At 43.8% G+C, this 143,698-nt stretch overlaps 8 protein-coding genes across 11 annotated transcripts; 6 read left to right on the top strand and 2 right to left on the bottom strand.

Annotated features, from left to right (window-relative positions):
• Positions 1 to 29,341: 29,341 nt before the first annotated feature.
• LOC128298301 (alpha-tocopherol transfer protein-like) lies at positions 29,342 to 30,682 on the top strand. Its single transcript, XM_053034045.1, has 7 exons — positions 29,342 to 29,432; positions 29,506 to 29,665; positions 29,755 to 29,836; positions 29,907 to 30,086; positions 30,175 to 30,285; positions 30,377 to 30,510; positions 30,583 to 30,682. The coding sequence occupies exons 1-7, from the start codon at positions 29,342 to 29,344 to the stop codon at positions 30,680 to 30,682; spliced, it is 858 nt and encodes a 285-aa protein (XP_052890005.1).
• Positions 30,683 to 31,778: 1,096 nt separating this feature from the next.
• LOC128303745 (endoribonuclease Dcr-1) lies at positions 31,779 to 39,651 on the top strand. The gene is made up of 9 exons (XM_053040806.1): positions 31,779 to 32,661; positions 32,729 to 34,217; positions 34,278 to 34,586; positions 34,657 to 34,896; positions 34,965 to 36,372; positions 36,535 to 37,910; positions 37,973 to 39,133; positions 39,214 to 39,320; positions 39,378 to 39,651. Exons 1-9 carry the CDS (start codon positions 31,985 to 31,987, stop codon positions 39,550 to 39,552), a joined length of 6,942 nt encoding a protein of 2,313 aa, XP_052896766.1. The 5' UTR covers positions 31,779 to 31,984; the 3' UTR covers positions 39,553 to 39,651.
• Positions 39,652 to 40,782: 1,131 nt separating this feature from the next.
• LOC128303833 (leucine-rich melanocyte differentiation-associated protein-like) lies at positions 40,783 to 44,095 on the top strand. Its single transcript, XM_053040913.1, has 4 exons — positions 40,783 to 42,152; positions 42,245 to 42,475; positions 42,797 to 42,936; positions 43,006 to 44,095. The coding sequence occupies exons 1-4, from the start codon at positions 42,015 to 42,017 to the stop codon at positions 43,370 to 43,372; spliced, it is 876 nt and encodes a 291-aa protein (XP_052896873.1). The 5' UTR covers positions 40,783 to 42,014; the 3' UTR covers positions 43,373 to 44,095.
• On the bottom strand, positions 43,136 to 45,680 carry LOC128303816 (replication protein A 70 kDa DNA-binding subunit). Its single transcript, XM_053040890.1, has 3 exons — positions 45,460 to 45,680; positions 43,892 to 45,397; positions 43,136 to 43,817 (listed from the first exon to the last, which is right to left on the bottom strand). The coding sequence occupies exons 1-3, from the start codon at positions 45,493 to 45,495 to the stop codon at positions 43,509 to 43,511; spliced, it is 1,851 nt and encodes a 616-aa protein (XP_052896850.1). The 5' UTR covers positions 45,496 to 45,680; the 3' UTR covers positions 43,136 to 43,508.
• A 362-nt stretch (positions 45,681 to 46,042) lies between these two features.
• Positions 46,043 to 47,303, top strand: LOC128303844 (phosphoglycerate mutase 2-like). The gene is made up of 2 exons (XM_053040924.1): positions 46,043 to 46,268; positions 46,340 to 47,303. The coding sequence occupies exons 1-2, from the start codon at positions 46,166 to 46,168 to the stop codon at positions 47,002 to 47,004; spliced, it is 768 nt and encodes a 255-aa protein (XP_052896884.1). The 5' UTR covers positions 46,043 to 46,165; the 3' UTR covers positions 47,005 to 47,303.
• A 9,290-nt stretch (positions 47,304 to 56,593) lies between these two features.
• On the bottom strand, positions 56,594 to 101,133 carry LOC128303789 (heterogeneous nuclear ribonucleoprotein R). 4 transcript variants are annotated; one of them, XM_053040870.1, is made up of 13 exons: positions 100,979 to 101,133; positions 81,509 to 81,630; positions 81,242 to 81,435; positions 81,042 to 81,169; positions 80,701 to 80,942; positions 76,540 to 76,675; positions 70,115 to 70,248; positions 69,916 to 70,044; positions 69,691 to 69,831; positions 69,475 to 69,581; positions 69,225 to 69,367; positions 62,677 to 62,878; positions 57,829 to 57,971 (listed from the first exon to the last, which is right to left on the bottom strand). In XM_053040870.1, exons 2-13 carry the CDS (start codon positions 81,626 to 81,628, stop codon positions 57,962 to 57,964), a joined length of 1,686 nt encoding a protein of 561 aa, XP_052896830.1. In that variant the 5' UTR covers positions 81,629 to 81,630; positions 100,979 to 101,133; the 3' UTR covers positions 57,829 to 57,961. The 4 variants fall into 4 exon arrangements, with proteins under 4 accessions (XP_052896840.1, XP_052896830.1, XP_052896821.1 ...); XM_053040880.1 differs by lacking the exon at positions 62,677 to 62,878 and having other exon boundaries at positions 56,594 to 57,971; XM_053040861.1 differs by lacking the exons at positions 76,540 to 76,675; positions 100,979 to 101,133 and adding an exon at positions 74,068 to 74,203.
• A 24,885-nt stretch (positions 101,134 to 126,018) lies between these two features.
• On the top strand, positions 126,019 to 130,111 carry LOC128303778 (uncharacterized). The gene is made up of 5 exons (XM_053040843.1): positions 126,019 to 127,024; positions 127,103 to 127,398; positions 127,470 to 128,298; positions 128,498 to 128,615; positions 129,271 to 130,111. The coding sequence occupies exons 1-5, from the start codon at positions 126,120 to 126,122 to the stop codon at positions 129,538 to 129,540; spliced, it is 2,418 nt and encodes an 805-aa protein (XP_052896803.1). The 5' UTR covers positions 126,019 to 126,119; the 3' UTR covers positions 129,541 to 130,111.
• A 3,938-nt stretch (positions 130,112 to 134,049) lies between these two features.
• Positions 134,050 to 135,957, top strand: LOC128303866 (mitochondrial pyruvate carrier 1). The gene is made up of 3 exons (XM_053040947.1): positions 134,050 to 134,257; positions 134,398 to 134,605; positions 134,680 to 135,957. Exons 2-3 carry the CDS (start codon positions 134,437 to 134,439, stop codon positions 134,865 to 134,867), a joined length of 357 nt encoding a protein of 118 aa, XP_052896907.1. The 5' UTR covers positions 134,050 to 134,257; positions 134,398 to 134,436; the 3' UTR covers positions 134,868 to 135,957.
• Positions 135,958 to 143,698: the final 7,741 nt, after the last annotated feature.

The raw sequence follows: 143,698 nt of genomic DNA, 5'->3' as shown, positions 1-143,698 counted from the left end.
TTTAATGTTGAGAAATAAAATAAATTGTCCTTCAAACAATTCCAATCTATTTGTTGTCGAAAGATATTTTCTTTTTCTTTTAAAATCTACTGATGATTTTGCATCCAGTATACGAAATATACCAAAACTATAGTAGCGGCTATAACAAAATGGTCGGCATATTCTAAATGTGTTCTTAAGATACTTCTTAATCCTGAAATGGTCGGTTTATACATCTACATTCTCAGACAACAACAAAATCTACTAATGAAGCTGTATTAAACGACTTATTCAGCTATACTTTAGGGACCTCAATTAACAGCTAGACTTAGGAATTACCGACTTACTCGTTACTTAACTTCCTATTATACAAATATCACATAAAATATTGGCATTAATTACAAGCGAAAACAAAGGCTAGCTGACTCGCAACACAGCACGAAAGGAAATAATCACGTGCTATTTTTAGTGCATCGATTTTCATTAATACACCTTACATCACCCATCCCATTAAGCTCCACACAAACCATGATCATCTAATTAAGTGCCCTCTGTGAACAATAATGCACCGGTTTGCAATGGTAGTTTAGTAGTAGCGCCCCACGCCGTTAGGACGAGGTGGATGAACCATTTTATCGATTTAATACCCTTTAACACTGGTCAAATCCTTCACGATTTCAATGCTACATCATTATAAGGACGGAAAGAGAGCGAAAGCAGCGAGCTAGAGCAGTATGTGACGGATAGATAGCCTAGAATTCTCAGGGGAAAATATTGTTTTACAACGTTGCATGGCGCCCAAGCGGATAATCCCTCGAAAAGCAAGTCAACTCCCCTGGTTCTCGTTTGCAACACATTATACACTATCGTTTTAATTGTGTCGTGCTGTGAGAGTAATCAACGTTTATCGGTGCGATGTGGGTGTTTAATTGGTATTGGAAAAGAAATGCGTTATAAAGAGGCGCACCGACCATTTTTTGTTGTATGCTTACCCTCCGCACAAGGCAACGCATGATAATGAACTGAATTAACAGAGCGAGCAGTTACACTCTTAACATGGACCTGTTAGTTTTTTGTTGGTCTCGTGTGATAAAAAATATTTCCACTCCATGGCATCACATTAAAACTTTCAATGGTTCATAAGATTAACTTCAAATCCGCTAGAGTAAACAATTGCCTGCGCGAATGCCACCCATGCGCTAGATTTAATTTACACACACACACAAATACACAATGCCCATCTATTTGAAACCTAATATAACAAAAACCAACAACTTGTTGCCTACCCTTCGCTGGCAGAACAAAGCACTCTCAAACGCTTGTGGGCTTGTTTGTCCGCACAGGGTAGCTACATATTCCATCATAGATAAAACTACCGCAGCATTCGGTCAGCTCTGCAGCAATAACCTGGGTTAGGGGTTCGCAGATACCATCTCTCGATCAATACGGCATTTGTTTGCTCAGCGGGGAGCACATTAAATTATTGCAAATGAATAAAGGAGACCGCTTTCTGCATTTATCTAATTTATCGATCGACCGGGCAACCGGAACGTAACAACGGACCGACCGACCCGTTTACCGTGGCAACGCGAGAAGCGCTCACTGGATCAGGAAGGAACGCTCGGACATTTGCCTCCGAAACAGTCAATCTATTTTACCCCGAAATCAAATTGTACCGCTGCGATAGATGAATCTAGCGCTTTGTGAAATGCTCTAAACCGACGGACCACCGTGTACGCCGTACACTGCCACCCGATGGGTAGGGTTACGAGCGCCGTACGGGTACAATCAATGCAAATGATGTCCATCAATCTCGCTTCGGAAGCGGATTCTTCGGATTCGATATTTGAACCGAGCTGCCAAGTTCAAACCCCAGATTCTTCCGATTTGCTTTCGGGTCCCGGATTGAGACAATAAATTCAACTGACACGGGCGATATATAATGCCGCTTCCGCGCATTAGACTACAATGCCTAACCGGAACCGGGCAGGGTTTTTTTTACAACAACATCAGCAACAAAGAACCTGGCAAATACTCTCCCAAACGAGAGCTAATCTCGCCAATGCGAACAAATTATATGGAAAAAGGAAGGAAAAGGTAATGAGAAGGATTGGAGAAAAATAACAGTCACCGTATGCAACCCGTTATCCGGGATGGTCGGTGTAGGAGATCCTGACTGCTGGAAACTGGACAGCAATGATAGTAATCTAGCAGGATTATGCCTGTTGGGCTAGATGCAAATTGACTTACTGGTGAAGAGGCGAGCTTTTACACATTTTTCCCGATTTCATTTCTTTCTTCAGTAAACGTGGAGGTAAAATAAAGTACAATCTAATTGTATTATTATGATTTGTTTTCGTCGAACAGCCCATCATCCGAACGATCAGCCTTTACGAAATTAGGTGTTTGTTCCTTTTCTGACGTTTGCATCCTTTTTTTGATCAGCTTGTTATTTCAAATTAGATTCACGCACGATAAAAACAGTTAAACCTTAGCTTCTTATCTGCCAAAAACGCTTTATTGCATGCTTCAAGGATTATTTCTTGTGAGTAACAGGTTTAATGCAAGATTAATTGTTTTGTCGTTTAAATTCATTATTTGAACGTAACAAAAATCAATAGTCGTGTGTGATGGATTTATTGACAATGCGCAGTGCGTAAACAGTAACCAAGAATTCGCATTAATTTCTAAATAATGCGTGACCGTATGTTGAAGACTGTCTGCTATTATTATTAATGATAATGGTGATGAGCCCAACATATTACCCCGACAAAATGCTCGTGAGATGTTTGAAACACTTAAATGTGTTATTAGAAAATTAAAATGGTTTAGCATTTCGAAACCAACACCATAAAAGAGCTAAGCAACAACATAGTTGTCCTCTTTAGGTTGCTTTTGGCCATAAAAACTGCTACACTTGTCGAGTTTCATAATGTTCTGATATTTTGCAAGCGTATCTCAAAGCTCTGTTAACTCATTTTTCTTATTTATTTTTTAGTTTAACTTTTATAAAAAAAGAAGATGAAATATTGTGAAAATGGTTGATAAACCATCCGTGAGCTAATACAGATATGAAGCTCCATACGCAAGGCTCCAGACATTAGAAAACAACTGTAAACAATAGAATAAAAATACAAATAAAAGCAAATAGGTCGTCATATTAACCCTGAAACAATTATTTTCATTCTATTCCTCCAATTCCAAATGATTCTAATGTTAAAATTTATTAACAAGTTCCACGCCGTGGCATCCAAAATGGCAACACCCAAATTTCGGTGAAGCAGCGATGAACATGTTAACGAACAAAAACACTTTCGTAGGTACAGCAACTTGTGATGCCTTTTAAATCACAACTTTCTCTATGGGCACTGTGTTCCGTGATTAGAACAACTGAATAGACAATGTCATACCGATTTCACACCCATCCGGGTGTAATCCTCACGACAAGTCGGTCGTAAAAGGATTGCCAACGATAACGTACGCACAAATTGTTACCGAACAAAGAGCAGTGCAATGAACATGCTCTCTTTATGCTATCCAGTACATTAGTTTAGTTTTCTTTCCACGTCAAATGATCTCGGCCCTTAGCATGTGGATTGCCAGTGGTAGAGAATAGTCTCGGGCCATAAACATCGAGCTTACATGAGAGCTTTCTAATTGGATTAGTATGAGGAAGTTAGCCCCGGGTGATTCGTACACACTTCGACATAAGTTAAATGAGCTTTTAACATACGATTCCACCAAACGGGCGGCTGATTGTATTGCAAATTGACCTTCACCTATGTCATATCGTACCGTGCGTCGTTTCTTGATAAAGAACTCCCCTGGTGCATGTTAATGATGACTCCACTGCCTTCGGTTCTCCGATAACCAAAATGATTTTCATTTGATCTTATTGCCGATAGTTGTCTTCATCATCGTCGTCTGTTTGTGTGTTCTGGACAGAAAAGAATAGAAGCTAGTTCAAATAGAGTCACATACACACACACACACGCAGAGTAGAGTGCGCCAATTAACAAGGCAATTTTCAGTACGAAGGACATCTTTTCACCTGTCCGAGATTAATCACCCGATTATCGGATATGGCTGCGGGCACTGGCTTACTACAGGTGGGCACCAGTTTGCATGGCTGCTTGCTGCCCATCAATTACCAACACGGTACCCACACCCGACCGCATTGAACCATCGCACCCCCAACGCACTCACTTGGATCCCTGCCAATCACGAAATGTATTCCACCCTACTGCCATCAACAACACAACGCCACCCGTTCCTGGCCTCCTTGCCTACGGCCCCATTAGGAAAGCGAGAGACGTTCAAATAAATCCTGTGTGCATCGGCAAAGATTCATACCATACCATCGCAGCAATCCGGTGAACCGGGGCCAACCGAAGCATCCGTCTTCCGGTAACGAACGTGGGCTATCGGGTCAGCCGCATGCAGCTTGTTGAATATTTAATCAAACAGATCATTTTTCTCTGTCTCGATATGCCGGGCTCTAAGGGGGCCAAACGTATCCAAAGCATATGCGAGGATATACGGGACAGGGTGTGGGCTAAACCATTCTCGGTCGGGTGATGCGCCGCTGAGAGTAATTGTAATTCAACATGCTGATGGAAAGTGGAAAGCACTTTGTGAGATATTTCCCCGACAGACAAAAGCTTCCTGTCTTACTAACATCGAGACCCAGGATTTACGGAAATGGATAAGGGTGGTATAGCTCTGGCAGATGCTTGCTGTCACAGTCATGTATATTGATGTAAATTATTATTGCGTTATTTCACTTACACGGAAAAGGCAACACCTTCCTAATGAGTGAAACGAGGGTCCCCACAGGCAAAAGAAATGGACTGGGCATTACCCAATGAGAAGTATCGACCGTGTTTCCAAAAGGGGAGTTTAAAGAGAAAGTCAACAACGCAGTGCTGTTTTGCGAAACAAACTTTTTCCCTGGCTTTTGTTTTCCAATTTCCAAACATATGAACTCAACAATCGTACGGTTGAGTTCTAATTGAAAATTTGTTTTTCAACCCGAAAGCCATACCGCCCATTGGGAATACCCTTTGGCTACGGCCCAAATAAAAGGCAGCAAAACAGTCGGGGGTGGGTTGGAGTGAAGAAAAAATCATGTTTTCGGCTTATTACAACCTGCACGTGTGGTGTCTCTGCTGGGGCAGATAGAACTTTCGTAGGTTGGAACGAGAATTCTGTTAATTAATTTGCGGATTTTCATTTGCTCCTGCAGTCCCCGGGGGGATGATCGGCAGCAAGCCCCGGTTTGCATCCACTGCCAATACAGAACACACCATGATACCACGAATTGACCGGTTAGGAGCCGGTGTGCCGCTACCAAAACACTTTACCATGATCGGCCGATAAAAAAAGTTATGCGCAATGATCGTAACCATAAACCAAGCGATATAATATTGACCGCCAACTTTGCCTTCCATCCTCTCCAAAAAACCGGGGACGTGGGTGCGTGCAATACATTTTTACGGTGTTGTTTATTAATTACTGCCCAGCAGGCGAGCTGATTGATACTGGTCGATTTATGTGTGATTTATGTACGCAGTTTCACAACCAATTTCATCAGGCATTGTTTTTTCGAGCAGTTGAACGATGAGCGCGCGAATCTTCTCTCGCTCACGTACTCACGCGTTTTTGTCTCGTGCTCACGTCTATTTTTGCAGCTCTCACGGTGATACTCTCGACGCGGGCTAGAAATTTCACCAAACTCTCTGTTTTCTTTTGTTCAGCACACTCCTTCGCACCACCAAGCACCAGAACTGGAGGACTTTAGCACAACAAATGGCTGGTTGGATGAGACACCATGCGCCCCCATTCAGCCGACCGTGCTGCCTGGTGAAGTTGTGGTGTTTTGCAGCGAAAAGGCTTTCGCGCTTTGTTTTTCTTGAGCATTCGAGCATCGGGCGATTGTTATGTTAGGCGAACAGCGCGCTTCCTTTCCAGTGCAAGCCTTCCGAGGAAGGATCGCTCATTGGACGATAGTTTGGAGGGTGAAGAAGCGTTTTTTTTTTGCTCTATCTTTATATGTCTAATCGATTGTCGAGAGGGAAATGAGCAGCAATTGTTTTCTATGTAAATATGTGCTATAGTTATGTAAAAGTGCGAGCACAAGCACAAACACAAATTTGCTGTAGTATGCAATAAATTAGTAGGGAATTGTAATTAAAAAAAAAACATTTAATTCATTACAGAAATAAAAGTTATTTTTCAGTGATGTTAACATTCACACGTTAATTTTTTGACGAATGTTCTCTTGTCAGTAAGAAAGTTATTCCTTATCATGAAGACACAACTTAACAAATACTAAAATTATCAATTTTTGTCTAAATTACAATTTATCCATTATTGAACTAATGTATTAACTAGTAATGTATTTTAATAATGTCATGTCATAGGTAGAAATAAAGTCATTCAATTATTAAGAATGTATAAAAACAATTTTAAATGTACAGTTAAAACTAAAGTCGTGAAGAGGCATCATTATACTAGACATAAAACTTGTATAATGTTATTTCACATTGAAATTGATCAAAATAATTGATATCCTTTGCTTAGTTCGGATACAGTAGCTACATATCGAAGAGACTAGCATTTATATTCCAGAGTATCAATTCATCAATCAATATGCTTTGGTTGAATCGCGCCGCTTGATAGTGAATTCTATGTATATACAAGTGTATTTTGAAACTTTCAGTGATATCGTCAGTAAAAGAAACGTATTGTACGTAATTTAAATCCATTTACCGCACGTTTTCAAAAATAGAATTTAGAATCGAATAGAAGTATGCATTACATAGAAGCACCAGAAGTGCTATAAAATGAAGGGGTATTCACAAACCTGTACGAACTGTAACTGAAGACACGTCAAATTGTTGTGCCACAACCCATTTATCAATCTGCAACAGGTAAGATTCGCCATCCATCAATTGAGTTAGACAAATTCTATCCCTACAGTATTCAGGCAGCTGGGTATGGATTTTCCACGGACTGGAACAAACAGGGTGTCTATTACAAACATTAGTGCTGCAAACTTCAAACTAATGTGTATTTTACGATACATTTTAAAATGCAGTTCAGTTCGTTGCTTAAGCTGGTGTAAAAGAACCTCATTTTGGTACCAAACTATTGAGGTACCAGCTATCAAGAAACCCAGCTAAAATAACCACAACCAGTGAAAGATGTATCTTACATATTCAGTGCAATATGCAACACACTGATTGATGACGCTGCGTTACTGACAAGCAACGAGACATGAGACCTTTTGGATTGTCAGAGGAGAGAATTGGAAGTGGGCATAGCAGTGTCACGCAGGACATCAACATTACGCAATAACAGGTCGGCGATAAACTATGAATACCTTAAAGTCATGATTACATCGATTATTCGTATTTTCGATAGCGCTTCACGTTCAACCTTAGTCGTGTTTCATTTACATTTATTATATCTTAATAACACTATGTACTTTGAATTTCTTTGTTTTACTCGCTCGGATTGAAAATTTTGGTCATTTTTTTCTGTTGAGATCGTTTAAATTATGTATATGCATGAAGATTATTTATCAGCATGTCGACGATTGCACTGCGTTAGAGATGGTCTGATGAATTCCTCGAAACGCATGAATGAATTCTTGCAAATGTAAATGGTCGCCTATTTGCAAAACAACAGTCACCATACTAATGCCACGCAATTTCCACGAATAATGCTTTGTTCAAATAACTCTTTCCCAGAACACTACGGCACGGCACGTATGCATCAATTGGATTATATTAACTATTAACGATTATCTACTAACTCCCACGAACAATGTACTGATTTTGAGGAGCATTTATAAGCCTCTTTTTGAAAAGCCTAAATAGAGATATTATCTAAGCTCGATGTCAATTTAATTTCTCCCTATTGCTCGTCCTCGTACACCGATCACTCGGTAGCAATTATCTTTACGGTTCGGAAAATTACCGCTAATGCGAACCGATAGGAGATTGTATCGTTGCAATTACATCGTTATGATAAATACTGGCGATAGTACAACGGTGGCCTTGTACGGTCTCGCCATAGCTTCGGTGGTTCCATTTAAAAAAGCTCCTACCATCCGACGGTGTGGGCGCTTGTCTTGGACTTAATTGGAAAAGCCAGCACCCATCGCTTAAAGATGCTTTAAGTAGCCCACTTTGAAAGACTGCCGAACATTAAACATAATGGCACGGGGAAAAAAAAACACTGTTCTTGTAGTCGTGTAGCGTGCCGGGTGGCGGTCTGCGATGGCGTTAATCCTGCCAATTGTGGTGCCGTAATCTTTTCATCCCGCAGCCAGCGGACGCTGTACATTTGAAAAGATCAATAAACATTAAAAAAAACACACACACACTGGAGCTCAGCGACTCAAAGCTCCTTCCGGTGTCAAGGCAAGGTCGGGTCGGATCCCTTACACCACCATCAACACGAAAACGGTCAGTTCGCACGTGGTTGGCTTACCTGTTCACAAATGCATGATGAGGTCCTATATTGCTGTGCGCAACTTTCATGCCGGTGCATGGTGAGTTTTTTGAAAAGTTTTAAAACACTTTAGCACCATCCATCTTTCATGACGCTTCTTATGCTCGGTGCCTGCCCGCCAGCGATGCAGTTCTAATTTCAGCTCGCTCGCTGCTCGCCCCCTGTAGCAGCACCCGCGTGCGTTTTGCCAGGCCAGTATGGCGGCCACGTGCCAGACGAACCGTATAAGCGAAAATAAATCCAATAAAATATTCAAAATTGTTCGCCATGATGAAGCTCGGGCTTTGGTTTCCGACTCGGTTTTTGGGTTTTTCACCGAAAGCCCGGCCTAGCCACACCGCAGTGATCCTTCCCCATGGTACCTTGGCATAAATTTACCGTCCGGTATAACTAACACAAAGAGAAAAAAAAGCGAGAAGAAGAGAGAGAGTACCGAACGAAAGAAAAAAAAAACGCAAATAAAACAACCAAAACTGTAACAAACACTCACACAACGGCAATGCAACAGTGCGCACGGTGGCTTTGTTTGGTGCACAGAGTGGTAGGTTCTGTGTTTTTTTTTTGTTCGCTGTTGCCATATCCGTTGCGTTTCGTGGGGAATTCGTGTGTTTATTTGCAAATGCATTTCCCATGGGGTGGTCGAGCGTGGCGGTGACGGTGGTTTCAGTTTTTCCGACTCCCGTTCCAGCCCCGGTTGCATTCCTCGCATCCGGGATCCATACCCATACTTTATCTCATTTTCACGCTCCGGCTGCTCGCTTTAGGTGACATTTTACTTTTATTTGTTTTTGATATTCCCCCCCCCCCACCTTTGGTCGTGTGTTCTTCATTTGCCAGCTGGTCGGTGCCGGTCCGTCTGTACCGCTCCATCACCGCCACCGGTTTCGCACACCCTACCCTGGATCTGGGCCCATCCCAGTGACAGCCGACCGGTGTTTGACCGAAAGGCCAAATATTGTTTTCAAATGGAAGTAACATTCAATGCACCGTGTTTGTTTTTTTTTATATTTCTTGTTGTTGTTTTTTCATTTAAATTCTTTTGTGCCACCTTTTGTCATCAGATGTTGCGTCCCCGGGAGGTTGGGGTGATGCGTTATGTTTAATCATATTCATAACACACTGCACCGGCCAACATTCCAATGCGCAACCTGAAGGAAAGGGCAAAGAGAGAGGGAAAGAGAGAAAGAGAATGGATGACGTGGGGACAAAATAGAGCCGTAAAACAAAGGAAGGTAAACAGAAAATAAAATAGTAAAAACAAATATCTATTTCCACCGAGGGTATGATTGTGCAAGGTTAGCTGCAAAACTCGCGGACAGAGTGAGTGAGTTTGTTGCAGCAAAAATGTCAACACAAAAAAGCACACATACACTCAAAAGCATTCCATTACCACCACCACCAACGGATATTTGCATGGCCAAGTTTTTGCGCGCTGCCCTACGTTCGATTGTTTCGGTGCAGATGGATCGTTCATTAAAATGGGGCCGAATGGAGCTCTAAATGTGTGCACACACGCCTATCACTGCCACCGGATCGATCGAGTGTGATTGAAGATACGGATCGTAATTGAATCGCAGTGAATCAATCTTGATTGCAGCACCATATTGCTTTGTTTCATTCGTGAATCTTTTATCACATGGTGGGGTTTTTTTTTTTGCTTTTCTGTTAAATTATTATCTTCCGAATCGGTTGACCTTCCAGCATTGCAGTATTAAGACCCGATGAGTAGTGTGACAATGTTTGAGTCAAGGTTACAAGTTGAAAATAATATTTCCATTCCGATAAAACATGTTTGGCTTTTATCTGAGGTTTTATGATGTCCCTATTACCTTTTGATTTGATTGACGGTTGTATTCTTTTAATTGCTAATAAAACAATAATGCAACTCGGTCAATACTCAGCTCACAGACTGGTTGCATGGCAATAAAAAATAAAAACTGGATGAACTAACTGTATGCTATTTACTCATTGAAGCATTCTAAAATACTTACAATTGATCCATATCAGATATGCTTATCTTTCAATTTAAATTGGGTTTACAATCGATATTACGCAAAAGCTTTGAAAGATATTCACCCCGAACGCAATAAAGTCCTTGGAATACTACTGAGATGTATTGGCAGAGGCACCGGTCATCACCAGTAATGGCAGACTTAGACCTCTTAAGGTTTTTCTGCCTATAAAGAATAAGATACTTCTGAGATTATCTTCTCGTTATCTTTAAAATGTTTTAACGATGGTTATTAATGTTGTAAAATTTGATCAGCATTACCAAAAGTCCCAATAAAACCAATTTAATTTGGAACATCCAAGTAAACAAGTCTGCACACTCTGGTGGTTGCTTATCGATTAAAGTTTTATTATAAATGACACGCACCCTATACCTAACGAGAACTAATACATAGATAAAATACTTAATACTAACATAATACTATACGATCGTATGCGTTGCGGTAACTTCCATAAGGGAGAACATAAAAATGTTTGTATCATTAAAACGTATGGAAAATATTTCTTGGATCAGACCGTAGAAAGCATCATACGAGTTGAAAGGCAACCACAAAATTGCATCGAAACATATCGCATACAAATCACTGCATCAAGATGCAATAAACCAACCGCATTTTCCTCCAGCGCAGAATTTCATTATTTGAAATAATACCTTACGAGCACATATCACAAAGCAGACTGTTGTTTAACTCATTTTCTAATTGAAGCGAAAGGAAGCGCTGAAGTTCAGCTGAAATGTTCGGTTACATAACAATTTGTTCGGAAATCAAAATTTGCCAAACCATACAGGGTTGCCTGCAGCATGAACGCTTCCCAAATGTGCCGCTAGCTTCGGAATCAAGCCTTAGCTGGGGCTAGATGATAGTGCCGGCCCAAAGTAGATCCGGAATGGAGATATATAAGTTTCCGTACCTTCCGTACCGCAAAAACCCCCGTTGCGGCACCGGGCGTCTCCACCGTGCGTCTGGGGATCATCGCTTCGTGTCGATTCTTATGGAAGCTTTCGATTTTCTCACTCCAATAATTTCAAACACTTCTCAAACATCTCCCTTTTGTGCCGAGTGCTCATTTTGCACCCATAGCCCATTTTGCACACACATACACGCGCACGTAACATTTGAATTCGAATCCGGAGCGAAGCAGTTCAAATGGAAAACGTAAAATGGCAAATGAATTTGTTGAATTTCCATGCATTAATTCATATTTATGGCGAAAAGTTTAATAGGATTTCCTTGCGCCTATATCTTGCTGTACGCGCGCACCGTTGCCCTTCGCCCGGGCACTATCGCAACCGAACCTAAGGCGGTGAGAATGAATTATGGACTGTTTTGCTCAAGTGCACGACAGCCTCGGCACAATGCACCAGGGCACGCACCAGTGCTTCTCTGCATTTGGGCTGTGGTGTCAAAAAGTGGTTGCAGCACACGGTACGACGTGTGGTCTAGTGGCGTGGTCTAGTGGAAAAGTGTTTTCCAACTGTGCTGCACTTATTAACAGCGGTTTAATGCAAGCGTGATGAAAGGGAGTAAACAATAAAATTCATCCAATAATCTACTTTCAAATGTAACTTTGATCCGTTAGGTTAAATGTTTCGCGCACTACAAGTAGGTTTGCTTTCATCCCTTTTTTTCCTCTGCTACCACTTTTGAAACGCACCCCTCTCGACGTAAATTGGCTCTCGAGCGGGAGTCGGAATAAAATCACACTAAAAAGAGGACAACGAATAACGAAACCAAAAAAAAAACCTACCCAATGTTCCAGTAGTGGATGCACTTTTCACACTGAGAGTGGATTTGGTAAAATCTGTTGGGAATTACTCGTTTTTTTTGCTTGCGTGCAGCTGCTACTTGCTTTGCGTAATAAAGCGATTATTAACAACCATCAACAGTCCCAGCAGTAGCCGACAACAACCGTAAATTACAGCGAGCTTTTGCCGTCCACCATTTCCACTAATTGAATCGATTCGTGATGGTGTCTGACTGTTGCTGGTGCACCTTTGCGAGTTGCCTGCTTGATGTTAGTGTGTATTTCACGGTGCGTGTTGCTGTTCGCGCTCCTGATTTTCCCTGCGGTGTAGTGAGCAGTGAAAATTTAATGTAATTAAATGAACGATCATTTTACTGAATTATGTAAAAAGCGCTCGTGATGAACTATTCAGTGGGGTTTGGCGTTTCATTGATTTTTCCCACCGGTGTCGGGGATAAACGATGGATGCGCAGAGATATGGCGGTGTTAACTGATAAGTTAAAAGACCTTTTCGTACAAGATGACATTAACTGTTTTGATTGGAAACTTGACGGAAGCAAACATATGATATGAAAAAAAAATCAACAGGAGGAATATGCTTCAGTGTTTCATTATTATATCTTTCGTTAAGTTATGAGCAATGACTTCAATCTAGCTTTAGTTGTGTACAACTAAATACACATAATTTTCCATTACTTCTAACACAAATCTAACTCCATCTAACATAAATAGGTGCTTTTCTGATCAGTATGATATGCTTAGGCTGGTGATATCTCCTTGACGACCTCTTCGTGGATCTCCACTACTCAATGGAATGTGTAAAGAATCATTTCTATTGAAGATAATATCGAACGTCGAGATACTCCAGCTTCTCAGAATGGTATGTTGCATCGATTTATTCATCAGTTTAACGGTACAAACACAAACGGAGACTCGTATATTCTGTCAAACTATTTTCCGTCAGCTAATCCAATCAAAGTGTACATATTCTACTTTAGAACGATTCTTTACTATATAATAAAGAGTTTTTGTATTAACCTACAACATGCTAGATGTGCTACAACAAATACCGTAATTTTCACTTTATCGTTAGTCTTGTACACTGGCTCAGATTTATACAGTTGTATTAGGCATTATCAATAGCACTAGAGTGAAAAATTGTTTGCACTAAAAATGAGAACTATTTACAAATGCCTCCTTATTTATAATATCGTTTATAATTAGTATTCAGAGATCGATTTTTAACGTTGCGAAGCACATTCATAATTGAATATTTGTATGTTTATTTTGATATTTAGAGTATAAATATTTATGTTTATAACCTTAGGAAATAACATTTTTTTGGGAAAATTAAAAAAAAAACATTCAATTCCACATACATAATTACAAAAAATGTTAAATTTTGAAGTTCAACTTTTAAATGACTGTATTTAATTATTGAAATACATAGCATTGCACTTTTAGAACTGATGGAAAAATCTTTTGGCACAATAAGATGTTTATTAGAATATCATAGTACAAAATAAAGTACACACAACACCATTATCATTATCACCTCCACTACGGAGTACTACAGATATCTCCAATCATCAAATTTGTTAACCAGTAGTACAATTCCAGTGTAAACTAAATAAAACTATGATTTGTAGGGTTGAATTTTTTATTTGATTTGATAAACTGTTGAAGGGAATTTATATAGACGACAAATAGAAGATACAGTGCTACCAGCTCCGCTATACTATTGTTAAGAATTTATTAACCGTTTAAAGATATTGAAAAATGTCAAAAGGCACTAAAAATGACTATTAAAAGTGAAATTAAATTTCGATCGACGTTTCCTAAACTTCCCAGAAATAATTAAAATAAATTCTCGAAATTTTTACACGCCCCATTTTGCGGAAGAAAAATTCTCGCTAAACCCAGCTACCTGTCCGTGTTGGAGAGCAAAGTAAACGAAAAATTTAAACTACCTTTTTAATCCTTCCATCCACTTAACCCATAGGCCACGCCGAAAATGAAACCGTTTCACCTTGCTCGATCGGGAAAGGATTTGTAAGATAAACAATAAAATTCGCCCCACCCCCATTCACCGGAGTCACCGGAGAGCACTCAAACGGGGCCGTTCCAGGGGAAACAGAACGCCCCAAGTATGTCCAGGACCGGCGGCTAAGGATACAAATGTAAATAAAAACGTAATCTTCTATTCCGCTATACTTTTCGACCGGTGCGGCACTTGAAGCCCTTGAAGCTACGAAGCACCGATAGCCTTCTCTCCTGCCTAGAAGACCGACGGTCAATGGCATTCCAACACTGAGCGATGAAGGCCGCGAAAGCTACTACTCCTCACGTGAAATCCTACATCCTCACCCTACTTTCCCGTAAAACTGCCGTTTGATTATTTGCATTTCTCGAAAAAGAAAGTTCCCGTAAAGCGCACCGTGCCAGAGGGATAAGAAATATCGGTGACCCTTTTCATTCCACTTCGAGCGAAATCAATATTCTGATTCTGAGGCGGTTGAGGAGAACAAAACAAAAGAAGAAGGAAAAAACTTTCCCAACAAACGGTTCAGAACCGTTTAACCCCGCACAAGTTTCGTTTGCCTGCTTCGCCTGTTCTCAAGGATTCCCAACGAACTAACTTATGCAGCAGCAGATTTGCTTCGAATGGACCGCTTTTATCGATGCTAATTATTGACTAATGACTTTTCCCATGTTGACCAAGGTGGTGTGAGAAGGGAGCAATATCGATATCGCTCTCCCCGCCTAGCACAATCTGCTTAGTGCTCGCGATTTTGCTATGAATAATGAATTTGGACGCGATGCCCCTTTTTCAACACCATGAGTGAATTCTAATTCGGTCAAATTGCCTAGATGCCTCTATCCTACGATCGACAGTATACTTGCAGAGCGACGGAGAGAGAAACAGAGAAAAAGGGCAATGCAAAGTGTGCTGTTCATTGAACTTTGCTCCGGTAAAGCCTTTCGGGAAGTTTGAGAAGAGTGAAGCCGGTTTGATCTTTCCCCATCCCACCGCTTGTTTGATCATCTGGCAAATAATGTTTAGCCTTCAGGAGGCACAGAACGCTTTCCTACGCTAATGCGTGTTGATGGAAAGGTTCTTGGTGGTTTTTCGAGAGCTAGCACCCTAGTTAAGCTTGATCCTGCTGGAGTGCGCTTTCGGGTTATAAACTAAAGTTTATTGGCAATTGGTTTTTGGTATAGTAATAAATCCCTTGGTGGACACTACGTTTGGGTGTAGATTTAGTATTATTTCTTAAGAAATATTTATAGTTTCCAGTTAGCTTACCCTTTTATGCTTGGATTATTTATATGGTACAGTTTATTTACAACAAAATCAACAGGCAGGCGGAAAATTCACTTTTTCCGTCTCGAGAAAAAGGATCACTATTTCGTCGCTATTCAATTGAATTAGGCTTAAACGATACCATATTGACGGGCAGAGATAGTATTTCAAATGAACAATGTTATGCAGTGTTTTAAATAGTACCTATAATTTTAAAGAATATAAGCATATTTTTCCCATGCCGCAGTATATGGTGGAGCATTTTTATGCAGTATAATAGCTTTACCGTGCCCCGCGCGTTCGACGGCCCGGAACATTTGGTAAATACGACTCAAAAATTTGATTTTTATTCTACTATTTGTCATTTCAATAGACCTAGCAGACACGTCCTGCGATTGGTTTGATCCTACTTTTTTTCTGCTGCTGGTCTGTTGTTTTCTTCTTCTGCCCTATCTGACAGGTTGTTAGGAACCATTAATTCAAATGTTGTAGGGTTCCCAACAATAAAGCTGACCCGTCCTTGAAATTACCGAAAAACGCCTAATGAAATCACTTTCTAAATAACTGAACCAGTGAAACTATGCGCTGAATGCCACAAACTTAGCCGAAGTGCTAATATATTTCATCATTAACTAAAGTACATGCTTGCTCGGAATATGCAAAGTTGTATTAATTGTACACCAACGAACGGGAATAAAGTCATTGGCTAATTACTGTTTGTGCGAGTGAGAAATTAGCTAGGAGCTATCCTTGAAATGAAACACTGCTAAGAGAATGGTCTCTGCTAGCGTAAGTCACACCAACAAGGCTCAGCCCAAAACACTCACATACACACACGCATAGAAACGATCGGGCGACTTTCGGACCGATGTTAATCCGATCGATGGCGATCTCATCAAATGCTCATTATTGGCACTATCGACCGCAAGCGTTTAATTGCCTATTCTTACCCATTACTGTCCTGACAGATAATTACTATTGCCATAAATTAGCTTACCGTTTCGACCGGGACCGACCGGACGCGTAAGCTCTTCGAAACGCAACGCCCCCATACCCAGGCCACATTCGAGCACGCATCGGGAAGGCCGAATGCTTTAATCCCGTACGTTTCGTCCTCGATGGTGAACCTGTGAACTACATATCGCACCATACTCCGGAAAAGCGAATCACAACACACGAGACAGGGACACGAACAGTCTTGCGGTGTGCAAATTAGCAGTGTCTAATACACCTATACGGGACCGTTTCGAATCCAACGCCGGAGGTCAATGCCGGCGGTGTTCACCCACTTCATCTCCGCCCCATTATTCTCCCTCCAGGGAAAGTCGTTAATTGAAACAGTTAATTTACAAAACAGACAGTCAGACTCCACTGCATTCCAGGCTTTTGGGTTTTCCGGTGTTTGTTAGGCCACACGGACCAGACACCTGTCAGACACGGTCTCCAATAGCAGATAAAAAAAACGAAACAAGGACGAAAAAAATGCCGCCAAACTTTGCACCCCCGTTGCAATGCGTTCGTTTGTTTATTTTTGTGTTGCTGTTTCGGTGTGCTCAGCAGACAGATAGAAACGGGCAGTGTGGTCAGCCCGGAAGACAGAGTGAGGGAGAGATTGCGTTTTTACGACTTTAACCATTGCGAAATACGCCAAATCACAGATGCTAAATAATGTTGCCGAGCGGGCGCACGAAGGTGAAACATATAAATTACTCTAGCGTAATCTGTATCACTGCGCCATCGCATTTGCCGTGTGCTGGCGGTTTCGACTTCTTTTCACACTCCTGTCTCAGATCCGTTCGCTTTTGCTGTGTTTTAAGAAATGTTTTACATTTCCTTTTTTTATGCTTTGGTTCTCTTATACCGGACACTCACCGGAGCAGGAGTTTCGGGTCGGTTAAGTGTGGTCCGCCGTGGTCGAAACCGAACGGAACCGGGCTGGAGTGGTAGCATAATTTATGGTTTCTTCCCATCGTTGGCATGGACGTGTGCGCTGCACACAGGACACTAGGTTGGGCATTGTGTTTTGCCTCCCGGTGGACTGGCAGAGACTGGCAGCGTGCAAGGGAGAAGACACCCGAGAAGTTCGCGATGTACGCGTTGCAGGTGTGGGAAAAGTTTTTTTGTTTTGTTTTATAGCACAAAATATCACCGTGCTTTTGTGTAGGGCACAGCACTGCACTCGGAAACTGGCACCGAAGAATGCCGGTAAGTAGGGGTTTCCGGGATGAGATTTTTTTTCTTGTTTCCTCTGTCGCGCCAATTGTGCATTACCTTTTGATGGAAATTTATTCCGTTTGTTTTACATTTCCACGCACATCACACTATAGGATCGGAAGAAGTCAAAAGTAGAAAAAAAATCAACTATATTTGTATGTTAAGAGTAATAGTTACATTCAATGTACGTGTTATTGAAACAAAAATTCCACAACTTTAAACAATTCTCCGTTTCAAACAGCAAGCTTTTGTCGAATTGAAAGCTCTCACGCCCTTCAATCAAGTAGAATGAAAAATGTCAAACAAATTAGCCTTTGTCATACGTTGAAGTTATGTAATTCCTAATGTCATCTGGAGGCGCCCAGTACTTGATGAAATTGCGTACCAACTCTTTAAGACTCAATTTCACAAATAGAAATATGAATATAGAAACAAATAGATTATATTAATTTTGCGACACCAGAAAAAAGTGTTTGTAACTCAAATTTCCGCGTAAGTCGAATCCTGGTGCAATTTCGTTTATACTTCAAAGTACACTTCCTTCTCTGGACTTAATTTTTTCACCGAATCAGGCAATTTTAAGAAAGAATACATTAAAATAAGTTAGAAAGAAATGTTTTATGTGACCAAAAAAGGTATTTTCGACCAATTTTCATCTTTTTGCTTACATTTTGTGCTATAAACTAGCTCATCTGTCAAATTTCCAATAACCGCGTATCTCCGAATCCGCGTATCTCGAGGACTGCTTGTATTTACTGTAGGGAAAATACTGCGAAACCTCAGAACTCCAGATGATGAACGAAGCTGGGATTATTGAACTTGCATAGCACCAGTACTCACATACGCCTCTCAGACATGGACCTTGTCCAAAATGCACGAAAGAGGAAGATGATCAGAAGAAACAGGAGATAATGGAGAAGCCGCTACATCGTGAGCTCTACGACCTATAATCACCAGGTACTCGCACCAGTACTCACCGGTGGATAGATCACGTCATGCGAATAGCACCGGAAGATTCGGGCCCGTAAAGTTCTTCAAGGTCATCCACATGGACAGAGATGTAGTGATGGTGTTGATGCGTCCGTCACAAAGGTTAGGATAGTTGATTGGATAACGACGGAGCTCGATCTTGAGTGATTCAGATGCTAAATAGCAGTTGTATCACCTGATAAGTAATAAGTAAACTGTTGCGAAATTTATATTCTGAACGTTGGTGAGACGATTATACCATAGATAACAAAAAAGTCACCTCATGCTCGTTATCAGAACGAATAAGCATTAAATTCATAGAAGGAGATTTAAGTGAAAGTACAACTACATCGTGAAAGTCGTGTTTATAGCTTGGTAGAATACAAATAATAAGACAAATGTCAAATGGTAATCAAAACATAAACCAACCCCAAAAAATATATATTTTGACCAAAGTTAGTTCCTTCTCGCCCTGTGGTGCATCAAACGTATTGTGTTTTGTGATTTTCTGTTTGTTTTGTTCTCTTTATCAGGATGAAAAAGTTTTTTTGTCCTTTCAACACATTCTGTAGCATTGTGATGAAGTTCATAGGTTCGAAAGTAAATGTTATCAGCTCTACTGCTTCTAATAGTTAACAGAAAATCCATTTTAAATTAAAGATGAAAATGTTATCGCAAACACTATACTTTACAATAAACTTTTGTTGAAATACAGATTATCTACACTCAGAAAATAATTTGATATATTCTAAAATAATTCATACGGTATAATCCCTATTAATAACAACGTTGCAAAAAACCAACTGTGGGCAAAGAAACCTCTCAATGCAACAGTAAAATCGCCCTTTCGTTTGGAGAGCAAGAACGATGAACGGTGTGGCCCTTTTGAATCACTCACCAACGACGAAGAAATCGGCTCCGTTGGATACTCTATGCAGTGCTCGGTGCCAAATGGAAGAGCATAAAATGGAATAAACTACTGACCACCGACCACCAACAGATGTGTTCTACTTCATTTGCAGACTGCCTCGTTTCAGTTCGAACAAATCCAGCTGTTCCCAGCGCTGCTTTGTTCGTTGCTGCAACACTTGATGCTGTGCGCTTTCAGCTTAGGAGTTTAGCACCAAACAAATTTCGCTATTACCGGAGAACTAGAAATACGCTTCCGTACGGATACGGCGATGGCAAAATGTGCTCGAAAGTAAACTTCATCTAGTGGAGCGCTTTTGAACGATGCAATTTTCTTCCGCAGCGGCACTATCCCACTGTGGTGCGTTTGGGTGAAACCAACTTAACGATCTAGTTTGTTTGTTTTTATTGCATATCGTACGTTATTTGTGTGTCAATCCTAGCTGCCCCGTAACTTATCCTTACTGCGTAAATGTTTCCACTTCAACAGCCATATAATTCATGGATGTCTATTATCGACTATGTACATTAAATTAGTATTCGACGGTGGGCAACATTTTGTCAACCCTTTAAAGGCACCAACGACGTTTCGAACAAACCGAACGAGCGCCCGAACCTCTAATACCACCACCGATGGGATCACCGATAGCATAACGATTGTTTCGTTGCTCGAGGTCTCGTCAGCAGCTTCGCCTCCAACTGTCCTAATTAAGTTTATCATGCATAACCGAATAAATGTGCATAATCAATGGTTCGGCATTGTGGTTTGATTACGGTGCTTTGACTCATTTCGATCGATATCGCTTTCGCACGGTACCGAAGCAATGCTCACACCGTTTGTTCCGACCTACACTGCGCCTTCCCCTAACGCAGACGCAACTTAAAGATCTCAAACTATTAAAAGTTTGACCTGATTTCGATATAAAACCACAAAATTTACGGACTTTTTGGCAAGTATTTAGGGTCAAAATTTTTACAACAATGCTATTTTCTTTAAACGCCTGTAACTTCTTTAGTTTGCGTCCTAGTTCGATTGGTTACCAACAGTAGTACACGGCGGTGCAATAAATTGTGCGATTGTGGAGAAATTTAGAGCAATCGATAAACTCCATCAATCATGGTTAGGTAAATGGTTTCGGTTTGGTATGGGCAAACACGATGTGGATTGCTTTGTTCCATCGACAAATATGAATTCTGCGGCGTTTCCGGTATTTGCACGGTGGTTTTAGCGGATCTAGCCGGGCCGAATCATCTTGAGATAATCGGGCCGCTTACCTTCCGAGCGTGTAACGCTATCGTCGGTAGCTTTGCTCTTTACAGCCGGTGCATTCGAGCAACATCAATCATTTGCGCTCGGTGTGGCCGATAAGCATCGCGGGATACAATTATTCCGAGCCGATAAAGCACAGGAATGTACGGGAATAACTATTGCTAGGCGTCTCACCAAGAATGTTGTACGTTGTTGAGAATCGATGGTGATCGATAGACTGACACTCTAAAGTCAGGTACAATGCGTGTACTCAGCTCAATCTTATATTTAACGCTTAATTTAAAAAAAATCACCAACAAAAATATCATCGTTTTAAAATATCCAAAACATTAATTATCATTATTTCCATTAAATTATATAAAATTAAATAGCCTAACCCATTTAATTTTACTTTCAAAATGTTAAATCATAAATCTTGGTTGGTTGTAGCAATGAGGTTATTAAAAAAGAATAAATAAATCTGTTCAAATTTACTACTGAGTGAGTTAATTTCATTCTCCACATCTCAACAATGTTCTGACAGGTTTGTGATTTATTTTTTTAATGTTATAACTATTTGCATCCCCTATTTGCGAGCAGCGAGTTAGGTTTATATGTACGATGGCACGAAATGTTTTCAAGTGCATAAAATTGATATACACGTTTCTTAAAGTTTCGTTTTATCAATTCAATTATTTGCAATTGCAGAAAAAGTTGTTTTTAACTAAACGTTGTTTCTAAAACATGTAAATTACAGGCAGTCCCCGATATACGCTAAAGCTGACCTCTATAACCCAAGAAAAATCCGCGTAAGTCGAATTCGGGAGTAAAATCGTTTATACTTATACCACGTTTATAAGTTACACAGTTGACTTACGTCTTTGTACTCGAATTATTCACAAAATCAGACAACTTTTTGAAAGAATACACCCAAATAAAAGTGAAACAACTGTTTAGTATGAGGTAATATCGACCAATTGTTCATCATTTTGCTTGGATTTTGTGCTATAAGCTAACTAAGCGGTCAAATTTGTATCGCTCTCTTCGCGTATAAGTTGAACTGCGTATTTCTCGCTATAGACCCATAGGTTATACGATAGACTTTAAGTTTACATTTTATATTCATGCAGTAGAAATTTCTACGCGGTCAGGTGGTGTCGTCTTCACACGGCGGGGCCAAGGTAAAATCCCATCCGAATCGTTCCTTCGTGGCTAAATATGACCTAAATATTTATACATTCTACACTGTGTGCTATCCTGCTAGTGATCGTTGAGCATACCACTGTGACATGCTACTGCGCACAGTGGCGCAGTTGACCATGAGCTGGACATATGATTTTTAAAATGTACAATTCAATTTCCATCAACAGTGAACATGTTAAATTGCAAGAAAATTTTATTAATTGTTTCTTACTTTCATTTTCTTTATATTTATTGCGTCCAAATATTTATTATTGCAAGAAATTGTTAGCAACTAAATTAATTAAATCTGTATGTTCGCTAACAGATTTTGCGATAGAAATACGACAAAAAGGCAACAGAAATAATAATTTTACCATGTAAGATAAAAGTTAGTAAATAATTCATTTTGTTAAAGCATATTTTACGAACCAAAATTAAACAACGAATTGTAAAATTGATCAAAATATGCAATTTGTGCGAAATTATTTCCCACACTGTACTGATTATGTACAATTTATAATCTTGAGAAATTTTCGATGTAATATTTAAATATTTCGATTAAATGTTTGCCAATTAACTTTTATTAAAATTGTACCATATCATCATGTTATATCAACTCTATGAATTTTTGCAGATACTTAATTTTTTGATTTTATTTTACTAAATAGATCCTGCGAAAAATATAACCAATTTAACACACATCATTTATTAAATGCTGTTGTTCTTTGAATGTCAGTGCATATACTGCAAGATGATGAGCTACGATGACACAAACGCTACGCAATGCACGTGTTGTCGATAAAATGCGCTTCCTTCACCTTGGCATACGTGAAATGGCCCGCAAAGGGCACCCGGGTGTCTCTGCTTATTCCTCACATGCAAGAGCAAGCATGGAAAGGAAGCTTACTCAATTGTTTTGCCAGGTCGATCATTCCAACCGCCTGCCGATCGGCATTTGCTAGCTGTTGCAGTTACAGGATGCAGTTACGAGTTCGTGTCGGTATCGAAAGCCATAAGATATTGTGTCGCCGCCAGAGATACTCACACTGCTGGCGGTGTTTTACTAGCCGTGCAAAGTTTGGAACCAAAGTCTGAAAGAAAAAGTATGGTAAAGAAATGTAGGTCAAACTTTCCGAATAACACAACCGATCGATATCGATGGCGAATAAATAATTTACAATGACGGGAAAGTGATTTGATCTACGGTTGATTTAAATCTTCCTTCATGTATGACGCAATCCATTTTAGGCCAAACAAAGAAACAAAGCTTTTGCTAGTAACAAGTAAGTAAATTTATTTACTGCAGAAAAGCCTGCAAAATAAAGAATGAGCAAAATGCTCGTTACAGTAAATAAATTATTCGCAGTTTAGTGTAAATAAAACAATCTTAAAACTTTGGTTTACTATTCTGGTATTGGTTTTTAATCACGTTAAATTGGATTTAAAAAATGATATGTTTAATTCTTATTTTAATTCAATAATAAAACTACAAATGAACCAACCAAACAAAGTCTTCCAAACTGATGTATGATCTTGTTAAACAAGCATGACAAATAAAAATCGAAATGAGCCGGAAACGACGATCATGCTTATTCAAATGATCTATTTCTGCTCGATTCGACCATGCTCGGAAACACTGCCATATACCGGTTTGTCTTATGAGATGGAATTAGTTGACTGCTAATTGAATTCAAATTCACTACAGTGTGGTGAGGCATTAAATGAATCACTGCTTCTGATTGCCGGTATATTTGCTGCTAATAGATACGTGCACACACTGTGCCGTCCTACCTCACTGTTCAAGTTCACTGGCAACGTACAATGACACGGCCAAAAGGTGAACGTGCCGGGGATTTTTGTTGAACAGAGCCGTTAGAATCGATTCAAACTTCAAGCACGGTTAGCCATTTCTCACGTGTTTCAGAGTGTTTTCAACTCGCTTGTCTGTATAAAATGCATCCAGAGGTGTTGTACGTTGTCCACCCTTGTCCTCCCTTTATAATGCTTGTAAAGATCATGGCTAACAAATCAATTAAAACCCCTCGTAAACGATCATCCCGGGAACATCGAGCACCCTTGATTGTCGCTACCCAAGGACAGGGCCTTTGGTACGGAAAGCTTCTGAAGAAAGCACAACACTTGCGGTGAAGTACAACCACTCCAACCAATCCAACAATGCAATGCCACTGGAGCCGCCGCCGCCGCAAAGTGTCGCTTTGAGTAAGTTCTTGTGCGTGGCAGGTGCTGTTCAGCATTCAACGCAAATCAGTCGCACACCAGCGAGCTTGAAGGTCACGTTTCGGCTGCTCGTTGTGCGACTTTCGAATAATGTTTATCTTTTTACCACTAAACATCAGCTAGTTGCATAACAGAAATACATCAAAAGCGGCTCAGACGACATGTTTATCCAACACCAGGCCAGCCCAAACCCCAACATTACGCCCCCAAGCAGCAGTGTTTGTGTGTTCACACCCTTTAACCTCGCTGACCTTCCGTCGCTAAGGCAACCAATCGCAGCAACTGCTTGGCCATGAGCTCCAGCTCGTTAATGCATTTTTTATGCAATCTCTGTGGTAAAAGCTTTACTCTTATCACAGCGACCTAGCATGCGAGGCAGAAGCATAAACGAGAGAGATATGAGAGAAAGATGAAGTGTGATATGGAGAGCAAAAGTTGTAACGCTTAGCGGTAGCGCGAAAAGCTCCCAACCGAAACGGACGATCGGTGATCTCGTTGGCATCAAGCGAGAAACCTGTGCTGCCGGAATTCTGGTGTCTCACAACCCGTTCAGACGCGATCGGGCTCGGACACGTTTTTACCGGAGTGTTTCGTTCGCGTTTTCGCGTGTTTGTTTTCGCTCGTTCGCTGTGTGTTTGTACTAAATTAAACTGAGTTTTTGGTTCGTTACCTTTGTTGTGGCTTATATATCTATAGAAGTGCAGTGTAAGTAAAGTATTATAACATTTAGATAGATATATAGAAAAAAAACAGTGCACTGATACACAAAAAAACGATTGAACAGAGTTGAACCTTTCCCACGAATTATGCGTAAATTGTCCGTCATCAAGTGGGTGGCATAATCTCACTGCGGTCAACCGGAAGTGCATATTTAATTGTAGCAAGTGTTACCGCTCGATTAATGACCTCGAACGCTGCCGAAGTGCCTGCATCTACACCTCTAGTCGTTCTTCGAGATTAAGGTGCATAAGGAAACGGAGATCCAGAGACCCTTGCGAGTTGTTTTGATATTGAACGACGTAAGGCAAAAGCCGGAAGTGACCAAGCGCTGCATATAACCAGTTTTCTTTATCGCTACCCTTCGGTACGAAACATGTTATGCGCTTTGGCGTCCATATTTTTTCCCTTTCGCCGGACACGCTGCTTCCAGGGGAGGGGAGAATTGCAAGATCGTTGCATCCACCGCATCCCGAGCTGCATCTAGCGCATGAGCGAATGGAACTATTTTGCTTTTCTGATTTCCAACACACTGCACACAACCCGGTGGCGGCGACTATGACTTCCCATTTTACAGACAATGGAAGTTTGTTCGGCCACAAAGCACGGGGGCATACTTAGGGGCTGAAATGAAACAAAACAGGCTAAAAAACAAAACCCTAGCTTAAAACAAGCGGGTTTTTGGATAGATTTCTCTTAAGCCGACCGGGTTTACCACTCTCACTAAGGGGAGTGAAGCTGACCGAACGACTCGGTGCAAACATTCATAAGCGACGAACCCTTTTCCCGACCGTTACCCGGTGCCGTGCACCCCGGTGGTTGGAGGTTTTTAATGCCTTTGACTAGTCGCTACCACCGAAGAGAGGTACGTTTGTGTGTGTGTGTATGTGTATATTATAACACTGCAAATATGTGGGAAAATAGAGGAAAAAATGGAAACAAACGTGGCGGTAACTTGGTATGCCTCGTGGAAAGGAAAGAAAGTGTGCGACGAACCCCAACTTGATTACACCGCGGTTGGCCGCGTTTTAGCAACACTCTTTCAGCAGTAAATGTTTGGACCATGGTTTTGTATTATTTTTTTATATACAAAACGAGAGCGACGTGTGAAATAGCACGAAATCAGAGCAGGTGATAATGAGACGGTTCTACAAATGATTTCGGAGCGCGCTGTAGTTTCATTTCGTACACTGCTGCACTGCACAACCGTGGCACAAAGGTTGTATAAAAGCAGAAGACACCTTGCCGTCCAATGAAGACATATTTCACGAAATCGTTCAAGAAGAGACATTTTATCGTCCAATAAAGATATATTTCAACTTGGGCGAGTTTAGCTTTTAAGCTTCATAACCGCACCGTTGCATCGCCCGGATGCATTACCTAATCGTGTCATATATCCACCAAGCCGTGCATGGTTGTAGGTGTCGAAAGGGAAAACACACCCCCTAAAGGCAGATAAAATTCCGCGATGCTTACTAAAAACTTTATACAATTTCTTAGCGCGGAACCGTTAATGATGGCCGGTGACTGCAAGAAAACCCTCCCCGTCGGCCCGTTGCGAACGATCGTTTCATTAGCTGCACGATGCTAAAAACGTCGTTATGTCGTGTTAGCAGTCATTTTCGACCCGGCCCGACATTAAAACATAAGCCCATTAACTATGCATCTCCATCAGCAACACGTTCGCTTTTTCTGTTCCCCTTGTTATTTTTAATTGCTAAACGAGGCGCACGGAGCGATGGGTGAGATGTGTTGCGAAAGCATCAGGTACCTTTAGGGAAATTATAATTTCTAGGAATTTATTTTATGTTTATTTTTTGGCGAGAAAACAAATTCACTCAGCACCGTGTGCATTAATGAGGGGTGTCAAATCGTGATGGATTTGACTGGTAAACAGCCAACCTCTTTCTGGCGATCGTCAATCAAATCAAGCCCGTCCAGTGGCAACTGATCCGAAGGCTACGGCTAAGTTGCTGTGATTAAATTTTCCAAACACCATACCCCGTCCGATTGACCTCCAAGGTCGAGGTGATACTAAAGTTCGCCGCTCGTTAGTTTCACAGCACAACGCTGTGCAGCGCTTTGGGCGTAACAACCACGCACTCCGACTAAACCTTTCCCATCTCGACGACGAAGCGTGTCGTAATACAGACGAACGTCAATCGCGCGCCGATCGAACAGATCGGTTCGATTAGCCTACTCGACCGAAATATTGTGCCATCGAACTATTTTCGAGTTTACTATATTTTTTGGCATTCTTTTTCTTGCTTCTTCCTTCGCCTACTTCGAACGTTCGATAACGAACGATCGAACCGTGACGTTCGAAATGGTGCAATGCCGTTTACACAATTTATCATTTTCTTGGTTCCGATTAGTGCTTTTTTTATGTGCAGGGGTGTATGTGTGTGTGTTTCGATGTTGTGTGCCGCGATTTAGATTGGATTTTGGATGGTTTTCTTTTTTCTATCAATAAAACTACAAACCACACACATGGGACTAGGGGAACACATTACGCCGCTCCAAGCAAAATCGCATGGCGTGGGTGATGTGATAGTCGTTTTGGGCTATATTATGGCGAGGGTTGACATGGAATGCTGGATAAATAAGCGTGTAAAACAAACCCCCATCTCAGTCCCAGGCCCGACCGACCGGCGGCTCTTAAGCCAATAGACGCAATCAGTTTGCACCCGAAAATGACTATTTAAACGATTCTGCTGCTTCACCAGGTCACCGTCATCACGATCATCACGTCATGTCAACATACCGTGCCGAATGCTCTGCTGAAGAATGCTGCAAGCATCTTCTGTGTGTGTGTGTTTTTTTTTTCCTTTCATTTCGCTTCCCTTGCCTACCACAAAACCCCATTTTGTCACCGTGGCCAACTCGGCAAAATGATTGACAATGGGCTGGTATCGGATACGTACACAGCAAGAAAAAAGGCCACCAAGTTACTAAACAGTGCTGAAGGTTAAAGATGATATTAATTTTGTCTAACCCCTTGTCATTTTGGCGCTTGGGAAGATTACGTTACGCTGCTTCCACACGGGGTCTTGCTGAGGTTACGTTGGCTGATTCCCATCCGTACCAAGTAATGCAAAAGATCGTTTAAATGTTATGCCCCCGCAATTGGAAGGTGCAAGATCAGAATATTGCGAACATGCCCGTTGAGTAAGCTATATTTAGAGGCAAAATTATATCATCCCGCTGGTTGGTGGTGTGCGCATTCAAAAGCAGCAAAAGAATGAGATCGCTTCAACGCAAATATTATCATGTTAATGTTTACCAAACACTAATAATTTTTCCTCGTTTAGATCTTTTGCGTTCACCGTCATCCTGTCCATACCTCTTTGGCAGGGCAAGTGAACACGGTAAAGAAACCGGCCGGAAGAAACCCCGACGCTGGTTTGCTGTTGTTTGCAAACGCTTTGGGACAAATTTTCAAACTCGATAAGCAAAGTTCGTGATTATGCAGAGTCGCATTCGTGCGCTGGACACTCCTAGAACCTCACTGTGCGTAGCGGTCAAATGGAACGACACCACAACACGGTGGGAAGTGGAGACACGATATCCACAAAACCAAACCGGTACGAATTCGTATCCGATCGAACGCATGCAAAACAACTCCACCGGGGATCGTTAACCTTGGCCGCGCGGAGTGATTTATCTGACAGTGAGAAGCGCCGATTTCGCTGGCACGAAGCGAATGGTAGCGAAACGTGTGGTTTTGTTTTGTTTTTTTTTTCTCTTCTCAAGCTCATTTTCAAGCTTATTTTATTGTCTTGATAATGCCCAAAATTGTGGTTTGTTGTGGCTCTCATAGCCATAGCAGGGAAGGGTTTTGTAGCCTTGAGTAAAATGCTTTTGGCTTGTTTAAAAAGGTTTATTTTGGTCTACATTACTTGAACTTCTGAGTGTACAAGTCTAATCACTTGTAGATAATTGTATCTTAGTCTTATTTTATCCTTCCTAAATTATACCGGGACGGCCCGGTGGTGTATTGGTAGCGGCGCCGATCTTCACAGAACAGGACTGGAATCCGGACCAAATCCCCCCGTAGCAAGGACTGACTACTACTAGGCATAACAGAGTTAGAGGTCGTTATGCCAAGAAGAATTATATCTTAATACCTTTTAATACGATCTGATATAGTGAGAAAGAAAAATGACATGAAAAACACATCATTCTACTCACTCTCCTCTCTCAATGCTACGACTGCATTGCAATTGTTACATCTTCTCCAACATGCAAACCTTTTTAACTAATCAAACTTATCATCACCAATTCTAGCAAGCCCAAATTGAAGAATGGGCATCGAACAGCAGTTTAACCTAGAAGAGGGAGCAGAGCGGTTGAAGGACTGGATTGCCACTCAACCTCATCTGCCACAGAATATACGTAAGTTAGGATCGCAGCGACTACTTGAACAAGTTGCTTATCAGTCCTTTTTTTCGCACCAAACATCTTCAAGATCCAACACTGCTGCAAAGATACATTCACTCGACCCGTGGTGATCTGGAGTATGCGAAGAAAATATTCGTTCTCGGTTACACGATCCGGCAGAACAATCCGGCCATTTTCGATAACCGTGATCCACTGAGCAGCAATGTGATGAACATTTTACGTTCCATGTACGGTATTTGCGGTCCCTCAAATGATGTCTTAATAGCGATGAAATACTGGATGGCTATGACTTCTAAATATTGATATTCCTTTGCAGCGATATGGTACCCTTGCCGTCGGTGGAAGGATGTGAAGACAAGTTTATTTATTATCGCTTGGTAGATTGTGATCCCGATAAGGTACACTAGCACTGACACCGACAAAAAAAAAACGATCTCATTTTGCTAACCCTTCGCACTGCCGTTTTAGTTTGATTTCAACGATGTCATTAAGACGTTTTTCATCATTGCCGATCTTCGTATGATCCAACCGGACGTCCCAATGAACGATGGTGGGGACGTGCCTATTTTTGACATGAACGGATTCACGCTTCGCCACATGACCAAGGTCGTACTGTCGACATTGCGCGTCTATATGCGCTACACTCAGGTAACTATCAGTGCTGAAATGCACCAATTTGGACAGAAATCGTATGAGCTCTTTTTTGATTTTTGTTTTCAAAACCTCTCTAACGCAGGAAGCACACCCTGTGCGTCTGAAGGCCATTCATGTCATCAACTGTACTCCCTTTCTGGATCGGGTCATGTGTTTGGTGAAACCGTTCATGAAGAAGCGTGTGGCCGATATGGTAGGATGAAGAAGAGCTCCTCTTTGAACAGCATTCTTTTGCTTATCTGTATCGCAGTTTTATTCATTTATTGTTTTCTATTCCCTTTCAGCTACACTTCCATCTGCCCAACTCTGAAACAATCTATGCTCATCTTCCAAAAGCTGCCCTGCCGGACGAGTACGGTGGCCAACAGTCGATCATTAAGCACAAGGAAGACTGGTTCAACAGGATTAAACTACAGCGGTAGGAGGCGCGCCGGAAAGGCTTTTGTTAGAAGATTTTTTCAAATGTATTTTTGCTTCTTCTGCTCCCTAGTGATTACATTACCGACGGCAGCCGGTGGAAGATTGACGAATCTCGGCGAAATAATGGCAACGATCTCTGCGGCACGCTGCGAAAGTTGGAAATTGATTAGCCGTGCGTTGGCAAATGTCGCACACAGCGACTGAGAAATGTGTTAACATGTGTACATTATTGTATTGTTATTGTACCTCATATGAAAATAGGGGTTGTACTATCAAGGGGGAATTGTAAGGGGCCGCTACGAAATAAACTGTAGATTGTTTGTATAATTTTTGTCCTTAAATCAAGGTTTGTGGTTGGGAATTTTAAAATAAATTATTCCCTTAGGTCACAGGTAAGCAATGAAAGTTGTTTTCAAAAGTTCGACACTTTGTGGTTTACACATTGCATCATACTATCCGTTTGTACAAGATTATCAAGAAATGTGTTAGATGCTGGACAACGAGTGCTGAAAATATATCTTGGCATCTGAGGGCTTTTGTTAAAATACTGAAATCAACATATTTCGATTTTGGCATTAAATTGACACGTTTGTTGTTCTTTTAATTTGGTTATCTGAGGAAAAATTATTCGTATTGAACACGAAAGACGAACCAGATGTTGGAGACACCAAATGGAAAGGACAAAACACCTTACCTGAAAATTGTAAACTTTTACATATTTAATGATAATTTTTAAAAGCCTATTTTATTTCCCGATCTTCGCATTTCACCATTAAGGAAGTCAATTAAGAGTGAGTCGCCGATGTGGCTACCACGCTTCACTCCAACACATGGGCGGAAAGCTTCACTGCCGGCAGGCTTCAGCAAAGTTTCACGAGGACCTTGTGAAGACTCCGTGAAACGTTCTTAATCAAGAATTTGCCCGCGGGGCTAACAAGCCACCAGAGAAGGCTGGTCCTGTCAAAACATTTTCTACAAACATACATGGATATTTCACGAGATCGGCGTCGCGGAATGCGCCGAACTTTGGCAAAGTTTTCGCACTAGACAAAACCATGCTTGACGAACGAAAAATTATGGATGGCATTTGTGGAAACAGCCCACGTGTGTTGGAAGTGGGTGAGATGCAAAGAAACTCATGAAAGCCTGCCTGCGGGGTATCTACAAGCTGTCAACCCACATGACCTATCGACATCCCATGGTGCCCGGCATATAGCATCAAATCACAACAAAACGGCAGCAAGAAAAAAGACGCTGCCTGCCTGCATGTTCCATTGCAGGTGTCGTGGATTTCGAAAATGTTTACTTTTGCAAGTGTGCCGAATATTTGCATCATTCGGCTTCAAGACGCACATTATGCGCGAGTGTAACAGAACGCAGGAACACCATTAACATTCCCTCGAAACACAAAACAGTTCAATAAGTGTAGTATCATTCAATTCCCGGGTTTTGTCCTCACAAACAACATCGCGATGTCCTTGTTTCACTGGACGGATGGTAACATCCACACAACGGCCCTTACGCCCCGTGATTATCAAACCGAGCTGCTGGCTATGGCTCGGGAGGAAAATCTGATCGTTTGTTTGGCTCACAATACTGCCAAAGAGTTTCTTTCGGTGAAGCTTATCCAATCGATGCGCTCCGAATGGTGGGACCAACCGGGAGCGGCACGGAAAGCTGTTTACCTGACACCACGAGTTGATCGCTCGTTGCTATCGTCGATGGTATCGAATCTAACCGACCTGAAAGTGGCCAATATAGGCACGGAGGAATTTGGTGACGATTCGCACGAGTTCGACTCGATGGGACAATCGGCAGTATCGACAGCAGATCTAGCATTGGCAGATGTGCTGTTCTTTGGCAGCGATTCTACGCTGCTGGAGTACCTCGATCAGGGAACGGTTCGGATTGAAGACATAAGTTTACTGATTGTGGAAGAATGCCATAAAAGTTATGGCCATAAGGAGCTGTGGGAGATCTGTTCCCGGCTCGGCTGCCGAACAAGTCAAAAGACAAGAATTCTGGGCCTTGCCGGTCCTTTACACGGCGCAGGTTGTACGCCGGAACGATTGTGTTGGGAACTGCATTCGCTCGAGCGGTGCCTCCGAGCACGTATCGAAACGGCAAGCGACATTACAAGCGTTCTTCGGTGAGGACTTGTGAGTTGACCGGTTGTTACTTATGCGTCTAATAATTTGTTCAATACATTCTTCCAGATTCAGCACAAAGCCCACGGAACTTATTCTGGAATGTGTTCCGGCACAGCCGTCAACACTTAGTGATAATCTTCGGAAATTAATACAAGGCCACATCATGTTCCTGCAGGACCATCGGTACGATCCATTAGCACTGTACGATCTGGACAGTACTGAAAGCGCTAGCGATAAGGCGGGAGCTGATGGAAAATTAGATTGTGACGAGGAGGAAGACGAACTGCGTCGTGAGCTGCGTTCCATTCCCGATCCAACGGTACAGCCCATAAGCTACCTCAACCAATATCTCGATCTGTTGCGCGAATTTGGACCCTGGGGCGCAGATCGCGGTGCGCTAGAACTGTTAACGACGATCGAGAAGGAAAAGATTCGAACACCTTACGAGCGGCACTTTCTACTGCTCCAAGAGGTATCGACCGCGCTGGTAATGACACGGGCCATTGTTGCACACGTGTTTGCTCGTTACGCGACAGAGCTTGAGCGCATTAAGCGTTTCTCAACACCCAAAGTTTGCCGTTTGCTCGAGGTACTGGCATGGTTCGGGGAGCAACGAAACCGGCCCAAGGAGCGTTGCCAGCAGGGCACACTTCACCACCACCAGCATCAGTCAAAAATTCTGTACTGCTTCTGCCGTAACGTCGAGTGTAACAATTTGGAAAAGCGTTACCACTCGTTCGAAGCACAAATAGCGCACGTAGACGAGCGCATCAAGCGGCTGGAAAATTTGCTCGGTGCCACACGCAAGCAAGCGGAACGGTTGTGTCAGAAGCACAAAGGCACCGAAATGTTCTCCACCGACGGTATCCAATCGCCACGCCACGGAAACGACGGACGGGTGAACAATTTTCGTAGAAAACGTTTCCCCGGTGGTGGAATTGGAGGTGGTCATTCACATCATAAATCGAACGATGCGACGGATGCGCTGTGTGGTTTGATTTTTTGCAATAACCGTTCCATGGCACGCATACTCTATGTGCTGCTGTACGAAATATCTCGTTCGCAGCGGGAATTTGACTTCATTAGCCCACAGTACACGGTCGATAAGGTGGCCAATCCGCAAACGGATGCTCAGCAGGCCGCGTTGGAGCATCGCAAGCAGGAGGAAGTGTTGAAACGCTTTCGAATGCACGAGTGCAATCTGTTGATAGGGACGTCCGTGCTAGAGGAAGGCATTGAACTGCCAAAGTGCAATCTGGTCATACGATGGAACAGCCCCTCGAACTATCGATCGTACGCTCAGTGTAAGGGCCGAGCGAAAGCACCGGGCGCTTACCACATTTTGTTCGTCACGCCGGAACAATCGGTCGGTTCGGATGCGCCAAAGGAAGAAACGCAACCGAGTGAGGAAGAGTCACTGGATGGAGTGTTTATGGTTCACGATTCACCCACGGACGAATGTACGGCACAGAGGGATGAACCGGATCAAGAGCTCATCAAACAATCTACCGATGCGATGATTGAACGGGTTGCAATTTATCGAGAAGTTGAAAAGGTTTGTCAAATAAAAGATGCCTCATCAACGGTATAATCCACTGTCGTCTCTACTTCACAGCTGCTGCTTGCCAAATGTCGCAACGGTGAACCCGTCGAATGGGAACTGAAACATGCCGAGTGTTTTAATCACTGTCTCGAAGTTTATCGTCCAGGTAGCGTTAGTCCATCGAATGTTGGACCGATCGCTTCGCTGTGGTTAGGCAATGCAGTCCAAACACTGAATAAATACTGTGCCAAGCTGCCAAGCGATACGTTCACCAAGCTCACACCGATCTGGCGCTGTGCTACAACGGTGCGAAAAGGACGAACGCTGTACCAGTACACTATCCGTTTGCCAATAAACTCGCCATGGAAGGAAGACATATTGGTAAGAAGCGTGTCAGCAACAATTTCGGTATAGTTTAGGAAATCTAACATTCTACCATTTCACACGCAAGGGTTTACCGATGCCCACGGAAACGTTAGCACGCCGATTGGCTGCGTATACGACCTGCCGGATGCTGCACGCCGCCGGAGAGCTTGATCATTCGTTTCAACCGTACGGTAAGGAGGCGTTCCGTGCATTCGAATCCGATTGGGAAAACTTTGAGCTCGAGGAATCGGACGCAAAGATACTGTCGGAAAATAGTGATCCACGACCGGGGACAACGAAACGACGGCAATACTACTACAAAAGGGTATTTTATTCCGGAGCTCATACACTCCCAAGAAGAGTAATAATGGTTTATAACACTTTGTTTTACAGATCGCATCAGTATTTAACGACTGTCGACCGGACGTTGATACGGTGGCCTATCTCTACCACATACGCATGGAGCTGATCTGTCCGATACCGGAGGAGCAAAATACGCGGGGCCGTAAGATATATGCACCGGAAGAATCACCGCAAGGGTTCGGCATTTTAACAACGAAACTAATACCAAAGATAAGTTCCTTTCCCATATTTACCCGCTCCGGTGAGGTGAAAGTATCGCTCGATCTCTGCCCGCAGCGTGTCCGACTCACCGCGCAACAGCTGGAAATGGTAAACTGTTTCGTAAAGTACACCTTCACCAAGGTCTTACGCTTGCAGAAAAGTCTCATGCTGTACGATTCCAATGCGGTGGAGAATTGTTTCTTCATCGTGCCGACCATAAAGCGACTGGCTGTGTCAAACGGTACCAGTCCATCCGACCAACCGGACGATGTAACGGTGGATTGGGAATTTGTGGAAAAGATTGCAACGAACATTCATCGGAGTGGACCAACGTTCATACCGGACGAAGCGCGCCAAGGATACGTATTCGATGTGGGTAAATTTCGGGACGCAGTTGTAATGCCCTGGTACCGCAACCGGGACCAACCGCAGTATTTTTATGTGGCGGAAATCTGTAACCATCTGTCGCCGAAAAGCGCCTTCCCCGGATCAAACTATGCCACGTTCGAGGAATACTACCACCGCAAGTACAGTATTCACATACAAAATCTACGCCAACCATTGCTGGACGTTGATCATACGAGTGCCAGACTCAACTTCCTGACACCGCGGTACGTGAACCGTAAAGGTGTGGCGCTTCCGACCAGCTCGGAAGAAACGAAGCGAGCCAAGCGTGAAAACTTGGAGCAGAAACAAATTCTTGTTCCCGAGCTGTGTACGATACATCCGTTTCCTGCTTCACTGTGGCGAGCGGCCGTCTGTCTACCGTGCGTACTCTATCGCATCAATGCGCTGCTGCTGGCCGATGAGATACGGCGTCAAGTTGCGCGAGATCTGCGCTTGGGATGGGAAAATGTCGATGAGTTACGGGAGGGTCACTTTCAGTGGCCAATGCTAAGCTTTGGCTGGAATCTGGCGGATGTGTTGCGCAAAACAAAGGAACAGAAAATATCTCAGATCACAGAAAACGATCCACTAGAAGGTTGTCCTATCATTGATCAAAAGAAGGTGGGAAATGAAGAAGATGCGCTGGTAGAGGTCGATGAGGAAGATGGTTTGAAAAAGGAAAAAGGTGCGATTGGTGATGATGGTGATGATGCTGATATCAGTGCCGATAAGGACAAGGCCGAACAGAAGACTGATGCTGATGGATCGCTGCTTGAAATTGGGACATGGTCCAATGAAATGGCGGCCGGTGTAGCGACCGGTGATGACAACGATGATATGGAAAATGGAGGTAAATGTTTCTCATTTATTTATATAACTGTCACGACTTCCTCAAGAGGTCTAGGAATGCCATTTCTGGCTTTCTTTGACTTTATTTACTCGAAGCCGGATCCTGTGTATGAACGGCGAACATTTATTTCTTATTAATGTTTTTTTTTCTAATTTTTGGCAGCCAGAAGAGGCCCTTCGTCACCATCATTCCTTCGGTACGATTCTGATTGCAGCAGCAACAGCAGTGCGAATTACTACTCCTCCGACGACTATTACGAAGAAGAAGATCACTACCTGTTCGACGTCCTGGACAGACCGGTGAATGCTTTACCAGCCATCGAAGGTCCCGAAGGGGCCACAAACACGACAAACGACTCAAACGGCAGGGCGTGTAAGAAGCTCGCCACAAATCAGCAGGACACAACGATGAATCTGGATGGACGGTTAAAGATTGAGTTCAAGACTGAAAACGATGCCGAAGCGATCGATTCCGAGTGCGATCTGCAGCGGCGACGCACACAGCAAAGCATCATCCAACGGTTGCGCCAAAATGATATGCTGTACCAGAGCTCAAAGAATGCGGTGGATGGATTCTGTTACTCGCCGAACGATCAGCTGTGTGCCGAGGAACGCCAATCAGCGGAACAAAGCTTTGAGCAGCAGAAAAACCACACGAAGGATAACATCCGACAGCAGGGGACGCTTGTGCGCTGGAACGAGCGGCTGTCCGTACAGCACTGGCGTTCGAAGCTGGAGGATGAAGAATTGGCAACACTTAGCGCACTGATGAACGATATGGGTGGGTTACCGTTCCAGGAGTTCGTACCGTACGTCGAGGCGGAACAACTGTTTGAGCTGTTGGTACGAAACGGCAGCAATGGAGAACGATGGCTCAGGTTGGACGATCTGTACGGTTTGAATGAACCGTTCTTTCCCGAGCGTTACACGGTGCTTCGTGGTGGCTCGCAGTTTGATAACTTTCTGGACGAAAACGACGATCACTCGGCTCCGTCACAAGCGAAAGTGATCGAACTTACCATTAGCAATCCTTTTCCGGCTATTGCTGCTGGACAGACGGCGTGCAACTACAAACCGAAACATTCCATGCGCAGACGGGGAGAGACGCAACGTAATGGAACAGAGCGCAGTTCCTCTCTTAGTCCGGCCTGGATGGATAAGGATGGCGAAAGCTTCAGTTTCGACTATCAGCCCGACTTGAATCAACATCCCGGACCAAGCCCGGCCATCATTTTGCAAGCACTAACCATGTCGAACGCCAACGATGGTATCAATCTGGAACGGTTGGAGACGATAGGCGATTCCTTTCTAAAGTATGCTATAACGACCTATCTCTACTGCCGATATGACAATGTGCACGAGGGCAAGCTGAGCCATCTGCGATCGAAACAGGTGTCGAATCTGAACCTTTACCGATTGGGGCGAAGGAAACGTTTAGGCGATTGTATGATCGCGGCTAAATTTGAACCCCACGACAACTGGTTACCTCCGTGCTACTACGTGCCGAAAAATCTCGAACAAAAGCTGATGGATGCTAAGGTAAGTTGCACGTACAAGTGGCCACCGACAGCATAACGCAAAATTGGTTTTATCCTTTGTAGATTCCTGCCTGCCATTGGAATTTGGCCGATCTGCCCGATATCAAGCGCCTGTCGTGTGACGAAATATGTGACATAATCCAGGAACGATCGCGTGCGAAACGAAAGAAAGAACTCAACGGCGATAGGGACAGTGATGAAGAAGACGACGAAGACGATACAACCAACGGAGAAGACAAAGACGATGAGATGGATTACAACGCCTGCTTCATTCCGTACAATCTGGTAACGCAGCACAGCATACCGGACAAATCGGTGGCGGACTGTGTCGAGGCACTGATCGGTGCGTACTTGATCGAGTGCGGCCCCCGGGGAGCTTTACTATTTATGGCATGGCTCGGTATACGGGTGCTTCCGATCCGGGAACCACCGGAGAAGATGCGCGATCTATCAAACGCACCGTCGGTAGTTTCCCGGTACGGGGAAATCGAACGGGATGCGCTACAATCAACTGGCACTGTCACGATTGCGGAGTACGGGCACTGGGTCGCGCCACCTTCACCCATGGTGCGGGCCAACATAACGTTCGGTGGCATCGATGCTGGGGCCGTTGCGACGGCTCGCGAGCTGGCAAGACTGTTGCAAGGGTTCGACGTGTTCGAGGATGTACTCGGCTATCGGTTCCAGGACCGATCCTACCTGCTGCAAGCCATGACGCATGCATCCTACAGCCCAAACCGTCTGACGGACTGTTACCAACGGTTAGAATTTCTGGGCGATGCCATCTTAGACTACCTCATCACGCGCCATCTGTACGAGGATCGAAGGCAGCACTCACCGGGAGCCCTTACCGATCTACGGTCGGCGCTCGTGAACAATACGATATTTGCGTCGCTTGCCGTACGCCACGGGTTTCACAAGTACTTCCTGCATCTGTCACCCGGTTTGCAGGAGGTAATCGATCGTTTTGTGCGCATCCAGCAAGAGAATGGTCACCGTATTACGGAGGAGGAATACTATCTGCAGGACGACGACGAGGAACTGGGAGAGTTCGGTATGGCAGTGCAGATTGGCGGTGTGGAAGGGAGCGGTGGTATTGCCGATGGCAGAGGCATCGGAGAGGCGGAAGACGTGGAGGTTCCAAAAGCGTTGGGCGATGTGTTCGAATCGATTGCCGGTGCCATATTCTTAGATTCCGATATGTCGCTCGATACCGTGTGGAAGGTATGGACCGCTGGAAGGCGCATCGATACTGGACGGACTGGAGTAAAAGTAAAATCAAATTTCTCTCCTATTCCAACCAGGTTTACCGCAAAATGATGGGCCCGGAAATAGAGAAATTTAGCAGTTCGGTACCGAAATCACCAATACGGGAGCTGCTGGAAATGGAACCGGAAACGGCCAAATTTGGGTATGAAGCTTTGCCGTTCGTTGTTTGTCTGGTCTATAACTTGGTTTTACTTTTCAGCAAACCGGAGAAACTGGCCGATGGTCGACGCGTCCGTGTAACGGTTGAAGTGTTCGGGAAAGGTAAATTCCGCGGTATCGGAAGAAACTATCGTATCGCCAAATGTACTGCAGCGAAGTGTGCCCTACGACAGTTGAAAAAGCTCAGCAATGCCAACCATCACAAACGACGCTAGAGAGGCGGGGTAGAACAATTGATTAGTACATTTTCCGTTGTGCAATTTTACGATTCGGATATGTAGAAATATAATAAATGTGCCGGTGTGTAAAAATGTATCTTATCCGTAAATTGTAAGGAGCCAAGTTTTAATAAGAAAGTGCGGACCAACACCATCGTCTTCGATAGACATTGGAGGTATCGAAAAAACACAGTTATTTGACGACTTTGATGGATTCGAAGCGAAACCCTGATGTACTGCCTATTTACGGATTACTTCCAACCACAGATGCTGGACCGCATGCATTTCATAAACAGCGCGGAATCCATTATCTAAAAGACACAACTACGTTACAACCTGGTCCACTCTAAAGGTATCCGGAGGAGCACCGAAATTGCTCGGAACCACTAGAGCGGCGCTCATTTTCAACATCGTCAACCCAAACAATTCGTCTCAAATGTGAGAATTACCCGATTCGAATGGCATCTCCCCCATGGAAGTAATTGAGTTGAGTTCATCACTCTTACATCAGGCCAGTTTCCGCAAAACATGAAAACAAACCAGATAAGCTCCAGGGACAACCGATCAGCTGAAGGCAAATATGGTCGCGGAGCGAGAAGAGTGCACAGCTGGGAGATTCGAGAAGCGTGATCACCAAGAAAAGCAGATCAGTACTGCACGGTGCTTGACGTGAGAACCCCCGCCATGATAAGTTCTGAACATGAATTGCACATGGTCACTAAACTTCAAGGACTACTAGCGTGTATCATATAGATTGACGCAGTGTAAATGCCCTTCTCTCACACGCATGCATATCGAATGATGATCCCGTAAGTTTTCATTTTCTTGCAAGGATGCCATGGATTTTTCTTCGATGATTTTGTCTCCTTGTAACAAAAAGAAAATGTGAACACTCCAAGAATCCTGGCCCATCAGTTGATAGCAGGAGCCGGCAAATTTTTTAAACTAAATTTAAAATAATTTACTTGGTAGGTAACCTTCATGAAGCTGTTCATTTCCTAATGCTTTGAGCGTGTCTATTTACGAAGAAAAGTATTAAAGCTTTATTGCTGATTGGATTGGAACTATCTATAAAATGGTCCTAAACTTTGTCAGTACAGCTTGAAACTTCGCCGACCACTGGTGTAAAATAACGGTGCCAGGAACCAGCAGTCATTCGTGAACCGGTCATTCTAAACCGAGGGAAGGAGCACAAAAACTCACCTCCATGTATATGCCGAGAATCACTACAAGTGACGAATGAAGCGAAACGCACGCCGTGGTTCGAACGTTCCAGGGGTTTCCTGTCGGGTGTAATATGATGCATTCGTTCACCAAGCGCTTGTCGGCACACGATTAACAAGGCCCAGTACAAGGCCCATTCGCTACATACATTGGGCTGCTGCTCGTAGTAGTACGGAGAAGATCAAGCCTGCGCTGCAAACAAATTATTTAAAACAATAAAAACACGCATCCCCGGCAACTGATAAGCCACCGGCGAGGTACGGTTTGCCGGTACTATTATCGTACCAACACTGCACAAGAACAAAGTGACAACATCGAGCCGAAATTACCGTTCGCTTGATTATGATGCTGAACAGTGCTGGATGAATAATCAACGTGTAGCAGTGTGCACAGCATCCGAGCCTTCCCAACAATGTCGCTAGGGATTTAAACCAGCGTGTCCGAACGTGTGCAGGTGAAGAGGAAGTATGTGCGTGTGTGTGTTGGTGTTGGGCCCTTTCGCCTTTTACAAAACACGAGCAAGTTCAACCGAGCGAAGAAATCTCAAGAAGCGACCACGATAGAGAACGTATAGCGCTGGGCCACCGTATTACTGATAAGAGGCCATCGTCGGCGGTGGTCATAATCGTGCATTAAGCGTGTGGGCAAATATGTGCTTGGCCATCAGCGCGAAGAAACACCGCTAGTGATCGTGTGCGTACAACCGGGTGATGAATAGACGGTGTAATCGACCGCGCGCGCCCTAGCGTCACTCTCGCTCGCACGATCATCGACCAGTATCATCAGCGATCGGTTTAGCGATGCAACAGCAGTGCAAATAATAGCCCGTACTCGATGTCCGGTGATGCCATTACAATACCCCAACCGGTCAAGAAAGGATAGTGTGTGCGCTGGGAGAACCGTCTAGCAGCTTCTTGCTAAGAATCCGCCCGTGAAAACGTTCCGGTTCGCCAGACCCGTGATCGTGCGTGATCGTTTCGACACTGTCCGCGGAGGAGACCGTGAACTTCCCTAATCGGTTTTCCACCACCACACGTATTGTTTTAGGTGCGTTCCATTGTTTGACGTACCACAGGCGCGTGCGTTCATTATCTGTTCAGCCCATCATTGCCCGGGTGCAGTTTGTCAACGTCCCTGGCGGTATCGTTGCTTCCCGGTGGAAATCTTTTCACACCTAGCGTGCGTGTGTGTGTGCTTTGAGTTTGTTCTCGAGTGAGCCAGGTTCGGTTGTGCCAATGTTACTAACGCAGCTGGAGATTGCAGTCGGAAATCCAACGCTCAAGCGGAAGTATAGTGGGGACTACGGTGCGCTAAAGAAAAAAATGGAAGCCATCAACTGGAACAAAATCATGTACATCGCACAGGAGGAAAAGGTACGTAAGAAGTCTCCCCATAAACCGGCGTCAGCCAAACAGGGTTAATCGAGTGCGTTAATACTATGTTTTGTCGCCTCTGTTTTCGGTAGCTTCTATACTTTGATCAGAAAACGTACCGACTTCCGGAAGCGATCGTGACGATGTACGCCGACCGGGTACAACATCTCGACCTTAGCCACAACAAACTGTCGTCCTTCGATGCACTGGAACGGTTCCCACTGCTGGTGGAGCTCGTACTGGACAACAACTACCTAACGGATGAGATTATCTTCCCCGCGCAGCTGAACAATGTGAAGTTGCTCTCGTTGAACAACAACAAGGTAACAACATAGGAGTGGGCCCCCGATTTTGTTTCCTCCACTTGCATCTCAAGCTCTATGGCTGTGTATGGCCACAGGCCTGCCAGGAAAACCGATATGATAAGACAGCTTCGTACCGAATCGTATCACAAAACCGCAAGGCTCAAAGGCTATCGGAATCTCGCATAGTCTCTCGCAAGGTCTTCTCTCGCCGATAGCGGGATTCCTCCTGTAGACAGTTGCAATTCTCGCATTACCAAGGCTTTCTTCCACCTTGCACAAGGTGTGCAGTACGTAAGTGGTAAAATTGGTTCCATTAGCAAAGTTTTCTTTTTGTTGCAGTTTAAAAATTTGGATCTATTGCTCACGAAGCTTTCGCTCTGCTTTCCGGAACTGGAATATCTCAGTCTGCTGGGCAATCCCGCCTGTCCGTGCCATCTGCTGAACCTGAAGTATACGGAATACGACTATCAGAAATATAGGTACGTTACAGAGATACTTCCCAGGTCACCCAGGGGGCCCCCGATGCTAATGGATCTATTTCCTTGCAGACTGTACATCATCCGACACCTTCCGAAACTTCGCATTCTGGACGGCCAGAGAGTAAAGAAGATGGAACGAGATTTCGTACGCTGCCAGTTGGAGAACTACGGTGAAACGCTAGACCACGACCCGAATACCGTTTCCGGGACGGCAAAACAGCAGCAAACGATCCGGAAGAGCAACACGCTGAAGCATTTGTACACGACCGTCAGCAGTGGGTTGGGACTGCGCCGAAAAACGATGCCCGTGTACAGCCCGCTGCCGGAAACGTTGCGCGAGGTCGGTGATCATCGGGGCGCGTACGGGCGATGCCGTTACCGGTACGTTGGCGCACAATCCGAGGGCAACCGGTTCATACTCAACAATGACTTATGAGTAGCGGATGAGCATTTTTATTCTTTGTGTATAAGTGTGGTTTTGTTGGTTTTAAATTAACTTTAAGAAAGAGAAAACATATCATATAAAGGGAAAGAAAAAATGGAATTTACGACTACGAAACTGTGGCCGCCAGTTAGTTCTTTCCCACGCCGGTCAGCTCCTGGATGCTCTTGATCAGCAGTGCGTTGTATTCCTTGTGGTTCACCGGTGCTGCACTAACGGCTGTCGTTTTGTTACGCGGCTGCTCACCAAAGTACTCCACCTTCGTGCGCAGCTTGAACACGAACGATTTGAAGCTGATCGCTGAGAACAGCTTTTCCGCTTCCTCCTTCTGGTATTCGAGGCTACTACCAATTTCCTGCGACGATTTGCCCAGCAGCTCCTCGGCCAGCTCCGTAAACACCGTTATCCAGCGATTAGACGTCCAGTCACCGATGAGCATCTGAATAAACGGTAGAGCAAAAGCGAGGGGATTATTATTGTGTGAACGGAGGGACGCATCAATGGGTGACTTACATTCACCAACAGCCGGTACTTGAAGTTCGGGAACTCGGCATTACACTTCTCACACCGGTACTGTCCATTCTCCTGGTCGATCACCTTCTTGTTGCATTCCGCCTGCGGGCATGCTTTGTACACGGCGTTGGCCGACTTGATCGTGTGTATCATTGCCTTCACCTGGAAGTAATCGGGCTTATCGCCGGCACCAAGATTTCGGTCCTTTGCCTCCTGGAACGATAGCCACTCGGTGTTCATGCCAGCCGCGCCACCGCCCGTACGTGCCGACACGCTGCTGACCGACATCTCGCGACCGCCGTTTTCGAACCATCCACGCACCTTGTGCGCCTGCTCCATGTCCGGATTAAGCTTCATCACGCTGCCACCGATCAGTCCGAGCGATTTGCCACCGCCGAATTCCGACACTCGGGCCCCTTTCAGCATTACGACCGGGTTCGTGGTGGTGGGAAAATTTTGCGCATCATCGCCCCACAGCGTTAGCTGGACGGAGGCGTTGCTCGCATCCACGAGCGTTATCTCGCGCTTTCGCAATTCCCGGCCGGATGTTTTCGCAGTGAACTGTAGCACATCGCCCACCTCTTTGCACATACCGACCACGTCCACCATCGCGTTCGGTTCCATGTTGCCGATCTGGGATATCGGCACAAAGTTGTACTGTATCTCCGGCATCGTACCGTCCACGTCCTTGCATTCCTGCACGATCGTGTCGTTTGTCATCGTCATCTCGTAGTCGTTCTTCAGGCTCGAGTACTGCTTGTTGGCCGGCTTCAGCTGACACTTGGAGATGAAGTACACCTTGTCGACCTCGATCATTTCAAAGTATCTGTCGCACTGTTCCTTGAATCCGGTGATCCGTATCTCACCCGACTCATCCATCACGTCCATGCTGAACAGCTTACCCTCGCCTTTCGCATTGCTCCAAGTGCGGATGCCCGACTTGGACATTACGCGTGCTTTTATGACCCATTTGTTCTGGTACGGGCTGAGCGACGAAATGGGATGTGTAAGCGAGTCCCCGATCGAGGCGGTCGGTGCTGTGCTCGCGGACATCGATCGGTTCGCGCTGCCATATGTCGACCCGTTGCTAATACTGCCGTTGCCAATTGTTTCCGCCGGACGGGACGCCGGCATGGACGAACCACTGTTGGTCGACTGGGTCGGAGTGTCCGTTATTGGTTGCGGATCACCAATCTTTTCACCTACCAAACTGCCCTCCTTCAAGACGGTCAACTCTACGATAATCAACACCCGCTTTTCTCCCTTCTCGTTCCGGTTCACGACCGAGGTGGTGTAGCGATCGATTCTGATAATGGTGTACTGCGGCAGTTTGTCCTGCTTTTGCAAATCATTTAATTGCGTGGCAAGCATGGCGAAGCTGTACAGAGACTTCCCGTCCGATATGAGCAACCGGAAGCGTTCGGATTGTTCCCCGCTGCCGGCAATACGCTTCGAGCCAAGGATCTGCACCACCGGATTGGGTAGCTCGTTACCTTGCATGATTTCCTACGTTAAAGTAAACACAGGTATGATAGATGGCTGATTGTCTGCACACAAAGCGTACTTACCGCAAGGAATCCTACGGTTAGTCCGTGGGAACTCATTGTGCTAGCGTAGCGGTGTTTCTATTACTTCTCCTTCGAAAATGTGAATATACGTCTTGCGAACACGGTCACTGTTACACTGAATGAATATAACTAGAAACTGTTCGAAACACACCAAAAACCTATTAAACACTACGAAAGTTGACTGATTACAGAATATATTAGCCACACAACAAGCTCGCTTCGATCCGCTGCACAATATCTGCCGAGAAACAATGAAGAAGGCGCCAAAAAATTTCAAACCTGTCACTGACATGACGCGCCATGAAAATACATGGAGAAACACAACACCACGCGCCAATGCACATGAAGGAAAACTAACATAAAACTATATTAAATCAAATGCTTTTAGAAACTCTATTTGATAAAATGTGCTTTTGGTTATAAGAAACAGTTTTCGTATAGAGTGAAATTAAATGAAATAGAAATTAGTTATCCGTTTGTCTTCCACGCGACCAATCCATAAACAAAATCTTTTAATCAAAACATACGTCAGCCACTGACAGTTGTGCGCTAAGTCTGGTGACCTTCATCCGATGCAAAAGGTCGTCGTTTCGGATTCAAGTTTGCTCCTGTGCTCCTACAGCATTTACCGTGCTATCCGTATCCTGACGGGTTTCTTCAGCCACTAATTCGCGCGCACAAGTGAAAAATCTCGCTGCTTAAAAGAATGGCCGGAAAGTACCGCATCGTGATGGTTCGCCACGGTGAATCGGAGTGGAACCAGAAGAATCTCTTCTGCGGCTGGTTCGATGCGAACCTAAGCGACAAGGGTATGTACGGGTCGATAAGGTTTCACATGTTTGTTGTGATGTAACTATGTTGTAATGTTGCTCTTTTTTAGGCAAGGAGGAAGCATTGGCCGCCGGCAAGGCTGTGAAGGAGGCTGGCCTTAAGTTCGACATTGCACACACGTCGCTGCTAACCCGTGCCCAGGTTACGCTCGATTCAATCCTTAAGGAATCGGGCCAAACGGCCATCCCAATCCAGAAGACCTGGCGCTTAAATGAGCGTCACTACGGTGGACTGACCGGGCTAAACAAGTCCGAAACGGCGGCCAAGTACGGTGAGGATCAGGTGCTGATTTGGCGCCGTAGTTTCGATGTACCGCCACCAAACATGGAACCGGACCATGCCTACTACAATGCGATCGTGAAGGACGAACGGTACAAGGATGACCCGAAGCCGAACGAATTCCCGATGGCCGAATCGCTGAAGCTGACCATCGCACGTACGCTGCCATACTGGAACGACATAATCATTCCGCAGCTCAAGGAGGGAAAGAATATCATCATTGCGGCGCACGGTAACAGCCTGCGCGGTATCGTCAAGCACCTGGACCAGATGACGGACGAAGCGATCATGGGGCTGAACCTGCCCACCGGTATTCCGTTCGTGTACGAGCTGGACGAAAACCTGAAGCCGGTCGTGTCGATGAAGTTCCTGGGCGATGAGGAGACGGTACGCAAAGCGATCGAATCCGTCGCCAACCAGGGCAAGGCGAAGTAAATGAACAGGGATGCTTGCTTTCGAATATTCTCTTTATGTTTCTTTCCGTTTTGTTTCGTGATGCGTCCCCCATCGTTAAAGTCGTTGTTGAGCGTATTGCAGTCAGTTCGTCTGCCAAGTCAGTCAAGTAATTTATTTATAGCGTAGTCGTGCTGTATAGAGTGCACCACTCTAGGAATGTACGGCATGTACGATGTGTTCGGTACCCGTATCACGCCAGACCAGATTCCACGAATCGTAATCTTAATAATGTATTGTTGAGCATAAACCACGGAATAAAACTTCGTTTGTTGACTGTCTGTAAAGCTAATGTTTTCTTGTAGCATATAAATTAAAATACGTAAAATCAGTTTTAGCGATTTCCCTCTAGTAGCTATTCTATATACCAAATTTGATAACGTTATCAGTAAAATTGTAGCAGCTGTAACGAAAACATTCAAGGAACTGCGTTCGAAGATTTGTTTTAACTGCTGGTTGCACCCCTCATCTATCGAATACACCATTTATCATAACATATTGCTATTATAATAGATAGGTCAGATTTTAATTTTGGTCGTACACAAAATTAGACCATAAAATACAACAGAATACAAAAAAAGTCGATTTGATCGATGATCGAGGGACCCTTTCTTCCCAACCTTTCTGCTTCGTCGCCCTTGACGACGGTCAAGCACTCCTATTTTGTCTTTCAGTACATCGCCTATTATCTTTGGGTATCCTTGGTACTCTAATTACATCAAGACCCCAGGATCCCAACAACCCCAAGGACCCCAAGAATTTAATTACGGACTAATGTCACGAAAGCAAACTAACTACTTGCAGGAGGTACTGACTGTGATATGACCCTGGTCTTGGGAACAGATTTCAATTTCGCGGTAGTAGAGAAGTTTTGCTATTTGCAGCAAAGTGATAGTGAAGTGGTCCTCGCCGGCCATGAGTCATGGAAGATACGGACCAACGAAGGTTTACGTTCAAGGAACTGGGCAAGTGGAGTAGAAGAATGAACCACGAATGGCTGCATCAAGTGGAACTAAGCATGACGGAGATTAGATGCAACCGAAGGTGAAAAAATGCAGCCTTGGACCGAGTTTCGAGTTTTCCGAAAAGCGCACCCCAAACAAGACCGCAGTTACTTCTTTCACATGTGAAAAGGGATAGACAAGGGGGGTTAACGGGAAAGTGAAGCACAACGCAGCTTGATTATTATAACATTTATTTTTTATTTTTAGTTTTCTTTCGTATATAGAGCAGTTACAAAGGTGGTTGATCTTTTCCTTTTATTTCTGTCCTTCCCTAACTATCCCTACGGTGCTCGTTCACGCTAATCCTGCGCCTCCTGGCCACCTACCCACCGTTTCCTTTATTACTGCCCCTTACCTAAAACGCATCCATTTCTGGCTCCCTACAACTGCTGCCCGCGACACTCCTCATGTTCCGTGTGCCGGTTGTATAGGTGGTGTGGTGGGTGTGTGTAATTTTACCTCTCTTACTTTGCCTCCTGCAACGTGGTGAGGAACCGCTGCTGGGTAGTGTATCGAATGCTACACCCACAAATGTTCCCATCCGTTGTGAATTGGTTTTTTTTTTTGTAGCCAGTTTCGCAAAACGTGGGGAGGAGAGCAGGTTTCGTACTTCGTGGACCAAATAAACGCTTCGTCCCTTACTCGCCCGCTGGGGGTCACACAATATTCGCGCCATTCATTTCGTACACGTGTGTTTTGACTGGGGGTTGTGATCTTTTCTTCTTCGGTTTTTCAAGAGTTACACTATATTTTAATCCCTCACCTGTCACGGGGGTTTCGTGGTGTATGTTGTTGTTTTTGGTTTGCTCGCAGGCTTCCTGTCCTATCCTTCCATCTCAGTTAACTGTTCTGTTACAAAAGCTCAACACAACACCGTTTGCATCCAACGGACTCTTCACCAGTGCATTTTGTTTTCTCGCTTCGCCATTTTGTTTTTGATGATGAATTGGATTGATTTTGAAATTCTTTTGCCCCCAACGCAATTGCCACGGGAGCGGTTTGAAAAGCTGCCCAAAGTTGATGCAATCGGAATTTGAAACTCGCATTCACCGAGGAGAATTCAATTGAGCAATGGGTACGGCGTGTTGTTGATGCTTGAAAGCCAAACAAAAAAACTAACTTCAAACTTGTCTCCACACTGAGAAGATCTTTTTCCCCCTGGTTAGGATCTGGTTTGCCGCTTTTGCGTGAGTTTCGATATCCGTTCCTATCACAGCTTGCATTACAAGCTTTCCATGGGCAGTATCAGCCATGTGCGGGGTTTTGAAATGGCAGCTGAGATGCTTCCCAAGTGACGGGTTTTGTTGGTTTGCTAAATGGTATTACAATACGATGCAAGAGTACATAAATGGCGCAGTGTTCTCTTGCGGGGAAGGGATGTACACATCCCTATGCTTAACAACTTCTTCCTTCCTAGCCTGAGCCTTCCGCTAGAATCGCTCCTGCTATGGGTCCTGGTTTTGGGGTTGGTTGGTTGGTTGGCTAACTGGTTGGCTTTAATCAAGGGGGCACGGGGATCGTGTATCGTGTTCTGCTCACTGCACTGCATATGCAAACTCCACCCCAACTCTATGTTGGCTCTCTTATATTAAGGTTTTCCTGTGTATGTGTGGATGTGTGGGTGTGCTTCCACGATGTTTTTTTTTACCGATTGAAAGACGAAAGGGCAAGACTAAAGGAGATAAGATCTTTCCGAAACACCTCTTTCGATCTGGGCGCGGTGCTGGATTTTCTGAGAACAAACGGAAATTCAACGAACCATATCGCTAATAGCGTCTTGTTACATGTGTTACATCGGTGTTGTTTCTATGTGGCAATGTGTTAATGCTAATTGGTACAGATCAATTCACCTGTCTACCGAATTGGTTGGCCATCAGCAGAACGGTTCAAGCTTGTTACTATCGGTTCTTTATTGTATGTGCTGTCTCTTGTCTACCTGTGATTGCCAATTTTCCACACAATCAGGATGCAACAAAGAAAAAAACAAACAAAACTAATGCTAAAAGTGTACTACAAGAAAGTGAAAATGAATGCGTGGAAAATGCGCCAAATTAAGCGATATTTTATGTATTTTGTATAATGAAGTAAAAAGAAAAACGGACCAAAACTAAAAATTTCCAATAGTATTACATCTTCCAACAGGTTTTACAAACTGGTCCTTTGCATACTGTATGTGTGCGTGCGTTTGTTGTGTGCCTGAATGTGAATTTGTTACTTGCGAGTGTTTCATTATGTTTTTTTTTTTGGTTGGGTTTTGTTAGCTTTTCCATTTTTATTTACGCACAAAATCAAAAACATAATTCTTAATAATAAGCCTGCTGTTTATTTTACGCTTTCTTGCTGCTATTTCCATTTGTTTAGTCGTTTACGTACACTTCTTTTTCTAACTAAGTGGGGGTGTGTTTCGCTTTTTAAAGCGTCGAAAGCTATCGGCGCACTTCTATTATCACTATTTACTTCTTCTTTGCCACACCGGAAGGCAGCTGCTGCTGTGCTAGTATATGCTTAATATGAAAGTGGCAAAAAAACGAACAAAATCAACGAGCAATATGTGTATTTATGTATATATTATGAAGGACATACATTTTATTATCTAAAAAATAATAAATCACGACAACCGTGCACGGTATCGTAAGGTGGAAAAAAAAGATATGAATTACAAAAAAGTACTTTATATGTATACGAATAAACACATGTGTAAGAGTGTGTGTATGTGTGTGTGTGTTTGTTTTCGATGTGAATATTAAAGGGTATTTGGCAAAAGTTTATCAATTATTATGACGGTTGCTTGTTTTTCTTTTGTTCACTGCAAAATATTTCAAAACTCTAACAATCAGTTGATATTTCCATATTGTGAATTGTACAATTCAATGGAGTTAAATTAACTTTTAGTGCGGGACAAGGGATACGTTGTTATTCTAACCATAAACCAGTACTATTTTCGTTTGCTTTCTAGCTTTTAACTTTGCCCTAGCGAAAATTTTCGTTTAGTACTATTCGCGTTGGTCAATTATAGTAGATATAGAAATGTGTAGAACGCAATAATTAGATACTATCAGATTATACAGTAATGTACGGTGCTTAATGGGGTTTGAAGCGCAAAGCGGAAACAGTCACGTGATCCATAACTATTGTTGTTAGTTAGTAACTAAAATCTTTCTCCCATGATCAGGTAGACTATTATTTGATGTATTGATTAAATAAATGGAGAAATGTCGAAAAAGGACAAATTCTTCCCCAAAACAAAAAGAAAATCGTTTGCTTCATGTAAAGAAACCAAAAAAAAACATGAAAAACATTAAAAGGATGTACGTTTCCCAGTCCTGTTCGATAAATGGAACAAACCAAAACGAGTAAACATAAAAAAGTGTAAAATAAAAAAAAACAAAAAAAACATGAAATGATATAAACACCAGGAATAATACACAATGATGAAATTTGTAAAAGTATAACAAAAACACACATTGTGTGAAACATGACAAAACAAAGAGAACAATAACGTGAAAGCGTGAAAGGGGAAAAATACACTCTTTGTGCTTCGTTTTTGGACACGGGTAGCCTGCGAGCATGAAGGAGATAAATGAAACAAACAAAAACAAAAAATTCCCCCCGGGACCATAAATTTGAAAATTTCCCTTCCGTTTACATATAAAAACATAACAAACAAAAAAGATGAAAAAAAACAATCGATTAACCAACTTTTTGTCCAAATATTTCAACGGAAAACTGATACTAGCCTCGCGAGAAATATGATTTGTTTGAGGAGGACAAAATGAACATGGCCTGCTTTGATTTCCACTGTTGTCTGCGCGTGTGTATTCATTCAACGACATGATCGTGTGATCGAGATGAGATTTAGCTGGTCGCCCTCTTTACGAATTACTGCACTTGGATGGTTTTTCTTCATGAGTGTTGATGTGTTCGGGAGTGAAAGAATTGCATTAAATTAGCTTACGAAGACTACACACCTTCCTCCTCTGTATGCGTGCTTCTTCCCCAAGTCGGCGACATAGACTTCTTTACTATTACTATTCTGCCCTAACTATTACTATTCTGCCGGTGTAATTTTGCGTTAAGATTACAATAATAATAGTAATAACATAAAATATAAACTTCAAATATTGCATAATTTATCATCGCGTTTGCTTAGCGAATTTGCTCCCACATTCACGCACGTTTCTTTCCCAAACCGACAGTTCACCCCGTACGATGGCGAATATGATGGCGCAGTGTGAAGAGTTTGCAGACAATCGTCTAGGAGAAATGTGATCTCGGCTCGTTATGATTCTAAATGGATTTTTATAATAATTACCTTCGTTTTGTTTATGTTTTATCAACTGTGTGAATGTTTGTTTTAAAAGGTCCTGCACTACCGTAAGCTCTCGGAAACTCGGAAAAAGTTGGCTCATTTTATGTTATTGAAATGTTCTAAAGATTGCAAAAAGTTGCATGTTTTGTATGTGTATGTGTGTGTGTAGTATTGTTATCAATTTCTTCCTATAATGTTGCATAGAATAGTTTGTCGACTATTTCCAATTCTACGTAAGCTCTTATTGAACGATGGTTTTAGCCTAAAACGAACGGTTCTATACGTCCCTTAACCGAACTTATGTTTCACACCCTCACTCAACGCATCCCTTCTCTTATCTTTCCGCTCCCCCTATACTCCATCAAACACACTACTAGTACTACAAAAAGAATGGTGAAGTGAGTGTCCTTATCTACTCTGCTGGAAGCATCGGTTTGCTTCGAGCCCTTCACACTTTCGCGTTTTGTTTTTATATTTCAATCAGTCTTTTCTCCCGCTTTGCTTGTATAAGGCAGCTCACGAATTGTTGGGCACCAATATATTAGAAAACTCGGCGTCCTCTGCATATTTTTTTTGTCTCGAACCCCCCGTTGCCCTCCTGTTCTTCCACAGCTCTCCGCATTCATTTGATATCTTGACAAACTAACGACTAAGTTTAGCAAATAGAGAAAGAAAAAAAAACAACAACACATCGCACGATCCCGCCCGTTAAACCTCTCCCTTGTCGCTTCATCACTGCCGGGACGGGGTTTTCTCTTCGGAGTTGTTTCGCTTATATCACTTTACAGACGCTTACGCTAAATAACAGTATGCTTTATTCGATTGTTATCCCTAATGTTACGGTATTTATTTTTGTTTCTTTCCCGGTGATTGGTTAAAACGTTTCAATGTTTAAATTTGTTTGTTATGTTGGTGTTGAAATTTGAGTGTGTTTCTTTTCTTTTTTAAATCTGACGGTTCAAATGTATGTTTGTTTTTGTTTTTATGAAATTCTATTTTATTATAAGTGCTTCCCGTCCACTATGTTTTGTTTGCTATCGTGCATTTTTTGTTTAGTTTCTACCTGATTACATGTAAAACAAAAGGAAAACCAGTAAACGCATTTGCCATTGAAACGTGAAGTTGGGACAATATAAGAAAGATGAAAAAGAAACACAACATTATGCAAAAACAAAATGGGGGGAAACAGATTGTGAGGAGAAGTAGAAACAGACAAAAACAAACTAAACCACAAGCAATCGGTTGCGGTTAATGGAAACATATGAAAATGGCAAAACAAAACGTTTAAGGAACTTTAAACACGATACATCAAAATGGCGATTATTACAGGAGTAATTAAATGAAAATAAAACAAACAAACAAACAAAAAACAGATAATGAGTGATAACGTCCTAATCCAACAAGTGGGTGCTAAAGATGGGTATAGTGTGAGTGGGGTGTTCCCTATTCCTTCCTTTATATTGGTATTATTTACTGCAAATGGTTCGTTTACGCTGAGGAGCTTTCATTTATTGTGTGTGAATGTGTGGGTTTTCTTCATTCCTTTATCGTTTGGTGTTACTATTGATAGTGTTTAAGTTTTGTATGAAGCGGCAAAGTATTTGTTGTTTAAACAACTAAGTGCAAAATACAATGCTAATTGTCGATAAGGTTCGATTCGTTTGCTTTCCGTTTGTTACTGTAATCCGTTTGTTGTTTTGTTTTTCCCAGTTCTCGAAAGCCCACGCCCGTTACGATCTTATGTAGGTTCCTAGCCAATGTTCGGCGATACTATTTTAAACTGTAGGTGAACTAATTGGGGTAATTTTCATCCAGATAATATAGGTTTTGTTTAGCTTTTAATAGTAAAAAACAAAACAAAAACAATTGAAACAAAGACATTTCTCATTGTTTAGATACAGGGTTTTGCGTAAAATTAACAGCAGTTTTTAGCCTTTTTATGTTGTAGCAGCAGCAGCAGCATTCCCGACGCTATGGGACATTCTTTTCTCGTGATGGGAGGGGGTGGTATAATGTATTCTCTCTCCTGCTCTATCAAGAACCGCGTGCTCTTTCTCTTTCGAGTGCTTACATATTTCGTTATACCATTCCGTTTGTTTGCAATTAGTTGCGTGTATATATAATAATAATTATAATTTTAATGTTCGTTTCACTTTTGCGTTATTCACTGTATGTATTGCAAAACAAAAAAAAAACTTTAATTCTCACTGCGTTCCTAACAAAATAAAACAAAACGAACAGCAAGGAAAAACATAATCAACGTCGTTCCAACTCTTTTCCTTCCATATACTTTCAGTTCATCCATTGTTATGTTTTGTTGTTGTTTTTTTACGATGTGCTTAATCATTTCCGCATGTTTTCTAATCCGTTTTTAAATTACACCACTGTTTTGTGTTTTTCATATATTGTCTTCATGTATAGTTCTTCATTGTCCTCGTACTTTCTTCATACTATCGTTTATTTTTTTCGCTCGTTTCCATAACTTGCATGTTTTCTTTTGCACTATTCTGCCGCACGTCTAGGAAGAGTATTCATTTCATCAAAACGCTATCACTTTACCCACTTTTGCCTTTTTGCTCAGTAATTTTGATCATCTACCCCCGGAAACTGTTCCCTGTAGGTCTGTGTGTATGTGTGTGTGCTGTTTGCCGAAAGAGGAAAAAACGTGATTCAGCATACAATTTTGAACAATCCTAATCATCCTAATGAACACGGGAATAATTTTCCATGATTTTGTTTTTTTGTTCCGATTTAATATATTTTTGGTCACACCAGTACCAGGAAGAAAATATAACGAAAGTAATACATAAATTTTCGACCGCCTAAACATATTGGAGTAATTTTGTTTGTTACACCAAGAATAACGTTATTCTTTGTTTTCTTTTTTGTTGTCCCGAATAATACTTGCCTTCGCGATAATGAAAGCATTAGTTACAAATTGAATCACCTTTTTTAATCGTCCGATTCCAATTCTTCCTTAATAAATTTGAACACTATTTTGCTGAACCTTTTTTTCATTCCTGTTTGCTTGTCTAGCAGTAGTAGTACACTGTGTTTTTTCTCTCTTTTCTTTTTGTTTGCCCTTGCCTTACTCATTTCATTACCTGTTAAACTTATACAACCAAAAAATAAGCCTAGAATCAACTTTATACCCTCTACTATACGGGTGTTAGCATATTAATTTACACATTTTTTACCGTGACTGGTTGTTTCTGTTGCCGTTTTGCTTGTTTTATCATTTTTTGCTCTTCCCTATGGTTTCTTCCTCTTCTTGTTACTAAATTTCTTCATTTTCTTTGTTTTTTCCACCGAATATATCACACCACAGACTTTAAGGTTCAGTTTCACTTTACTTCCTTGTTTTTTTTGTTATATACCAATTGGCCTGAAATGCATGTACACACACATAAATATTCCTTTCGAAAGTACCAAACAAACAAAAAAAAAAAACGATTTTTTAAAACAAAAACTATTCAGGTGTTATTATGTTTATCGTCAACGATATCGCACACCGGTACACACGTTTGTGTTCATTCAATCGGATAATCTTTCTATCGCGCACTATCTCTCGCTCTGTCTCAATCTCTTTGATTCGTTTTACTTTCTCTCGCATTCTTTCCTATATACACTTGTCAATATACGCACACAAAAAAAAACACATGTTTTGCACCATTTTGTTTTGTCTCAAAATCAAATTGAAGGAACAAGAACAATACAAAACAATTCCAACATAACCTCAAAATAAACTTTTTTCTCTTTTTCACGATTTTTACTAACGAAACATTATTAAAAAAAAATTCACGAATCCAATATGCTCTCGACTTTCACTTACTATCACGATAAGAGTTTTGCGGTTTTGCAGTTATTTTTTTCCTTTTTTTTAGCTTGTATGTGCCTGATTGCTTTACTTTTTTCTATCGATGTTTTCTTCATTTTTTGCTTCTTTTCCTTTTCTGTTATAGCGTTTTATTTACGTCCAGCTTCTGGATCTTGGATCGAAAATTCGAAACAACAGCTATAGGCCGAAATTAAAATTGAAATAAATCGAAGAAAATAATCTTAATCACGCCTTACTTAGAACTTCCTTTACACTGGGAGGAGTATACGGCATTTCGTGGCCACCACTACACCCCCTATACGTTGCCTCCCCCTCCATCCTTCCTATCACCCTCTCTTCATCCCTCACTTACACACAAGCAATTAGAAATTATTGGTAATATTATGCCGTTTCTGGGCGGTGGGCGCGGATGCAAGTTCACTTTTGCTATGCGCTTCTACATATCCTAAGCCTTCATGTAGATTATTGAATTTGTAAAACGGTGGAGATCTCGATTTTGTGTTTAATTTTTTTTCATCATTTCTTTTTCTTTTGCTTGCATTATTTTATACTTTCCAAATTGCTACACGTTTTCAGCACAAGGCGTGCCGTATTGGTTGTTTGCCACTCAGCGCGGAGTTAAAACAGAAGAGCAGAAAAACGGGCTTGAATTAGTGAATGAATACAATTAAACCCTCAAACCCCGTTCAAATTCGTCTACGTATGTTTGGTGGTGCCGATGGCGCGAGATTTATCGGAAATCATTTGAAGTAGTAACTAACCAACCGTATGGTGTGTCCCTTCTAGTATTTTTTTTTCCGCGACTTCGTAAAAGGATTTTGCTTTCTTTTCTCTTTTCTTGCACAACGAGTTTTCCCTGTCTTCGTGTTTACATTAAATTTTAAACTTTGTTTAGCACTGTATTTTTGTTTCCTTTTCTCTCTTTCGCGCACAAAAACGGCTCACTTTGGGCCGTATTTTAACTCCACTGCTATCGACACACGAGTCCGTTTTTGACGTTTGACGAAATGGTACCTATTCTAATGTATCGGTTTCTAATTGCTGTAGAGAATTTTCTTTTGCTTGAAATTTTCTTTTTTAATAACGCGACAAATAAAATCAGTCTGCTTCTGCTTAATTTTGTAATGTTTCCTACCTTTGCCCTACAGCCTATTTCCTTTTTTGTCGCACAATAATCTTTCGCTAAAATTTCTCACTGGCTCTGTTCGCATTCTAGCTTTCTTTTCCCCGTTTCAGTGTTTGCCTTAAATTGTATGTGGGTATACTCAGTTCGACGTCACCGCCGTTTCCCTCGTTCCGATCTTTTCCTCTGGTTTGTTTAAACAAAATTTTGCATAATGATAGGGTTTTGTGATTTCCAATGAATACAAATGTTAAAAGAGAAGAAATTTGGTGTCGAGCACATAATTATAACACTAAACGCACGATGATGCACCTGCCTACGCTGAATACAGGCGCACGATCACACCAAAAATTCGACGACCGTTCTTTTTTTAATTGCTGAAGCTCCGCTAATTCTCCATACCGTAGATTTATGTTGGTGGGGTTTTTGTATGAGTTTTTTGTCGCAGTTGTTTTTTGTTGTGGGAAATTGGGAGTATACCTAGCTCCACACGTAATGTTTAGCTCCACGCCGAGTAGGTATCGGTATACCATTGTTCTCCACCGTTTGCCCCTAGCGGCTGCTGAGGCAATGGTTGACTGCCCCAGTTATTACCAAAATTTGCTAATGCTCCATAGCGTCGTTTGATTTCCCCTTGATTATGAGGACCTCCTTCGAATTTGCGCTTACCGATTGCTGTTTACGATGAACATTTGCACGATGCACCGCAAATTGCGATGATGGTTCGGGAAAAAGAGGGGGAAGAGATAAAACAGTGAGCATTAGTACACAATATAGGTATAAAACGGTTTACACGGTCTATGTTAACGATTGCGCTAGATTTACGCGACAAAAGATACACTGACTCTTGTTACTCTGATTACTGACGGTAGTCCTAAATTTGTGTTCGTTTTCGCTCGTGAACGTTGAGTGCGCCACCAGGCGCCTCCATCGGCGTTAACGTTTTACGCCTAAAGTTAGGTAATATAATGCATAGGTGCTACCATTTTCGAAAACACACAATTGCTTCAGTTCCAAAAACACATTCCATCATTAATCATTGTATTTGTTTCTATTTCACTGATTAGTTTCGAGATTCTTTCCACTGGTTGACCGTTACGAATGTAGTCCACTGTGTTCCTGCGAACAAGTGGCGGTGTGTTCCCGCATTTCTAACATCTTCTCTCTTGGCGTCGAAAAAATTTGTTGGGTACTATTTTAGGATTGCTATTTATTCAGTACAAACTATTTGAAACAACAACTGAAGGAAAAATAGGAACGTAATGATAACTGAGAACAAACGAGAAAAAACAAACAGAGCAACTGATCCTAATCCGATCTTCACAGTGTACAGTTTCGGGCCATAGTTACGAACTTCCGGCTCACTACCTTCCCGGGAGGAAAGCATCCACCTTAAAGATAAGGCACAAACAGTTCCGCTTGAATGCTTTTTAACATCTTCATTTGCTCATTTCTTCCAGTTGTGAGGGCCAATTTCTTGTGCAATTGTCTAATAAATTGGATATGGATGGGGATGTAGAGTGCTCACGTAAAAGCCATTATCTGCCATTATTTTCATGAACAATTTTCAGTCAAATAGGTCCAAAACGAGAAGAACGGAATGTTTCGTATTCGATTTCCATAAAACGAAACAAGAAAACAACAATACTTTGAACATTAGATTATTTATGTTACAATGGTTCGATTTTACAACTATGTGTACAAATCTCTATAGTAGCAAAAACATTAACAATTATGTGTGCAGCAACGGATACAGTATCTTTCGAGAGGTGTCAGAGTGATTTAGAAAAAAAAAACAAGAATAGGTTTGACAAAATCACGCTGCACACAATATTTTCCTTTTTTCCTACTTACCTTGAATTGTGAAAATAAAGAATAAACGAAAAACAGTGCACAAAGAGCATATTACCAATAAAAAAATAATTAAACAAGCCACTACTGTATAATAACAATATGCTGCTCAAGATGCTGTATCCAATCATCAAGTAAATTAAAAAATTTACGTACATAAAAACTTTGTCAAAAAAGTTGGAAAAGGTACAAAAAATAACAAAAAAATAAAAAACTTTTCATCGTTTGTTTGCATTTGTCTCGCTAAGCGCCATTGTTACGTTATTTTTATGACCTTTTTGGATCCTGTAGCCTGCGGTTCAACTCTCTTCGGCATTTTTATGTGTTTGCATATGTGTGTTAGCTTGCAACTAACCAAGTGGTGACGTAAAGAAAGCAGGTCTATTTTCTTGTCACTTTATTGTTGTCGATAAGTTCCATTGTACATAATACATATTTGCATTGCTACTAAAAGGTACACATTTTTTCATGTCGCTTACGTATAAACCTGCCCTATAAATCTTGGTTAACATACATGCGCAAAGTGTCGTAGTTTGCAAATTAAGAAATAATAATAAACAAACAAATAAAAAATCATTAAATATGTTCTCTGCCACTGAATGTTTTTCCTGCGCGTCTCGCAATTAATTATTAATTGTATCGCTTCTAATCCTTATTATTAGCTATCGAATCGATTAGTATTAATAGCGCCGCCTGTCCCATTCATTTAAGCGGTCGGTTCTAGTAAATGGTCTTGCAGTGTTGTTTGCGTTCTTTGTTTTCTTCATTTGACAGAATCTCGAACCAGTTCTAACGGGCTTTGTAAACTATTGTTGTTTATTATTTCTTTTATGTACTATTAAAAATCATGAGAAGTGTTACTCGGTTGAAAAAGTTTTGTACGCTATTTTTATGTTGGTTTGCTTTGCTCTACTTTTATATCGCATTTCCTGTTTTTTTTTTACTAAATTAGCGCAAAATCTAACATCGCATGTGTGTGTGTGTGTGCCTTCCAGTATCGCCTGGTCACAAGACGATGAGTTGGAAGAAAGAAGATGGTGGAGCGTTACCCCATTCCTTAATGGCTGGTTTGGTTAATATTATAAAAAAAAAGCATTTGTATCATGTGCAGCAAATAACAATGGCGCAGATGACGAGGAAGAGGAAGGAGAGAGTGTGAAGGGGAAGCATTAATATACGCACAAATATCAAATAGGATTGTTGCTAAAAGAAGTAGAGGATAACAAAGTTAGTTTTGTCCATTTCGCATGGTGTAGGTAAATCTTGGTATTATTAGGCAAATGTGCTGCAGAATATGTGTTATTGGCGAAACGATTTCATGATCAGAGACGGAAATACCACGGTTAATTGGCAAAATTAAACGAAAACCATAATAGACGGAACTCAATGTTTAGAAGCAACTTGGAAGAAGCAACGGAAGGTCGGAAACACGATAATAGAAACATACACTAAGAAAGAAACAAAAAAGGATTTTTAGTAGTTTGCGCATGATGTCATGGTCCGAACAGGCGAAACTATCCGAATTGTAACAAGTGCCGGAAGTATGCTGCATGATTTCTGTGTGTGCGTGCACATCATAATGCTTTGGCTAGACATTGAAGGTTTTACGGATGAGAGAGAAAGAGAGAGGGAGAGTATGAAAACAAACGGTAAAGTCACATCCATTCCTAGAACAGACAAAAAGACCTTCTGGCAGATGTATCCATCGGATGTGTTATTCAGGCAGTTTGCTATATTCCCTCATTGGGAGCGTATGGAACTCATTCGTCTAATCGTTTGCAATATGCTACACCGTGTTGATATATGGTCGAATATTGAAGCAGTAATAACGCCGCCGCTATCACGCACGTTTGCATGTGTATCAGACCTATGAATACTAATCGATTCTATGGCTGTCTCTAACGCACCCTAATATGTCTATTAATTCTCTTGACAGAAACAAAAAAAAACACACAAATTGGAAACCCTTTCCTGCTTATTGGTACGCTTAACGTATGTTTAATTTAAGACGATCGTAGCTTATCTCTTAACCGCGCTTGTTTTACAACAACGATAAAATACATTTTTTGTTGCGCGACATCTTCTAGACATTTCGTTACGTATCTGCTGGTTGTAATTATCTATCAACAAGACGATAAAGCTATTTTATTTCCTATTTAATTGTATTGTTATTGTTATAATTCTCAGTGCGCTTCACCGATACGTTCACCGAATAGGTGGACAATTGAACAAATCCCTAACAATTGCCGAAGAGAGAGAGAGTGAGAGACAGATGTAAAATAATTCACCTCACACGTTGAATCACTTGTCGTGATATTCTGCCCCTTTTTTCCATCAATTTCTGTGATTTTGATAACTTTATCTCTTTTTTTGTTGTAATTACTAAAAGCACATATTTCTATCGTGTTGTGATTTCACGTGAAGCTATTCCATTGGATAATGAAAACGGAACCTCAAACTTGTGTGTGCGCGGTGACATTCCAAAAACAAAAACTAATAAATGTAGTAGTGAGTATACACGGAGCATGTAAACAATAAAAAACACACACATAATTCCATTTCTTATACAAAAAGAGTCATACAAATACAACAGACTTAATCATCTAGTGCGAACTAATCAGAATGAAATAGAAACAAAAACAATTCGAAATAGACGCGTCACAATCAATTTGTGTAAAACAGGAGGAGGGAAAAAAGATAATTCAATAAGGAAAAAAGAGAAAAAACAACAAATTTAATCAAATGATGCAAAAAATGAAAAATTTTATGCAATTGATAGTGGGGAGCAATAACAAAGAAAATAAAATACCAAGAAAACAATCCTGTAACACGGATACGTTTACGCCGGTCCACACTTTTTCGCACCAATGATAATGGGCGATGATACAGAGGATATATAGAATGTTTCTTCTTCTTTTTGCATCTTTCGCTATTCGCGATAAACAGTTTACGTTCGTTCGAGGGCTCTACCTTCGGGCTAATATTAAAAAATCTACCTCTGTGTACGACTATGCGTAGCAAAACAAAACTTAAACGCACGCTGCAGCCCTTAGAACGAATAGGAATTAGGACGAAGAAGAATATTACACTGTAGTGGCAGTAATCCTTACGAGCGAAGGTTAAAGTTATTCAAAATAGTACTAACTCTCAATGCTACACTCACACATACACACACACACATACACAGGTTTTATCTTTGCAGTAGGTGGTAGTTGTAGTAGTAGCTGTTTGTTTGTTGTTTTCGTAGATCGAGCTACGCGCACTAAGCGCACGGTTGTATCAGCGACACACGCATCGAATTAGCCGCATGGCGGGCGCTGTCATGTGTGTGTGTGTGTGTGTGTCCTTGCCATGGCCACAGTGGTTTTGTCGTTTTCTACTTTTCTAGTAGCTCCACGTGTGTATGTGTATGTGTGTGTATGAGGTTTGTTTTATGTATGCTTTACTTTACCGTAATGTGTATGTGTGTGAGTGTGTGGGTAGGGGAGGGGTTGTCGTTTTGCTTAAGACCGCGTGGGGCCGTCCTCACCTGGTATATTTGGTTTGACGCGCAGGGTGCCATGCACGCTGGGACGAGTTTGACCCAGCCCAAGGGCCACCTCCCCCGCGATTTGTTCCTGAACCCCCGCGGTGCCCACTAGCCGACCCGGTGGGGCCGCCCGGTGGCTGTTGTTGCCATGGTGCCCAGCGATTCGGCCATGTGCCATGGTTCCACGTCCATGACCAACCTCCTGGTACGAGCGAATTGCGTACGACGAGTGATGCGCGAGCATTCATCGGGTGTTTTTTTTTTTGTTTGGTTGTTTTTGGGAGTTAAGAGTTTGTAAATTTATGAGGTAGCGCAGGGTTTCATTGCGAACGAGGGATTAGTACAACACGCGCAGTGGTGTGACGCGATCAGAACATTCGACCGAAAGGGCGTTTTGTGTGTACGGCAATCATTAGTTTATGTTCCCGCGTATTGTTTGATTGTGTGCGCATCCACATTAAAGGGATTTTTTGTATTTTTTTTGTTGTTGTATATCATTTACACGCAATTTGTGTTTGTGCATCATTGCATTACACGTTGCCGTTTTCACATTTTTTTTTGTGTTGTTGTTTAGTTTGTATTTGAACGGTTTCAGATGACGATGAGGACGATACGTCGTTTATCGGAGGATGTGTGGTTGCGAGAGTACGAACGATCGAGATGTGTGCATTGTTAGACACATCGTGATAAGCGCGCGCGCAGTATGTTGAACCAGGTTTGTTTTTGTTTTTTTTTTTTTTTTTACAAATGGATGCCGGGTCGGTTGTTGCAGTGGTTTTTTTGGGTCGCGAGTGCAAAGTATTAGCAGTATTGTACGGCGGATTGGTGCGGTTTATCGGTATCAAACGCATCAGTAGTTCCACACCCGGGTAGTTCCAGCCATTCGTTTGCGGTAACATTAACAATAAACGTGGCGTACGCACACGCACGCGTACAGCGAATGCGCACGGGTATTTGTTCGTTTGTTTGGGTATTGGGTGCACAGTTTACGCGTTACAACATGGCATTTCGATACCGTACCGTTGCAACAGTAATTAGGGAGCATATTTAACATAAAAGAAAAGAGAACGAAAAAGAAAAAAAGAAGCAAAAACGCGTTAGAAATATAAAAAAACAACAACAACCAAAGAGAACGCAATAGAAATCAAATCAACACACTTAAATAATTGCCTTGTCATGGCCCTGCGCTTCGAACGACTGGTTACGGTGTATTCAACTTCATGAGAAATCATGAAATCGTTCGGGAAAAATGATTTTCTCCTTCTTTTTTTTTGTTTTTCAAAATTTAAGCGATAAACCAGATAAAGTTACATACTTTTCTGTTCTTCCGTAATTTCTGTAAAAAACGAGTGCGACTTTTCCTTACAATTTTTGTGTTTTGTTCCCTAAAGGTTTCCCTAGCGATTTTGTTTTGGTTTTGTTTTAAACGTACTAAAACGAGTCCATTAGGGTGCCGAAAACGTCGAACATATTTTCCAAATATTGACATAATTTTGCACAAGAAAGTTGTTAGCATTTCGTTAGCTTGGTTAAACAAGAAAATTGCCAAAAATCAAAACAGGAATGCCAAAAAGGTTTTTAATGATTTGCCATGGTTTCGATCGTTTTTGACTCGAAAAAGGAGCAAAAGACAGCTAAGCGAAAGGTAAACTGAAACATGTTGTTAAACACAAATGGGTAAGTTATTATTCAGATTTAAAAGTGACTCATAAGACCTGGACAGGAGGTACGAAACGTTCGATGGAAGTAGGGGAAATTAACTAACAAACTAATATGTAGTAACCTTAAGGAAGCGTAATATGTTAAATATGCAGTAACTTTAGATAGACGAACTAAAATAAAAGAAAAAGCCAGTTGTTAAACTAAAAAGCAGGGTAATGAAGCAGCAAAACCTGTCCGCTAGGACACCATAACTAAAAAGCGTTCGAAAAAAAAAACGGAAATATTACTCCAGCATCTACCGTAATCACAACAGCGTGTCGTGTAACGAGCCTGGCTCTCCATTACTTCAATGTTGCTTCTATGCAACGTGCCATTATCAAAACAGTGCATCTGTAGTGTATTGCATGAACTTGATTGTTTTCTCTCCTGGACGATGAACCGGTAGGACCGGAAGGCGAGTCCTCCCATACAATCAAACTAGTTATCAATAGGGTGATTTCGATATTTTTTGGTTTTTTTGGGGTAACATCCACAAACGCGCACACCGAACGGCGCTAATAAGGCAAGTATCGGCAATGGTAATTGTGTTTTGGAATGTGATGACAACAGCGTACCCTACTATCCCGTGCCGACATAACCAGTGGCATAACCGTCGGCAGTACCGTAATGTGTTCTCCGCCAGATTGGGTTGGGTTGGCTGCTAGATGACTAGAATAGCTTCAGTCGGCGCCCAAGCGCACCCACCGCACTGCTACTGTTGCGTGCTCCCGCGGCGGCAATGGCTGCAGCGGCAGCGGCACTATGGTGATGATGGTGATGATGATAGTTGTGGCTGTGATGATGCGATGGTGCATGATGGTGATGATGATGGTGACCGGGACCGGTGGTAAAGGCAGCGGCGGCGGCGGCGGCTGCTGCTGCTGCAGCTGCGGCCGCCGCCGTCGCACTCGATGCGTAGTCGAGATAGTACTCGCCACCGTCGCCGTAACATCCACTGCCGCCTCCACGGTAGTAATCGTCGTAGTACGACGATGCCTCATAATACCCGGAGGATCCCATGCTCCGGTGCGCGTAATCCGCGTACCCGTACGTATCGTAGTCGTGCTCTGGCGTGGTCCCGTGTGTCCAAGAAAATCAATCCGTCCCGAAAGAGTAATGGTGTCCATAGAAAGCCAAAGGTAGTACGCAGTCGTACGAGTGTATTTGTGTTTTTGTGTTTATTCGTGTTTGGTGTTGTGGATGTTCCGTTCCGCCCAGATGAGATGGTGAGAGGAAGACACGTCGATATTTATGGTGGCAAGTAGGTTCAACACGCACAAGCACCCCCGAAACACACAATGTTACAACGGTGGGCCCAAGTGATTTCAACGCCCGGGAAGAGTAGTTTAAGGAAGAGTAGCGAGGTAGCGCACCACACAGTAGAGCATGTTTTAAACAAAAAGACGGCAGCGAAATCAACAGAAAAGGAAGATAGAAACAGAATAGAGCGATAGATACCAACGAATGCACTTTTCGCCCAACATTAGGATGATCGGGGTGTGTGTGTGTATGTGTGTGTGTGCGGTCGTGTACTCAGAGCATCGTAAAGGCATGAACGTAACGGTGATACGGTCCAATTGAAGTCGATGGCCACGCTGTGACGGTACACGAGGCGCGCCAGTGTGCGGTCGCGTGCTTTTGGTCATGTTTTGGGTGCGCGGTCGCTGCCGGGCTGGCCTCAGCGTTACGTCCATTTGCGACAATACGCGTGCAAAATGCGGCCTGTACTTTTCATAGCGAGTTTGGAAATTTTGCCCACGGTATGGTCCTAAAATGTGAAAAATTTAGAATGCATAGTTTCTGTTTTTTCTTGTCCTTGCGCATATGATTTCCGCTTGCGTTCTTCTAAAAATTTTGATTAATGGGAAAATTTTGAAACTTCAATACAGAAAGAAACCCGGAACTAGCTTAGTTTGGTTTTTTGTTGTTGTTGTTTCAACCAAGCTACAGTGAGCTTTTGGCCACAATTTAGAGGGTATTGGGACGTGTTGTTCTCTTCTCCCACCAGTAATTTTGCAGTCACTAACGGTTTTGTAACATTCACCAATAGCAAAACTAAGTGATACGTTCAAAAACGAAATTTGATACCAAAGAAATCGAAAATAAAACAAAGAACTTAAACGCACTCATAAGTGAGAAACCCCTAAAATTGGCTATCCGCTTGAAAAGCTCGCTAATCAACTACTTTTGCTTGCCTACGCATAACGTACGGAATAAAATGGGTGAAGTGTGGATCGTTTGTTCGTTGGTTTTGTACAAGAAATTTTACTTACCCAATAAAATACATGTTGGGATTTTATTTTTGGCAACCTACTTGCAAACTACTTGGTTCGGTTGTATGACAGTTTATCGGTTGTTGTATGTAACATTTTACTTTGTGCATTTTCAGGGGGAGTTTCGCAATTGCACCACAGATCGATGCGGGAATGTTGGGAGCGCAATTACGTACAATGTAATAGAAATGTAATAGAAAAAAAAATCTACTCATGCAATACACACATTACAGCTACGTCTTGATTGTGATGCTCACTACCGTAGTAGTTTCACTTGCTGGATAAATGGCACGATTGAATGTGGAACCGGTGGAAGGAAGTTTGGCAAAAATGTTTACCGAAAATTAAAAATAGAGTTAGACCGGAGAAAGAGAGAAAGGTGGCAGTGCCATATACTTCTTCCACAGGCGATGGTTTGCTTCCGTGTGGCAGGACAGATTTTGCACTTTAGCTATTGTGTACCTTAAATTAAGTGTTCTTTTTTAGCGCACGAGCGTTTTTCGCCACCTGGCCGCATATTACACGGTTTAATTGCTTAAATTTTTGATGGTCAACCAATAATAGGCGTGCGCGCTCTGTTCAGTATTCTCCAGAAGGGATGCGAAAGGGATATTGTTATGGCATTTATGAAGCGAAATGGTTTTGCAAGTTGGCATCTGCTCTGTTTCATTAGATATGGTTACACTCCAGCATTGATGGCACTATATAAGTTGATATCCTACCTAAGAGGTTCGCTAGTTTACTGCGCTACGGCGTAAGGGTAGGAAGGTGAGCATGAGCTATATTTACAAAGGTTTTATGTTTGCTGTTCTTTACAATCTTGGCACATCATACCTACGCAACAACTACATTTAAATATTGCTCGTTTTGTTCTTTTGTTTTTGGTACAGGTTACGCTTCTCATTGCAACATAAAAGGTATAATAATAAACAACAACAGTTTCCTTTTGTTTAGATACTAGTTTTTGGTGTGAACCGGGCTGTACGTCAAAGGTGATCGTCAATTGAATACAAAAAAAAACGTCATGCAGTATGGGCAATTTCGATTTCTTCATACGAAATGGGAATCATTGCTTTGGCCAGAACGGATTTTTCCGACGTGGATTTGGACATGGAAGAGTTACAGTCGCTACTGGTCTGCATAAGTTCTGGGCGTTTGCTACGTGACGCCCAGAAGTGATTGTCGCTAGTCAGCACACACACCCACACACTCACACAAGCACGATGGAAGAAAATTATCGAAAGCCTAATTGTTGCTCTTGCAGTGTGCGTGCGTGCGTGTGCGTGCGCCCTTTAGAAGGACATTACAATCAAAGAAGAAACGGTTCAATGCAAAAGAACTTTGGGGTTTTGGCTGGTGTGAATGCTATTGGTGTTTAGTTTAGGTACATGCAGTCTGAATAGAACCGTTCAGGAGGAGCACGGTTGGAAGTGAAGAAAACAAACTATCCAAACTTCATGTCCAAACTTGCTTTCATTACACTTTGTACAACTGCAATATGTGTCGTATCGTAACTGTACAGTGTTCTCTCTCTGTACCACTGGGACGTTCAGGAGTAGTATATGAAAACACAACGTTAACACATAAAAGGAAGACATAAGGCATAATAAAAGAAGGAAACTTAATAGTTAATAATAATAATAAAAAAAAACAAAGAGCATTACAGAAAAAAAAAAATTTGTTTCGTTTTTGCTTGACTTTGCATCAAAATAGAATTTTAAAACAATTGACCTGCGCTTCAATTTTCCGTGTATGTGTGTGAGCCTTTGCATTCAACGACTAATTTGTTGTGCAATTTTAAGAATATTTTTAAAATGTAACTTTATGATTTGTAACGGTCGCATATAGGGGCAGTAGAGAGAAGATACAAGATAATTTGGAATCATTTCGTGCAAATTACAATCATGTCTGTATTGTTACCACCAGGCGCTACTAAACAAGTAGCATTCATTTTTGCACAGTTACTGTTTCTTTCTCGATTTTGTGTTCAAGTCAATCAGGGAGTCTCATCGATGTAATCTTATTTTTTTTTGTTGGTTCTTTACTGTTGTTTGCCGATCTACTGCATTTCGGGTCCTTTTGCATCGCCTTAAGACTGCATACAAAATGGCGTATAACGCACATACACACACACCACACACCCATATACACAAACACACTCATACACGCTGCCGTGGGTCTGTGTATGTGTGCATGCGTGTGTGCGTGTGTGTGTGTGTAGGTATATAACAAATGGTTCGTTTGGTAATTACTAATTCGTTTCGCTAGCGCCAACAATTCGGTGCCATGTTGCTTTTGATTTGATTTTCGCTAACGGTTCAACTATCAATTAGTACAACAGTTTCGCAAATATTCTAGGGTTCCAATGTATAAAACAGTCGATTTCGATCATTACTCTTATTATGCATATCACTACGATAGGATCATTATAGGATACAATTGTATACAACACTGCCAATCGTACGGCACAAAAAAGTACAGATAGAATTGTGTGGGTTTGGTTTCGGTGTAGTATTTTTTTTTTTTGAGAGCAGCATAAAAACACTATAAATTGTGCGTATTTGTGTCACTTACCGTACTCGCCCCGGCCGCCCATCGGGCCGCCCCGCATCGGAGCACGCGGACCTCCCGGTCCGCTAGGCACTCGCATCGGTGGCATCGCACCGGGCATCATGCCGGCATGCTGCGGCGACATGCTGGGAAACGATGGAACCGTACTGTTATGGTGGAAGAGAGTACAAAATAAATGTTAAACAATACCGTATGGAACCATCGGCTGCAAACCACTGTGCAGTAAGGCGCGGTTTTTTGTTGCGATACTTACTTCACCAAGCCTATTCTAGTTTGCAAAAACTGAGTCATGCGCCTTTCACGAGCTCGTAGTATTTCTTCCTTCTTCTTTTTGTCGGACGGGGGTTTAGCTAGCGATACCTGGACGGATAACAGTGACAACAGCATCGTTAGTAATTGATGGGAAACTCAAAAAATAAACAATTGCGCAAGCAAATAAACTTCAACATTGGTGCATTGATCGGCTTACTTCTATGTTGGATCCACCGATCTCTTTGCCATCCAGATCCTTCATTGCTTTCACGGCATTGTCGCGATCCTCGAAGTGAACAAATGCGTAGTCTTTAATCTTCTTCACTCGCTCAACACGGCCGAACTGTTCGAAACTTTCCTGCAATGCGCAAAGCGATTAAAATGTAGATGCCAACTTCTCAACTCCTTGTTACACCCCACTCCACCCCCGTATGCTTCATACCTTCAGTTTTTCTTCGCTCGTGTCTTGTGTTAGGTTTCGTACGTATAATACTTTGACCTTGCTCATCGTTTGTTCGTCCGGTTCCTCCTGTGGGTCGGCCCAGTCTACTATTATATCACAATTCCATACCTGTGCAACAGAAATTGCTATTAGTGCACCACTTCAACATACGCTGTAAGTTGTTCTGCTAGTTTCGTACCTTTATCCGTCCGGTGCCTAGTCGCCGCTTCGCCAAAGAGGCTGCCTTGTGTGATTCGTACTCGAGGAAGCAAAAGCCTCGGTTCTTTTTCTTGTCGTCTGGTGAGCTATAAATAATTACCTCCACAAGTCCCGCTGTAATAATTTTAGATTGCATGTTTTTGTTTTGATTTTTTTTTTCGGGGAGGTGTTTTTGTTTGTTTTACAGTCGGTAGCGACACAACACATCAATTCACCAGATCAATGTTTTTTTTGTGTTTTTTTTTTGTTTGATAATGATCACGCGAGAATGGAGGGAAAACAAATAAAGAGAAGAAATCATATTAGTATCGGTACGACGTATTTAGATAGCATAAGTATGTCTTAATGCATACAGGGCGAGAAGATTAAGACAGTTAAGACTAGAGGGTAAGAGTTGAAATTCTTCGTTTCCTAATGTTTCCTTTTTTATTTATTTATTACGGTAGTCTACCATATGTAAACTGAACTGAGTTAAAAATTTCAAGCAAATTTTTGTTTCCACTGCTTGCTTCATCGAAGATCAGTGTGTTTTTTTTTGGAAATTTGTTTTTAGTTTAAATTTTAATCAGTTTCCGTTGAGCATCATTATCATGGGTTGTAGAGCAAAATGCAAGTACCAATTGGTTAATGCCTGATTACGGACGAAAACACACTGATACACCCTACTAGTGCTAGCGCACATTCCCTCAGTTCCGATTTGCTCCACTCATTCGCAGGGACTTCGTTTCTCCATATCGATTCACTCAACAGTTCGGTAATTTAAATTTTCGGTAGTTTTGGTTTGTTTTATCATAAGCAGCCAAATTCATTTGCCAAAATATGTATCTACTGATCATCAGCTGTTTGGGCACACGCGTCATAAACGCGCACTTATCCTAGGTTGGGTAAGGGGAGGGATTTTCAGTTGGAAAATAAACATACTTATGTTTCACGCATCTTACAACAAACAACTTGTGTGTGGGGAATTCTGGCAAATGGGAAACAATAACGGTTGGAGAGAAAATAAAACAAAACGGAAAAACGAACAATATCTGTGTGGTGGTGGCGGTGTAGTTTTGTATGGTTGGAAATTGGGATAAGAGAAGTGTACGGGTTAAGAAGAGAGAACACCGATGGAAAAAAGAAACGCACAGGTACGAGAGCTTTTCTTTGTTATATGATAAGTAGAGAAGGAATACAAATGTGTTGCATTTTCATACAGCTTCCTCTTTGAATGGTCGAACAGGGAGAAAGACTCGGAAGAGACAGTTTAAGAGCAATAGAGAGAAAGATAGAAAGAGAAAGTCGTGGATGAGGGGGAGTGGGGGGGGGGGGGGGTTGGTTGGTTGTAAGGGGGTTTGGGGTTGTAAAGGATCACAATGGGTGGCTAACAAAAACAAAACAGATATAATGTATCATCCTGCAGAACGTGATCGTTACACTAGACGGGAAAAAGTAGGGCAAAGCATGTACACAACACACCACTGTAAAGTGAAAACAAAAAAAAACGGAATAAACCGAATACATCGTATTTTTTGTTCATCAAACTACGCGCGACTTCAAAGCAAACTGTCTCCATCTATAACACAACAACTGGTGCGATGGTGGCGGTTTTGCTAAGAAATGTCTCCAGTCATTACGTGTTGAGAGGGAAGAAGGTACACCAAATGAATATCCGGATGGTCTGTACAGAGCTGTACTTGGTAAAGCTAGGCGCATTCGTACCGAATTCGGGGAGGGGGGGTGTGCAAACCAATTTTCATCAGCCATATCTGTAGGGTGTACGGAACGGGGATCGTTATTTACGTGCTGCTACATCAAGATGGCGCCAAAAAAAACCCCCGTTCCAGGTAGGAAACCGAGGCAGGCAGTAGCGAAGAGGAATTCGTTGTGGTGATCTCTACCTTTTGCAGTAGTGCATCGTTGTTGGAGCCAGATATGAGAAACATTGAATTGAATGCACCATTACCCACACACACACGCACACACGATCGAATCGACCCGTTTCAAGGGAGCGATCTCTCCGTTTTGGCACAGGCATAACACTTAGGAGCAAAGGGATGGACCAGATATTCGGAGGGATTTGTGATTCTTTTTTATGTTTATGTTTGGTACTGTAGCCAGACAATTCTATGATTGCCAAAAAAGGTTGACCAATTGAAAGCGTCTCAATCGAACATAATTGTAAGCACAGCAATGTCCAATTCTTTAAACTCGATCTCAGATTGTCCAACAATGTTCCTCGCTACGAACAGGCTTCGCCGAGCAAAGCCGAAAGCTAGAGGGATGTGTGTGTGTCTAATTTGGCTATTATGATTTTGGCAAATGAATTTGAATGTACATTGTTTTATATTTCCTTCATATTGTTTGATTTTTGTTTTGTTTTGGAGGTTTTGTTTTTAAATTCCGTACCACTTTTAAGTCGAAATTGTGAAGCTACAGAACTGAGGGGATGGAAATTTTGAATGTTTTACGCTTTATTTTTCACTTTCCATTCCGCTGCCGTCGTCGCCGAAACAATTTTCTTTTTTTTTTTGCCCTACTGTCACTTTGTTCTTTTTTGTAGTAGTTGTTTGTAGTTCTGTGGTGCAACCGATTCTATTATCCGTATTTGTTACTAACTGTTGTGCGCAACGTCACGTGTGCCGGACGCACATTCGAGATTTTGGCGAGTACCAAATCGACCGACATCGCACAGGCAGACGTGACATTACGGTTCACTCGGTTAGTACAGAGCTTTTTTTTCTTTGTTGGAATGTTGCATATTTACAGTTTGGACAAGAAATTTCAAATTTTGCAATACAAATTTTGAGAACACACACACACACGCGCACGCACTATAATTACGCATAAACAGACGAATGGTGAACGACGAAAAACCAATCGCAGCCTTTCTGAAAGGCTCTATATTTATCGCACCTCTCCCTTTTTTTTGCACGAGGCAGTACAGGGCAAGCATTAATGGTAGAGGGATGATATGTATTGCAGCAAGCTTGTAATGGGGTAGTAAAAGGCAAATACAAAATAAAACTCCACTCTAAAGCTCAGGCAATAGAGAATGATTTTTGTTTTGTTTTGTTTTGGTTTCACGCTATCACAAAATCACGCCAAAAATGAAAACTCGATGCTAACAAATCTAAGCGCACGCATACAACACACACACACACATACAGGGTTCGAGCTGGTTTTTCGTTTTTCATTTCGTCCTGATGCAGGTTTTTTTTCTTGCATCCAGTTCCATAATTCTATTGTTGCAGTAAAATCAATATGAAGAAAAATTCAAACTAAACCAATTGAAACGCATTCTTCCAACAGGAAAATCATAAACAAAACGATAACACATGAACAATAGTGTAATAAAAAAATCGGGAAATGCAATGAAACAAGAAAACAACAATCAAAATCCAATGCCAATCCGGAGCGCCAATGGGGGTTGGTGTAGGTTGGGAGGCTCGACCCAAAAAAATATGGCCTTGTTTTTGTTTGGTTTTTTGTTTCTGTGAGCAATCAGCAATAGCTAAATGGATTAGAAATACAACATCAGTGTGGTTTACAATTTCCTGCAGGAATATAGATTGTTGAATTGCTGTTGAATGGTTGTTGTTTTCTCGAACAGTAGATTTTGTTTGATATGTTCCAATTTACTGCGAGCGTATCGGAGAGCGGTGTACAAATAGTCGTGCTGTCGTAAAAAAATCTATGCCAATTCCAAAAACAAATCTACCACACGCATCCAATACTATTCCAATGGGGCCAACCGAATCGTCCAACATTCTCCTTTCGTACAAGTTCGATCTTTGGTTGATGAGTTATCCTTTACGCATAATGCTACTGTGTTGGTCTCGTAATTAGGTAATAAGCTGTTCGCAATCAACTGCTGTCGTCCAAAGTGTACTAACTTTAATAAGTGGGTAATTTTTTGTTTTCAGTTCCGTCGAACGTTTTGAAACTTACGTGCATGTTTCGCAAATTCCTCTAACAACTCATCGCGATCTCTATTCTTAGGAATATTGCCGACAAACAGTCGGTGATTGTTAAACGATATCGTTACACCAATCTTTTTGCCATTCCGAATTTCATAATCATTCAGCTGGTAGCGGATTATCGCAGTTGAAGTTGGTTTTGAGGGTTTTTTTTTTATTTGGAAGAAACAGAGAGAGAGAGAGACATTTCATTCACTTTCTGTGAGGTGACATCATTATTGTAAATGCTGCTATTGGGGTATGGGGGGTTGTTTTTTTTTTTTTTGATTGTGTGTAAAGACCAAATATCTATATGTTGATAAAAGGGTAAAACAGGAAAGCAAAACTCTATCTAGCAGAGTAAAGTTATGGAGTACATATGAAGCAGAAAATAAACAAAAAAATGACTGCATTTTGAGTGGCATAATATAAACAAAACAAAATAAACATGTGAACGAATGTGGGTATGATAAAAAAGCGCAATGGGGGATGCCTTAATCATTTCTGCCAAATAATGAGCATTTTAGAAAAATAAAATGGATGAAATTGAACAAAAGCTATTAGCTGAAGGTATGAAAAACGTTTCGTGGGATTAAAACTGAAAACATATTTAAATAATAACGATGGAATGGCTGGAATGGAGAGGAAAACTTTTAGATGATGGTATACTATAGCTGTTCTTCTGATCGATAGCGATGAGATGATAAGTGGTGTATGTAACGTAAGAGAAATAAAATAAATCAAGCACGTATACGCATTTTGCACAAAATGTACTTCTTAAATTTTGTAGACGTACAAGCGCAAAATTTTGTTTGTTAAATACCTTCTTTTTAAGGTGCGTTTTGTGTTTGCATTTCTTGTAAATTTATAATGACTGGAGATGTTTTGTTTTACGAGAAAAAAAAGAAGCCATTTATAACGTTAATATCCAGACACCAAAATGTTGTGTTGGAAGCAAACGAACACACGATGCCTTTACTGACAACGTGATACAACACAACGAAAACCCGTCGTTAGGAACATAATGTGTTATTCACAGAGTGCAAAGGAACAGAACGACACAAGTAAAACAATCGCACAGCTGCTGATTAAGAAACGATGCACATAACGTATAAATACTTAAAGAACATGTAGAGAATCAGTTTCGTCACGCATGTGTCGAGAAGAACCAAAAGAAAAAACAATGGTGGATGATGATCGTTTAGCTGCGGGAACTTAAAATTACGCTATTGGTGGATGGTCGATGGTCGGTGTAATAGTTGTGAAACGAGCATTTATGAGGTGATACGAGTATTGTGTGACGATTGATACGTATTGTGAGCTGGTAAGAACTAAAGGCGCATGAAGAAAGTAACACAAAACACTGCACGTGACTACTCAGTCTGTGTTTTGGGTCAGCACTGGTGGAAACCATTGGGCACTGGAGATGAAATTTTAACAGAAGACTTCCTGGACTGTTGAGAGTCGGAGTTACCGTGGAGGTTCACTTTAACCATTGTGAATGTGATAGTTCTCTGCTGACAAGCGGATATTCGACGAAAGAAATTGATGTTTCCATTGGGAAGAATTGTAATCGTATTTCCTGTGGCAGAACAGTTGTCGACCTACTGCATTTACAAAACTTAATTCATAAAGCTACAACGCTACCTCACCGGAAGCACAAATCCTGCCCAAAAGATGATGCAGCTGTAACGAAGATTTGCAATCAAATGGTTGATGCATGTACACGACAATGATACTTTTGCTAGATGAAAAGCGTAACGGAAATCAAAATCCTGGTTTAGGTAAGGTTAAGAAAATGGTTCCATATTATACTGATAATGCATAAGCTCGCAATTCCTAGCTAAGCATGTTTCCGGACGATGAAAAAAGCTTTTCCGAAATATGATGTACTATCGGACACAATTCTCGCTAGTCCTCTCCGGCATAGGAGGGTAGAGTGATCACTGTACATGTTATATTGAAGCCAGCGATTCAATGTACAGCTCAAACATGATTCCCTAGTTGGTCGAGATGTGGTGACTAGTGAACTTGTCATATTCTTATTTTATTGCGTGATCGGTTGTTCTCAAATTGCTGTGTGTTTGAAATTTCAATACCTTTGCCCTAGCGGCCGGTTTTTAGCGATCATGAGAGGTATTGCCATAAACTGTAACATTTCATGTCCACAGTTGCCTTTTTTCCCGGAAGGCAAACAGACAGATCTTTAACATAAATAACGGTTCACTATGAACGGGTTTTGTCCGATTGCATAGGTAACATAGGAAAATAATACTAAAAACTTAAAACAGAAGAAAAAGATACTCAAAACGTAATGAAACTCAACAGTAAAACGGAGGAAACGAAGAAAGGTAAACAAAACAACGTGTTGTTTTAGTACGTATAGTAAAGAATAAAGAATTAAACTAAAGAGAGTAATAAAATAATAAACAAAGAAATAAGAAAATTTTGAATCATGATTTACCTGTTAGTTTACCAAATTCATCTAAAATCTCTTCTTTTCCTTTAGATTTAGGTATGTTGCCTACAAAGAGGCGCAGATTCGGCACGCTTACATTTATTTTCAAACAATTGCCGGGCTTTATTTCATAATTATTGAGCTGTGGGGTAACAGATATGAGAGAAAAAATAATGTGATGAACAAAAGAGATGTAACAATTTTGACCGAATCGGTGCGCCGGAAAGGTGGCCAACAGCAGCCCCAGTTGGTGGCAGCAGTGCTTGGTTGGTGGTTCCGGCTTGGAAAAGACGGGTAATTGAGGAAGAGCACTTGAGTGCCGGTGATGGGGTTGGGAATAGAACAGAATCGTATTCAGTTAACGTGTGGGAGGAGAGAGGAAGACGTGGGAAAAAATTTTGAACTGATTCAATGGACAGCGGATGGGAAGGAGAAATGGTAAACTAAATAATACTAATACTTGCAGTGTACAAGAACGGAGTAAACAAGAATATTGGAGAAATGTGTCTAAGGACTATTCCTAAAGCGTAACTGAGTTGTGAGTTTACCATTGTGGCCGAAGAGAATTTATGTAGTACAGTGGAAGAAAAGTTACGAAAGATCGACTAGTAGAGCTATTGGAGTAGTAATTACAATGAGTCAAGTTTTTTCCGAAACATCTTAAAATCATGCGTGTGAGGAGAAACACAAATATACGCCCCTGTGTACCGCATACTTCACAATACTACTCCGTACTACATAATGCTTATGTGTGAACCGATTAAATATAATACTGCTATCCACACTAATCTGACAGGCTCAAAACATAGGTGTTCCTGCATTTTGGACGTTAAACTATTTGACATGTCAAGTGCATAAGATGAAATTATTCGGTTGTGTTTGAGGTAATGCTAGCAGGAATTTATTGGATTGGTTTGATATTTAACGTCCTTTTTTGTTAGAAACTTGATAATACATCAATCTCGTAAACAAGACATCAAATTTCGTCCAAAATATGAACTTTTGATGAAAAAAATGATCAGTTTGAATATCAGAGAAACCAATTCAAATCGAAATTCGGTTGAAAAAAAAACCCGATAATATTCATCTTGTACACCTGATATAATCAAACGGCAACAAATAAACACATCCTTGTTTGTACCTCGTTGTACAAGTTCTTGCGCTTGGGTAAATTATGACAACTTACGGTGTTGTTGTGTTTGAATATTTACACGGCCTGCTTTTGCTCGCAAGTTTAGATATCGATCGCACCATTACACACACCTTTCGCATCCGGTAGCACCGAAGGCAAACGGAAAGGAACCAACAGCAACAAAAAAAAAGGATAATTCAGCTGAAGCCGGTAATCAACTGCACCCGGCTGCAGATGCAGCTGTATCATCGCAAATAAAGCATTTAGTTTGAATGGGAAAAAAAAACGAACGGTACCAAAAAACCGTTCTTTAACAACAACAAAAAGTTACGTAAAAAGGAAAAACAAACCGTCGAGCATTCATTAGCAATTCTTGATGGCACACGGCGCACACACCATGTTGCCGCGCACCGTAAAAAGAACTGCAACTAATGGCAGCCGGTGCTAAATTGATGACACCGGCAGCAGCTGGTCAATGTGACCAAAAAAAAAAATGGGAGAAAGTTTGCATCCAAAATTGCAACCTTTCTCCACAGTTCACAGAACTGCAACCGGAACCGATTACTAGCGTATGGCGGCCACACACACGCGCGTGCGCACGCGATAGCTCCGTTAGGTTTGTCTTCGTCGGAAGTGCATCAGATGGGGGTGCATTTTCCTGCGCCCTGAGCCTTGAAATACAAAAGAGTTGGTATTGTTTTTTTTATATTTGCTTTGTTTGCGTATGCGCATAGGGATGGACTTATTTAGTACCGTTATTTCATCAGCACCGGGCACGGAAAACAGTATCGATGCGGAAATCGCATTTTGCGACCCCAAGAACAACACTCAATAGGGTAGCCACAGGGTATGGCACGGGGAACGGTTGTGTATGTACGTGTGATCGATATCTTCCGGTCGATGCTTGGATCGCCAAAAGCGATCGAACGCGTGCGTTCTGGATGTTGCAATACGGTTTCCACTAGACCCAAACAAAAAAAAAGCTTCTGCGTCGTTCGAAGGGATTAATCATATTTTGGAGAATTCTCTTTCGTTCCCTTTTATCGAACTTTACCTTTTCCCTATCGAAGCGTCCGCGAGGCACGTGCCTGTCCCGAGAAACGCACTGGATAGTCGATGAAAGTGGGCAACGATCGTCATCCAGATGATGTCGCTTTCTTAAAAGACTGTGTTTTTTTTTATGTAACTAAAAAGAGAAACCCATGACAAACGTCATCAAAGTGCCATGTGCAAACGATGCAACCGGACACAGATGGCAGAAGGTTCTGCCCATGTTTTTGTCCGAGCTGAATGCACTCTGTACCGGCACTAACGCGGAGAAAGCAATCCGCTTGTTTCCGTTTTGTGATGTTTCATCCTTTTCACCATGGGAAGGTTGTTGCACACAGCACCAGGTCGAAGGGCGGTTGGAACACAGTCAGCCGATGTAACGGTACAGACATCGTTAAAAGCTAAAAAGCCACCGTTGCAATCGAAACCTAACAGTGGAAGATATATTATCACATGATGCATATATCTCTATTCTAATCCTCGTTGGCAGCTCGTAAAGAAGTAGAGTAGGTGACCCAAATATGGCTTTATCAATACTGAGATTGTACTGTCGATAATTACCATTAGCTTCAGAAGCGTATATTTTAAACTGTGTTGCTCTTAGGACAGTCATTATTGTGGCAAAGTTTAAAATTTAATATCTTCATACACGAAGAGCGTTAGACTAGAGTTAAGAATTCACAACAGTCAATCAAAATTGATGTTTTATGTTATTTTTTGTGTCATTGGTGCCAATAGCCATAGTTGGAAAACCTACTCCTATTATGTGCTTTCCATATTGGTTTTCCAATTTGAGAACTTTTCCTTTTCAACTAAACACAGTTAATCACCTCCAATCGGTAATAAGTTGGTGTGTAAATATGCCATATTTTCTATGTTTTTTTTTCTTCTATTGTTGATTATTCCAATTACGAAATCAGCAGTGCCAAATGTTGGAAAAGTATGCCTATTAAGGTTTTATTATATGTGAAGCAGTACAAAAACAAACACGGGGGAGCCCACTAATGTTTCCTACCGGTAAAATAAACAACGACATACATTTATGGATAAATATATTTATACGTAATAGTTACCAATCACCTCTACTCAACACCATCATTGTATAAATAAAAAAAAACAGTAAAGTCCACCATTGCATAATGTTATAGGGGGATAAGTTTTTGCTTGATTTGGGGTTTTGCTGTTGTTTGTTCGAACAGTTTTAGCATGAGCAACCAGAGGAACCAGAAAACGGACTAAATTTTGCGTTTACCAAACACATGTTTTGCAAAAATTATCTTTTTTTTTCCTTTGTTTTTGGTGGTTATGTAGTAAAACGGGAACTTAAACTACATACTGTTGATGTTCCGATAGATATTAGTAGGGAACGGGCTTGTTTTCTTTTGTGTGTGCAAACGTATACTTAAAACAGAGATAACTACAGTGGGAGATGGGTTGGATATATACTACGATAGATGTTGAAGGATAGGGACAAACACTTGGGGATTCTAAAAACAATAACCATTAAACGATACGCGTTTGGGATGGGAAAGAGTTTTCTGGAAATAAACCTTCTGTTGGAAAGTTTGTAGGGTTAAAAAAGGAAAAAATAAGATGTAACTAGTATTGTGCTTATTTTAAACATTGAAACTAAAATATAAAGAAACGTACTACAACAAAAAGTTAACTTAAAAACGAAACGATTGGGATCTTACAAGGGATCGTGGAGTTGCCGAAAGGGCGACAAGGGTTTCCAAGACGAGCTATAGAAGTTGGACGAGGGAAAGCGAAGGGCAGAACGGGATAAAGGGTTGGGTTTGGAAGAGGTAGCACTTATACATGTAACTTTAAAACACAACTCACGCTGCTGGCCCCGGTTCTGGCCCCGGGGACCTGGATAGGGGGAGGGTTGTAGCAGGTCCCGGGTAACCGGAGAACAGTAGAGGAAAACAGGAACAATAACAACAAAAAAAATAGCAAAACAATCGCAAACCAAAACGACTTACCTCCCGCACGGCGTTCGAGGCCGCGTCCCGTGAGGTGAAGGTAACGAAGGCGTAACCCCGGTTGGTGCCGGTCATCGGGTCCATCATTAGCCGAAGGTCCCAGATTTTGCCGCACTTTTCGAACAGCGGGATCAGCTCGTCCTCGTACATATCTTTTGGTATTTTGCCACAGAACACTTCGCAACCGTTCCCGGGCGTGTTGCCCGTCCAGTTCGGTGGTGGGCCACCATATTTGCGTTGCCCTGAGGAGAGGGAGAGGGATGGGTGTGTAAAAATGCAGCCCATTCAGACAACAAGCAACCTCCAACGAAGCTGTAGCAGCTCCGCTGGTTCAAACATACCTGTGGTGACGTCCAATGTGTAGCCTGTTCGCTCTAGAATTGCTTTAATTTTCTCCTCATCGGGCCCTTTCGCTTGTACTGTGACTGCAGGTGCCGGTTGTCCTTGTTGCGTGGCCCGAACTTTTTGTCTGCGTGAGAACGGAACCGATACGTTAGACATCCAGAATACTTGGGCATTCCCGCTTTGCCGCGTGCCTTACCTGTACGTTTTCATAACACCGCAGAGGAACGCCGATTTGTTCGACACATGTTCGAGGTTCGAGTCTAGGAACTGGTCCAGTACATCCAAGGCACCTTCCACATGGAATTCCTTCAGCGCATCCAGCGCCCTCTCGTCTAGTTCCGAATGGGCAAGTTTGCCCGTTTTGTAGATGGCATCCAACCGACCGGCAACCTGTTGAAAGGCAAAGTAATGTGGATGTTTGTTTTCTTCCAGTCGACGAAAAATTCTGCGTCCAATGACTCACCATGACGTGTAATCCATATTCCAGCAGCTTTGAGTAGTCCTGCGTTCGTTCGCCGTCGCCACCCTCGCCAGATTTTTGATTTGCCATCTCTTCTACAACCTCACCATTACCTTCGGCCATTTCTGTGGAGCGACAAACAAAACCAAACGTTTATTATTTAAAAAAAATCTTTGTAAAACTAAAGTATTTTAACCAAACAAAACTAATCTTAAGCATAGTGAGCGCATATAGCAGAAACATAGACAATCGTTCTACATCCCCTAGACGATCGCGGAATCGTCGGCAATGCGGCAGCGACCGCACGCATGCAAACAAAATGAGCGCAAATCTAACGCCACGCGGCCTCACGCAGCACACCACGCCAAACCGTTGTGCGCGTATTCGCGACCGGCACGCTCTCTCGCACGCATCGACGCTCTTCGCTCTTCTACGTTCACGCATTTGCGCCACGCATCTAGTCCACGCGTTGCGGTGGACGTTTTTTGCAAACATCGATTCGCAAACGCACCCGCTCCGACTTCACCCTCACCCCCACCCCATCGGTTTTTTTCTCTCTAACCCCACCACCACTTTCGCCTTTTCCCCTTCTACCCTTTAGCATCACTCAATACCATGCGTATTGCAAATGACGGTATGCGTGTTCAAAAATCGCGATACCCTTTTCTCATTCTCTTCAGCTAGCTCTTTGCCTTTCTCTCTCTCGCTCTCTGTTTTTTTAACGTACTCGACTGTGTGCATACGGCGTGCTGATGCTGTTCGCTTTATCGCAGCGTTGCGTAGCACACAATCGATGATAGTTAGTTACCGCGAGAGTGCGAGTGGTGGGGGGATGCGAGGGAAAAGAAAGAGAGAAAAAGGGGGTTGAAAAGGGGGTGACGCGTTTTGCGAACGCACCCGGTGCCATGCCGGTGGTGCGTAGGCCAAAAATTCGCGCGTCTGCTCGCAAAGTAGGTCACGCCGACGGGGGTACACCGCGTGCGCAACGGCGTTCGCTTGTAGTGGTAGCACGGTTGCCAGTGCGTATAGCGATTATCATGCATTGCCCGTTGGCCTAGATCAATGGCAGTGGAGATGTGCAAAACCCCGCCGCCGCTTGCTGGTTAGGTGTTTGTTTTGTGATGGGGTTTCAGCTCTTTTTTTGCGCATGCTATTTCGGCAATGCATGTGGTTGTGTGTTGCGGATTTTTTTTTATTTTCATTTTTTTTTACAGAATTTGCGCCAGTGACGAACCCCTTAATGCAGGGGAGAGTGGGACTTTTTTTGTCTTTACCTACTTCTTGCTTCTAGTTTGTGTGAGACGGAAACGCATTAACGCTAGGGGAAAAGGGGTGCGTAAGATTCGCACACGCATATGGTCCCATCTGCTAGTGGCCGCGTCCGTCTGTGTTTGTGCGTGGTGGTATTGCGTGCGCAAATAATCATATTTCGGCACAAACGGTCCAAAATCAGGCCAAGGTCTCTGGGGCGAGTCAAATAAAAGCGGGTTGTGGTTGTTTTTTTTATTTTTTTGTTGTTGCTCTCCCTTTCTGTACGGGGGGAGAGAACACACAAATAATCTAGTCGCGCACCAGAAACCGCACAGGAGACACCAGAGACCCAGTGGTGGTTGTTACCCCGGGCTGGTTGGGTTTGTGTGTTTGGTTTTTTTTTCTGCTCGGTTGGGGTTTTTTTATTTTGCAAAATTGCCACAAAGCCACGCACAAAGCAAAGCCCGGTGACCTTCGGGGCCACTACTTTTGCACCGTCGTTTTCTTCTTCGATGATGATGTGAAGTTTAATGCAGAGTGCGAAACGTGAATCGAAAGTGAAAACAGCGACTGGTGCCACACGGTCGCAGTGTCGCACGCGGTGTGGAACCGTTTGGTTCGGCATATGATCGGGCTGTCACAGAGTGCCGCAAAACATACGCGCAAGGCATTATTTAATGCAACACAAAAAACATAATAAAATGTTTAAAAAGGAAAACACATCCCTTCATCCAACTTTCGACAATCAATACCAGACGTTGTGATCTAAAGTAAAAGTGTAAATAATCGCGACCATAGTGCCATAGGGGGTTGTGATTCAAAGTGTGAGTTAAGGGTGGAAAAATGGTCAGTGGAAATTCTTGAATCTCCATTTCCAATGCTATACCGCAAGAAATTGTGAAATGGGGACAATTTAACTTGAAGCTATTGTGCATTGTTTTTAATAAATGTGTCATTTATATAAACTGTACATAAAAAAGCGTATTATGAAATACATTTGCCGCAAGGTTAGATTTTGCTTCCCTGGCGTGACAGCGCGAAGCCAGACGTGTGTAGTGCCGTGAGTGTCCCTCGGTTTGGTGTGAGTGAGCAAAAAATGTGTGAGTGGCAGAGGGGGATGAGAGTGCGTTTGATTCTTTTTTGCACAACACCACCACACTGGTAGAGCCCTCCCACACCCCACCCGCATCTGCTTCCGCGCAGTGGTGTTCGTTCGCGAAAAACTTGCGCAACGGGCTACTTCGCGTTCCCGCCCCAAGGGGTTTTACATCCTTCCAACCCCCTTTCAGACCCCCGCAAAATCCCCTGCTGATCCATTTACTGCATGTGATAGTGTGCGTGAGTGAATTAGAATTTGGCCCAAGGAGGTATGAGCGACTTGACTTTGGCGGCACGACCCACCCAATTGTTTAAGGAAAATTTTCGAAAAGTCGCACATGTTATGGGATGTTTTTCGCAGTTTAAACTGTTTTTCGCTAAGGAAAGCATTGGATAACTTTAAGCGACTTTAGTTGCACGAGGAGGGCTCCTCGTGAGTGTCAGTTGCGTGCTATTGAGTGCTAACCTCTGCTCAAATTAAAATTGTTCACTGGCGAATCCACGCACACCAACACACTTTCTAACACCACTAAACCTAGTTAACCACCCCTTCGCATGAAAGGGTGGAATACCAATGTTTTAACGAGCGTTTTTTTGGGGATCTTTTTGGCAAATTTCTGCACACACACGTACACTGGTTCACTACACGTGCGGTCATCTCTTAAGCCGCGACTGTTGCGGGATGGATACGCAAATACGTAAAATTGCAAACATTTGCGCATAGCGAATTAAACACTTGCGTTGCTCCGTTTTTGCTGGTCGGTTTTGAGCAATTGGCCACTGTACTATCACCACCACCACTTCACATCCGCGTGTGAAGAAGGTATATGAGGTGGTGGTTTACACGGAAAACATACCACGCAACGTTACATATATCATCAAACATATTGGGAGATGCCAGATTATGCCAACCCCCCCTCGGTGTTACACACACACGCACACACACACGCATGGATGAAAAGAGAGGTCAAAAAACTTAAGTCTAATGACCTTCAGATACGCTGTTTTCTTTGATTATTTCGCTCATCGATGGATGGGAAGATCTTTCGTTTCTGGTAATTTACTTAGTCCTGTGGGAATCCCTTTCCGTTGAGCGTGTCCTGACCCGGTCCCGGGTGTGGAACAGATGCGTCAGGTGGGCGAACGATGTATACAACACAGGGGCGCAGTACGTAGTAGAAGGAAAGCGTTTCTTTGTTTAACACACTACTTTGTGGCACAGTTGGGTACGGAATACTTTGCGGCACAGCTGTAGGGTAGCTGTGAGGTCATTTTGCACCAAATATTCCACCGCATTCAATGCACGCACTACACTAAAACTTGGAAGATTCACGTTCCGAGTTCCAGGAGCGATCGTTCCTGCTGGTTCTTGATCCTTGCCCACCAAAGTCCAGTAGGTGCTGGAGTCCACACATCGAACCTGAATGAATCTGGTCGTAAGAGGCACGCACGCACCAGTGGAGAGCATTCTATCGTTACTGCCCCGTCACACACAGTGGACGATCTTTCGCCGCGTGTATGCACACACTATCTTCACCACCGTGTGACACCTTTCATCCCCACACCCCTGCGATTAGTGGGTCGCACACGGGTGAGAGTCCCTCGCCCATACTGCACGTTCCTGATTGTCAAGGGCTACTGTGTCACTAAACACCACACACATATTGAGCAACGCAATAAAACACCTTTACGGGTTTCTTTCTTCCTGCGGGTTCAAAATTCAAATTGGCAAAATCGCAAACAATAGACCAAACGGGGGATTATATCCATATTAACACCAATTCCACTGTTTCCCAGGCCATAGCCATAGCCATCACCCACGCACAATACGCTTAATACCAGTGTAGTAGTGTGGCAAACGAGGAGATCAATATAAAAGACATTTATCAGATAACAAAAGCCCGCAAAGACGATTGATAAAACGGGTGGTCGTATAAATTTGCCCATGATACACCCAGGAAATGTCCCCAAACAGGGGTTGGCTGGAGTCTCGATGGAAATAGGGAAGGGGGGGAGGGGGCTCTACAGCGGTAGGGAAAAACGGGTGGCTAAAAGTAAATTTCTTCTTTATGATCACCAAACCAAGGAGCAGCAGTACCAACAAACCGTGTGTGTCCCTTACTTCATCGCGTCTTCACTGCTGCCAAATCTCAATGAGCATCGGCAACGGATGCCCGATTCTGTTCCCCACCTCCACTACCACTGTTATAGCGCGCGGGCGCGTTACACGACCTACTAACGCACAGGCCAGCGCACACTGCTGAGAGCAAAATGGCAAAGAAATTCGCGCATCGAGCCGGTCACTTTCGCACCAAAAAAGCTGCCTTCCTTTCATGCCCCAACCTACCACTGGCCGGCCCACAAACACAGAAGCAAAAAAAAAACATCCACAAGAGAGATTCGCAAAAATTTTCGCAAACTAATTATCTTTCGCGAGCGACGCGCGTGGCCAAACACCCCTTGATTGATAGTCTGCGGCTGTGTGCGTGCTGGTTTTCCTTGGTGTGTGCTCTTGTTTTCACGTTTTTCGTTGTGTTGGTTACGAGATGGGGAGGTTTTTTTTTCAGCTTCATTTGATTATTGCCATCCCATTTACGCGCACACAAACTCGCATGAAATGGGGAATTGGGCAGAGATTGGGATGTGTGTGCTCGCTGGTTTCCACCAGTTGCCGAGGGAGGGTTTTGGGGGGGAAAATACGGGGTGTGAGATGGCCGAACGATACAACTGTTGGCGGGCGGGGGTTGAATCGGGGGGGATGGTAGCGAAAAAGATCCTCAATTCTAACGCACACACTGCATAAACATCGAACTCTTTTGAGTGTGTTTGTGTGTGTGTGTGCCCGCGTGTGTTTTGAAGGTTATTCACCTTCTGGATGCCCGATTCTGTGACGCAACGCACAGCGATGGACCCGTTTTAGATCGCTGCTTCCCACTCGCACACCAGATGTTTTCTCGCTCTCTAGGTTCATTCTTTCTTGGGACCGAATTCGACCGTTAGTGCATGACCACCCCAGGGAAGCGAAAGGATGGAGCAAGGCAGGAAGGGAAAATCTTCAAAATATAAGAAGTAACTTAATTTCGATCCAAGTGCCCGATGCGCGAAACTTGAATGTTGGTTCGTGTTTTTTTTAGTGGTCGGTTGATTTTTAAGCAACCTTTGACCGTGATTACAGCCGATATCACTGTCACTATGATAGGAACACTGAGAGAAAACTTAACCCCGGAAAAGCGCACGCCAATTAACCCTTTCCCGACGGATTAACCCTTTCCACCGTTACACTATTCTTACTAGTTCTGCGCAGCCTAAGCAATCGATTTTTCATGGTCGAGGTGTGGTTCCTGGATACTGTTACTTCGTCTTCTTTTTTTCCAAACTTTGCACCGAGTGCACACACTTCCGGCAAAATTTTCCGACACAAACCGTTTCGTTGCTTTAATTCGATTTTTCCTATGTTTTTTCTTTGCGTTTTTACTTGCGTTATAGCAGTTCGGAATTGAACCCGGTTCACGCGGAGCTGACACACGCACGCTACACGCTGTAATTTTTCTTCATCAGAACCAACGAACACCGCAAGGGCCGGATACTGGAGGTGCCAATCGTAGGAAAGATTGTGGCTGATGTTTCACCGTACCAGTTGCTTTACAAACTGCCATTTGCGATGTCACCGTAAGTCAATGGTTACTGCGGTCTCGGCAGAAAGGGTATCAGTCATTTGGCGGCGTGCAGCCCCGTGGTTGCCATGGAGGCACGGCGAGCTGTCAAAACGGGCGACGTAAGTTGTGTTGTGCAAAATTCGTACCACCTTCTGAAAACTAATTTTAACAGTTCCGGTTCTTTGGGAGATTTTTAATTACAAAAAGCTTCTTGTGTTTCTTTTAGGTGTGGAGGTGGAGAAAAGTCCAGACAATCATTCCATTCCCGTGCCGGTCCTTCCTACCCCCAAAACAGGATCAGTACATCTCCATCAGTACGTGAAAACAACCGTACATGAACGGTGGCATCGGTGGAAGGAAAAGTTTCCATCCGCCAGCCGGGTGCGGAAGGATGGCAAACGAGGAAAAACTTCGTCAGCTGTATATAAATCGATTTTCTCCGCAATGTACCCAAGAAATGCAAGAAAAACCCGGAAGCAAAATCTACCCCCCCCCCCATATTGGGATGCGCCTTTGCCGGGAAATGCGGGAAATGATGGAGTCGGGTATTTGGGGTGGTTCGTTATGTACGCCAGTCGTTGCAGTAGTCCCGGTGAATTTTTCACCGACACATAAAAACAAGAACCACCCCTCACCAGCACACACACACACAAACAAACAAATACTTTTGTGCCGGTGGTTCTGGTTAAAGGCGAAAGGTGGTGGTGTGGTGCAGCAAAGCGGTGGGAAGTCGATTTTCCTCCGTCCGAGACACACCGCCAGCCGTCGCGTTTCACCACACCAGACGATTCCTCGAGCAGACCGAGACGACCACCGTGAAAAGTCAACCGGCAGACGAACATGTGGGAAATGGGTGCCCTTACCCAACCGGGTAAATGCGCACCACGGTCGGGAATTTTCCGACGCAAGTCTGCACAGACACAGACTACAGCCGAATTTGCACGAACGCACGTCAACGAACGAGTTCCAGTCAGCATTGCGGAAGGACATGAACGGGCAAGAACAGACCATGCACAGATAAGGAAAAAGGACAACCGTACCGGAGCCCACACTAACACACCCTTGCGAAGCGATTCAATTGCGTTAGTAGTGTATTATCGCACACTAGACCGTTCGTTTGGTTTGTTCCGTGTGCGTTGGTTACTAACACTACTAAGGGAATGTTGTACTCATATGTGCGTGTGTGCGTCTGATGCGTTTTGTATCTTTCTCTTCCTTGTTCACCCACACCAACACAGTCAGGCACTAATTTTCCTTATCGTCTATTTCAGTCTCGCCCACGGCATCTATAAACACGCGTCCTGCAACGTGCGAAGGCTATGACCAACCCCAACGGCTAGACGGCATTGAGCCCACTCAGGCAGTCGGGGTTGGCCCGACGCAGCCAGAGCCCGCATCCTGGGGGGGGTGGCTGTTGTTGTTGCTGCTGTTGCTGTGCCCCACCCACTCGGGCTGCACACGGGAGGGAGGAAACTCTCCGTGTATTTCCCGGCAGTGGGCTCCCTTTCCGCAACCATTTAAAAAGCGCAGACAAAATCGATATTTTTAGCCGGTGTACAGGCGGTGTTATGGGCGAAGGAAGAACCGAACATGGCTGTGAATGTGTGCGGAGTTGTTATATGGAGTTCCCGTCTCCGCCGGCAGCTTGCCAACGCCATAAAAAAAAAACCTGTGCCAAAATGGGGAAAAAGTGAAGCAGGTCTAACGTTGCAGCATACAGGCACCGGGAACCAACTTTCCCACCGGCGGATTTGTTCGGAAAAAGGAAGTACCACCCACATCAGCGCAAATCTTCCAGGAAACTTTCAAACACCATTCGGTATTCGGGGCACAGCTCTGCCAACGCCACAAAACGATTTCCGGCAAAAAGGATTTATGCTGTTTTTCTGCACTTCTCGCCACCGTCACACTGCGCAAACCCACCTGTGTGTCTGGGGTTGGGTGTTTGCCACTGGCAGGTTAGCAGCCATATTCTCACCACCACCGAACGATAAATTCGATTTATGTCTCTGGCCGATGAATGATCGTTTTGGGGTGCGAGCGGTGTTTGTAATGAGCAGGAGCATTGCTCTTTGTGATGCAGAGGCAAAAGCTTTTACATAAAATGTTGCACGGTAAAAGCGAAAAGATGTGCAATTCGCCCGTTATGAAACACATCCGACCGGGCAGGATCGGAAACGCTCGAATGGGGATCGGTGTTATGGTAATTTTAGCCAAGAAACGATGAAACACAGATTAATGCGGTCCGGAACAAAGCAGGAGTGAAATGCAAAGCGGAATTCCGTTTCCTTGCCGCTATTACAATTCCAAGAAGCATTGTCTGCCGTGGCATAACTCAATAATTTCCCCCTTCTCCATCAGGGAAGAGGTGTGAATGTTGGAAATATCTTCACAACATGGAAGGAAACAAAAGTAAGAATTTCATTGAAAGGGAATTTCTCACAGTTGCAGAGAATTATCCTAAAGGGTTAGAAATACCTTCCTTTGCTTCTTGAATGCAAGACACTGTGAATTGAAGATCGCCTTTTGTGAGGAACACCATAAAATAGACAATGACAACAATGGACATCTCCGTGTACTTGCTATGCAGACGTTTACTTGGAGGACATTTTGTTTCGCGTATTATGAATAAGAATTGTCATTACTCAAGTTTCTTGGAACTGGATAGTACTCAGCCGTGAGCGACCCAAATAGAAGAAGAATGAGCAGTAAGAACCAGTTCAGATACAGAAAAATGGTAAACTTTCAAGATAAGAAGATCTGATTTGGTAAGTAATCCACGTTCAAACTTTATGGTATTTTTCGCCACTGCTTCTAGAGTAACATCAGCTTTTGCTCTATTTGCATTCTAGTGAAACACCCTTGCAATCTCACCTTTTGCGAGTGCTTTTCGGTAAGCGTATTTATTGCGGGCCCCCAATATACACCACTCACTCCGAAGGAGGTAACACTTGGATGATCTAATCGCACGGATTTCTCTACACTCACTCGCTGACAGAGGGCGAACTGTCAAACCACTAAGATCACTTGAGGCAGACGAAAATACACGCGCTCACGCTCTACACATGCGGACTTGGTAGCGCGGTTGGTAGAACTTCCCGCAGTGCGCTTTTCCGGATAGCCAGGAAAAACTATTCAACGGGAATAACAAAAAATATTGCCGCTTATGGAAAAGAAACAACAACTCGAACCACAAGCTACACGCGTTTATCTGCACTACTCGGCCCAGGACTTCACGGTTTTCTTCACGGGCACCACACTCGGCACATTCAGGCGAGGCCCACGTACACGCACCATGCGCGGCAAACGATGGGACTGATCGCGAACCACCACACGCACACACAACCGACGGGGAACGGCGAACCTTTTACTGGAGCGATTCCGTTTCCGCGGCTAGCTGCTACTGCTGGTGTGTAGCGCTCGACGCACACTGCTCGCACCGACGAAATACTGCTCGAAAAATTGTGATCGTCGGTGAGAAAAAGATGGACGATAATCAAAGAGCACACACACACACACACACACTCGAGTAGGTTCGCGCGCGGCCACACGAGAACACAACCCTGCCCTGAAGGGGTGGTGGGGAGTTAGGGGAGCTCGAAAATGGGGGGACGATTTTTTTTCTTGCTGTACCACCCTGCGCCGATGATTGTGCCGAGGACGGGCGGAAAGGCGGATTGTGGGGGGAGGCCGGGGGGTGGGTTAGGGTTTTTGGGTTACCGTACTGAACCGGGTCCGTAGCGCAAAAGTCACCGACTGCACATGCAGCTGCAAGGGCGCAGAAAACCGTACTGTGCTCGGTGCGAACCACCGAAGATGACGGAACGGTTTTTGACTGCAGCGAAGACGAAGCTAACGCGAGGGGGACCACCGAACGGTCGGCACGCCGGCAGAGTGGTCGTACGCGTTCGTACACGCGCGCAGCAATTGCAATTGTATGTGCATGTGATGCACTTTCTGCATATACAGCACACGGCTCGTATGTGCCGCCGTATGTACATACGCCCGGGTGTGCCGAACGCACACAGCGCAGTACGCTGCCGGCAATGTTGCCTCGCTGCCAGAATGGAAGAAGAAAAAAACCACACATACACACCTCGCCAATGTGTGTGTGTGTGTGTGCGAGCGGGACAGGGTGTGCGAGCGACCATTGGCATTTGCGCTGGGTTCGCACACCACCTTACCTTACGATACGGCGGGTATACGGTCCGTTGGCACGGCACAACGGGTGGAATGTGGCGTTAGAGCCCCCGGTGCAAAAATCGTACAGCAAAAAACTAATCGTTTCGTTCGCTCACTGTTCCCCGGAAGAAAGGAGCGCTACTATAGGTAGAAGGAATCGTTTTGATTCACCCACGACTTCCGGGTCTTGGGCAAAGAGGCGGCAGCTATTGCGGCGAACTCCAGTAGCCGGGAACTCAGAGCAGATTGAGGAAAACCAGAGCTTTATGGTGCATTCATCACCATTAGGGAAGGTTAACGCTTTAAAGTAAACGTTCCGGTTTGAAACCCAGCAACTCCCGGGTTCGCCGCCGGTTGCCCAATTAAGTGTGCGTGAACCCACCACCAGAAGGCACTCCGACATTACAAAAAAAAAAAACGGAGAAAAGGGGGGAAAAAGACTCCCGACAGACCGGCGAGAAAATGAAGCGATATCAAACGAAACGAGACGGGGAGAAAATGCATACACCCCGATAGAGATAGCACATACGGCTGGAGGGGAGGGGGAGGGGGGGACCGTGTGCAAAAAAGTGCAAGAAAAAAAAGGTGACGATTATGAGGCCAGCGGACGCGTGGTCCCGGGTTCTTTTTTTTTTTTTGCGAAGACAGGCGCACAATTGCAAGGGAAGGGGTGCAGAATGGATCACAAAATAAAACACCCCCCAACACCAAACCGGCAAAAAGGCGAAGAAAGCTCGAAATGAACGCGCTACATGAAACCCGAGCAAATATCAATACACATCATTGCGAAAAAACAAAATGGCGGCGCACATGATGGGGGCCACCGTAAAGCGTGAGAGATGTGTGTGCTTCTGTTCGGTTCGAGTTATGTTTCATCATCGCCATTATCGGTTTTTTTTTTGTAATCACACTGGTGTCCTTTTGGGCGATCGCGTGTACGACCACGTGTCGCACGTGGATGATTACTTTTAATTCAGCTATGGGGAATTTTTTTTTGGGGGTTGGTACGATCGAAAAGGGGATGTAAAGCGACCGAATGTCACCAAGAGCACCTCGCAGCACCTAATGCTGCCCTAATGTTTCGCTCGTCTAAATTCGAGCAGCTCGAATCGAGCAGTTAGTAAACACGTCGTGCGTCGCTATGAAACGTCAAAATCGGATCTTCAACAAAGACATTATCGATCGGGAAGGATTTCTTTGTGCTTTCTCACTTCGTGTGATCATCAAAGCCCCGCACATAGGCGCGCGGTCTGCTTAGGTTCACATGCCCTTACCGACACTTACCGACCAGTGGAACCGCGGAAATTCGTCGGTGTTTCTTTTGCTTGTTGATCACCACTGCTAATTTTTCCGCTACCAATATTTGCTTTCGCCCAAGCACACACAAAAAATACGGCTGCGCTCACTATTGCACAATGGAAACTATTCGCACGTTGCGATGAACACACCCACAGCCCCGCTTCACAGGCACGCGCACACTAACGTCAACGGCACACATACACACGCTAGCCACATCACATCACCCCCCAAAAAAACCCTTCCGAACGGTTGGCTGGCCGAGATTGAATTGGTGCTGGAATTTTGAGAGAAGATAGTTGGAATTTCTTCACATTTTTTGCACGACACGACGCAAGAACGGAATGGCAATCAGTACGCTGCTGTATCCTTGGGGCCACGAGGGTGAACAAAAACGCGTCGAGATTAGCTGCACACGCTGGCTGCTGTCGTCCACGCACTCGAAAAATTGCCAAAAGCACACACCCTCGCACGCACACACCCGCTGTCGGTAAGTCACGCACAGCATGCGCACAACGTGAGCTTCCTGACGATAAATTCGAGCACTTTCCGTTCGAAAACAAAACAAAAAAACAAACAAAAAAGGCAAAGTACAAAATCAGATTGGAAAACTAAATCACATTAATGCCCTATATCTCCACACCTAACCACCCCTTTAGCACGGGTTTTGTCCTTTACACCCACAACTTGGCGCACGATCGGCACTGAACAATCAATGTGGAGAGTGACCCACCGCTATTCGAGCTGTTTTCGAGCAAACGATCCAACCGCACCAGTGTGACTTTCATGAACTTTCACAAAACCGCTTTTCTCTTTCGCCTGTACCACTAATTTACACTCCCCACCATTATCCACCGCCCCTAGGCGGCATCTTGCGAGAACCGTTTCTTCTTTGCTAGATCATTCTCTCCTTACGGCTTTGGGGAGGTCATAAAAGTAGAACAAATGCTAGTTTCCAATCGTGCGTCGGTCCCAAGCGGTTCAGCTGCACTGTCCCTTCGCTTCAATCAATGTGAGAACATGTCTAATGTGACTCACGTCTCTTTCTAGCTAACGCGTGTGCGTGAATGCGAATCGCGAGAGGAGATCATCACTGGCGATCGTTCAACGGTGCACTGGAGATCGTTAGGTAGCAGTAATATTCCGAGTACGATATTCAATTGAACGAACAGATCCTTGGGATCGCAAGATGTCCTTTTCACACGTCCACCGTGAGTTCAAGTCGGCGTTTGCACGGACAACTAAGTAGGCGCTAACTCTCTAACGTAATACGCACAGACACCCATACCAAGAGATGGTAGAGAATGCGTGTGCCTCACGTCACGAAGTAGGCAGGAATCGTAAGTAGGTCACTCTAGCTGCTGTCAAACACGTTTTGCTACGCTGTTAGTTACGTGTATTTCCACACCATCACTGGGAAGGACGAAAAAACAATCCACACGGTCACCCCTCACACACAGACACAGACACACAACGCACGATCAACCTGTCGATCAGGTGGTCCTAATGGGTTCCAGGAAATCCATTCAACCCACCACGATTTTAAGGGTGAGTAAATGCTACCCCACAAACACACGCAACTCATGGGCACCGGAAGCTTTTCACGCGCGACGATCCGTGCGGCGGCAACTTTAAAACTTGATTACAACAGTACCAAATGGGAGGAAAATGGAAAAATGGAAAAAAAACTACCCCTAATAGTGTGCGAAAACACCGGTAAGCATAGTACCCTTTTCTCTCTCTCTCTCTCACACACACGCATAGACGGTGGTGCAGTTTTTCATCGTTTCACACCGACGGCCGAGTAGTGTCGTAGGAATATAGGAGAGAGAAGCAAAAAAAAAAAACCCCCGGCACAGACGGCGAGACAGCGAGATTCCTTCGATCCCGGCGAACACGCGTGATATGTCGCAGGGCAAGTCATCCGACCAGGGCTGAGCAGTGCCGAAAACTAACCGGCCACCGTCGACCTACGGGGGAGCGCTGCGGCCGGTTCGGTCGCTCCACGCATACACGCACAAAGACTTAAACAAAAAAAAAACAATGTGACCCGCGAAAGGAGCACAGGCAACGCAACACGCGGGGCACAACAATCCGTGTCCCCGTGGATGTTGAATGGGCAAGATGTGTAATATATAAGGGTGTGTGTGTTTTTTTTTTGTATCGAGAAAAATCGTAATCGAGCGCGCAATCCAACGAACGACAACGATGACGGCTATCAAAAACCAACAGTAAGGAAAGTAAAAGAGAAACACACACACACACACAGTCCCATCGGAAAGAAAAAGGGTTTTAATGTCCTCAAGGAACACCAAGACACCAGGACACCAGGGGTCGGAGGGGGAAAAGAAACGGAAAATGTACGGCGAGGATAAATCTCTTTAGCCTTTATCACTCGCGCACTTCCACATTCGTTGCGATTTTAATTTCCATCTCGCTTTTCTTTCTTCCTCTCCCTCTCACACACACACACACACGCGTGCATACAGCGTCACATGGTAAGTCCCTATTTCAATGTTGGATATGATTCTTTCCGTTTTTCCAGTTTTGCAGTACGTCCGTACTGCTTTCAGACTGTGGCTTGGCTTTCTGTTGTTATATGGGGTAAGAATATAAAGGGACGTGCACGTCATCACACACCGAAACGAGTCGCCCCACACACTCACAAAAACACGCACACACACACACACACATACACGCAAGTTTTGCAAAATGATGGACAAGTTTTGATTTGGCGTGCAGAGAGTAAGGTTCGGGAAAAGGTTTTCGCAAGTACCTTCCGACCAGAAGGTAAGCGTGGAATTGAAATCGGTTTGCTTGGACCATGGAGAATAACTGCAAATAGAAAAAAAAAACAACCAACAACAACGTTTGCTAGAAAAACGAGTCTGTGCTGTGTGGAAACAGGGCGGGGAAAACGCGGAGGGATGAAGGTGATGTTGTGCAGTGTGCCAACATGACACGCAATATTATCGTGCCATCCCTTTCGCGCATTTGCCCGAATCGAAAAGGCCGGCGGGTATAAGTGTAACGCTCCCATTTTTATGGTGTATCGGGATGGAAACGGCATGGAAACAGTACGATTCCCCAGCGTTGGGGAAATATGCTCTCGGCCAAACATACACAACATAAACCGTTCGGTGGCCGTCCGCCGACCACCAACACACTGGCGCAGTGGCCAGTTTTCGCGAAGACGCGTCAAACTCTTTTGTTTTGCGGACAATGTGGGGGGGGGGGGGGGGGGGGGAAAAGGGGGTGTGCTCACTCGGACGACACATTCAGCCAGTGTCGGTACCGGGCTGTCAAAACACACAGTGCTAAACTGTGCAAATTGTGCAACTGATTAAGCTTTGGATATTGTACGGCAAAGGAACCGAACAGAGCGGGAAGAACGAGCGAACGAGCTCAGTTAATCAGCCGCCGACAGTCGTCCGTCCTTGTATTGGTGATCTAATAGCAGACCAGTTCACTCACAACCCCCTACACCCCTCCTCCACTCCCCACCCCCCACAACCTCATGCCACAAAAACACCAATCGGTGAAAGGTGGATCCATGGTGTCGCTAGCTCGGGACGCACACTAGATCGAAGTCGAGGAAAAATCTCGTCTGGCTGTGGAAAACAAAGCTGTCACTTGTAGCGTTCGTCATCACCTCAAGCTTCCAAAGAATTGTTAAAAAAAAAACACACACATTTAAAGGGCGCATTGGCTGTGCGCAACAAAAGAACACAACCTTCTAGCAAACATCAAACGGAAATAGGTCGAAAAAGCATAAACCCAACATATCACGCACAGCGAACCAGTTCCGTTTAAGCCGGTAAACGTTCAATGTTCAAGTTCTATGCGTACCACCGTCAAAAAACAAACCAAAAAAAACAATCACTGGACAAAAATCCGGCTTTTCTACACCCGAACAGGCATCGGAACAAAACCGTCACAACATCGGGCCCTAGAACCTCCGTACGCGTCCGGTGCGCTGTGTAAGTGCGTTTGCCCTAACACACCACAATTCAGCGGACAAAAAGTGCCGGCATCGCTCAAATCGAAGCGATGGTGCGAATGTGAAGGAACTTGCGACCGTACGGACCAGCACGACCACATAGCGACCGTGTCGTGAAGCGGCACGCACACTTCCATCGAGAATTCGCGAATGGATGCGAACGCTCGCCGTGGGGAGTGGAGGGAAGTGAAGCCGAAGCCGGGGGGTGTGTTGTCCGCTGTACAGGGTGGTTGGTTATGATGGTGGTTGTAAATCTGGTTTGTGCATTTTCTTTTGTTCCACAAAGAGAAACGCTAGGTAGGACATAAAAAATAACGCCATACCGAACGCATCTAACACAGGGGTACGAAATAAATAAAGTAACGCATTCGCTATGGTAAAGCGTTACGCGCGAAGGGGTTGATGGGATGGGCCCATTGAAGGGGTGGGTGTCGCTCAGGGAGCGGGTCGATGGTTCGCGAATTTCATACACACCGTGAGTTCCGCGCTCGGACGACGCTCACCGTGTGCAAATGTGTGCGAATTTCGATGCTGTGAGTGCGTGCGATCCGATTGCGTGCTGGGTGAGTGACCCAGCGCGAGCAGCGATGTAGCGGCGATGTACATGCGGAAAGTCGCGTAGCGTACGATTTTGTAGCAAATGCGGATGGTGGAATGTGGTTGGTGCTTGTGTTTTAAAACTTTGCAGCAAAATGTTTCGGTATAATATTTTAGAAACATTTTATGCTTAATGCTTTGCGCCGTCAAATGAAAGTTACTAGGCGCCTCCATCGGGCATTGATGTCTTTTATACAATTTTATAAGAAATCAATTATTTGCTGCATGCTTTTTAAATTGCTATTAAAAAAGTTTGTTTCTAATTTTTTATACAAAATTTAGCTAATTTGTTAACATAAATAATTTAGGGACTTGTCGAAAATTTCATATCTTGAGAAATTACCATTAAATATAACATAAATCGAATAGTTAAATAACAAACAGTCGCAACATGCCCATGCTGTCCACTGACAGCGAATGGAATGTCAAATCCATCTAAACAAAAATTCACAATTATCAAACGTCAAATCGTAATGTTTTACAGCCTCGTCGGACGCGCACGATCAGTTGTTAGAAAGTTGTGCAATTTTAAAACCACAAACAAGATGTCGTATACGATCAAGGTTTTTCTCTTTCCCTTGCAGCATCCAACCGGAACTTGCATGCGTTGCGCGTACAATTACGCCAGCTCTCAGCTCAGGCGCACACAAGCGCATTCTAATCTGGCTTAGCGATCGTGTTGGTGCGTAGTTTTTTTTTTTGTTTTGCTGCCCCTCTCTGACATATCTGTAGTAAGTGCATCTTGCTCGCATCGCATGGCCAGACTGGTCAGAATTCAGGGTGTGCAATCGTGAAGGGTGGTGAGCAAACACAGCCGAGGGTAGATTGCTGCTGCTGTGCATTGTGCAAAACTGCATTAACACCACACATACACGTGAACACATTCCGGCCGACAGACCATGCGCGATCGAATGATGTGTGTTTGAAATTGTAATAATGGGAATGTGCTAGCCACAAGTCGGAGCTGATGGAATGCGAGAAAAGGGAAGTCCTTGATATAACGCACACATACACATACACACACATATATATACATATGTGTATAAGAGAGTGTTGAATGGCTCATGTAAAGAGCCTTAAAGGATAAAACCGTGTATGCAAATTTTCATCCCTCCGTATTTGCCGGGCACGTCTAAAACCACCCTGTACACTGTGGCTTCCGATTTCGTGCAAAAATAGGGGTTTAACCTAGCAAACTTTTTTTTTTCGTTGCAAATTTACCAATACGGGTTCGTTATTATTTCGCTTTTTTCTTCGAAACACATTCCATCAGTCGTGGTGCTGCTCTTGTGCTTTTTTTTTAATATAATTTGCAGCCGTCTTAATTCTGCTGCTTTTACCGTTCGCAGCAGCTAGGGGGTAGCTGGGGTTTTTGTTTTGTTCGCTTTTTTTCCCTCCACGGGACTATCATCGTCTCTATAACTAGATTTATTTCAAGCGGCAACACACACCCGATGGTAAAAAATGCGATGGTGTCACATGTCGTCCGCTCGAAGCCCTACAAAGGGTGGAGCTGTGTGTGAGTGTCTGTGAGCCCGCGTGCGGATGTGCACGTGTGTCATCATAGCCGATAGACGCAGGCGGAAGGCCTTGACACTTTTTGTTTCGCCACTCGGTTACATAAAGTGCATTTGAAGTTGCAATTGGAAGATACACCCTTGCGACACACCGCTGCACGCCAGCACATAATGTGTGTTTGTATGTGGTGTAGTTGCAGTTCGTGCACGAGAACCGCATTCCAGCCTTTCATCGCGGGTGATGTCATTCGGTTTTTTTTTTAGCAACAGTTGATGATATTGACGATAGCGGGCAGAGCGCTCTCAAATTACTTGTCTATCCTAAACACTAAACAAGCCACAGTCCAACGAGTAAATCGTGGTTTCGCGCAATCACCCTTAACGAAGTTTGTTACCTTTTCATCTCTTCACTAGCTCCCTCCTCGCCGGTACACAGCCTATATGCACTCCCATTGCTGATAAGATTGCACATCTCAGGCGACTGTCCAATGTGGGGGTATGTGTGTATGTGTTTGCGTGTTAAAATAAATCAACCGCATATACATCCCATATCAAGCAGTTGGTTGCATTTCTAAGCTCCTGCAAAACTCTGGTCGCATTGATAGCGCAAACATTGGAAAAAAAAATGGCGAAAAGATAAGCCATTACCACACTCACATACACACGATCACTCACAACCCAGTTATCGTTCCATTGGACAATGTTCATCTTTACACTAGCTGTCCGCTAGATGGTGCATTGTTAACAGTAGAACGATCATAATTAGGAAAGTGTCTCTTCGACATACATATAGCGACAGAGAATGGTCTATCTTAATGTTCTCCTTATAGTTTGTAATGTTTTAAAATTCGTTAACTGAAGCCTTCCGAATGAGGTGTCAGGAATAGCCAAGACTCTGTACCAGTATCCTCAAGAGATGATAATTCTAGTTTTAGAATATTCTACACTTTATTCCACGAAAACATTCAAAAGACTTCAGGAACAGTGTTGGGTTGGCTTTGTTTATAGATTCTCCACACAAATGGCTTTGCGCAGCACAAAATGAGAAACTGGTGTACCGAACAAAATGACTGATAAGTCGCAGTAGTGTTAAGCTCGGGCTATGGCTTCTTGGCGCAAGAAAAACACACCTCAAACGATTGTTGAGGTTATGTAAACAAACTGCACTTGAGAAAGCTAAACAAAAGCTGTGCAAATACGTGCCGGTACTATCAGCCGTACACCACGGGCCAGATACCGTGGCCTAACCTAGTTGATATGAGTGTGCAAAAAAGAAAAGTGCAACACACATTAACACCCAAGCAGACCAACTAAAGAGATGAGATGTGATAAACTGTTGCAATATGCTAACAAGTTCCGGTTGCTTGGTGGATACATTTAGCACAATGGTTGGATAACTTTAGCTCTAGCTTTAGTCCACACCGATGACAGCTGCTTGTTGATGGATAATTTTTCTTGCGATGCGAACAATTTGCTTCGGTTTTCCCAGCCAGCCAGCAAAACTGTCCCCATTGCGGGTTGGTCTACCAGCAACGGCTCAAGGCCATCGGGTGCGGGTTTCTGCTAGACCAGACCCGATGTGGCGTGCACGAATGCATTTTGCGATTGCAATTGCAGTCGATGGGCAGCTGCGTGCAGCATGGTGCAGCACACCTCGACCAATTAACGTGGTGGTTTTGCAGTTCATTTTTCTTTCTTCCCCTTTATCGCGCGTACAAGGCGTACAAGTTAGCCACCGAAACCATGCTTTAAAAATGGTAAAGTAATGGCCGTTTGGTGGTATCAATGCTTCCACGAATTAAAATTAATTTTTCAGATATTTTAATAAACTTATATTAACTAACGCTCAAAATACCAACACCATCATTGTACTCACCTCAAACGCAAATGTTTTCTGTTGCAAAGATATGTCTGGAAGCGAGGAACTCGACCGTATAGAAAACTATCCAAGACGCCGTTGGATTGATGTGCTTGCTTTGGGCACTGCTTTAGTTCACACACGTTTCACTGTTCTGAGTTTTACTGTTTTTCTTTTGCTTTTGTTGCGTGTGTGTGTATGTGTTCTCCAAATGGGTTTTAATGCTTTTGCTCGTACTGCTGCTGCACGGGTGGGTGTGTGGGCCGGAGGTGGGGGGGCGGCGGAGGTTTTGTCGCTTGCTTCAAGGCAAAAGTGTTAGAATTCGATTAGCATTTGGGGGCGCATTTGGTTTATGCTCCGATTGAAGTAACTGCACAAAACTGCACTGCTGCAGCTCTGCAGCCTGTCTGTGTCTGATGGTGGATGATGAATGAGTGTTGTGACGATGGTGAATGACGATGGATGATCGGGTTGCTGTTAGTGAGCCGGTGCCCCCTTTTTCGCGGTGCCGCTTCCTTTGTTACAAAACCGGGTGCTGTACGGTCTGCTAAATATTCTTTTAAAAAAAGGTAAGCAACCCAATGCCAACGAAGCGTCCCGGTTTATCTGGCCTCCCGTTTGCTTTTTTTGGGGCGATTTTTGACGGAGATCTCGTGTGTATGTGTATGTGGTTTTTTTTGCTGTTTTTTCTTGTTGGGTTTTCCGTTTGCTGCGAGTAGAAATAAACACGAACGAAAGCTCCGGAGATCCGAATCCGTGGTGCGGAGTTTATTTAATCTTTCGGTGAGACTTTTGAGTTTTTAAACCAATGCCAATCTTCCTTACGATGCACGACAAGCGGCTGCACCCGGACATGGAATACATTGAAGATAGGAGGATGCACACACCGTTCTCTCACACAGGAGACACGCACGCACGCACGCACACACACACACCCGTAGCCGATGGCTGTGATGGCGGTGGCCACGAATCACGTGACGCCCGACTGATCCGCGGTCCCCAGGTGATGCCGATGGCCAGTATTGCCCAGTATTACCGGCAACTGCCCACTAGATGGCGCTACGATGCTGTTTCCACCGTAGGATCTTTATGTGGGGGGGGGGGGGATTTTTCGTACCCTCCCGTACACGTGCGATTCGTGTCCGTTTTGTCGTGAGTTAAATTGTCACCTTTTAAGGGGCACTGTTTTCTTCGGAGTTTCGGTTAGATTTTTTTGTGATCTGTTTTATTATTTGTTGTCTCGTTTTTTTTTGTGTCTGTGTGTGTGTTTATCTTTCTGTTTCATGTGTCATCTTCCATCACATTTGTTGTTTTAATAAATTTTGCACGCACGCACACACACACATACACAGACGGGTTCACTGATAATGCCGGGCAGTTTGAGGCTTTGCTTACTCTAGCACACTTTATACACATACGCACAGCACGCACTTACACACTTGATCGTGCAATAGGGTGGTACACACGCACACATGGACACGCACGCACGACAGCTAAATGATCTTCTGCCCCGATAGTAATCGATAAAATAGCACTAGTGAATTACTGGCTTACTGGCACGCGCTTACACCAAAAACCGGAAACGGGGAACTGTGGCGCGAACGAGCAGCAATTAATCACCAACCCGAAGCAACGAATCAGGTATCGTAAACGAAATCAAGGAAAAGGCTAAAAGGTCTTAACTCTACAACACAAACACACTCGCACACGCGTCTTCTGTATCGCTGAGTGCATCCGTGATGGTTAACACTAAGACGCCCGCTTTAGCGCCCTCTGGCGGCGAACGCGCCCAGCTTGCTGCACGTGCGATCTACTCGATCCGCATTTCTCTGTCCTTTTGCACACGGAGGGACGCGTTGAATTTTGGGGTTCACGAGTAAGGGTAAGGAATGGGTAGGGGTCGGGGTCGCGTGCCGTGTGCCGGGTTTACTTAGATACCGAGCGCACCGTTTGGTTGGTGCAGTATCGGCCAATGCATCGTCACTGGTACTGCCGTACCGTGGATCGGGTTGACCATGCAATGGTGGCAGCTGTTCGTGCCGTTCTGCTGATGACGTTGACGGCTTGCGATGGTGTTGGTGCGGACGATGATGCGATCGCGAACTCCGAAACTCATTTTTGTTGGAATAAACCGGATGTACTATTGCATATTGGTGAATATTGTTCCCCGGGAAACACTGTTCGGTCCACCGGCAACATAGGGAGGGGGTCCGGGAAGGGGTGTATGTGTGGGGGTGGGAACCTGGGGAGGTGGTGCTTTTGTTATGGGGTTTGCCGTTCGGTTACTAAGGCAGCTTGTTAGTAGATTAGTATTAGTTTTCTGGTAGTTTGGTTGTTTTCGTGTTGGTGAGAGGCCGAAACGTAATTTTTGTTCGTATCTATTGCATCGCACTGGGGGGAGCGGGGGGGTTAGTGAGTGGGAATGAATGAAGAAAGATAGAGAAAGAATGATTAGTAATGGTTGTTCTTTTTTTGCCAGCATAAAGGAGTTAGTATGGTTCTATTTTTTTTTATTGTTTGTGTATGTGTGTGTGCTATTTTTCCAGAACGAATTTTCTACCGTGTGATCATGCGAGAAACCGAGGGGATGGTTTATTTTTGCGAGGAAAAATGGAAAGGAAATAAAAGGTTCACTGTAAATGTTCTTATCCCGTTCACAATCTGGTCCTTTTGCCGGTCAGAGCTTTATTCGTTCGGCTATCCCGTGAGTGTGTTGGTGATTTTATTCACTTTCGATGTGTTGTCTTGTCAGTGATTGTACAATCATTGCACATGCATGCACTTTATGCACTTTTAAACACATGCACATTCACTCACACACAAACACAGAGAAGATGCTCATGAACGCACTCAAATCGGGAAGCTCAGCCGTATTGTACCCAACGGGCGAAAAGCCGTCGGAAGTATTGTTGTAGTATTTTTTTGTAATTATTCCAAAATATTCACAACTCTGCAACAAACACTGCATCCAGAACACACTTCCAATTTCGAACAAGTGGAATCATTAAGCACGTAAATCACTGTCTCTTCCAGTTAATGATCGTCACAGGAAAAGGTTTTAGTTAGCTGTTTTGTTTTTTTTTTTCACTTTGATCGCTTGAAGCACTTTTGTGTTTCCATTTCCTATCGGTGGAGTAGTTTTAAAGCGTCTCAACAAACTCATCCACACAGTACACCAGTTCACCACTTGTGCAATTTATTCAAAACCAGTCACAAATCACGCGGCAGGAAGTAAAATCCACCTTCACCAGCATTTTCACCCCAGCGATTTGATTTTCTTTTTTATGAACACTTTGAAGATTACATTCTGCTCCTTAACTTTCAAACCAACCGGTTAATTTTTTCATTCCTCTATTATCGTGTTTTTTTCTCCCCAGAATCAAATTATATGTCACGGACAACAATACTTTGTCGTTCTTCAAGGCATGCGACCTATACACAAAGCCTTTTCAGAGGAAATTCACACCGGCATGGATTTTTTTTCCTGCTTCCTGCAAATTTTTAAAGTACCCCTTTACCCTCAAAGCATTATCGAAATAAAAAAAAAACACACACCGTTTTTTCAAAAAAGTGGCAAAACACTGTCACCGTTTCACACCGTCGTTGGTTCGCGCGCGGCTATCGGTTTGTACCAAAGAACCAAGGGTACGTTTTTTTTTTGTTGTTGTTCGTTTCTAGCCAGGATGTATGAGCAAGGGATTAGAATGCAACGCGACGGCGACGACGACCACGACACGATTTCTCGACGTTCTTGATCGTCCGCGTTTCACTTCACTAGTGCACCGGTGTATGCGAATGCGCTTCGTCAAGACCCGCGGTCGGCGTAAGGGTATTTTTTGCTGCTGCCGCCGTTGCGTTTGGTTTTGTCGTACGTGTGTGCGGTTGCCTCTACTGGCCCTGCTGTCTCGTTTCCGCAGCTTGGTTCCCTATCTCCGTTTCGCTTCCGATCGCCCCCGGGGGCATGGTTTTGTGTGCGCGCATAAATGGCGCTTTATGCGAACGGCCGGTCCCCGATTCTTGCCGTTTCTTTCCTGCGCATGCATTGCCGATCCTTCGCACAGAGCGCAACGGTAGTGTTGGTGCTCGTGGCCGTGCACATACACACACACACACACACGCGTACACCGGCGGTTCTGTTGCAAAGAAAATGGTTCGCTCGAACCGAAGGAAACTCAGCATCGGCCGTTCTCTTTCCCTTTGCAGTAATGCCCTGTGCTGGGTTTTGTACCGACAATCCGACAGCTTGAATGTGCGTATGCAGTATGCAATTTTCATCGCGAAGCAACACCAACACACACACACGTACCGGCACGCAAGCAAAGGTGAGATAGCAGACCGCAGTTGCCGGCGCATTCGATGCAGCTGCGTTTGTGTTGGGGGGGCTGCTCGGGACCGTTCTCCATTTTATGCTGACGGTGGTGGCTGGTACCGCAGGGGGGGGCGCACCGGCAATGGCGAGATGCATATGCACCAATACACTGGCAACCGATGCTGTACCGGCACGATCACACCTCACTGCACCGTGTACAGCGATACGGCGAGTGCATTCGTAAAGGAATGGACCGCCGTTTGAGACGCTGTAGGTGATAAGCATGGGCTTCAGCTATCGGAACGTCGTACTTTACGCATTTTCCTTTTTTGTTTCCTCTTGGTTTGGATGCCGTAGCTAGCATCTAACGCCAACTAGCTTGTTTGGGGGGGGTGGAAGTGCGCAAGAAATTCGAACGCGATCGCGTAATGGAGGCGCATCATCCTTCATTTCGCCCCATTTCAAATTCAATCAATTTATCAGCAGAGATCTAATGCAATTGATTTTATGCATTAAAATAACCATTTGCTGGATGGAACGTTTTCAGTTCCTTTCTTCCCCAGACCATCGAGATCAGGTTGAAGCTTCTAATCTATGATTTCCTAGTCAAACTTCTATCCTGATCTTCCAGGTTGACCCTCAGGAACGAGTTTTAAATGTTTAGTTTTTCCCTCTCCCCCAAAAAAGGGAAATAATATTAGATGCAAAAATAAGTATTAAAAAAAGTTAACCATACTTAACTACGCTGTACGGGGCAACGTTTAAAAAAAAAACTCATACACACACACATACCTGGCCTAATTGAAGGGTTGATGGGCAATTGCGCAAATTTGGTTTCCCCTTTTTTTTTCTTGCCAGTACTCCGATGTGTGTGGTGGTATTTTTTTTAATTTCTGCTTCTCTCTGCCTTGTTTTTTTTTGTTCCACTGCACACAATGTGCAACCATCCGTGGTGGTGGAAGGTGGTTAACCAGAAGCACTCCTTGGGCGTCCCCGGGTGGGTGAGAGCTGGGAGGAGAAAACCCCCGCTTCGCTAAACCGCAAGACCACCCTAAACACGCCGGTTCGGTCACCCCTCGATTTGGGCTGGTCCATGTCCCCGAAAAGCGGACGTAAACAGACCCTTCACTGGTGGACATATGGGAGTGCTCAACAGTGCTGGGAGTTTCGGAAAAGCCGGAACACGAACTGGAAAGGGTTAGTGGGATTTTTTTTTCTTTATTGTTAGGATGGAATTGAACTAAAAAAATATAGGTGAGATGTTGCTAGTCGTTAGGGGTTAGATTGTGTGGAAATAGGGATGTGTTTAAGTCCTTGGAAACAAGTGCACCATTACGGGTTTTTACTTTGCTTTCGCATAATTCCTCTAGCTCTAGAAAATCAACATCGCCTTTTTTTGCTTCATGGGTACAACAAGGGTAGGGTTATAAACAAATTCGTAAAGCTGGAGAATGTTTAAATATTTGTTGGAGTTTATATGAACACAGCAAGGGCAAGTCATGCGTGAACTTCAATTCAAAAATAATTTTACACTAGAACTACCAAGCGTTACCAAGCGTACAAACTATTTCGAAGATTATGTTTTAATACGCTTTTGAGTTCATTCATAATATAAAAAAAATGTTAAAGTCATTCATAAACTATGGTAGAATTGTTTTATCCCAAAAATTAATCAGACAAAAATGAAGCGTTTCATCCAAAAAGATCGATCCGGTAGTTCTAGCATTAATATGATCAATAGAAAACGTACCACCCAATCGGACTGGTATGGGTAATTCTAGCGTAAGCCGTATCCTGCCCGCTTCAACCAAGATGATCCAGCATCAAGATTCACCGGCACACCAACACACCGGCTCCCGATGCGCATTTGCGCACGCAATTGCATCGCACATCGGATTGCATCGGCGCCTATCGCTGTGTTGCGCACATACGCTGCAACGCTACCGACAACGCGTACCCTGTTCCGCACGTACGTACCAGGGATCACGAAAAACCGCGCGCCTGGATGCACCCGGCGAGCCTTTTCGCCGTCGCCGTTTGCGATAAAGTAAATCAAAACTGTCTTTCCCTTTCGGGTGTTTTTCGGTTCGGCCTTTTGCTGTCGGCGTTTCGGTTTTGCATTGCGCCCGGCCGCATGGTCCGCACAATCTGCGCGAACCAGTTTCCGGGCGGCTCCCTTCCCTGGCCCTTTCTTCCCGTTTTTCCTCCGGGCGTACCATGCCATACCGAATGGGCAAAACGTTCGTGAAATGTCTTACTTTCCGGTGTGCGGCCATGGTTTTGGATTGGGCAAAGTGGGACCCCCGGGGGAAGGTGGGCATGTGTGTTACGGAGCGGATCGTGAGCCGATCGAAGGCAGATGGAAGTGTCGGGCTGCACGCAACCAAACGCACACGGAAAACGGGCACGAATGTGTGTTACATATATTTTTAGTACCGAGGTACGTTGAAAGACAGATTTTCTTGGAGCATTTCGTGTGTGGGCAAACTTAAGATGGTCGTTTTTGGACGGCACCAACACATGCCCCTTTTCTAAGGCACACACACACGTGCATACACAAATGTACACGTACATGCTGAAGTGATCGCATGGAAAGGAGGATTGAACCTGTAAGATAATCTGCCAGCATCTTGCGTACCGAGCGAGCGTTTTGACCGACCATCCATTAAAGGACGCAGGGAGTGTATTAAAGTTTTCGGAAGAACACTCGATTAAAAGGCGCAAAGCAAAATAAGATGAAAATGGATGGTGAAACGAAGACAAAAAAAATGCTAACCTTCTCCACAGGGTGTACATGAGATGCGCGTGTAACGATCCTTACGGATGGTGGTATATAAATTATTTAATGGATTTAATAATATCATAGAGACGCTTCTCAGTACAAGAAAGCATTAAGGAAGATAAAAACAAGTTATTAAAGTTTAAGGAAAAAATCCCCACGGTCACCCTGTTTTGATGCCCGGTCGTCCAGCAGCATTATGTCCTGTCGCTTAACGAGCGCCAACTGTGAGCCAAGTTCAAGGTGGCTTCCTTCCAACTGTCGACCCGAATGACACACGGTTCATGATTTTTACTGCGCGTTGTTCATGCATCCGGTTGCATGATCCTCGAGCGCGAAGAAAAAAAAAACCCCCAGTGTATAAGAATGAAACGTGGATCCCAAGCATGCCATGAGACCGTGAAGTGTCATGAACTTTGCTTAGAACTGCGCGTACAACGACCCAGAAGAGAGGAGAGAAAAAAAAATCACACATACACGCATCGAGGGGACACAGAAAAGATTGGAACAACATTTTTTGGCCGTAAGACAAAAAAAAACCTCTCCCATCGCCCATCGGACCGGAGTAATAAGAGCTGCAAGTTTCGTCAACATTTTCCGGCAAGGCAGCCGCAACGCAACAATTTGCTGCTGCGAGAACCGTTTATCAAATCCTTCCTGGGCCTTGAGAGACGCGAATGGGCAGAGACAGAAGGCACTCGGGCTGGACATTGGCGGATAAATAAAAAAATAATACACGAAACGCAACGAGATGGTGTCGTCTATCGCTGGTTTGTCAACGGCAGAGACGCACGGTAGAACCCGTACCGGGAGACACCGGGGATGAGACGTTGCTGGTAGTGGCCGTAATGGTAAATAAGGTGCGTAAAAGAAATAGCGTATGTACAGCGAACACCGCGAATCCTGAAGCATTTGCGGGCTGAAAGGAAGCGAACACATTTATTAAATCCACGCGGAACTGGTCAAGGGAGTTAGGATGGAGCGCAAAAACAGGGCGTAAAAGGTGGTGGATGGTGGAAGCGCGATAGGGAGGGGAACATGGACGAAGCAGCAAGCGCAATTCCTGTTTTTATTCCCACAGATTCACACACAGGAATAATGGGATGACATCGAGCGAGTTCCTGCTAGCAGCAGCAGGATCACCACCACCATCGTCGTCGTCGTCGTTGTCGTCGTCCCCATCTTCGTCGTCCTGTGATCCTTTTTAACTTGCGCGATGCAGAAAGAAGACGCGTGATGACAACGTGTGGCGTGTGGACGGTTGTGTGCGTGCGCAAATGGATTGCAGAACCTTCCCCCCTGATCTGCTGTTTCCGCCTTCCGGACCGGTCTTTCCGTTCGGCAAGCGATCGTAGAGCCCGCGATCATCAACCGGGGCCTACTCGAGAAATATGAAGACGCGAAAGAGACAGTGTGTGTGTAAGAGAGAGAGAGAGCCACCAGCCACCAGGACGCACATACACATGTTGCCGAAGAATGGAACGGATCATCATAATCATCCTGTACGTGAGCGTATAATGTTGCACATATGTTTATTATTCCGATTACACCACCTTTCCATTCTTGCGCTCATCTTGCGCCATAGCAAATGCGCTCCGCACGCACAAACTGACCATCCTTTCGATGGTGTGTTTTTTTTTTGTTGGTTGTTTTGCTCCTCCCGTGCCGAATAGGAAAACGGGTTCAAGATTCGGGGCGCATCCATCCATTCCTTCCATTCCCGGCAGGGGCCACTGCTGGGGTGAAACGGGGGAGCGGGGGAAACGCGAGAGCCTTTGCGAGACTTTTCACTTTCGGGTGCTTGCGCCTTTCGGTAAATAAATAATGCGCATTCGCCCGGGCGCCCATGCTTCAGTTCGACCCCGGGGTGTATGATTAATCGATTTGCGCTTCCCATCTGCGCGCGATCTGTCGAGGAGGGGCCCCCTCTTGTTTTTCCGCTCCGAAATACTCGGTGGTTTTTGCTACTACTCTGCCATCGGTGTCGTCTTTCGTCCGTACCCGTGGTTAGCGTGCGAGGTGCGCAAGAAGAAAGTTTGGCGCAGTATCCGTTTTTGGCTAACGGTCATTTTTCGCACACAAGCTTTGACACGGTACACGGTCAGTTGTGAAGCGGGCCGGTGCTGAAAGTGTTGGTCAGCAAACCGGCACCACTTCCGCTTGTAATACGAGCAGCAGGCAGCATCTGATCGGATGGCATTTGGACGTAGTCTTGTGTAGTTGGCAACCGGAATGGTCCTGTTACAAAAAAATAATTCCATCGATTCTCATACCAACTGGACAATGGTTCACTTTTCCCAGGGCATGCATACGATCCTTACCACGCTCGAGCCACAGGAAGAGACAGCATCAATGGTCCATTTGCGAAAGATCTTCAAAAAAAGAACAAACAAATGACGATCCTTGAAAAAAAAAGCGTAATCAAAGCGTTATGAAAACAAGCGAATATCCTTCAGCGACAGCACAACAGCAAAAAAAAAATCCTCTTCCAGCAAAGCTTTTCAGTTTTCCCACTTGCTGTCCGGTCTGCCCAGTGACAGACACGGACAATGGAATATGCCATCCCGACAAGTACTCGGCAAAGATCGCACAGTAGATCTCAAACCTTCTGATGTCCTGCCGTACTACCGCATGCACCATTGACCAACATTACGCCAGCGTTCGTCTTCATGCTTTGCTTAGGGTTTTCTTTTTTTTGAAAATCAGGATCTATCAGGCCAGGAGGATGTCCCGAGCTGGATAAAAGAAGGTCTACCATAGTCTGGCCATTGGCCATTGTCTCGGCGAACAATACGCCTCTCGACCCTGACACTGGTTTGGTTTCCCTGGGTAGGGGAAACGCTTCACCGGACCGGGTTGCTCGTCGTCGAATCCTTTCATGATCCACCGTGATTTTGCGCCGAGAGTTTGTCTTCTTCGGAGTTTTATGTTTTTTTGCTACTTCATCTACCTTCGGTCTAGGCAGCACAACACAGAGTGTGTATTGTGACCCTAGGGTTGATATCGCTGCAAGACGGTGTGGCTCGATCGTGTGTTTTTATGCTCCTCCGTTCTTTCCCTGCTGCTGAACGGGTAATTCACATTCCGCACAATATTCTAATCGCAACAGGCAGGGTTTTTAATAGCACAACATCCCGAGCTGTGCATTTCACTTACACGCGACCCTGTTAGCAACAGTGACTGTGACCCTCACGCAATTAGTCTGGGTCAGATCGGTCGTCGCCTTGGAGGACGTTTAAACGACAGTCCGGCTTAGGTGACTTCCGAAACGAAATAGCAACACTGGATGGCAAGTGGATGGCACGTGCCGGATAAACCGTGGACCGTCCGGTTGGCGATCAGCCAAAACAACCTGCGCCTTTTGTGGGTCATGGCGAACAGGGAACAGTACCGGGGACGGTAAGGTGCAAGCTAATTTGGATAAATTAGGGATTCGTTTGACCCTTGGGAGAAGACATTTTTAGGGGTAGTTTGAAAGGTAGGTTAACCAGGATGGGATTTTTTTTGTGCTTCTTGGGCTTAGGTTGGGCGACTTATGGATATTGCTGGCAGGGGTCAAAGGATGACTTTGTGATGCTTGAAAGAGTTCCTTTGTTGGGATTCTATTAACACATTCAACTTCTTGTCTGAAGCAATTTGTTAGTGGCAATTAGGATGACACTCTGGGAATCTCTAATCCAATAATTCAAGGAACTCGCTGTACCCCATTTCGGATTTGACCAGTATCTTGTTGGTAGGACATTGCGATGTCATCCTCCAGCATCACACTTGCGTAAAATATTGTGTCCTCACAAGCTTCACCGTCCTCAGGATATGTACTGCGTCCATCAGTAACGACACTCCTGGGCATCTTTGAAGATAATTTGCAGTCCTTACCCTGAACTGTACAGAACATTGGAACATTTTTGCCAGCATCAGCGTGTTGTTTATTTTTCCAAGGTATGAGCCAAGATCATTAGCCACAGATCAACAGATGACGTAAACGCCAATTTCGACATTAGCACGGCTAATGTTAAATGCCGAAAAAATGTCTTCAGCAGGGGGAAATATTGCGATCCTCTTAGAACTCATTGGAGCGCCAAGCTTCTGCTCTTTTCGGGAGGGATAAAACAATAGATTGATACACGATCAGTGCTTGTTAAGACATGGATTTTTACATCAATTTGAAACGGCCTGGGGAATATCATTTGATAGAACTATGATTTGATAGGATACTGCAGATAATATAAAATGAGAATCGGACAAAATTATCGGAACTTAACGAATGCGGATCATTAAAACATTTGGCAGCCTGCTAAAATCGTAAGAATAAGCAGGCAATCTATTTAGCAACACACCAGAAAAAGAGATTACTTTATTTTTATTTAAATAAACATAAACCCTACTTCATACCCCAATAAGGATTGAGAAAGACGAAACTATCTTTCGAAGACTCCTGCTTCATGGGAGGAAATTTCATTAATGAACGTCCCATAATCTCTGTTTATCATGTCAATTCCAGCCCTCATAATTAATATCTGTGGCCAGTAGAGGATCTATCCCTTTGGAGGCCCAGAGCTGAATTATAGTTAGGGCCTCTAATTTTAGAAACGATGAAGGAGGGTGGGGAACATTGACGCCCTTGAAATGAGACAAAGCGAAAAGCGCAGTAAGAAGGGGCCTACTCCGCCTACCGTTTGACCCGCGGCCCAGCGCCCCAAATCGTCTTCTTCAAATGGTCCACCAGGGCCATCATCATCTTCAAATACAATATCGGAACCGTTTTTATATCAATGCATACTTGATTTCTTCAAGTATCTTTTTTCATGTTCTTTTGTTTTAGTTTAGATCAACGATTGCGCGGTGATGATCTTCAACAGTATGGATTTTAGAACGATTTCAGTCTAATACCGATGCAAATGTTACCGAGCTTACAACAATGTAGTTTGAACAGTATTCTACACGGGGATATGATGAAGTGTTTGGACAATTTGGAATGGGTGGACATAAGCTGGACCTGCATTCTAACTTTGAATAAGTAATATTCAAGAAAGACAGAAATAGTATTCCAGACAGACAGAAAAATTAGTTCCAATAAAAACGAAAAAGATAGTTGTAATGATTGAAATATGATTTTGTTCATATTCTATGACAATGCTAGCTATGTCGTAGTACACTGACAGATTGTGTCGGATATAACATCATTACCGGCTTGCAAACTTGCAGAAATTGTGACAATCGAAATACTAAACACAATACTCCACCACAATACTGTTCCAAAACACGCAGACAGGACATTTTACATTTTTATGGTGTATTGGTAGCGCAGCCAGTCTGCAAAAGACAGGACCAAGGAAAAATTTCATTTGGACCACCAAAGCTCCGTACGCAGCACTGACTATCCTACGGGTAAATTAAGTAAAAAAAAGTAGGATTAAACATCCTGAGGATGTCGTGCCGATAATGAAGAAGGAGTTTTGAGTACATCTCTACATACACTCTATGTACATCAGTACATACATCTCTTGCGTAGCCGTGTAACCGGGCCGATATAGCTAATGAAATAGAAACAAATGTTTTATATAACCAAGGATATATAAAATCTAAGGAATTTTCGATATACCACGGATGTTCTCGATCGATTTTTTTACCTTTTATATTAGATTTTGTGGTATAAATTAACTATTCTGCAAAATTTCCAAAAATCTCAAATTTTTTGGGGTCTCCAACACGGCGAGAAAAGAGAACCTCAAGAAAAGAGGCATCTCAAGAGAAAGCTGCCTGAAGGGTTGTTCAATCTGGCACATTTATTACACAAATCTCATTTATATAGAGATCCGCATAAGATCAGGACTGTATCGAGGTCGAGACAATGCAAGATTTATTTTCCACCTTAATTTGATTCCCGTAACAATGAGGATAAATACTGCTCTCTTGATTGACATAACATACAACTTTAAATGAGAGTGTCGTGAGAGAATAACTTATTTTTGAATTAATAATATAAATGAAAGATTAATTTAATCGTCATAAATAATAGCTTCTAATTGCGCTTCTAAGCAGTTTTCGTTATAGTACATGTCCTTCTTCTTCTGTTGATGGGTTTTATAAAATTTTCTGATGTACCACAGAAATTTGTGAATACAATTTCAAAGCATTATGTTCATTAAACAAAAACAATTCTTATTGAACTTTTGGAAGAGAGATTAAATATCGTAGAGAATTAAGACCTGAACATCATCAAACGTCATTAAAATTATTATGAATAAGCATGTTTTTTTGTTGTAAAACGAAAGAAAATTAATAAACTGTTAACCGTGCAAAGCGCACTGCATTCACGGCACATTGAAATGAAACGCCATCCGCAGAATCTAATGCCAGATCACAAGCAACACAAACATCAAACAGCAAACAGCAAGCAAATAAAAAAAAAGCATGGAACAAAAAGTAGTAAAATGCGCTTTACATTGCAAATGCTTCAACCATTCATTGAAGGCGAATCCTTTCAAAATCGTTCCGATTTTCCGTTGTTGCCCAAAACAGTTGGGGCACAGTTTCGGAGCCTGCGCTGGGCCGTATGTCCAGCCCGTGGGATTCATAACCGCAACCGCCAGTGTGCGCTGTTAATGTACGCCGTGGACGTCTTTTTTTCTCTTCCTTCTTCGTTTGGTTCGCAACTTCGCTCCTTCGCTGCGTTTGCCGTATTCGTTGGTGCAAACTGCATCTGCTGTGATTATGCACTTCGTTCTGCGCTGGTGCAGGGTTTGATCGCTCACCGTGTACAGTTGATGGTCGCTGTTGTTTCACCGTTCCACCGCACTGTGGACGTCCATTCCGCGACGTTTCCCGTGCCCGTGCGTTAGATGTAGTGTAGTTTTTATTTGAGTTTTGTTGTTGAGCCTGCACTCAAATTTTGGGTATTATTTTTCCATGCGTTTTGGTACACTTTTTCGGCGATCGCTCCGGCACGGTTGAACGCCAACGACTGGGCGACCTCACCGGTGGGAAAAGAAAGCATTTGGGCAAGATTTTCGTACGCGACTCGGCTCGGGTGTCCCCTGACCGGCTGTCGACTTGTGTGTTGTGTGGCGGAGTGCGCTCCCGGTTCGGCGTGCGCAGCGAGGCGCACAGGAAACGCAATCGGGGCCGTCCCGAGAATGGGAAACTAAGTTTGCTTCCACTTCACGCCGAGCCGGCATGCTCGGACCGGCCTGCATGTGTGTGTGTGTGCCCATCGTGTGGTTGGTTTTATTTATGCGTACGTTGAGATATTTCACCCTTCCATCTCGGGAGCCTTGGTTGTGGACGACGCAAACGGACGACGAAAAAGGAGCGCTTCGCACAACGAATGCACAGGATGCGCAACCCTGTGGGGAGCGTATGTGTGTGCTTGGCTCTTGCTATAAAAAGAGGGTGAAAATTAAGGCTTCAACTCCGGCATTCCACCGATTGCCGAACGCCGGTTTCAATTGCGCTGAATCTTTTCTATCGCATCCCTTGCAGTTTGCTTCATCCTTTTGCATCCTGCGTTCGCCATGCCATGCGCTCCGGTTCTTGTTTTTTTTTTTTCTGGGGTTTGGCGGACAGTGGACAAAACAGGAAGTCATCAGTCGCGCAAACAGGCCGTCGATTGGTCGCCGGCCGGTAGTTGCAATTGCAATTGCATTTGAATGATAAACATCTTGGCCCTTGGGTCGTTGTTTATTGCATCAGGATGTACACGCATTACCTTCGCGTTGTAGTGTATGTATCCTCTGTGTGCCCATGTGTGTGGGCAAAATGATGGAACCTGGACGAATCTTGCATCTTGGCGAAAGACAGGGAAGTAGAGGAACCAGGATAAAACCAAAACCGGACACTACGACCGTTAAGTTGGGCTTGCAACGATGGTTTCCTAGTCCTGTTTGTGCGTTCTTTCGGGTTTTTTTTGTTGCGTTTCCTACTGCTGGCCCGGGATACGTTTCCTGGGACCATTTTCTAACACCTCGCCGATGCAGCTGCACTTTTATGCAAATCATAAACGCAACGCACCACCACCACCACCACCACCACCATTGTGCAGTTGGTGGAAAAATAAATTTCCCTTTTCTGTCCAACTTCGGAACGTTCAGGAGTGAATCGCGAGCATGGCGCGGGACCGCGGCAACGCGAAGCGGGAGGAAGAGGAAGTTCTTTGTTCGATGGGAAAAGAACTTCGCGGATCTGTGGGCAACTCGATTGTTTTGCCAGCCTTGCCCCAACTGGCAATAGGCGTAATGCGAGTGCGTTACGCACATTGTGCCCTGGTCGGGAGCAATGCACTTTGAAGAGATTGTGGTTGTGGCACAACAGTGCCGTCGGTTTCGTAAGTTGTTTCGATGCAGTTGTGTAATAGAAAGTGTGGCCGAAAGAGGGATGCTGGTTTCCGCAGTCCTTGTAATATGGACGATTTGCTAAGTTGAATGTTGTTCCGCTTTAAAGGAAGCATTTGTTGTTGAATGTTTGCTAATTGTTTGTGTTTATGTTTCAACCTAAAGTTACAATTTATATTATGCCTGTTTTTCCTGTTTTTTTTTATAATATCACAGGATTGTGCTGTTTTTGGTATAACATCGATTTGACACTCTAAATTGATGCCTTCAATCGAGTTTCCTCGCGTTAGTTGAGACAAACGCTTATTGCGCAAACATAGTCTGTTAATGGTCCATGATTGTTGTAAATGAACAAATAAATAAATAAAAGAGAATTTTTTTTGTTATTTTCTTCCAAAAACTGTGACAACTTCATTCAGGAAGGTTACATTATTCAGTTAGTAATCTCATTGGAGTAATTAACATTAATTTTAAAAATAAAATACATCCTACCGGCCTTGATGCATAACTTGTGTACAGTTTGAAACGAAAAAAGAAAACCTCAAAATAAAAGACACTTTTTTACTATAAATACTACTTTTCACACACTTTGTGTTCTAGAGTTAATGAATTCTTAGAAAATATTCTATTTTACATTATTTGTTTGGTTGAATATAAATATATTCCCGCCTATTCTATGCCGTATATTATCTTTTCAGTTTTAGATTCTATAAATTTGTCCCAACTTAGTTAATTTTTTATTCTATGTTTCAACAAATCTTCGTTTCTTCTTTGATACTCAGCAACTTACCACACTTTATGTTGTCTTGTCCAAATCTCGGTGTCGTTCAGGCGAGTTAACTTGTGCTCGATTTTAATTCGTATTTGTTTGATGGTGACTTGGCCCGATTAATAAAGTTTTCCACCAAGTTTTCTACAACTCCATCTTGTTTTTATTGATGTACCTCATTATTTAATCAATATTTTTTAAACACTATTTTTTCAGTGCCTTTCTAATTCCATATGAATAGTTAAGCTATTTGACCATTAGACGTATCCATGCCGAACATGGTGGGATCATGTTTGGTATAATTAATGATCATAACAGCGTGCAGCGTGTAGTTTGCATCTTGAGCTGGGAGTTGCCATTTTATGTAACCAACATTTACCATGGCAGGTGTATTGAAGTATGTTTTGTGTTGTACGTCATGTTGCAACACGATGTGCTTGGAAATATCTCGTGTTTCATGTTAAATAGTTCAATATTTTTAGGCATACTCCATGTTTAGTACATTACTTTTCATTATGTTTTGGGTATTTATGCTAGTGTGTTTGTTTTTGAAGGTTAACATTGAAGGCATAAGTACTCCGATCAGTCAGATGAGATATAGTAATTAAATATATTTCAATTTATTTATTTATTTTTCCATCATAATGATATTTACCGTATTGTCAACAGCAGTGATGTTTTCCTCCTTGGATTTGGCCTTATTCTGGGCATAACCAGTTGTATTTTATTGTTGTTTTTAATTTACGAAGAATTGCCAGATCATATTGTTTAAATCTATTGGAATCTTAATCTAAAGTACTATTCACATTAGCTTGGAGACATTTCCCTCTCCGATGTGTGAAAAAATATCTAACTCCGGCAGTATTCGGCCACTTTATTATGTAGCATATATAGTTTTATTCAATCTTACCTAATTTTTCAACAATAAAAAGTAAGTTTTGTCAAGTTGAAGTTAAAGAAACAGTATTCCACAGATTGAGTCAATTTTACGATAGTTTAAAAACATTAAACGAATGTTAAAAAATTCGGTTCAAAATTGTGTAAAGAATGCCTGGAAAAGGATCAAAGGTAGAAAGAATGTTGGACACCGATTTGAAGAAAGGTCGCTTGAAGAAAAACACGTTTCAAAGCTAAACATATGGTGCATACTCTGTCGGTCCCGATTGCATTGCAAAATTAGCCAAAGTCTCTTGGTACTTGGAGGTTAAAGAAAGGGCTGAACTGGCAAACGATGCAAAATTGTGTGCCTATTAAAACTTCGACCATTTCACAACCTCCCCAACAAAACACAATTAAGCTAACGGTATCGCGTACTGCATCTGTTCCCCGAGTGCATCCGTCCGGGTTTGGCAGCGTAGCGCTTCAATCATTGACACATACAGACACGCAAACAATCGATAGAAGTATAATGCATCAGCCGCCATTACCTCGAGCCGCGGGGGCTCTCCATTGCCGTGGCGGGCGTCCCTGTGGCATGGAAATCCATCGCTTACGCACTTTTTCGCCAACTGGTTGGTTTTTTTTTATTTCGTTTCTTCATGACAACTTCGGAAGAAAGAAAAGTGTAGAGAAAAAAATTAAGCGATTGTTGAGAACAACAAAAAAAAAGCAACACACACGCACGCTAACGCAAAGCCACACTACACATGCTCCATTCCGCGGCACAAGAAGGGATTCGCGATCCGTGTGGAAAGGTTCAACGAACTGTTCCGCTGGCTTAACGTTTCGCCGCTTCATGGGATATGTTTTTGTTTCCTTGCTTGGTGTTGATGTGCGTGTGCCGTGTCCTTGATGTGGTGGTGCGCAAACCGATTTGGCGGACCATTCTCGCCCATCTCCTGCGCCTGCTGCAAAGTAATCCATCTTGCCGCCGCTCATTCAATATCGCAAATAATCGAACGAACGCGCCCGATAATAGGGAAGTTAATTAACATTCTGCTCGCATGAGGATCGCGTAACGATCGGCTGATATTGGATGTGCGGCTGTAATCGGATGTTGCGAACCGATATGAGGCTGCCGGTGGAGGTGCAGTACGCGCCTAATGCACGAGATGCATTGCACAAAAATCGTACCGACAAATTTTCGTAATATAAAGAGAAAAAAGAAAGAGGTTAAGGAAAGCGAGAGAGAGAGAGAGGGAGAGAGAGATAAGAAAAAAAAGGGAAGAAGAAGGAAAGGAAATGGTTGTGTAAAAGCAACGAAGAGAAACGCACCGCAATAACGAAGCAGCAAAATGCGCGCCAAAAGTGAAGCGTCTTCAAAATGTCGTCGATGCACTGCAACGCACTGCAATTGGTCTTCCGTTGCACTTTCGCATGAACGGCATAAGCGAAGTGAAGGGTCGAATAACTGGCAAATAAGCGGACAGCAAGTAGAAAACCGAACAGGCACTTGTTTCGGATGCGTGATCTTGATGCAACAACGCTGCTACCACGTGGCGTGGGTTTGATTAATGCGAACGTACTAATGGGGAATACACTTTTATGGCACAGTGCATCACACAGAAAAGCTTTAATTCGTATAGATAATATAAGATTTTTATGAACACATGAAATACATATTAAATTATTAGTTTTCCAAAGACCAAAATCTTAAAAAGTATCGACACACAAGCCAGTTGAGACTAAAATTGCGCGGCTGGTGTCTAATTCTATAGTCTAGACATGAATGGAAGGAGACTTTATGGAAAGCATTTAGAATTTTCCCGATTGTTGTTTAGAATGGCAAGAGATTTTCACGACCCGTGTGTGTCTTAAATCGTTCTGCAGTGGTCAAGTTAGACCGGTGGCAGATCACTGTTCAATGGAACATTTGTAGAATTGAAACAATTTCTAATATAGCCGGTACGTTCTCAATAAAAAGAACAAACAGAGGCAGTTGAAAGAGTGTTCACTAGATACATTGTTAAATGTGTAGTCTAGAGTCGTTGGGAATTTGACCAAGAAGCTGTCCAGGCTTTTTATAAATTCATGTTGGATTTCTTTATCCTTTGTCCTTCTTTATCATCATTATCAAATCATAAGCAAAGATAACCAGTACCTAATTTCAACATAATTATCACACGATCACCACAATCCGGTGACATTTTGTTCCTCGCGTATATGGTTTGGGAATTTGTTTCTATATTTTAAAAGATTAGAGAAAGAGAAGCTATCGATATAAAATAATACAACTTAAAATACATTCAGGATACCTGCATGGCGTGTTGTATCGTCCTAATGCTGTGGCATTTTTATGTTGTTATTTAAAGATATAATGAACAAAATTGGTCCTATTACGCAACCCCGAGGGATACCAAACGCTGTTCACTGTGTAAGCTATCAACCCCTTTGTTATGCTTTGCCTCTACGAAATGTTTTTAGCAGCTTGATCATCAATTTTCTCGAAATAAAATCCTAACATATAGCAAGCTTAATTTACCATAATTTGATAATATTTTCCATTTTATTTTGGCTAATCCAGCTAGCAAAAAAAAAAGAAGCCCCTGAATAACATCACAATAACAGCTGCGCACTGTAGTGCTGATTAGAAGTGACGTTCTTTTTGTTTTTGTATGGTTTTCCCTTCTGTACATAAATTACGCCGCTGATAAATTTCACGGACACGGCCATATTATACAATCGCTTCTAATTCCGTCGACCTGTAGCGCAAAGTTAGCGGGTTGCGAATGCACACAATTCGCTTCTGCTGCTGCGTTTGCCGATGTTTTTGTTTGCGCTTGCCCTGCAATACTTGCCCCCAAACACACACACACACGCACACACACAGACTGCACGCCATGCATCGCCATCGCTGCACCACACCACACAAATGTGCGCAAAGTTTAATGACTTCTTTATTGCCAAAATTTCGCAAGCAAAAGCAACGAGCGCGTCCGTACTCTGCTGCAAGGAGCATTAGGAACCGGTAACCGAACCACCACCATCGCTCGAACGAAAGGCAACCAAACCAAACAAATTCCTAACGCTTTTAGAAACCAACACCAACCGGAAAACGGAAGAGGAGAATGGGGTACGGGGAAGGGATGATGATGCGTTGTGTGAGTGATTCTGCCACCCCATCTCGCAGATGGGGGTAGGAGGAGAGAAATTCAAGACAACCTCCCCCCCCCCCCCTCCTTTCCACCCCCAAGACAAGACACCACCAAGAGCAGGCAAAAAGCAAAATAAAACAACGATGAAATACAAGATACAAGAGCGTGGAGTGAAGATTTTAAATGCAAACATTGCTCGGGTAGCAGCAGCAGCAGCACCAGCTTGCAAACAGATTCGGCAATGACGAAGATGCATCGCCAAATTTTAGCTTCGTTTTGTTCCACCCCTTGGGTCGGCTTTACTCCCCACCGCCACGATCACCGCCGGCGATCCTTCGCCTCCCTCCGCGCAATGCCGTCGATCGTCTTCGATCGCAATTCGTTAAAATGGCAAACGCCCGTAAGTGTGGAGGATAGGTTAGAAGTAGATGGCGAAGTAGAAGAACGGGCAAGAACCGGTGGTGGCTCCCTTTTCATATAGAACAAAACACAAAAACACCCCCAAAAAAGAAGAAGCAGAAAAAAAACAACAGGCCAACCGATCGTCGGTCATTGGCACAAGCGGCCGGTGCACTCAACCCGGCTGCACACAAACTGCATCGAACAAGCTCCCCACACCACATTGCTACATATGCGTGTACGGTAAATATTGGTGGGTTGGGCACGGTACAGTTTGGTGGCGGCAGGATCCGAACGGCAGGGGTAGGGGGATGAAGAGTAATCGAAAAGCAAAATTGCGTCACCAACACAGCAGGCCGTTTACAGTGTGCGTTGTGGTGTGCAACGTGTAGAACAGAAATTTGATTCAAATTTACTTCTTGCGGCACACGCGGTGTGATAATATAATGCGATCATAAGCTAAACATTTGATAGTTGATAATCTTTCCCCTTTTCTTCAAAGCCCCCACCTCGCTGCTCCCCCCCCCCCCCCACTAGACCACCCCATTGCATGGTGATCACCTTTCCAGCCTTGTGTTTGATAAACGTTTGACAGTTGGTAGATAGGAAGAAAAGGGCAAATGGGCGTCAGGCGGTGTAATAAAGGCCATGTGGCCAAGGGGAAGGGTGATAGGTAGGCGGACAGGAAATGCAACTTTACTCTCTGTAGCTTACACTGTAAGAAAGCTGCACCAATTCGTAAAGAATTGTACCCAAAAAAAAACCCTTAATTGCCTTTAAGAACTTCGAAGGTCCAAAGACCTCTCGTTCTCTCTCTCTCTGCCGCTTGATTGAACGTGCATCTGTGTGCAAGTGCAGCAAATAAAGTGAACATTGTGTGTGCGGTTATTTTTTTCTTTTTCCTTTTTGTTTGGTGTGTGGATTGTTATTTCAAATGCTGTTTCGGTGGATTTTGCGGTTTGTTTTTCTGACTTGGGGCACACCGTGGGGAATATTTTTAAAAATTTCCTTTCCAACAAGACGCCATTCGCGGGCCGGCTTTCTCTCTCGTTCGCCGTTCGTACTTACAGCCACACCAACTGCACACCGTACCAAAGATGCGTTCGCCCATGCGATGGTGCGACCACACGCTATATTTTAATAAGCGCATCGGTGTGCGAGCGCATGTGTATGTGTGCGGTAATGATGTTGCAATTTTGGGCGCATGGAACATTTCGGGGGTTTTTTTTTTTGGAGAGCGATAATGAAACAAATTTACAGCTGGTGAAGCCCATTTCTAACCTCAAGCGACTAGTTTTTTAAACTAACTTGCCTCTTTCAAACGATTGCATGTGGGAGCGGAAAAAAGGAACGAAACACAGAAGGAGTTGGGGGGAAAGTAAAAATGAAGAATAAGGAAAGAATTATAAAAAAAGCTGCACCAAAGCTGGGTGGTTGGTTTTTGTGGGGCTAAAATTATCACATCCAACTCAACCTAGTCTTGGTCGGAGGATTGCGTTCAGGCGTGAACAAAATTGCAACTGCGTTCTATTTCAAGTTCGTGTTGCCAGTGGGATCGATGTAGAAATTAGTGCCTTGCGTACTGTTTGCCGATTCGCCGCTGGGTTGGGGGCGTTTTGCTGCTGTGAGCACATTTTTAACATTCCATCCACTGCATGAATATAGATGCGTTTGGCAAGGGGTGGGGAAGCGGGGGAAAGGAGAGAGGTAGTTTATATGTGTGTGATTAATAATATTGCTATTTGTGTGCTAATATGGCCGCGACATATTATTGCATTTCACCGAATGGTTGTCTACTTTGCATTTCAAAGTTTGTTTGTTTGATCGAAGTGCGACGCACAAACCAAAAAATAACAAGTTAGTAAATGTATTTAAGTAGCGTTCGAAATATACGAATGAAATAATCCATAAGGAATAAAACATAAAACAAAAACTCAAATAATTGTTCACTGTTGGAATACGCTTAGTAAATGTAAACAAAATAATGACAAAAAGCGTAGAAAAAAAATTAAACAAATACCTAAATAAGTCAGAAACATGAAAAAAATTATTCACAAAAACATAATAATTAAAATAACATTAATAAAGCATCTACAATTTTGAAAGATCACAAGAACTAGAGTAGAAATAAGTGATAATTAACAACAATTAAAATAAAATAATGAATGCATGACGAAATATATCTGAACTTTTGTCATAATAAGCCCATAAATATAAAATTCATTAACAATAAATCATATATTTTAATTTCTTTAATAATTTGTGGTTTTTTTTTTTTGCTTTGCCAATAAATGTTACAATGACACCTTCATTTCGTGTATGTTTAGTGTTTCAATTTTACCATAATACCTTTTCTCGGCCTCGCCAGCAGACGCATAGCACTGGTTCAATTACTTTTCGTGTTTATTAAACTGACCGTTGAAATTTGCCAACAAATTGCAAAACCCCCTACACCGCGCGGTTCTTGCGGCGAGTGTCAACGGATGCACAAATTTGCATCCAAAACTGTCGAACGATCACTGTCGCTGTCTTTTGTGACACATTCGACGCTTGCAAGATACATTCCGACATTTGACCAGCCAGAGACCCACACACTCGAGAAGTGCATTTGCATAATGTCGAATCCGCCATTCTACCGCCCCTGAAAGCACGTTGATCTCCAGCGAAGATGCCGGGGGCGGGTGGAGATCGTGAGCTTTCCACTTTAAGGGTGCATTCACACCGGCCGGAGTCCGGAGTCTGCCAGTGCCCCGAAACGCGTTCCGTCTGCGTTGTCATGCTTGGGGTTTCGGTTCGATTCGGTTGTTTTATTTCCCCACGGCGAACAACAGTTGCCCACAGATTGAACCGTGGCGTTGTAATTCTTCGTACGTTCCTTAGCAGCGATCTTCTCGCTTTCCGATCGCCGTCGCACGGCGTGCGTCTCCGCAGCACACCGCAGAGGGGCAGCAAGTTGTTTTATTTTCTTTCCGCCGTTTTTTGTTTTAGCGGTTCACATCATCCTGTTGACTTGAGATTGTACCCTGTGCATCCTTCTCGAATGCGGTGCCTATCTGCGCCGACGTGATTGGGCGATGCACGCAAAAAGCAACAGCAACAGCAGCTGTTGCCGAAAATAAAAAGATAAAAAGTGCAATGCACTCTCTGGCCGATTGAATGCTGTGCGCAGGATTTTTCCCCCGTGCGCAACTGAGCGGGTTTAGAGGTTTAGGAACGATTTCGGAGGATAAGCAAGTTGCGTTGGACGTGGAATGATGGTTTTTCTTTTTTACTTCTCTTTTGGTTTTATATATTTACAACACGCTAAACGTGCGCGCGAATCTTTGGCCGCTAGTGATGCGTTTTTTGAGCATTTGAATCGTGTATGCTTCTTTTTTTTCCTTTATTGTTTGGTTTAGCGCTTAAAATACGTGCTGATACTTTTATCGTTTTCAAGGGCATTTATGATCATTTGGTGCCACGTAACAGACAGCTAAGAGGAACGTGGATGCAACTGGGTGCTTTTAGTTCAGCGGCCTCAAAATGCTTATGTTCTGGTTTACAAATAGAAATGCGCAGCTTCAGCTAACTTACAATGATATTCGGAGATGTTATTCGCATGCATGATCTCATGTGTACAATCCCCATAGCTCATCATCACGTGGGCCAACGTACGCTAAAATCAAACACCAGACTGCAAATTGATTTATGGTCATCTTTTCCCATATTTAGCAGCAAGCTGTCGCGCAGAAACGCGCTCGTCATCCATTCGCTGCGCCAATTCGGTACCGCGAAGTGCATTGACCCGTTTTCTCGCGTCCGTTTTCGCGAATAAACAAACACGTGAAGTCGACATACCGCACGGACTGCAGTCGACGTAACGATGCGTACGTTTGATTTGAATCGAATGTAGCAAATTGACAGCACCGTGCTGTCAGTGCGGAGGTGGCTGTGAGTTGGCGTTGGGATACTAGCGGATCGCGGTTCACGTGCAGAGTTGCAGCTGGCAGTGTTGAGCATGTCTCAAGATCAAATTCATTTTAGGGTGAACTATTGAGAACTATCCTCGAAGATGTGCTGTACAGCATGACCACATGACCGGTAAGGCAATATACAAAATGATACTGAAAGTGCATCAAAGTAAATCGCTTTATATATTGTTAATAGCAGAAAATCACCTTTATGTTTGTGTATTTTCTGTATCCAACTTGTTTTGGTGCAATCAGAATATCAGAAAACCCCAAATAATGCAAGGAAATAAAGTATAAAAAGTATGAAAAAACAGCTCAGCCACGCATCGAAGCGGTTTGTTGCCGGATCCCAAACGTCACGGCCCTCTTCTTCTTCTTCTTGCTGTTAAACGTCAAAATGCAACTGGGCGAACCAGCCTACGCTGTCTGCCAAACATCTTGTTGGGTGTGTCAGGTGAAATGAGTTGTTTGCTGTCGATAATCGGTATTTAAACGAGTTGTATTAGCTCACCAACAGTGCCTTAAAACGCGGTGTAGACGGAGGTAAAAGGGGGAATCCAGAGCGGTTGTAAAACTTCCGCTAAATGAAATGGGTTTACTGTGGCGCAGCTATGGGCTTTTTGCCCTGGTCACCCTGATGGGCGTGTTGGCCCAGTACGAATGGCAACCAAAGGACGCGTTCGACGAGATCAAGGTGCGGTTCGACAAGGTGAACGGAGACAACTGTCCGATTTTACCGCCTCGGGATTTAACGCTGCCGGAGGAAAGCGTTTCTCATCTGCCGGACATAAAGGAAGTTAACATTAATCCCGTGTTTCCGAATCGAACGGCCCTGCTGCACCTGCACAACATGGCACTGAGCCGTGCGTTCTTCTGGAGCTACATTCTGCAGAGTCGCTTCATCCGGCCGGCCATAAACGATACATACGATCCGGGCATGATGTACTACTTCCTGTCGACCGTTGCAGACGTGTCGTCCAATCGGCACATTAACGCGTCCGCCATCTACTTCGCACCGAACTCGTCGTTTTCCTCCTCTTACCGTGGGTTCTTCAACAAAACGTTCCCCCGTTTTGCACCGCGCACCTACCGGGAGGATGATTTTAACGATCCGATTCATCTGGAGAAAATTTCCACCCTGAACACGTTCTACGTTCGCGATCTCGGTGCGTTTCCACCGGATTCGGCCTTGCACGACTATACGATTAAGAACTACCATATCAACGAGTGGTACAATGCGTGGTTGCCGGATAATGTGGAAAAGCGGCACGATACGAAAACGACATATCAGGTGGAAATCCGATACGCAAACAACACGAACGAAACGTTCACGTTCCATGGGCCACCGGGGGCGGACGAAGATCCGGGACCGGTAAAGTTTACCAAACCGTACTTTGACTGTCGTCGATCCAACAAGTGGCTTGTGGCGGCTGTTACACCGATTGCCGATATATACCCGCGTCATACACAGTTCCGGCACATCGAATACCCGACGTAAGTTCCTTCGCATAGCGACGGACAGGGCATCAAAGTAGATATTTCTTATCCCTTCCGACCACATTTCCCCTTTAGGTATACGGCCGTTTCGGTGCTAGAAATGGATTTCGAACGAATCGATATAAACCAATGCCCGAAAGGTGAAGGTAACAAAGGTCCAAACGTGTTTGCCGATACGGCACGCTGCAAAAAGGAAACAACCGAGTGTGAACCGATCGATGGTTGGGGATTCCGTAGAGGCGGGTACCAGTGTCGCTGTAAACCGGGGCACCGCTTACCGGGCGTTGTCCGGAGGCCCTACTTGGGCGAGATACTCGAGCGTGCATCGGACGAACAGTTTTACAATGGGTTCGATTGCATGAAGATAGGATGTGAGTATGATAGGTTCTGGCTCTTTCAGGGGACCTTACGATTCAACTTTTCTCGTAATGCATAATTTCAGGGGTTCAAAAGGTACCGATCAAGTGGTTCCGGGCCCCGACGTACGTACGGGAACAGTACCTGAATCGGTACTACGAGTACAAAAACTACACAACCGGCCCGAGCTCGCTGCATTCCCACAAGCTCAACATAAACGAGGTGCTCAAGTTCATTCTGGGCGTAAATGAACGTTCGTGCAAGAACTATCATCCGCAGGATCTGATGCTGACCGGGGAGTTTGCGTACGAAGCGCAAAAGCAGTTTGAAAACGAAGCCAAAATGGCGATTCGGCTGGCGAACTTTATCAGTGCGTTCCTGCAGATATCGGACCCGACCGAGGTGTATTCGGGCAAGCGAGTTGCCGATAAACCTTTGACCGAGGATCAAATGATGGGCGAAACGTTGGCGCTGGTGCTCGGCAATACACGCATCTGGTCTGCGGCCACAATGTGGGATCGGCGAAAGTTTCCCAACCGCACACTGTTCGGACCGTACGCGTACAAACGTGAGCTAAACACGCGCAAGTTCAACATGGAAGATTTGGCACGGTACAACAAAACGGGCGAAGAGTACATCGATAAACCGTACTTCCGGCTGCTGAAACAGCGATGGGCAACGAATTTTGATTCGCTCGAAAAGTATTACCTGAAGATCCGGTTGCGCCACAATGAGACGGGCGAGTATGCGCAACGGTACGAGCATTTCCCGAACTTTTATCACGCGGCCACGATGGATCATGGCTATTGGACGACGCCCGAGTTTGATTGTCAGGGATATGTGAAGAAGTGGCTCATAACGTACGCGGTACCATTCTTCGGCTGGGACAGCCTGAAGGTGAAGCTGGAATTCAAGTAAGTCTGGGTTGTTGTTGAGCCGGAAATGCAGTTTTACCCCTTTTTTCGCCGCATTGAGCGCCGCATGTTGATGGCTATATCCCCTAGCCGCATTTTGCATGCGTCAAACTAATCTTGCCGGCCGTTCGTGTGTGTGTGTGTGTGTATTTTTTTTTTATTAACGTCTGTTTTCTATTCTTCCACTGTGCTCTCGTAGGGGAGTCGTTGCAGTTTCAATGAACATGCTCCAGCTGGATATCAACCAATGTCCGGATGATTATTACGAACCGAATGCATTCAAAAACACTCACAAATGCGACGAGAAGTCTTCATACGTAAGTATGCTGCGCTGCGCGGTCATGCGCTTGTTTCCCTCCTATATGCGTCTTGCTAGCTCAAATGGGTCTCCGTACAACGCGGTTCCGTCCTTTCCCCGTTGCGCCGGTGGGTTTTGATTTCATTCGCTGTTTTATACGCACGCGGATCGTACGGACTGGGAACGATTTTGCATTTTTGCTTTTGGCGGTCGCCCGATCCCTGGCAAACCGCATTCTCGGTCTCGGACGATAATAATAATTGCAACGGCCATCGTGAAACCTGAACGCACATTCCCTTTTGTTCTCGGGATGAGAATGGGCGTACAGGGGAGGGATAAAAAAGTAAATGAACACGAAATGTGCTATTGCTCGCAAAGAAGGAAAACGATATTCCATCGCAACTGCAACTGCAGGCAAAACAAAAGGGGGCCATACACCGCGGCACTAGAACTGCACCAAATGCAAACCGCCATGATGGGCTTTTGCTGTACTGTCCAAAGGACATTGACCTGAATAAAAGTGCACCGCAAAAGGACGACCAGATCAGACCAGATCCAACGCAGCAGCAGCAGCAGCAGGGCAAACCGATATCTCACAAGCGAACCATAGCATTATACATTATACGATTTCTCTTTCGTCCTTTTCTTTTGTCCGTTTTATTTTCCACTTCCAGTGCGTTCCGATCCTTGGCCGTGGGTACGAAACGGGCGGCTATAAGTGCGAGTGTCTGCAAGGATTCGAGTACCCGTACGAGGATCTGATCACCTACTATGACGGGCAGCTGGTCGAGGCCGAGTTTGAGAACATCGTGAATGATAAAGAATCACGCTTCGAAACGTTCAAGTGCCGTCTGGCCGGAGCAGCCGCACTGCAGGTGCAGTTTACCATCCTAGCCTTTGTGATGCTCATTGGTTGGATTTTGCTGCGCCGGAATCAATGTTAGTAGCGGATGTTTACTGTGTCCGGGGATGATGATCCCTTTCCCGGTGTAGGAAAAACACTAGCGTATAGGCAATTAATGTTAGCAATCCATATCGCACGGTACAGTCGATAGAGGTGACAATTTTACACATTCTCAGCGCTAAGCGGCGCTCGCGAAAGCGCACCCCATTCCATCCAATATGCAACGAAAGTGCATCTCGAACCACTAGGGTAAAATTGCTAGATGTAAATGATAGGGCTCAACACATTCTTACCAGCAGTAAGATTTATTCCATCCAATCTAGAAAGATAGCGTATAACATGTACACAACAGTAATTGGTGCCGTCCGGACGTGTTTTGTCGCACGCAAAGCATTAGGTATTAAATAGCTGCGCACCGTTTACGCGTGGCAGCCACATTGTGCCCATAGTTTAGTGAAGGTTTTTACTTTATATACACAGCCAGAAGCTCTTTAATGCTTCCCGAATTTATTTTTTTATTACCTGTGTATCTCGAATCTCCGACTAGGAAGATACCTGTTTTATATCAATTAATTAACAGTGAAGGAATAAATTCTCAACTTTAACCAAGACGCGAGTGTACAGTAACAAGGGTGAACCCAGCCCGAAACCTGTCCTGTAAGTGGAGTTTTCTCCCGGTAATGTTGTAGGTCCTAAAGGTAAGACCCACGGAAAAGCAGACCATCGCCACAAAGGTTATAACCTTGCAAGGAAAAACTGATGGTTAACCATGGAAATAGCTTCAGGGTGATCGGTTCCTTTTTTTTGTTGGAGTACGCTTTTGTTGCACGGTGTTTGTGTCCGCTGTTGGTGATGGCTTTTTTTTTCCTCTATATGCTCAGCTGCTCAGCTGCTGAGCTGGCATCGTGTGAGACTACTCCCCCCGTTTCTGTGCATTGCTCTATTCCGCATGCCATCGTCCAAAAAAGGGGAGTTGTGTAATCGGTTCCGTCGTTGTGCGCCCGTCTATCTAGTCTTACGAGCTCGATCTTAGAGAAGACAGTCAGAAAAGGGTGTCTATAGCCAAACAGCATCAACACAAAAAAAAAATCCTTCCGTTTACGACATACTTTATTTTTCCTACGAAGCACGTCTAGGCGCAGCTCCTTGGGCTATAACACATCTTGGTCGTTGCGCTAACCTAACTGGACGCGGACGCCTATTTAAAGGGATGAATAGGCGAAAAGCGCAGAAGGTCCACATTATAATATTTTAATAACAAAAACATTAATATACAGTGCAGCAGCAGAAGAGACAAGATAATGCGGCTCGGCCTGTCGATGATGCGCGCTGCCGGTCTGGTTAATGGTCATAGGCAAGATCACGCGATAGGGGGGAAAAAGCACGGCTGAAGTGAATAGCAATAGGGGTTGGAATCGGTAGAGATACGGCTAGGGAAGAATGTTCCGTCCTGCTGACCCTTTCATGCTGTGCCGTACGGACCGGTATGTGTATGAGTGTTTGGAAGAGTTGTTGTTTTTTTTTGGCTTAAATCTTCAGTGCTTGTGTGTATTGCTTCCTTGATCTTTGAACAGCGAGACAAGATACGCATAGAGGCGCTGTGGTCTATACTAGGTGAGGTTGAAGGTGCACACCGAAGATAGGTGAATGGGATTTCGGGAGCATCATCATTTTGCCAGCAAGTTTTAATATATTCACTTCTTGCTGGAGACACTATGGACCTTCGTGACGGATTTCGTTGCCTTTGGGTTTTTGAGTGTTGGTTCGTGTGAGTGTGTGTGTTTTTTTAGGGCCCTATTTTCCTCTGCCATCCTATGGCCACTGGTGCTCTTCGTCTTGCCAGCGCGCTCATGGACAGCTTCCTGTCGAAGTGTCGACCGCCGAAGCGAAGCGTGAAAATCTGCATCGGTGAAGAATCTGGGCGGGGCAGAACAACTCGCCCGGCACAGACAACAGGGCGCGCATCCTGGTGGTGCCGGGTTGCGCCATCATCTCCGGTGACCTGTTTCCGTTTCTTACTTTCCCACAAAGCGCGCCCATGAGCGTGGTAGTTTTTTAACCCTTCGGGGTGGGGAGCAAACAAGCCGATGGCAAGGAGGAGCGGGGCAGGACGGTGGTGCCATCCACATTAAATGCCATTTGGCCGGTGCGCGCGGTGTGGTGGCGGCCGGAGGGAACGCAAAGTAAACCAGCTTAATGTGTACGGCAAGTAACAACGAAAGAAAAAAAGCCAACTTCCCGACCAGAACCAGTAGAGCGTGCAGTTGTGCCCTCGGAGATGCTCCGGCCGTTGAATGCGGCTGGACAACGCTGGTGGGCTTACGGACAGCGGGTATATTTGTTTTAGCCGTTTTTCTCACTATCTACCCTTTTGCACATTTGGCTTCCATGACCGCGAGGCTGCCGGATGCCTTCGGTTGTGCCTTTGACCGTCTAATGCCGTGGAAACACAATTGGCGTGAGAAGCGCAAAACGGACGAAAGGACACAGTGAGGGTAGGAAAAAGAAAGTCTAGCGGGACGTTTGAGTTCGATCTTGAAGTACGGATCATTGAAAGATCCGTACTGCAGAGGCTGAGGTATTTACAGACGTGTCGTTAAAATTGGACACATTTGATCGCTTCTTGCTAATATGAGCAGATGCGCCTTAACGGCAATGGCGCGACTAATTTGATGTTGATGAATTACAGTGCGAAACACCTTTTTCTGAATGCTTTTATTGTGCCCCAGCATTGTCCAGGGTATTAGGCGTTAATGTGTCGATCGTTTAGTTTGCTCTACGGGTACAAAAACATCGATCTTGCGAGATATCCGTAACGTAATGAGGGCTCTTTATTTTTCCGCCGGGTAAAGGTTTCAATCACCTTTAACCCTTGGACCCGGATGCCTTTCAATCGCATCCCAATCGAGGAAAGGACCATTTAAAACCAGTTAACCCAAATTACCCCGAAAGGTCCGCGAGGTCTCGGGGGTTTTTTTTTTGTTTATGTGCCTGTGCGCTGATCGCTTTATTTGCGGGCATAGTGACACTGTAACGCACAAGTGCACACAAAGATGTACGGTAGACAAGCGGATAAAAATGAACATAAAAAAGGCCACAGTTCCGAAACCAGTCCCAACGTCTCTGTACTGTGCCAATACGGGTGGGTATTGTAACTCAACGCAAACCCAACGGCCATAGGGTTTCGTCACCCAGCGATCCACCGTCACGATGCATGACGGTTCACATCCCTCTTGTGCTATGGCGGAAGTACTTCAGGCGTCGTCGTCTGCCATTGCGAGCCTTTTGTTTGACCTCCATTTTCCGTGTGACCCGCGTTTGATCCGGTGGTCAGTCGTCCAGGGCCAGGTAGTCCTGACAGTTCTTTTCGCAGTCGCCATAGGGCGGCTTTGCTCGCCGGACTCATCTTTCACCGGTACGCCTGGTTCGCCCGGCGCTGAAAGGATATCGGGTTATGCATTCATTGTCCGGTCCGTGCGCGGCAAAACACAGCGGCGAGCGGTTCCGCGACATCCCAAATGGACGGGAACAAAAAATCCATTTTCTCATGCAACTCAACGAATGCCCGTGGCAGCCGCAAAGGAGCCATAAATCAAAACCAACCTTAGAAAAAATCCGTTTTCTCGAAAAAGGAAACGGCACCGAACGGGAAGGGAAACGAGGAGAATGGAACGAGCGCAACAAAAACCCTTGGTAAAAAAGCAGACACACACACACACACGCACACAAGAAGGAAAGAGGTTTCCGAGCATTGGCCGAAGAAAGAGGCACTGCAAGAGAGCTGGGAAGAGCCTGAACAGCGTGCGAGATGCGCACGAAAGGACGAAAATTTATTCATTTCCTATTTGTATTTAGTCTTATGCGATTGAACAAAACAAATCCTTCCGCTCCTGCCCCGCTTCTGGACGCGTGTTTCCCGTTGTTGGTCAGCCGGAAGAAGACAGGAATTTTTTGGGGAAGGTGGGATGCAGTTAAGTGGTACAAAACGGACGTGTAATGCAGGATGGGATCCTTTGGAACTTGAAAGGCTTTAGGAGGGATTTTACCGCGGTACACTCGGTTTAGGTGTTGGCTTCCAACTGCGTCGATAAAGATCAGTACTGGCGCGACATGGATGATCATGGATGTAATATTTAGTGTACGTTCGCTGTGAAAATGTTGCAGGTGGTTATTTTCGATTTCGAATAGAGACAAAAAGCTGTATGAAAACGCATACTGTAAAATGAATTTCATTTAAATTATTTGCATAGCTTCCACGTGCAGTCTCAAATTTCCCACATTAGCCCAAATACCTTTATTCGCGTGCATCATCAAGGATATCAAGGATTCCATTCGAACCAATCGTATGAACGAAATATTGCAACGGTATTTCTGTTTGAAACGAAACATTTCACAATTGTTGAAACATTTCAAACCCACCTGTGGAGCAGCGTTGAGTCAAGGTGTGGAAGCACATCGTGTGACGATCGCTCGTTGTATACACCTTGCAACAGATGACAGAACTGTTGACAGCAGACTTAAATAAAAAATCCCACACGTTCGAGTTTTGTTTTTAATTGCGTTGATGTGTTGTTGATATTTGCTTTCATCGTTCGATTTCCGGCGGGTGTGTAAATACGGTTGGTGCTTATGTAAAAAACTAGGACCGTGGAGTACAGTGCGTAAAGTCCGTCACCGTTGCAAGAGAGTAACTTCCCCGCTGCCTTTGAACTCAACTGGATCAACATCTTGTTCATTTGCCTTGGGTTTGGCAAGCGGTAAGTTGGAACGATTGTAAGTATTAATCAAATTCGTTGCAGATTTGATGATTACGCAATCGGTGCTAGCTTTGTTGTGGTTGTTGGTTTTAAACGATATCGTCAAAAAGCGCTTGTTGACAATACGTTATCTTCCGTAGGTTCTGTAGGGTAAAAAGCTTACTTCTTGACTGGCAACGATGGCAGCTATGGGGCGCAAACTGTTGAACAACCTGAAGAGCAAAGAGTTCAGGGAATATTTGATGAGCACCCACTTTTGGGGACCGGTCGCAAACTGGGGCATTCCGATTGCCGCCCTTGGTGATCTGAAGAAAGATCCGAAAATCATATCCGGAACTATGACTGGCGGTAAGTGAGAACTGGCATCAACTGGCATGGTAAAACGTTTAATCGGTGTCCTCGTATTATTCTCCTGCTTTCAGCGCTCTGTCTGTACTCGCTCGTTTTCATGCGTTTTGCATGGAAAGTTCAGCCAAGAAACATGCTGCTTTTTGCGTGTCACATCACTAACTTCACGGCGCAAAGCATGCAAGGTGCTCGGTTTATCGAGTATCACCATATGGGTGGTAAGGAACGGTCGCAGAAAGCACAACTTCAACCAGCGGCATAAGGCTAATGCGGCTAAAGCAACAAAGTTACTAGCAACATCACAACCACTACGCTCGAATTGGCAATGATTGAGTATGTGTACAGTGAGGCGCAGGACAGGTGGAATCGATATTATTATTTTTTTTTCGGGAGAAAGTAAAAAGTGTGTAAAATAGTTAACAAGTCCTTTGAACTAACAGCACAAACAAAAGAATGAATCTTCGAACAAATAGTTTACCCAACGTGAAACGTGCAGGACGAAGAAAGCACAAGAACGCAATGGGTGAACAAACGAATAGGTGCTAGTACAGGCGATTCAACGGCCATTACGGCACGATCGGGGTAAAATATTTATAGAACATAATACGGGAACAATAGTACCTGTCGGGAATAATATTAATACAGGTGTAGCGATACTCTTTACAACAGTTCTTATGCAATCACACAACCGTTCTTCAGTGATGGTAGGATGCTTTTTTCACCTTAGAATAGAAACTTTTAGATACATTTTGCAATGCACTTTTATGCACGCGATACATTTTCAGGCGCACGTTTAACTTTTACAATCCAAATGATGTCGTGATTAGAAGCTAAATAACAACAGCCAACGGTAGTAAAGACTTAGTAAAAGTAGTGGCAGTAGTTCTAAATTTGCACCATATTAACAGGAGTGAGTAATGTAATCCCGCTGTCTAACACCTTCCCGACTTCTTCATATGAATAGATCTTATTTTTCCGTTCCCGTTCGAGCATCAACGACAACAAAAGACAGGGCAAGACTTTCGCTGTATATAATACCTCAAAGAAATGTACCATTGTTCTTCCTTTTAAAAAAATTGCCCAAACAGCGATAGGAATTGGCGTTCAACAAATACTGCTAAAACTACGCAACAAATGTGCTGTAGTTGAGGTAACATTCTAGTGCAGGGCTTAGGTTTTCTCAAGGATCCTATCAACAAAATGCCACCGGGCTGATGGTGGTTAGCGATTGTGTTCTATTTTGACTACAAGTTATGTTTACCAGTGAACCTGTGAGGTGTATTTTTATACTGTGTAAAGAGAGATTCTGTTTATTTGTTGACAATAAAGAAGTGAAGTGTAGTCACCGTTCAGGCCTGGTCGGTTAGCCCACGAGCGCTCATGTTTGCAACACCCGAAATTGAACACAATCGACCCCATGTTCCCGACACCTGCTGGGGTGCTAACGTGTGAACATAATCATTTTTCGCCGTTAACCACTTTTGGCAACAGTGATCCACAGCGTCAGCACCATTCGGCCGGATAAACCTGCTAACTGTTGAGCAAACAAATGGAAACCAAACATATTTGGAAAGCTTTTTGCAGCTAGCAAAAACCGTGTTAATGGGCGGCAATGCAAAGTCAAACACAACACGTCAAGTGCATGTTTTGCGGGACTGGATGCGGTGTTTTTGTTTGCCTTTATTTATTGCATGCATAATTTGCTGGGCTGTCCAATGTGTGGTTGTCAAGTGGAGTCAATCAGTGGTACGTCAGTATTTTTGTGGCAATGGTTGAGTATTTCATTTTGACTTAGTTAAATTTCATTTTTGTAATATTAAAATTTTGTTTGAAGAAACTGGCGGAACACTACTTCGTTTATTTTAATGTCACTGATACTTTGTCAAGTGTTAGGCGTAGAGTAACACTATATTACTTACTAAAATGAACATGATCATCTCATACCACTTAAAAGATGAAACTGCAATTCCTACACTTCCTACAAGAAGCTAAGCACTGTAAGGCACTTCATATCCGCTGCGTATCTGTGTATCGTCAATCTGGTATTTCTGTTATCGCTTCTTTGCTTTGAAGATACGTTGAAGAGTTGAACCAGAAGCCGAGTTCTTCGAAAGCAGACATTAACATAAGTTATAACATTAGCTAAAGCTCAAGATCGAGAGCTCACGAAAGAAAGCTCATCGTACTTAAATTATTTACACAGTCTCGACCAACGAACATAGCGTTGTAGACTTTCACACCATTTTATCGACGAAACCCCTTCTTGGGACGACGATGAAATGTCGATGAGGCGGGTACAAAGTGTATGCCATTGACTGGCAATAATCTAGTACGTGAGATAAACAATGCACAATGTCGTATGTTTTCGTCGATTGTACAAATGTCTAATGTATCATGAGGCTAGAGTCGTTCAAGGGCAGGGGTTTAGTTAATGAACTATTGCAACTGCAACTTTCTTTGGTTGCACATTTGGTAGTTATTTGCATAATCGAGAATGACAGCCAGCGGCTTGCTTGGACTTTTCTAAATTTTCTTTCCGAAATCCATGAACAATAATGAGTGTATGAACATTAATTTAAGGTAATTTTATACGAAGCGTTGACATAAAAACTAACATATTTGCTTTAAAGTGTTAAGATAACTTTCAATTTTATCATATCAACGCACTGTTAAAATGCATTAACAATGTAGTACATGGTACTAGGCGCCTCCATGGGTAAAATTTTTAGTTTATTAAAACATCAGGTACTAGGCGCCTCCATTGGATTCTCGAAATTATCCTAAAAATTTTGTACACAATTCAAAAATTTCTCTCATTCCATTGCAAGATGCGTCTTGAGAATATTTGTTACACATTTCTTATCATTATTATTCTTATTTCTTATTCAGTCACGGCCTGGCCGTTTTGTTTATTCTTATAATTAAAACTATGATACGATTCACTATAATTGGGATTTGGGAATTGGGACATCTTAATCTTTAATTGTTAATATCGAAAATTTAAAAGATGTCTTCTTATTCTATTCTATTTATTACGGTTGGTGTTAAATGCTCTTTGGCGTTGTTCTGTCTTTAAGCCTTGAACAGTTTTATTATTTTTCGTATTATTTGGCAAATTTTGCTCGTTGGAAACCAACAATGGTTCGTGTTGTTTTGTGGAGAATCAAAGAGGTGGCACGCTTGTTTCAACGTACCAATTCGCACCATGGCCATAAATTTATTATGCCTCCCAGCACATCTGTTCGTAAGTGAGTTTGCAAACAGTGCAACCTTTGAGCAATGTGCCATAATTTCGACTCGCCACAATATTAGTACCGCTCCATCTGTCGCACGTACTGCGTCGGTCGGCAGCATATCACTTCACGCTTCGAAACAAGCATCGCATCGGGAACAGGAATTGCATATACACATGCCTCCGACACAGTACTGCCAGCGGGTGATTAATGTGCCAAACAAGAGTTCTTACCAAATGAAATGCGTTTATTGAATTGGTTTAATATATGTGATCCTAACCAAATGAGGCCTGAGAAGCTTTTAAATATTCTTTATGAAAGCTTACCATTTACAAAGCTACACGTGTCCAGTGCGACGTACGTTCGGTAAGCTTTTGCATCCATAGGGAAAGTTTAGAACAAGATGAGCGAAAAAAAAATCAACAACACACACACTGATAAAGCAGCAGGTCGAAGGTGAGCTTAAGGATGCTGCTGCTGTGCTCGCGGTTCATATCCCTCCCCTTCCCCCTGTAGGGTGTGACAAAGCATGATCGACCGCGTGCTCGACGCAAAAGCGAGTAGATACAAAAAAAAAACATTCCATTTGTGGCCATGCAGCCCCAACACGGGATGGGATGAAATCTCACTCATAGTTTCGTTTCATCGGAAGAATTTGAATGAGTTAAAGGTTGCACATGCGCGCGTACAGTGCAAACGGTCGGTACTCGTTGGGAAATCGTTGCTGCTGCTGCTGCTGCTGCTGCTGATGGTTCCCATTTTGTAGGTGTGTTGGTGTGATAAGGAGCCGCTCCCAGCGTGTTCCGATATGGGGCGTTCGAGCAACAAACCGAACAGGCGAAAAGCTAACACCACCGAATAGTGGTAGTAATAATAAGAAGATGAGGAAAAACCTCCCTGACCCTTTTTGATATCTCCCTTCACAAGAGTGTGAGAGAGAGAGAGAGAGAGAGAGAGAGGAGACATACATACACACAGTGAGTGTGTGTTTGTGCTTGGAGCGCGTGTTCCTCGTGCTTCGAATCGTTTGCGTTTTCCCAGCGATTAACGGCGCGATTTTCTCGCCCAGCATCCTTTTTTTGTCTCTCAGATGCTTTTCTCTCTCTCTCGCGCGTGCACTGCCTTTGTGTGTGTGTAGTGGACAGTACCTATTCGGTTGGGACAGTACAAGAGAGTACAAGCGAACCGCACGACCGTGCCAGAGTCGTCTGAGTGCCGAGTTAGTGTGGTCGAGTGAAGTAGGACTACGCGAGGACATCTGCTGCTCGTAGTATCGGTTAGTTTGGGCCGTGGTTTGGGTAGTGCCAAATCGTGCAACCAGCATTAAAAAAAGCCCTCAAAGAAACAAAGCAAGCGGGGTGTGTGTCTGTGTGCGCTCGGTATTTTACAAACCAGAATGCTCCATCAGGATTACAAATAAACAGGGATGCCTTTTTGCCCCCGAACTTCAGTGTGCCTCTACGAATGGTTGATTGGACCAGTTTTGGATGGAAGCAGCCCCAAACGCACTAATTTCTTCAGTGCATTTGTGCGTGTGTGTGTGTGCAGTTTTGGATTAGCCAGTGTACGTTGTGCTGGCGTAGAAAACAAGGATACCGACCGAAATCCAAGTGACCAGCGACGAGCGACACCGTTCTGTGTCCGAAACGGGCGTGATAATTTGCTAGCGCGAACGCGAAAAATGTGTATGCATCAGTATGGGTGCGCGTGTGCCTGAGTGTGTGTGTGTGTGTGTGTGTGTGTGTTTGCGTAAATGCGCTAGAGATAATCTTCTCCCGAGCAGTAGGCAATAAATCAACTTTCCAGCAGAGCCATCGATTCGATCGCGTAGTTGGTAGTTGGCAAAGAACAGGCAGCAAACGGCAATTTTTCTTTTTGTTTGTTCAAATCGACACCCGAAAGAGTCGAATTGTGCGAAGCAAAAGTTTTCCTTTCTGCCTTCTGCCTTTTGCGGCTGCGGATAAAAAAAAAAGAGGCATTGTGAGGAGTTTGCTCGCACGCTGCAAAGGGAGCAATGCGAAGGAATTTGAGCGTGCAGTTTGCTGCTCTTTCGCACACGAACGCCTTCGTGCGTCTCTGTTGCGCACTGTGCCTGGTACCAGCGGTCCGTCTCCCTCACACTGGGTGGTGGTTCATTGTCGCAACAGCTACACTAAGCTTAAATCCTTCCTTTGCTGATGCTGCTGTGACCGCGAGCGTGCCTGTGTGAGTGTGCGTGTGTGTATGTTGTTCTTTTATACCACACTAATGCATACAACTCGTCGAGCGTTTCGTGGCAATATTCACGGGATAAAGTGGTCGAATTGGCTCCAACAAACAAAGCTCCCTTTTGGCGATGATTGAACGAAACTTAAAGGCCACACTGTGGGGCACTGAAAGCACCACCCCATGATGATCATCTCGGATCGTTTGTATGAATGTTTTTTTTTTGTGTACGGGCGTGTACGAAAGTCTTTTATGCATGCAGAACACGAAGGATGTGATGGCACCAACAAAAAAAGGACATCGCAAGAGCGAACGATAGGTGCTGCTGCACGAGCAAGGGAGAAAGCAATGTTCGTGATCCGGTTTTCGAGCAGGCTGAGCAAAGATACTGCCTAGCTACCGAACGTTTGTTGGGAAGAAAGAGCAAGAAAATACACTCCCCTCCCCATTTTCCCCCATTCACTGTCCTCTCTTTCTCCCAACCGTTCCCTTTTATCCCTTCTCTCGGCACTGGAGGAAAAAACGCACCCTTCGCAAGCACACAACAATGTGGCAGAACGATGGAACGACGATCAAGTGTAATCGATGGGGAACTCCTACCCCTCCCTCCCCCTCCCCCCCCCCCCCCCCCCCACCTGTTTTGCTGGTTCCGATCGTCATTTAGGGCACGGCAATGGTGAGTCCTTGCAGTGTGCTTTAGCTGCGCCACGTTACAAAAATGCAACCGGAGCGACCTCGTCCAACACAACAAACACAAGGGATCAGGGGGAGGGGAGGGTGGGGTGGGTGCGACTATTTTCCGACGCAAAACGTTGCCGCGTAACATGATCTACTGCGTACAGTGACAGTGCGTCTGGGTGTAGCCTTCCTTCCTTTTTTTTTTTTGGCTTGCATATATTTGCTGCTACTTCGCTAGCTCTCATTTTGGAGCATGTGTGTGTGTGTGTGTGTGTGCGTGTTCTCGATCTCCACCCCAAAAAAAAAGGTTTTTGTAAGCTTGGTGGTGTTTCTCTGTTTCTTGTTGCGACCGTGTTTGGTGCGGTGTAGTGTTTTTTGCACTGTGCAATGTGTGTGCTGGATTACCCAATTTCCAGACCATTCCGGCATGGTATGGGGTTCACCTATTGTTTCACCACTGACTAGTTCTGCAGTGTAAGGCAAAAATCTCGTTGTTTTGGGGTGTGCTCTCATTCTCCCTCTTTTTCTCGCTCTCTTTACTCGCACGATGGCACTGAAGATGGGGAGATGATTTGAACGATTTGTTCCAGGAGGTCGAGTTGAACCGTTTCCTCAGCTAATAGGATGACAATTGTTTGCCTAACAATGGGAAGCAAGGTGAAGGAGGGAGAATGATGGATGGAGCGGGGGGAGAAGGGAGGTTCTCGAGTGTTTTTGTAGACCTAGACCGTTTTAGTGTTTAAAGGAGGCGCGTGTGGTGCCACAACTTCTGACGATATCGAAGGACTCTGTGAGTGGTTTGGTGGCTTTATCAGGAAGTGTAGTATGCGAAAGCATACTGGAAATGCTTTGTTTATCCTTTCACTGCCCTGTTTGAATGCGGTAGCGTGTCACAGATGCTTAGGGAGCTAAAGTTTCGACCCATTTTACCTGTTTTTTTTTATTCGTAATAATATTAATAGCACCAAATGGCGTATTAGTAGCATGAACCCACAAAACCCAAACTTCGCATCAATATTCTTCCCCAAAGCAGCAACCAGCCACCTTTAAGGGGTGGCGTCACACTCACGGCGGATTCCATTGCTACCGAGTGCAAGGTTTATGTAATTCTCGGTTCATCTCGGTCGGTCTTATCTCGGTCGCTGGTTAGTTTGTAGGTTAGAGCCGCGATCGGAGCAGGCGAAACGTTTGGACAGCAAAGGGAAGGTGGTGGAAACCCACCTCCCTCCCCCGCACCCCCACAACCTCCCCGCAACCCTCGGTGGCATTTTGCTTTCTCGACATTCGAACAAAAAACGGTGTGATGCTTGCCGCGAGATAGTGCCTTTCTGTGTGTGCGTGTGTTTTTTTTTATAAGTGCGTGTATGTGAGCACCCATTGCGAGGAGTGACGGTATCAAACTAAAAAAAAAAAAGGAAAAAATAAGCCATCCATACCAGAAATGAAAAGATCTGAAAGCAAGAAGAAGATACAGAAAAAAACTCCCCATACCAGCCCCAATTGGCAAGCGGGCGCACAACTGCTGACAACTCCCTTTCAACTGTCAAACGGCACCAGCCCGAAGTTCAAAAGGCAGAGCTTTGAGCGCTTTCTCTCTCACTCTCTCTTTCTCTTTCTTACACACACACACACACGCACACATTCAGACGCGCTCTCCCTTTTCCGGCTGGCAAGGATAACAGGATGCAGGAACGTGTGGAACGCGTTAGTGTTTAAAATGTGTGTATGTGTGTATTGGGTAGTGCCCTCAGGAGACAGAGAGAGAGAGAGAGTCTGCGCCAGAGAAACGGGGTAGAAAAAGCTTTTAAAAAAATAACACCAGCAACGGGTGTAAAGTAAGGCGACTGGTGACAAGCAACGATGTCTACTGTGATGTTGATTGGAACAGTTTCTACGTTTCTACCGAAAGGATCTCGATAATGTACGCGCCCCTACTTACTAAGGGTTGCGTTTTTGTGTGTGAGAAAGAGAGAGAGTTAAAAAAGAAGGCGAGAGAACGGGTGTTGTGTGGTTGAAACAAAACTTCTGAAGCTGATGATGTGCCGAAAATGTGTCAAAGACGGTTTTTTGGTGTACGTGTGCGATTGTGATCCTTCCGATCGAGATCCGTCCTGTGCGGTCTCCCCATGCTTGGGAGAGTGTGCCTACCAATCAGCCAATAGAAGAGAGCCGAGAGCTTGCGTGCGTGTGTGTGTGTGTTTATGTGCCGTTGAATATGTATGTGTTTTATGTTGTGGGGCGCGGTGGTTTATGTTCGCGACACCGTGGCCACAGTTTCGGATCAACGGTGCCAAAAGCTTTTTCTTCCTTCGCCTCGATATTTGTGGCTTTTTCATGCTTTATGCTATACGCGGGGCCAGCAGCAGAACATTTGTGGACAACTGACACGGTGTATCCGTGGAGTAAGCCACACGGTTGTGCACTATCCATCCGTCGGAGGTAGGTTTACTGCTGTGGGTACTTGGGGCCGTACCGAGCACGGGGGGAAGCTGGACCAGGGTTGGAAAAAAAACCAAAAGATCTACTACCCCCCCCGTTAAAGGAGTGCCTGGTCGCGAATCTTCGCAGCTTCGTAAGAAGATTGCATAATTTCCGCCCCATCCCGTATGCCCGTACGCAGCATCACAAGGTAGCAATCGCCCCGAAGACATTCGGCTGTGTGCCGGTGTTGCCTTGCGATAGGTGATAAAGGCGATACTCCTGCCGAACTTCAACCTCTATTGTTTTGCTACACGCCGGGGGGGTGGATTTTTTTATATGTTTTAATTTAATTTTTTGTTGGCTCTTTTTTGGCTTGGGATATTGTAAAAAACTTTCCAACAGCCCCTCGAAACTTTCGCCATCTACGGCAGCACACTAAATGGCAGGTGGTTTGGTAGGTAGGTTTTCGTTCGTGTACCGACTTCATCAATCGAAGGTACGGCGAATTGTTTCGTGGCGTTCCTTGTCTGCGGCTTGTCGGTCGGAAGGATAGGAA

This window comes from Anopheles moucheti, chromosome 2 (assembly GCF_943734755.1).
Source record: "Anopheles moucheti chromosome 2, idAnoMoucSN_F20_07, whole genome shotgun sequence".
NCBI lineage: Eukaryota > Metazoa > Arthropoda > Insecta > Diptera > Culicidae > Anopheles > Anopheles moucheti.
The sequence above is the reverse complement of the archived record's forward strand: the minus strand, read 5'-3'. Positions and strand labels throughout refer to the sequence as shown.

Excerpts from the sequence above, each read along its gene's own strand:
- LOC128298301 (XM_053034045.1), top strand. The coding sequence starts at position 29,342 with ATGGGCATCGAACAGCAGTTTAACCTAGAAGAGGGAGCAGAGCGGTTG. Across the intron at positions 30,087-30,174 it reads TCTATATGCGCTACACTCAG|GAAGCACACCCTGTGCGTCT; the intron begins GTAACTATCAGT and ends TCTCTAACGCAG. Across the intron at positions 30,286-30,376 it reads AGAAGCGTGTGGCCGATATG|CTACACTTCCATCTGCCCAA; the intron begins GTAGGATGAAGA and ends ATTCCCTTTCAG.
- LOC128303745 (XM_053040806.1), top strand. The coding sequence starts at position 31,985 with ATGTCCTTGTTTCACTGGACGGATGGTAACATCCACACAACGGCCCTT. Across the intron at positions 36,373-36,534 it reads CGATGATATGGAAAATGGAG|CCAGAAGAGGCCCTTCGTCA; the intron begins GTAAATGTTTCT and ends AATTTTTGGCAG. Across the intron at positions 39,134-39,213 it reads CGCTCGATACCGTGTGGAAG|GTTTACCGCAAAATGATGGG; the intron begins GTATGGACCGCT and ends TATTCCAACCAG.
- LOC128303833 (XM_053040913.1), top strand. The coding sequence starts at position 42,015 with ATGTTACTAACGCAGCTGGAGATTGCAGTCGGAAATCCAACGCTCAAG. Across the intron at positions 42,153-42,244 it reads ACATCGCACAGGAGGAAAAG|CTTCTATACTTTGATCAGAA; the intron begins GTACGTAAGAAG and ends TGTTTTCGGTAG. Across the intron at positions 42,937-43,005 it reads TACGACTATCAGAAATATAG|ACTGTACATCATCCGACACC; the intron begins GTACGTTACAGA and ends ATTTCCTTGCAG.
- LOC128303816 (XM_053040890.1), bottom strand. The coding sequence starts at position 45,495 with ATGAGTTCCCACGGACTAACCGTAGGATTCCTTGCG. Across the intron at positions 45,398-45,459 it reads TAACCGTAGGATTCCTTGCG|GAAATCATGCAAGGTAACGA; the intron begins GTAAGTACGCTT and ends ACTTTAACGTAG. Across the intron at positions 43,818-43,891 it reads AGTACCGGCTGTTGGTGAAT|ATGCTCATCGGTGACTGGAC; the intron begins GTAAGTCACCCA and ends CCGTTTATTCAG.
- LOC128303844 (XM_053040924.1), top strand. The coding sequence starts at position 46,166 with ATGGCCGGAAAGTACCGCATCGTGATGGTTCGCCACGGTGAATCGGAG. Across the intron at positions 46,269-46,339 it reads TGCGAACCTAAGCGACAAGG|GCAAGGAGGAAGCATTGGCC; the intron begins GTATGTACGGGT and ends GCTCTTTTTTAG.
- LOC128303789 (XM_053040853.1), bottom strand. The coding sequence starts at position 81,628 with ATGGCCGAAGGTAATGGTGAGGTTGTAGAAGAGATGGCAAATCAAAAA. Across the intron at positions 81,170-81,241 it reads GGTGTTATGAAAACGTACAG|ACAAAAAGTTCGGGCCACGC; the intron begins GTAAGGCACGCG and ends GTTCTCACGCAG. Across the intron at positions 69,368-69,474 it reads ACTAGAATAGGCTTGGTGAA|TACGGTTCCATCGTTTCCCA; the intron begins GTAAGTATCGCA and ends CCACCATAACAG.
- LOC128303778 (XM_053040843.1), top strand. The coding sequence starts at position 126,120 with ATGGGTTTACTGTGGCGCAGCTATGGGCTTTTTGCCCTGGTCACCCTG. Across the intron at positions 127,399-127,469 it reads CGATTGCATGAAGATAGGAT|GGGTTCAAAAGGTACCGATC; the intron begins GTGAGTATGATA and ends GCATAATTTCAG. Across the intron at positions 128,616-129,270 it reads GCGACGAGAAGTCTTCATAC|TGCGTTCCGATCCTTGGCCG; the intron begins GTAAGTATGCTG and ends TTCCACTTCCAG.
- LOC128303866 (XM_053040947.1), top strand. The coding sequence starts at position 134,437 with ATGGCAGCTATGGGGCGCAAACTGTTGAACAACCTGAAGAGCAAAGAG. Across the intron at positions 134,606-134,679 it reads ATCCGGAACTATGACTGGCG|CGCTCTGTCTGTACTCGCTC; the intron begins GTAAGTGAGAAC and ends TCCTGCTTTCAG.